The sequence below is a fragment of the Nothobranchius furzeri genome, chromosome 19 (genome assembly GCF_043380555.1).
Source record: "Nothobranchius furzeri strain GRZ-AD chromosome 19, NfurGRZ-RIMD1, whole genome shotgun sequence".
In the NCBI taxonomy this organism is placed as follows: Eukaryota; Metazoa; Chordata; class Actinopteri; order Cyprinodontiformes; family Nothobranchiidae; genus Nothobranchius; species Nothobranchius furzeri.
Window position 1 is genome coordinate 19,531,607 of NC_091759.1, and position 144,179 is coordinate 19,675,785.

General features: G+C 35.3%; 6 protein-coding genes across 14 annotated transcripts; 3 read left to right on the plus strand and 3 right to left on the minus strand.

Annotated features, from left to right (window-relative positions):
* Positions 1 to 4,584: 4,584 nt before the first annotated feature.
* otud6b (OTU deubiquitinase 6B) lies at positions 4,585 to 8,729 on the minus strand. Its single transcript, XM_015973853.3, has 8 exons — positions 8,514 to 8,729; positions 7,787 to 7,935; positions 7,613 to 7,711; positions 7,304 to 7,504; positions 6,522 to 6,642; positions 6,351 to 6,412; positions 6,159 to 6,265; positions 4,585 to 4,885 (listed from the first exon to the last, which is right to left on the minus strand). The coding sequence occupies exons 1-8, from the start codon at positions 8,578 to 8,580 to the stop codon at positions 4,801 to 4,803; spliced, it is 891 nt and encodes a 296-aa protein (XP_015829339.1). The 5' UTR covers positions 8,581 to 8,729; the 3' UTR covers positions 4,585 to 4,800.
* A 1,971-nt stretch (positions 8,730 to 10,700) lies between these two features.
* On the plus strand, positions 10,701 to 24,075 carry rab5aa (RAB5A, member RAS oncogene family, a). Of its 2 annotated transcripts, none has more exons than XM_015973857.3 (6): positions 10,701 to 10,875; positions 17,624 to 17,845; positions 18,033 to 18,184; positions 18,310 to 18,432; positions 22,448 to 22,541; positions 23,733 to 24,075. In XM_015973857.3, exons 2-6 carry the CDS (start codon positions 17,680 to 17,682, stop codon positions 23,846 to 23,848), a joined length of 651 nt encoding a protein of 216 aa, XP_015829343.1. In that variant the 5' UTR covers positions 10,701 to 10,875; positions 17,624 to 17,679; the 3' UTR covers positions 23,849 to 24,075. The 2 variants fall into 2 exon arrangements, with proteins under 2 accessions (XP_015829343.1, XP_015829344.1); XM_015973858.3 differs by having other exon boundaries at positions 10,736 to 10,875; positions 17,627 to 17,845.
* A 1,996-nt stretch (positions 24,076 to 26,071) lies between these two features.
* kat2b (K(lysine) acetyltransferase 2B) lies at positions 26,072 to 63,137 on the plus strand. 4 transcript variants are annotated; one of them, XM_070547695.1, is made up of 19 exons: positions 26,072 to 26,404; positions 27,314 to 27,440; positions 27,521 to 27,666; positions 27,756 to 27,842; positions 27,927 to 28,108; positions 28,187 to 28,378; positions 28,477 to 28,580; positions 28,674 to 28,799; positions 28,910 to 29,043; positions 29,121 to 29,329; positions 29,407 to 29,533; positions 30,950 to 31,060; positions 31,143 to 31,286; positions 31,372 to 31,486; positions 31,573 to 31,603; positions 31,686 to 31,749; positions 31,824 to 31,908; positions 32,410 to 32,658; positions 33,336 to 33,435. In XM_070547695.1, the coding sequence occupies exons 1-18, from the start codon at positions 26,204 to 26,206 to the stop codon at positions 32,622 to 32,624; spliced, it is 2,400 nt and encodes a 799-aa protein (XP_070403796.1). In that variant the 5' UTR covers positions 26,072 to 26,203; the 3' UTR covers positions 32,625 to 32,658; positions 33,336 to 33,435. The 4 variants fall into 4 exon arrangements, with proteins under 4 accessions (XP_070403796.1, XP_070403797.1, XP_070403798.1 ...); XM_070547696.1 differs by lacking the exons at positions 32,410 to 32,658; positions 33,336 to 33,435 and adding an exon at positions 62,759 to 63,137; XM_070547697.1 differs by lacking the exons at positions 32,410 to 32,658; positions 33,336 to 33,435 and adding an exon at positions 42,735 to 42,942.
* On the minus strand, positions 37,863 to 41,490 carry sgo1 (shugoshin 1). Its single transcript, XM_015973855.3, has 10 exons — positions 41,388 to 41,490; positions 41,044 to 41,195; positions 40,672 to 40,880; positions 40,539 to 40,591; positions 40,383 to 40,444; positions 39,427 to 40,248; positions 39,232 to 39,351; positions 38,612 to 38,767; positions 38,304 to 38,487; positions 37,863 to 38,231 (listed from the first exon to the last, which is right to left on the minus strand). Exons 2-10 carry the CDS (start codon positions 41,183 to 41,185, stop codon positions 38,075 to 38,077), a joined length of 1,905 nt encoding a protein of 634 aa, XP_015829341.3. The 5' UTR covers positions 41,186 to 41,195; positions 41,388 to 41,490; the 3' UTR covers positions 37,863 to 38,074.
* Positions 54,072 to 82,911, minus strand: LOC107394768 (zinc finger protein 385D). Of its 3 annotated transcripts, none has more exons than XM_070547706.1 (8): positions 82,770 to 82,911; positions 69,892 to 70,007; positions 63,409 to 63,516; positions 60,053 to 60,221; positions 57,984 to 58,223; positions 57,724 to 57,905; positions 54,747 to 54,848; positions 54,072 to 54,454 (listed from the first exon to the last, which is right to left on the minus strand). In XM_070547706.1, the coding sequence occupies exons 1-8, from the start codon at positions 82,777 to 82,779 to the stop codon at positions 54,221 to 54,223; spliced, it is 1,161 nt and encodes a 386-aa protein (XP_070403807.1). In that variant the 5' UTR covers positions 82,780 to 82,911; the 3' UTR covers positions 54,072 to 54,220. The 3 variants fall into 3 exon arrangements, with proteins under 3 accessions (XP_070403807.1, XP_070403806.1, XP_070403808.1); XM_070547705.1 differs by having other exon boundaries at positions 82,622 to 82,905; XM_070547707.1 differs by lacking the exons at positions 69,892 to 70,007; positions 82,770 to 82,911 and adding an exon at positions 63,695 to 63,759.
* Positions 73,027 to 78,885, plus strand: LOC107395447 (uncharacterized). Of its 3 annotated transcripts, XM_070547701.1 has the most exons (5): positions 73,027 to 73,158; positions 74,406 to 74,623; positions 74,765 to 75,832; positions 75,917 to 76,085; positions 78,536 to 78,885. In XM_070547701.1, the coding sequence occupies exons 2-5, from the start codon at positions 74,413 to 74,415 to the stop codon at positions 78,666 to 78,668; spliced, it is 1,581 nt and encodes a 526-aa protein (XP_070403802.1). In that variant the 5' UTR covers positions 73,027 to 73,158; positions 74,406 to 74,412; the 3' UTR covers positions 78,669 to 78,885. The 3 variants fall into 3 exon arrangements, with proteins under 3 accessions (XP_070403802.1, XP_070403800.1, XP_070403801.1); XM_070547699.1 differs by having other exon boundaries at positions 74,765 to 76,085; XM_070547700.1 differs by having other exon boundaries at positions 73,045 to 73,158; positions 74,388 to 74,623; positions 74,765 to 76,085.
* Positions 82,912 to 144,179: the final 61,268 nt, after the last annotated feature.

Here is a 144,179-nt window from a genome sequence, read left to right on the forward strand (position 1 = left end):
ATACAACGTTCCTGTTACAAAACAAGAAATACAAGTACGAATTGAGAATTACAAGTTAGAAAAATAAAGTTACAAGTTACGAATCCAAAGTTACATGTGATGAAACATGTTCGAAGTTACAAAACTTGGTACAAGTTACGCTGAATATTGTCCCAATCCTAGGTCCATAGTTAAGTGGTTGTGCAGTCAGCTTGCCATGTAATTTTGCGCAGGTTCGCCTCCCGGTAACGGCGCAAACTTTTTTCTTCTTTTCTAGCTACTCCTGCCAGTACTATGTTTTTAACCATTTATTGGTATACCGTTTACAGTATAATGACTAACGTGTTTGTTTTTCTATTTATTAGTTTATTTAGCCAGTGTGAGTCCATTTGTGAGCAGAGTTTCAACTAAAATGCTGTTTAGGAACGACCAAATTCAGAGAACTTTTAGAGACATCAATATTTTGTAGAAAATAAACATTACAACAAAAATATAAACAAATTTAATGTTTCAGCTGGCTAAATAGATAGCTGCCGACCCCACCGAGAGTCGAACCAACATCAGCGGCAGGGAAAGCAAAATTTAAGTGAGACGATGTCGCCAATAGACTACACCAAATAATTGTCCTTAAGCGCTCTTCTAGGCTGGTTCTGTTGGAGCGGCTATGGACATTTGCTAAAAGAAACCTTTTCATTTCGGGATATATTCAGGCTTTGTCGTGCAGCAAGTTATATTTATCTTGCTTAATTGGAGCATAGAACATAGCATTAACATTTGTAAAGTAGTGACAGCCGTAATTCATGTGGGTCAGGTTAGCTTGCGATAAAATTAGAAAAAAAACAACAACAAACAAACAGAAGAAGTCAGTGGGCTAGGCTGTTTGCGTGAGTGGGCGGGGCTGACTCTGGTGCAGCTCCGCCTTTGTGGTTCTGCAGCGAGCACCCTCTCTAAAAATCAGGCTTCGGCCTGTCCCCCGTCCCCCGTAGAGACCCATGCAGTTCAAACTGAGCACGCCTCAGCATTAGCCAATAGCGTTAGACATCCGCTTACGTACTGATGTGCTGCTAGATAAAACAAAACTCTGGATTGCTCATTTTGAGTTTTGAAAGAAAGATTTAGTAACAAAAAGGAAACATCCGGAAGCTCTGAGGTGGGTCTGGCTTCAGGATGTGCTGCTTCCAAAGGAAAAATGCATTTGCTGAGATGAAAAAGTCACTTAATGACAGCCTGAAAGAATCTGAGGAAGACGTAGAAGAAAGTCACTTTATCCAGTCTTTCACCTCCAAATGTCATTTTAGTGACTGAAGACTCGTCCATTTCCATCTCTCTCTCTCTCTCTCTCTCTCTCTCTCTCTCTCTCTCTCTCTCTCTCTCTCTCTCTCTCTCTCTCTCTCTCTCTCTCTCTCTCTCTCTCTCTCTCTCCCCTTCACATTCATTGTCATTGCCCTTTCCCTTTAAGTGCACTTTCGCCCACACCACTTGGAAATTGATTGAAACAAAATGTCACAATTATGCCCTGTAGCTCGCCGCTTCAATTATTCATCAATTAGGGGCTAGGCTTCGTTTTTTTTCTTTCCTCTGAGCTGATTTTTCATTCAACTTGCTCGAGATGTATGGCTCCCCTGCTGTTAACCAGTCCAAAGTCATTAGTTTCTGGGTTTGCAATTAAACCTGATGCATTATGTATGAGGCTCCGACTCAGCAGACACACGCCGCCGCCGCAGCAGCAGCAGCAGCTAGTGAACAAGCTGCTATAGGCTCTGGAGGCGTGGATGAGAAATTAATTCGCTTGCAATGAAGTTCTCTCCATCCCTCCCTCCCTCCTTCTCTCTGTCTTTCTCTTGTCTGTCAGGCTGGAACAGATGCCATCAGAGAAAGGGACACAGAAACAAGAGCAGAGGACCACCTAAGTTTTAGATAAAAACTATGTTTTTGGTTTATTCTAACAGTTTATTTAAAGTATTCTATTTATTTATGATTTTATTGTCCTCATTGATGCTTGAAAGGGTTAAAAATTAGCTCAAGACAAGAAAAGTCATAATTAATCCCCTTATGGCCTCATTATTCACCGCATACCTCTGATTTGAACATGTGAGGGACGTGGCGGGCTCTGCTGGATTTACTGTGTTGCTTTGCTGCCATCTAGTGGTCAAGCTGGAGCATGTCACCTTCGCAATCAAGCTGAAAAACCTGAAATGTTTGGTTTAACTAACAGAATGATGTCATTATGTTCATCACATTCATATTCTGAATAGAAATGATTTATTATATGTGTGGTGGCGAGTACTTGGTTTTCCAACCAATTTCCTTGTTTATTTGTTTGTCCAACCAGTTTCCTGAAGAGATGCCCGGTGTCCAAATGACCTTAACTGTTGAGTATTTTTGGTGTTTATTCATCCAACTTGGAAAGGCCTTTATACGTCTCCATTTCCTGCTGCTTCTCCTGCTCTGGTAAAAAAAAGAAAAAACTATGGGCCCGCCCCAGTGCATGCTGGTCCAACACCAGTCCCCATACTTATAGACAAAACATCTCTTTTCTTCCTGGCTGATTCTCACAGGCAAAACTAAAATAAACAAATAAATTCATCATTAACTAAGAACTAAAACCAATTGTGTGTGTGTGTGTGTGTGTGTGTGTGTGTGTGTGTGTGTGTGTGTGTGTGTGTGTGTGTGTGTGTGTGTGTGTGTGTGTGTCTGCTCTGTCTTCTCGATCCCCAGTGAGTCGTGGAGGATGGCTGCTTATACTGAGCCAGGATTCTCTGGAGGTTTCTTCCTGTTAAAAGGGAGTTTTCCTCTCCACTGTCACTAAATGCTTGCTTAGTATGAGGATCGCTGTATAGTCACTGACACTAGTCAGTGACTTGATGCAATTTGCTGGGTTCCTTATATAGGAAACATTATTTCTGATTGACTTAATGAACTGACCTGAATTGGAATGTTTATTATGTGAAGTGCCTTGAGACGACTCTTGTCGTGATTCGGCGCTTTATAAATAAACTTGAATTGAATTGAAGAAATAACCGAACAACTGTAACTAACCTAAATAGCTCCAACACTATGTTTTGCATTAAACCGGGCTTCATAGCATTACTGAAACCGTTGGGAATTTACTTCACATGATTTTTTTTAATATTGTTGACAAATAAACAGTTAAAAACCAAAGAGATGTTTTCTGATGTCAGGTTTATTGATTTTAATCAGATATAACAGTCCTTTTTGACAGTATAATCAGTGTTAATGGCATACCTACATGACTGTGTTTCATTCAGAATATGGCAGAGTTCCGTCTTGAAATTGACTGATTCAGGTACTCCTCGGGTAATTTGCAGTTCAGAGTGCTCCTCAGCCCTTCGTTCTCTAAGACAAAAAGAACTTCACAATCTTTTAAGTCTACAACAGTTACAGGATATTGTTGCACCTCTCTGATGACGAATGTTTCGTATGGTGGAATGAGGACTTCTTCTTTATGTTCATTCAATGAAAAATGTTTCAAAGAAGCGCCTAAGCTGGTTTTAATTTGAAAGCAGGTCTTTTTACCATAATTTATCATGTTAGTCCTGAAAGAACTGGAGGCAAAGGAGCCAAATCGAATTATATGGCCAACGTTTCCCGTAAACTCAGCACTGTTCCGTCTATCGACCCTTTGCACTGATGTCACCTAATCACGTGGGTCCACCATGCTGGACGGCAAAAGCATGTAAACAGTGAGCGACACGAGTACTAAACAAAGGGAAAAGTAGAGCCTGAAATTGTTTTTGCAATCAAAACAAAAACAAAACTCCGCCAGCATTCCTTCCACTAGTTCATGCCCAGTTCAGTTATCAGTAGAGCATCTAGCGCTATGTTAACTAGCTTACCAATATTACATATCTATATCTATATCTATGTATATATATATATATATATATATATATATATATATATATATATATATATATATATAGATAGATAGATAGATAGATATATATCGATATCTATCTATAGATATATATCGATATCTATAGATATCAATATCTACATATATATATATATAGATATGGGGGGGACTTGGGGAGAAATTATGACACGTCTCTAAATAAAGTAAAATTTTCTAGTGCAGAGAGGAGCCAACCCATAGAAGCACTGATTTGATCTCATTTCAGAGAAAAGTAGAACAGGTCAGATGCACCTAATAAATAAAATTACTAACAAACTCAGGAATCTTTCTTTGCTTCACTGTTCTGGTGCTGTAAATATCACTAATGCGGATCAAAGGAGATACAGATGAATGCACCTCTTATTTATTATTTGGAGACTACATTTACTGCAGCTGGCAGAGGCAGAGATTGTTTCTATTGATACACGGAGTTTACAGAATGATTTTAAATGTTAATAGGGGAAGACTGCAGGAGGAAGCGGTAAAATACAGCGGGTCCCCAGCAAAAACAAGAAACTTTACGAGTCTGATGAAACCCGCTGGTTTTCCATCAGGCAGTCACGGGGCAGCTCCAACGACCCAGTGGCTGTGCTGGGTCAATGTTATCGGGGGGGGGGGGGGGGGGGGGGGGGGGGGCTTTAGTCTAACTTCATAACAACTATCGCAGCAAATTTTACAACTCATAACAATCAAGTTCTCAGTTAGTCTTTATTGACATTTTTGTTTGAGTGCAACGACGATTCCTGGAGTCATCTGTTTTACTTAAACAGTTTTTTCCTATTTAGAGCAGAAATGATGTCATCTGCATTTTATTCATTCAGGAAAAAAAAAACATTGACTGATAAGTTCATGTGTTGGTTTATAAGTCCAGACAGCTTCTGCAGTGCTCTTTGTTCACGACTCTCTCAGCCGTCCTCCGAGCTGGTCGGATCCTTCAGCGGCTCCACGCTGTCGTAGTGCTCCCCGAGACCGAAGGCATGACGCATATATCTGACAAGAAAAATCATCAAAAAAAATAAAAGCTTCATTACTAGGGATGAGCGAGTACACCACTATCTGTATCTGTACTCGGAGTGGGCGTGGCCTAACCCGGAAGTGGGTGTGGTTTACATCAATACGTTATTTTAAGTCTGATCAGAAGTTGCTATGTGTATTGTTTATTTGAAAACTATTTACAGAGCAGCCTCAGAGTTGGGATGAAATGTTTTTTATCACAATAGTAAAGGAACTATTACAGAACAAGTTTTTCAATCAAATCAGAACATTAATGTTTAAGTGCACGAATTAAGAGAGAGAGAAGAAAAGATCTTTTCTATAGCGCCTCTCAAGATCAAAATCACGAGGCGCTTCACAAAAACAAAATAGAAAAAATAATTTAGAAAATGATTAAAATATATTTAAAATGAGCAAAAAAAATAGACAATTGTGATTAAAAATGTAAAGAAAGAGAGAGTGAATAGGAAAGAGGGAGTGCATCCTGAGGAAGAGGAGAGAGAGGAAGGAAAACCCCGACCGGAGCGCAGGCAGTGACTGACGCAGCACGGGCCGTTTTCAGCTCTGCCTTGTCAAATGCACCACATACGTTACGAAAAAAGTAACTTTAAATAACTTTAAAGTAACTTTAAAAAGAAGCAAACTGAATAAAACATAGGGAGTACTGAAGAAACATGAACAGTAAAGCAAGCACAGAGAGATCCGTTACTGTGTGTGTGTGTGTGTGCGTGGATGGACCGGACGCGGACTGAGCTGTGAGCTCCCGGCTGCAGAGTTTTGTGTGTAGGGAGGGGCGGGCGCTCTACTTGACTGGCCAATCACAGAGCGTGAAGACAGTCAGTTACCCAGTGAGGATTTTCCTTCAGCACGATTACAGATATTTACGAGTTTTACTCGTTTCATGCTCATATTCGTTAAAAATGCTTGATCCGTACCGGATACTCGTTTCGGCTCCTCCCTATTCATTACGAGAGTCAGAGAGGTGACAGGAGCTGAATGTATTTATGTTGAAAACGTGTCTGTCAGCACCTGCTGTACAACCGGTGTGATAGCCAAGATGCTATCACGTTTCAAACGTAGCCGGCGGACAAACTCGCTGCTGGAATGTGTCGCCACCGTTAGCAGGTTAGAAAAGATTATCGCAGAGCTTTTGCATAAAAGATTATATTTGTAGACTCAAAACTTGCAGCGAATTTCTGCAATAAAACGTGTTTGTTCTTTAGATACGAAGTAAAAGAATAGTGGATTGACACTTTCTAAACAATCCTACATCAGAGTGATGAGTTCTCCGTCAAATTCTTCCCCGATCCTTATAGTCGGGGAGTCAGACTGGATCACTTCTATTGGTGAGTGTAGAACCTGGGTCAGAGCTCGAAGCTGAAGAGAGAAAAATCTAATTATTAAGAATGAAGGGAGAGAAAAAAAACAGTAAACAAATAAAAAAAACAACAGAGAAACTCACCTCCAGCTGCCCACCCCAAGCAGCGGTGTGCTCCACGTCACTGCAGTACTTCTCAAACTCATCTGAATGCAAAGAGAATCCAAAAGTAAACGTGCACACACACACACACACACACACACACACACTCACACACACACACACACACACCAGTAACGACAGATTTGATCTGACCTGCTGTAAGCACGTCACCGGTGTCGGGATTAGTGAGGAACGGCAGGAAGTCGTCGACATTCTCCCTCATATGCTCAGCTGTTCTGGAACGGAGCTCCTTCACCGTCATGCTCAATCCTGACTAAACCAGAGGAGGGAAACACAAACTAAATAATAATGTGTTGAACTTACAAAGCGCTTTTCAGGACACTCGAAGACGCTTTCACACACTGCCAGTGATGGTAAGCTACTTTGTAGCCACAGCCGACCTGGGGATGTCTGACAGAGGCGAGGCTGCCATTTGACGCCGTCGGCCCCTCTGACCACCACTAACACAGGCAAGGTCTGTGAAGTGTCTTGCCCAAGGACACAGCAGCAGAATACCCCTGGCGGGAGCTGGAATCGAACCATCACGAGGCAACCCACTCTACCACCTGAGCTACTGCTGCCCCGTACATAAAGTTTTCTCTCTGTCGCAATTCCAGACAGTATTTGTGCAAACGGGGCTGCACAGTGGTGCAGTGGTTAGAGCTGAGAAGGAGGGCATGGGTTCACACCCCAACCTGGGGTTGCGTGTTCTCCCTGTGCATGCGTGGGCTCTCTCCGGGTACTCCGGCTTCCTCCCACGGTGCAAAAACATGACTGTCAGGTATCCTGCATGTCTTTGCGCCAACATTTCTGATTCAGTGGTTGAGTCACCTGTGCAGCAGCTCATCAGGCTCTGCAGAAGCCTGCTAATCACCTGCTGACTGAAATCAGGTGTGTTGAAGCAGGGTTGAAACAAAATTGGTGCAGATGGTCACCTGAGCGTGGCGAGCCCGCTGATCTTCGATGGCGCGGTACATGCAGTGACCGTCGGAGGAAATCTCCTTGATCTGAAGCTTTTTTTGGGCCAATTTTTGAGCCAGTTTCAATCCCTCCTGGTGCCTCATGCCCTGCAGGTTCTCCACCTCTGCCTCTGCTATCCTGCTCTCGCGTTCCTTCTCCTGGGCAGACTTCTTGTCCTGGAAGGCATCAACAAAACAACAACCGATAATAATCGCTATTTAATCCACTAAATGCCACTTTTACATATCAAAAATGGAAAGTTTCTAGTGAATTAGACTTCTCACCCTCCGTTTCTGAGCTTTAGTGACTCGCGGCTGCTTCACCTCTTCCTCTCCTCCACCTTCCACCTTCATGGTCTCCACCCCGTTTGCCACCTCCTCCACCTGACAGGATTGTTAGAAGAAGTCTGAAACTCAGTCAGAGTAAAGGCACATTTTCTATCCCGCTGCAGCGATCACCTTCGAGTCAGCTGTAGATCTGAGCTGCCTGATTTCCTCCTCGTGTTTCCGATTCAGGTCGGCTTCCAGTTTCCCGATCTCCTCGGTCAGCTGCTTCCTTCTCTTCTTGTCGTTTTTGGGCACCGCATTCTTCATACTCTGGATTTTAGCTGAAAACAAAACACAAACATGTGAAGCGTGAGAAAACGACACACACGGTTAGATATGCAACGTTGTCAAAGAGGAAGGTGCAGATTAAAATCAGATCGGTGTCAATAAACAGCAAAATTATCAAATAAAAACATTGGTACATGCCTGCAGTTGCAAATCTGTGTGAATGAATCATTAAAACATCTCAAGATATGGTAAATTTGAGTCCTTTTGTTCGTCTTCCTGCTGGGCAGATCTACTTGCATTTTCTAAGCACGTGTTAATTATATCATCGTTTAAAATAATTGACCATTTGATTATAAATGCGTTTTTGTCTTTTTTTTTGTTTATTTTGCAAAGTGATCATTTCAGTTTTCAGCATTTATTTCGTAGTTTTCTTTTCCTAATTACGATTAGCATAATTTTTACTTTTCTAGCTGATTTTTGGTTATGTGTGTTACTTTTATTGTTATTCCGCTATCCAAGTCTAAATATCAACTGGTCTAATTGGTGACGCGCGCTCGTGGAGGGCTAAATGCTCCGGACAGAGGATGTAAATGAGGTAAACTCAGATTAAAAGCAGGTAAACGTTGCTAACCTTGGAGGTCCTTCTTCTCTTTGCGGTGCTGCTTCATCAGGAGCTCCTCCGGTGCCTCCCCCTCCATAACTTTGGTTGTTCACGCGCTTCAGTTAATTTTCATAAACTGCATAAATAAAAATGTGCGTCACTTTTGTAAAATCCTCAAATTTCAGGCTCAAAACAAGCGCAGAATGTATAAAAACATGCGATAGCCTTCAGGGAGATGAAAAGTAAATAAACTAGTAGAAGAAGAGTTCTTCTTTGCTTGTTTAAAGCTAAAGGCGACAGCGCCACCCGGTGGAGTGTTTCTGTATAAGCCCGTGAATGCTGCAATTTCTCCTTGAAACAATGCTTTTCTGTGGACATAAAATAAAACATTCCACATTTTTATTAATTATTTGTTGTCCTCAACACTCCAATATTGTGCAGTTAAATATTTTGAATACATAAAAGTTATGAAAGCTAAGTGTTTTTTCCACTATGATGTACAGAGGACAAAGCACTCATCTGGCTGAACGTTCCTTCTCTGTGGCCGTCTCCAAGTTTAGGTCCTCCTCTACCTTCCTCGCCCATGGTGTCCCACAAGGTTCTGTACTGAGCTCCTTTAAAGGACTCTCCCACCATCTTTTCGCAGATGACATCCAACTGTACATCTCCTTTAAGCCCAATGAGATGTCTAAGCTGCAGCTGTTACACACCTGCTTAGACTATCAAAACCTGGATGGTGGGAGCTTTCTTCAGCTGAATGAAGATAAGACTGAGATCTGCATCTGTGCCCCAGACAAGCTGGTTCCCAAAGTCAGAGACTCTCTTGGTCAGCTTGCTTCTCACACCAAACCATCTCCCAGGAATCTTGGTGTGACCTTTGACCCAGCTCTCACCCTGGATTCTCATGTCAGTTCTCTTGTTCGCTCTTCCTTCTTCCATCTCAGGAACGTTGCTAAGCTGAGTCCCATTCTGTCCCGCTCTGAACTTGAGACAGTTCTCCACACCTTCATCTCCTCACGCTTAGACTACTGTAACTCTCTTTTCACGTGTCTGAGCAGAACCTCCCTGAACCGTCTACAGGTGGTTCAGAACGCCTGTGCTCGGCTTCTGACCAAGTCCTCCAAACACACCCACATCACCCCGCTTCTCCTCCAGCTTCACTGGCTGCCAGTCAGCTTCAGGGTTCATTTCAAGATCCTGGTTCTGGTCTATAGGGCCTTACATGGACAAGCACCATCCTACATTGACGATCTTCTCAGTCCCTACACCCCCAGCAGGTCCCTGAGGTCCAGTGATCAAAGCCTACTGGTTGTGCAGCACCAGGCTAAAGACCAAAGGTGAAAAATCATCTGCTGCTGTGGCCCCCAGACTCTGGACCTCTACCCCCCGAGCCTGAGATCAGTGGACTCAGTGGTCTCCTTTAAAAGACCGCTGAAGACTCACCTGTTCAGGCTTCGGTGTGATCTTCATCACCACACTTTCCTTATTCTGCTCTTATTCCGCCTTTCCCGGGATCCACTGATTTGCCTCTCTCCCTTTTCTTACATTTTTATAAATCACAAGTTTAATTTTTCTCATTTTTTGATCATTTTTTGAAATCTCTTTTAAACTTTAATTTATTTGGGTTTGTTTTTGTGAAGCGCCTCGTGATTTTTATCATGAAAACTACATAAAATGTTTTCGTTCTTTCCTTTCTAACAATTAGAGCTTTGGTACAGAATACAAACTTAAAAATAAAAATAAAATTGCAAGCAACAAAATATATTAGTTGTTTAGAAATGTTACCAATATAAATGTGTTTCTAAATTTGTATATGCAATAATCTCATTTTTCAAGCTTTAAGTATTTTGAATCTTTTAAAAATTACTCTTTTGTCCTTTTTGCTCCTGTAGTTAATTTAATTGCTACCATGACACCGATTCTTCTCCACTGAGTAACAAAAAGGGATTTATATATATATATATATATATATATATATATATATATATATATATATATATATATATATATATAAAACATTCTCACACACACACACACACACACACACACACACACACACACACACACATATATATATATATATATATGTGTGTGTGTGTGTGTGTGTGTGTGTGTGTGTGTGTGTGTGAACTCTTATATTTTTGGTATATTGCGTCTGTTTAGAAGCCCTCAGTGCGACGTGCCGTGTGACGTGGCGCAGGGCGGAAGAGCTTGTTTGTGTTTTGATTCTAGAGGGAAGTTGCGAGAAGAAAGGAAGGAGGAGACGTGACGGGATTCTTGAAATTATTCTCCTGGCTCCCCCGTGACCAGCTCACCGCAGTACCCCGGGTTCCGTGTGTGGATAAACTAAAGCGGTGGCATTAAAAAGTTCAGCTCGTCGTCTGGCTCTCAGGTATTTGACAGCTCGGTGTTTGCAGCTGGCTGAGCGATTAGCGCTAACGTTTAGCTCTTCTGTTCACCATCGTCTTCGCTAGCCAGCGCTTGTGCTAGCTGCCTGTAGCCATATCCGATAACAGCGAGTTAAAGAAATATTTACCACCTCCAAACGAGCTCAGCAAGTCTTTTAATGGGAAGAAGTGACTCCTTTAGTGAGCTCCAAATAAAGTAAACAGACACTTTGTTTATTCGGTAGCGTTTAGGGTGGGTAGGATGCTAGCAAGTGCTAAAAAGCTAATGAGGGTTCGGCTCCTTACCTTATAATGTAGCTTTAGCAGACAAATGTACGGTATTAAAGTTAAAATATTGGTGTTTTATGTGTATCGTTTCCTACTTATAGTGGTGTCTAGTGTTTATTATCTGTCCAGTTGAGGCTGGCACTTAGCAGCATGTAAGCTAACAAGCCACAGAACAATATAAAGGCGTCACTTTCTAATTTAAAGTAGATGTTAATGCTAACGAGTGAGCTAACAGTTTCAGTGTGTTTATAGTAAACGAATTGGAGTTTAATCCAATATTGTGAGCAAAGCAGTCACGCAGTGTTTGATGACACTCCGTGTCAAAAGTCTAGGTAAACACAACCTGTCCTTGCCTCTTGTTTCCTGTGTGCTTGTCTTGTTTTTGAACATTTTTTATGGACTCCTTCTTGAATATTTATTTTACTTTACTGGCCTACATCAGAAACCCAACTTTCCAATAATAATCATACAAGTAAAAATTAAGTCCAATTTAGGTCTCCCACGTATACGCTGATTTATTATAAAACATCCATTAGACAGATTAGACACAATCCTATAATCATAATAAATCTGACATTTAAATGCCTCTAAAACATCAGCAGACTACCGGACTATCTCACAGACAACCACAAAAAATAGATTTACCTAGTTTATTCAAGTTTCTGTTAAAATATAAGGCTTTTGAAATAAAACTGTGATTTGTGTCACTTAATCTGGCATAAATGGCATTACCCATTCAGGCTCGAGCTCCAGCTTCATGTAGATCCTGTAGTTACATTACAGGATCTACATGAAGCCGGTGTGTAAGTATTGTGTGTATATATGTAAATATTGTTGCTGGGCAGGGATGAAAAATGGACACTTGATCAAAAATACTTTTATTTTTATTTTGATGAAAATTGCTTGAATTGTTTTTGCATTCGGTTACAGCTGTTTCTTTAAAAATAACATTCAGGTAACTTGTGGGGTTCAGTAACTGCAAGATGTTCATTGTGTTTTTGTAATATTGAGTAGAGATGCACCAATTTCTGATAATATAGCAGCTAAATACATAAACATATAGCATTGCCAATACTAATTTACTTAAATCTCCTATAATTAACAGAAAATGTTTTCTCTTTTTTTCCATTAACCTTAACAAGGGGTGTGTATGGCAAGAACTTGCTGATATGACATATTTCACCTTACAAGGGAGACAAAATAATAAATTGTGACATTTTGCAATAAGCCAGGTGATATTTACAAATTTCAAGATGAAATTTAATTGGAAAACTCAAATCTAGATGCTTCAAGCGTTATCGTGAGGTCTCGTTCCGTCAGAATGAAGACGGTAAAAACTGCTGCCGCCTAGCAGTCAGAACTTGAATTACACCACACAAAAATGTTTGCATGTTATTAATTTTCTATTAAAAATTGGTACAGTGTCTAAAAAATTTGTTCTGTATTATTTCGGGAAATATTGCGATATTTCAGTCTATCAACTTTTTCTCACATCCTTAATAAGGTGACGGTGTGTTAGCATCGGAGAGGCTAGCCATTAGCGTGCCTAGGCATGCCACTAGCTGACTAGTGACTCTCTGAGACATGCTAACGGCTAGCCTCTCCGACGCTAATGCCAGCCTATCCATGCTAATGGTCCATCAAGGGGGTAGGAAATCCAGCTAGTGGCCAGCCTAGGCATGCTAATAGCTAGCTTCTCCATTGCTAACACCAGCCCGTCCAGGCTAACGCTAGCCTATCCATTCTAATAGACAGCAGAGGGAGTGTGTGAACCAGTCAATGACCAGCCGAGGGCTGCTAGTCCCTAGCGTATCTAGTAGTAACGCCGGTAAAGGTGTTATTCCTCAGTAAGCAGCTCCAGCCTCTCAGTTACCGGCGCCAGCTTATTAATCAGGTCGGTAGTTTGCTTCAGAATTTATATAGCCTCCTGCTGCTGGGCAGTAGTCTTAATTTTGGTCCCCATACCGCGCCGTAGTCCCCCAACCTCACACAAAAACTCCTCCCTGTCAAGTAGGATCTTATCCACTTAAGTGCCTGGCCCGTAATGCCCACAGACCGCTCCAGCTGGTTTATTAGGATGCTATGATCAATGGTATCAAAGGCTGATGTCAAGTCCAAGTAAATGGTAAATGCATGCAACCTGGACGTGAGTTGTGACCCTTCAGACTTGGTCCTTTAATTACATCAAGAGAACTCCGTGCCGATGCTAGCTGTCTGGCGCTGTAGCTTCCGGATCTGCTTGGTGTCCTGCACCTGCCGATGACATCATCGTACTGCGGCAGCACCACTCAGCCAAAACATTGCATCTCTTTTTCAGTTCTGTTCCTTCACACAGGTTTAGCAGTTTTGTTATTGAGTTCATGTTTCTTACCACCTAAATGTTTTCAAACGTGCTAACGTTGCAAAGTCGTATATCCAGGGTCAGGGCCCTGAGCCGGCCAGAAGGAAACATGGCGTCTAATAAGGCATCCCCTCCAAAGACGTTACACCCGCGCTCTGACCAAATTTTATGGTTAAATGTTACAAAGCCACCAATGTTTTTCAACAACTAAACACCATTTTTAACATTTAGATGGATATTTCCAGAGATTAAATGTAAAACTACACATTGCCACTTTAAACAGAAGGATTCTGAAAGCAAACTCCTTCCTGTTGAAGAACTACAGCTGCTAGTACAAACTAGCATCCACTAATGGTGCAAAATTAAATCAGATTTTTGAGTTTTTGATCAATCGACTGGTGTTTTTTTGTTTGTTTACCATCATAATTATCACTGACACAGAAAAATAAACATATTTGGACTCAAAATCTGCCCGATAATTGTCAGAACCACCGTGATGAAACATGTCTCAAAGGACAAGATAAGCAAAATGTCTTTATTGTAGTTAAGTGCACCTTCAGGCTTTATTCCCATGAAACAGCAGATGGGATTAGAGCCTCTGGATGTTTGCATCCTCAACGTCTCCCTGTAAGGTCAAACACAGATTACTATCTCCTGAGAACAACCCTCTGGTTTTTAGCTAACATTTATTTCTAAATAGGTTAAGTGAGCGATGCGCGGTATGCATCCTGATTATTTTGGGTGTGTCTGTCCTTCTCTCTCGCCCTATGGATCATTGTTGGGTTCCACTAAGACTCTATTTTGTTTCTGTGGCAGCTTTGGGTTTTGGTTCTTTATTTATTTGGGTCTTTAACGCTTAGTTGTTGCCAAAATGTAGTTTTTAAGGATGTTTTTCTGTCAGGTTATCAAAAAAAAAATCAAGATTTCTATCAGAAATGTTGTCCAAATATTTGTTGAAATGAAAATGTGATTTTTTTCTCTGCTGGATACACGTTTCATGCTTATTTCAACTGTTTTGGTGCCGTAACTTTGTGGACAGAGGACATGTGAACTAACAAACTGGGACTCCATTAAAAATAGTCAAAGCAGCAGCTTCCTATAGAGCTCCGGGAGTTGACGTCACTTCTCCCGGCATGCAACAGTTCAAATCGAAACGGCGCCATATTGGCATGCAGAAGCCGGCAGCTGGACTATTTACTATTGTCAGAAAACTCAATCAAACGGGAAATCTGGTAGATTCCTGTTGTGCCCCAGGATGCAGAACAGACGCGGACGACATAAGGAATGAGCCTTCTACAGGATTCCCCAAGATCCGGAGCGCTGCAAACGTTGGATCATTGTAATAAAACGCGCTAGTGACCGGGCGAAAATGAAGCTGTGGGATCCCGAGAGTTAAGGATTTCACTTATGCAGCGACCACTTCATATCAGGTACTTAAACCAACGTTTCCTCAACTGTGTATGGTATTTATTTTAAATGCTTTTATTATGATTCTTAGTGGGCTTCCTAAACTTATTTTGGCGTGGCTTTTTCTGTCTTATTACTCATAGCAACAAGTAAACATCACGTAAAACGTTGCCTCGTGAGTTCTGCGTGCTGCCGTTTACGTGTTTTATGATGACAGCAATTAACCGGCTAAGCCGTATTTAATTTTTAAGCAATGGTTGATCACTTGTCAGATCACACATAAAAAGCACTTTGGATTGCTATTATCTGTCTCACCGAGACTACTTACATGTAAATCTGTTATTTGTCCGTCCATCCATCCATTTTCATCCGCGTATCCGGAGTCGGGTTGCTGGGGCAGTAGCGTGACTTCCCTCTCCCCAGCCGCCGGAGCCAGCTCCTCCGGGTAAATCCCAAGGGGTTCCCCGGTCAGGTCCGGTGCTGTGCCGGTCCGCTCCGACAGCTTCTGGCGTTGGAGCGGGTAGTAGAGTCGAGAGTCCCAGACCTTCTCCCCAGCTCCTCCGGCCGGGGGAATCCCAAGGGGTTTCCCCGGCCAGGTCCGGTGTTGTGCCGGTAAGAAGTCCGCTACGACTTCTGGCGTTTTTAAAAAGTATCCCAGGGGCACGGTAAGGGTCGGAGATGTTTAGTCTATTTAATTTCTGACTATATAAAACGATTTCTTCTGTTTTAAAGTGTGAAGTAAACTCCGACGAAGTAAAATCCAAGCGGATCCCGTTCATGTTCATGGTTACATCCGTGTTTGTTTACCTTTTTTGCATGCCAAAATGGCGTCCACTAACTGAGAGTCACGTGGGGTCCGGAGCTCTATAAGGCAGGGCGTAGATTTTTGTGCTCTATAACAAAAATGAAGTGTAATGTAATTACTTTATTATTTTGTTCCATAAATATGTTTTCTTATCTACGTCTCAGGGTTGTTTTAGGAAAACTTGTGTGAGGCTCATCTGCAGTACAGCAGAAGTTTGGAAGTTTATTTATGGAAGTTGATGCATAAAAAAATATTCAGTAGTCGTCGACGTAGCGTGTCTAAAAACAGCAGCTTTCAGGTTTTTATTGCATTTGCATGTAAAATGATCAACTGGTGCTGCTGTTTGATAGCCTAGTGAACTAGACCAAATTCTTGCTTTGCAAAGTTTGGTCTAGGCACGCTCCATTGGAACCTCCACAGCTCCTACCAGGACTCTGGCTAGCCAATCACAACTCTCTCAAGGGGTTTCAAACACATAAAGAGCTGTGATTGGTCCATAATTGTGGGCCAATCATAGTGCTCTATCTGCTTAGTGAACAAATAACAGAGCTTTATCCGCTTTGTGGGCCAATCAGGGCACTCTATATGCCTGGTGGGTGGGATGATGCAACAGAGTGAAACAAGAGTATGTCACCTTCATTGTCCAGTGGAATGCGGAGATCATTTGAAAGACAACGGTAGAACCCGCCCCACAACCGAGAGCCATCAATGGAGCGTGGCCAGACTAAATAATACATTTATTTAGTCTGGCTTGCCAGGCTAGCTGTTTGAGGCTTTTTCCCACAACTCGACAGACACACCTGCCTAACTCATCCACTGCCAGCATTTTTGAGCGTTTTTACTGTTTTTTGAAAGGTCGCAGAACGTTGTGCTCTATGATCCCGTAAACACCAAAACTACCAAAAGAAAGAGTAGTCTCATTTGTTATATCAGGAAGAATCCGCGTGTTTGAAGCGTTATCCGTTCTTTCATGATCCGTTGTGGAATTGTGATCGGCAGAAGCTTTTCCGGTTAGCGCCTCACTTTTTTTTTACAGCAGCGTCCCAAAACGATCTCCTAATTCATGGATTTTCTGCTTCCTGATCATGTGACGTACGCAGATGAAGATCAGCTTTAGAGATGTGATGTCTAATCTCACTTTGCGGGAGCTCGTTCCGACGCCCGCCCCGTAAAAAATGCAGTTGACAACGTAAGTTGCTGGTTGGTTTCTGCTTAACCGGCTATTAAATGTTAAGGGGCTTCAATAGCCGGTTAAAGAAATTTTGGTATATAACATATATGTATTTAATGGATATGTGAGAATTAAAGGTGCATTATGTAGAAATGAAATAAAAATGTGGTTATTGCAACCACTTTAAACAACTGGAGCTTTTTGCCGGCCGTCGTCAAATTACAATAGTCTGTGCTGCTGCATTAGCTTGCAGGAGACATGGCAACCTCACACTCATGGATGGTAAACAGTAGTTACGCCCCTCCTTCCTTTGTTTTGATAGGAGAAAAAGTGACGATCCAGCAGCCAGCTGGATATGAAATATGTTTCAGTATAAACGTCCTTCCAAAAAGATTGAAACGTTAGACTCTTGGGATTTTGTCACTGTAAAAATCTCACCGTCGTCTTACATACTGCACCTTTAAAGAACGATACGACAACACTTCTCCATAAGCGAGGATCAGGCTCCAACATTAAGAACCATCATCTCTCACTAAAATACTCGGTCAGTAAATAGAGCTCACTGGGTTATATGTGGGAGATTATAGTACTTTGTTAAATAATTATAAAAAATGGTCTTTCTTTTATTGTTATTCCCACAGAAATAACAATGCTCTTTACATTAGACAGCCATGGTTTCAGTGGGCATCACGCGTTTACATCGGCCTAAAAGCTGGCCCATGTTTTCCTTGCTTCCTGCAGCAGACGTGTCGATAGAGACGTTTGGCCCGCGGGACACCGGAGAATCTGATTAGGACATGGCCAGTCGAGGAGGCGCTACGAGACCCAACGGACCCAACGCCGGCAACAAGATCTGTCAGTTTAAGCTGGTGTTGCTGGGGGAGTCGGCCGTGGGGAAGTCCAGCCTGGTGCTTCGCTTCGTTAAAGGCCAGTTCCACGAATTCCAGGAAAGCACAATAGGAGGTGAGCGTCGTTTTGGAATCTTAGGAATGCGTTTACACCTGAACTTGAATGAATTCAAGCAAAATAAAAATGTTCGGAGCACATTGATATTTGATGCTCTGTTTTATTTGCGGCCCGTTTTGTGTTCATTGCATGGAAGAGTGTAGTTTCATAAAAGTGCTGACTCATCCTCATTCTGCACCCTCAGCTGCTTTCCTCACTCAGACGGTGTGTCTAGATGACACAACAGTGAAGTTTGAAATCTGGGACACTGCAGGTCAAGAGCGTTACCACAGTTTGGCACCCATGTATTACAGAGGAGCACAAGCCGCCATTGTGGTCTACGACATCACAAATGAGGCACGTACACCAGATCCGGAGTGGTCATTAGTGCTGCCTTGGCTTCTGACTCGACTGCTCATCCAGAAGTGTTGAACAAGAAGCTGGAGGTGATTTAAGAGTTGCCCTCTGCCTTTCTTTTGCAGGAGTCCTTTGCTCGGGCTAAGAACTGGGTGAAGGAGCTTCAAAGACAAGCTAGTCCTAATATAGTCATCGCTTTCTCAGGAAACAAGGCTGACCTGGCCAGCAAGAGAGCTGTTGACTTCCAGGTCAGACTCAACTGCTTTCCTGTGTGGATCTATTTATTTGATGTTTTTTGTCACTCGCTACCAAACCAGAAGCAGTGAAATGTTTATCTGAAATTACAAAAACAGATGTTTAATGGCCTCTCCCTGGGCTGCCACCTTACCATGGTGGAGGGGTTTGAGTATCTCGATCCTAGGAGCTAAGTTGCCTGAAGCTTTCTGCCCCTGGTAGGGTCACCCATGGCAAACAGGTCCTGGGTGAGGGATCAGACAAAGAGCAGCCCGAAGACCTCTTATGATGAATTATATAAATGGAAACCATGTTCCCTCGCCTGGATGTGGGTCACTGGGGCCCCCCTCTGGAACCAGGCCTGGAGGTGGGGCATGTTGGCGAGTGCCTGGTGGTCTGGCTTTCACCCATGGAGCCCGACCGGGCACAGCTCGAAGAGGAAACGTAGGTCCCCCTTCCCATGGGCTCATCACTCGTGGGAGGGGCCAACGGGGTCAGGCGCAGTGTGTGACAGGCGGTAGTCGAGGGCGGGGACCTTGACGGTCGGATCCTCGGCTACAGAAGCTGGCTCTTGGCACATGGAATGTCACCTCTCTGGTGGGGATGGAGCCTGAGCTTCCGACTAACCTTTACTGAGCCTGGGGATAGAGTCGGACTTACCTCAATGCATGGCTCTGGCTCTGGAACCAGTTTCCTTGAGAGGGGTTGGACTTTCTACCACTCTGGAGTTGCTCCCACTGAGAGGCGCCAAGCAGGGGTGGGCATACTAGTTGCCCCCCATCTTGGTGCCTGTACGTTGGGATTTACCCCAGTGAATGAGAGGGTAGCCTCCCTCCGCCTACGTGTGGGGAGACGGGTTCTGACTGTGGTCTGTGCTCATTCAATTCAATTCAAAAATACTTTATTAATCCCAGAGGGAAATTGATTATCATGCACCAAACTACAGTTCAGACTACCCACCCTTTTTGGAGACCTTGGAGGGGGTGCTGGAAAGCGCTCCTTCAAGTGACTCCCTCATTCTGCTGGGGGACTTTAACACTCACGTGGGCAACGACAGTGAGACCTGGAGAGGTGTGGTTGGGAGGAATGGCCCCCCTGATCTGAATTCGAGTGGTGTTTTGTTATTAGACTTCTGTGCCAGTCATGGATTGTCCATAATGAACACCATGTTCAGACATAAAGGTGTCCATATTTGCACTTGGCACCAGGATACCTTAGGCCGCAGCTCGATGATCGACTTTGTTGTTGTTTCATCTGACCTGCAGCTGCATGTCTTGGACACCCGGGTGAAGAGAGGGGCGGAGCTGTCAACTGACCACTACCTGGTGGTGAGTTGGCTCAGATGGTGGGGGAGGATGCCGGTCAGACCTGGCAGGCCCAAACGTATCGCGAGGGTCTGCTGGAAACATCTGGCAGAGTCTCCTGTCAGAAGGAGCCTCAATTCCCACCTCCGACAGAACTTCCAAAATGTTCTGGGGGAGGCGGGGGACATTGGATCTGAATGGACCCTGTTCCATGCCTCAATTGTTGAGGCGGCCAACCGGAGCTGTGGTCGCAGGATCGTCTGTGCCTGTCCTGGTGACAACCCCCGAATCCGCTGGTGGACACAGACGGTTAGGGATGCTGTCAAGCTGAAGAAAGAGTCCTATCGGGTCTTTTTGGCCTGTGGGACTCCAGAAGCAGCTGACAGGTACTGGCAGTCCAAGCGGAACGCGGCTCGGGTGGTCGCCAAGCCAAAAACCCGGTCATGGGAGGAGTTCGGTGAGACCATGGAGCAAGACTTTCGTATGGCTTCGAGGAGATTCTGGTCCACCATCCGGCGCCTAAGGGGGGAAAGCAGTGTGCTACCAACACTATCTATATTGGGGACGGTGTGCTGCTGACCTCTACTCAGGGCGTTGTGGATCGGTGGGGAGAATTCTTCGAAGACCTCCTCAATCCCACCGACACTTCTTCCAGTGAGGAAGCAGAGTCTGGGGACTTTGGGTTGGCCTCTCAAGTCTCTGGTGCTGAGGTCACTGAGGTGGTTAAAAAGCTCCTCTGTGGCAAGGCTCCAGGGGTGGATGAGATCTGCCCGGAGTTCCTTAAGGCTCTGGATGTTGTGGGGCTGTGTTGGCTGATGCGGCTCTGCAATATTGCGTAGACATCGGGGGCAGTTCCACTGGACTGGCAGACCGGGGTGGTGGTCCCCTTATTTAAAAAGGGGGCCGCAGGGTGTGTTCCAACTACAGGGGGATCACACTCCTGAGCCTTCCTGGTAAGGCCTATTTAGGGGTTCTGGAGAGGAGGGTCCGTCGGATTGTTTAACCTCAGATTCAGGAGGAGCAACATGGTTTTCGTCCTGGCCGTGGAACACTGGATCAGCTCTATACCCTTAGGGGGATCCTGTAAGGTGCGTGGGAATTTGCCCCACCAGTCTACATGTGTTTTGTGGATTTGGAGAAGGCGTTTGACTGTGTCCCTCAGGGGGCCCTGTGGGGGGTACTCCGGGAGTATGAGGTACCAGGCCCTGTGATACGGGCTGTTAGGTCCCTGTATGACCGGTGTCAGAGCTTGGTCCTCATTGCCGGCAGTAAGTCGGGCTCATTCCCAGTGAGAGTTGGACTCCGCTAAAGCTACCCTTTGTCACCGATTCTGTTCATAACCTTTATGGACAGGATTTCTAGGCGCAGCCAAGGTGTGGAGGGCGTCCGTTTTGGTGGCCTGAGGATCAGGTCTCTGCTTTTTGCAGATGATGTGGTCCTGTTGGCTTCATCAGAATGTGAACTTCAGCTTTCGCTGGAGTGGTTCGCAGCCGAGTGTGACGCAGCTGGGATGAGAATCAGCTTCTCTAAATCTGAGACCATGGTAGGGCTGGGTGATATGGCCTAAAATCAATATCACTATATGTTGAGGATTTCACCTCGATAACGATAAATGGACGATAACTTCACGTAAACGCACAAAAAAAAGTCACATGTATTATGTTGAGTCACATTTTTACGTGACTCGGGGTGTTACAGCTTCTTAAAGGGACGTGAACGTTGCCAACCTACACACATCTTTTAATTTTTTAATTATCAAATTTATTGACATGGGAAAATTATCTCAATAAGAGTTTGACATTTAGATAACGATACATTTTCGATTTATTGCCCAGCCCTAGACCATGGTCTTCATTCGGAAAACGGTACAATGCCTTCTCCGGGTCGGGGATGAGGTCTTGCCCCAAGTGGAGGAGTTTATGTATCTTGGGGTCTTGTTCACGAGTGAGGGAAAACTGGAGCGTGAGATCGATAGGCAGGTTGGTGCTGCATCTGCAGTGATGTGGGCGTTGTACCGGTCTGTCGTTGTGAAGAGAGAGCTGAATCAGAAGTGAAAGCTCTCAATTTACCGGTCGATCTACGTTCCTACCCTCACTTATGGTCATGAGCTTTGGGTAGTGACCGAAAGAACGAGATTGCGGATACAAGCGGCCAAAATGAGTTTTCTCCGAAGAGTGGCTGGGCTCTCCCTTAGAGATAGGGCGAGAAGCTCGGCCATTCGGGAGGGTCACGGAGTAGACCCGCTGCTCCTCCACATCGAGAGGAGCCAGTTGAGGTGGCTCGGGCATCTGGTCAGGATGCCTCCTGGACGCCTCCTTGTGAGGTTTTCGGGCACGTCCAACCGGGAGGACACCTAAAGGTAGACCCAGGACATGGTGGATATGTCTCTCACCTGGCCAGGGAACGCCTTGGGATTCCCCCGGAGTAGCTGGCCCAAGTGGCTGGGGAGAGGGAAGTCTGGGCCTCTCGCCTCAGGCTACTGCCCCCGCGACCCGACTCCGGACGGACGGACGGATGTGGTGTTAGCTGAGAGTCATCGTCATCACACACTTCACACTTTGTGATGTGGGACCATATCGCCGTCATTCCTCTACTTAAGATCCTAGTTTTAAACGCTGGCATGAAAAAATGGCTGATTTCCTATTCGTCGATTATTTATTTCATTAAACAAATTGTCTGGTGATGTTCTACAGCCATGTTCACGCTGTTTCCCTTGTGTCGACAGGATGCTCAGTCCTACGCAGATGACAACAGCCTACTATTCATGGAGACGTCAGCCAAAACGTCTATGAACGTCAACGAGATATTTATGGCTATTGGTAGGTTATTATTGGATTCTCTATATCTTATAGATTACTGCTCGTTTGATCATTTGGGTTCTTTTGATTGGTTCCGTGAGCCTGACCTTTGCCACTGTGGCAGGTTTTCTGGGAAGGACATTAAAGTCAATTTAGGTCAATAAACTAGGAGCATTTATCCTAGTTTACTTTAACGTTAGAAAACCAAAGTCTGAAACCAAGTGCGTTCCACTCCGCTACAGTAGGTGGCGCCCTTTCCTGTCAGCGTTCTTCCAGTTAGCTTACAGAAACACAACCGGGGAGTGAAACAGACGTACTGTTTGATGGTGCTTCACGCGTTGCTTTGTGGTGATGTCCTCAGAAGACTGCTAACACTGCCTCATGTGTCCAAACGGTACCAGCTCAACCGAGCCGTTACACGCAGAAGAATCCGGACTCCTACCGCATTACTGATGTACTTTAGATGAATTACAATTAGTTTGTTTTCAGCCAGACTAAAACGACATAAGTCGGTATAAGGCGATAGTTCTACTGATGTACTTTGTAAATGTGTCTCCTCACAATATGGGCCCTTTCAGGACTTTGCTAAGACGTTAGCATATCGCGACCATTTTGGCAATGAGCGTCACAACCACACAACATTAAAGACGTTTTATTCGGTCATTGTACGACATTTTTAATGCCGTTTAGGGGATGCGTTAAGAGCGGGAATGTGTCGAGTAAAAAGCGGCGTTCAGTGTCCAAAATGAAAGTTTTTTTTTTTTTTTTACTACCCACCATTAGAGACCACAGAGTAGCGTAAACTACAGCATTGTTCGAGGATTCTTGGTGTTTTTTTTGGTGTTTAAAGTTCAGCATCAGCGCTGCTTAGTTTCTTTTCCTTCCATTCGGTATAGTTGTTTGGCGACGCCTACTAATATAATTTCCCACTGAGTTACCACCAATCAGCATGAGTTAACCACAAGCCACGCCCAGCGACTCTACTGGGCCTTTACGAGTACATACCTCAGTTCGGGTACTCGTTTGGTGCCTGATATGGCCCGGAAAGGGGTCTTTTGAGTTTGCTTCGGTGAAATAGAGGCATGCACATTCCGTAAAGATCCGGTAAAGTTTCCTACAAGTTCCGATAGTGGAAACGGGCCTTTTCAAATTCAATCACTAAAAATTAAATCTAGCTGTTTATACTAATATTGCATGTGTTTCTCCTTCTAGCAAAGAGATTGCCAAAAAGTGAGCCCCAAGCTCCAGGAGCCACCGCCGCGCGAAGCCGAGGAGTGGACCTGACGGAACCCGCCCAGCCGGCCAAAGCCCCGTGCTGCTCCAACTAACACGAAGAACACACCTTTCTCTGACCTGTAGACCAGTAACTAATGTGGTCCATGCCCCAGGTGCCACTGCAGCTACTAATGCAACGTGTCACTCATCGTTAAAAGCGGGAAGACGCCCGCCGTTCCCATTCTCTCCGTTTTCTTGCAGTGGCGGACCAGCGCCACTGGCGTTCCTTCGTAGTTCTGCCTCTTGTCTTCTGTTGCGGTTCTGCTGCCACCAGGTGAAGCCTCCCAACCACTCTGTCTTACTCCCTGACACATTCATATCCGTGGTGGCAGAAACGACAGATCCACCTTCGCTCCAGCGTGTAAATCCGAGTTTCACTTCCTCCCCCTGGAGACTTTACTACTGCTTCTTTTGGATTAATATTGTTTGCTAGGATTCTGTTCTGGACACATTTCCTTGTATATTTAAGTGGGCTAAAATAAAAATAAAAAACTTTAAGGTTGGTTTGCAGTAGCACAAAACGTCCGTTAGGGGAAATGAAGTCTTTTGGAATTTCTGCAATCCCTCTTAATGTCCTCACTTCCTGTTAAAGGTTAGCGCAGTTTGCTCCTCCCGTCTGTAGGTTTCGTTCTGGGGCTGTGCCTGCTCGTAATTGTCAAGTGTAATTGTGCAATGTTCTGCAGTATTACTCGCTAGTTTGAGTATCTGCAGAGAACAACGTCCCGTCTCACATCAGTGGTGACCGTCCACGAGTCCTTCCGTAAACCGTCCCATTCTGATCCAACCTGGATTCTTTTTTTCTGGCGTTGGATGACTTCTGCAGCCGTCCTCTCCATCGGGTCGGTGTTGCCGGGCGGCTGCGGGTAGTTTTGCACAGAATGTGGGGTGAGAGTGACTCGTCCTTTTATTTAGAAAGTGCTTTAGACACAACTGTTCTAACTGTGTGTGTGTGTGTGCGTGCGTGCGTGCGTGCGTGTGTGTGTGTGTGTGTGTGTGTGTGTGTGTGTGTGTGTGTGTGTGTGTGTGTGTGTGTACACATTTGCACAATGAAACACATGACTTCTTCCTTTCAAACTTTTGATTTTTTTCCTGTCCAAACTTCTGCATCACTGTAGGTCAGCTGAAGAATATACTGTTACACGTTAGCCACACTTAATGTGTTTGTCATGTTCTCTCTAACACACACACACACACACACACACACACACACACACACACACACACACACACACACACACACACACACACACACACACACACACACACACACACACACACACACACACACACACACACACACACACACAGAGAGAGAGAGAGCCTTTAGTCCAAACCTTTTTCTATCGTTCTCATGCCTTGCACTAATAATGCTCATGAATTTATGTTATAATCTCAGTCAGTGTGTTATAAATATATACATAATATAAATATATAAATAATATACTGTAAATACGGTGTTGCAGTGTAGTCTACCTTTTTATTTTTGTTTTCCCAGTGACGGGACTAATGCTTGCTAGGGATAATCAATAGAAGGTTAAAAACCATGTACAGTTAGCAGGAAAACAGCAACAATCTGGGTTTGGAGTTTTCCCCCCAACACACAAATGGTTAAGTCATAATCCGTGGTGGTCTTTATAAATATGTGTAGTAATATTAACAAAAAAAACATTGCATTTATTTAGATGTCTGCCTCATATTATTTTCTCAAAAAGAAATCTGTTACACCCAAACTTCCTGGTTTCATCCTCCTTTTTATTTTTAATGCCTTGTGTCTAAAATGTCCTCCTCCCGGGTTTTAGGAGATATAAACTGATTTAAAAATCTACATATTGGTCTGTTTAAAAATCTGTTAACAGCGTTACAGGAACAACAGAACATCTGTGACTTGGATCACTTTTGGTTTTAAGACTTCTTTGCAGGAAGACATTTAAACTGAAGCATTTTACAGAACTATTATGTAATGACCAAATAAATACTGAAATAAATTTGAGCATTCATCATTGTAATCTGGCAGTCTGTGTGTTTTTGGTATTTTTTCTCTTCTTTAAGGATATTTTGTGATGTAGGAGGATTATGCTGCTGATTTGTTATTTTATGGTGCAATACGTTTACTGTTCCCATGTAAAATTGTTGATAGTTGGTAGTTTTATAGTATAACTTTAAAAAGGTTCCAGTCAACATGATTTTCTCTAGATTTGACCTTGAATTTTGGCTCCAATTGGCTGGATTTTGTGACCTCTCCACTCAGTTGTGGTCCCGTGGGCGCCCCTAGCGGAGGAAAATGGCACCGCTGTGAGAAATTGAAAATAAGGATGAGCGCCATGTCTGATCCTCCGCTTGTGGAATAGCGCGGACGGCGGAGCCATCGTTTCCCGGGCCTGCGCTCGCTGCGGGTTTCGGGGTGAATCATGGCCGACACCGCGGGGATTCAGCAAGGTTCGCCGGCCATTGGAGCCGCGGGCCTGGTTCCGGCGGCTCCTGGAGCCGGGGGCACGGAGGGCTCCGGCGCCGCTGGAGGATCCGCACGTATCGCAGCGAAGAAGGCGCAACTCCACTCGTCACCTCGGCCGAAGAAACTGGAAAAACTCGGAGTGTATTCGTCTTGCAAAGTAGGCGTGATTTGCACGCGGGGAACTGTGAAAATACGCGTTTTGTGTGTTTAATCCAAATTAACGGTTGGTTTTGGTTGCAAGTTTTCATAATGCAGCGCAGCAAAGGAAGCCATTGCCGCACTTCAGTTTTTTTTCCCCCTTTTTAAAAAAAATAATTGCATGAACGGCACAGTTTTCTGAAAAAAATAAACGAAGATGTTTAGGATAACGTGTATTTCTAGCAGCCGAACTCTTCGGCCGGGGCCTTTTTGCTGGACGCTCTCTGGTATTTTTAGTGGTGCTGTTTCTGTCAAGGTGGGTGGTTGGTGAACGTAAACATTGGCTCGGAGCGGCTCGGGAGTCGCTGGCTGTGGGAACAGGAGCCGAGCTCGTGCGCGTGTGTCTCCTACCCTCACCAGAAGGTCCCACAGCCTCCAGACCTTCTGCTGGAGCTCGGCGGTGAGCCTACGGAGGCATTTATGGGGCTTGTGCGGCGTACGATCCGCAGAGGGTCGGTGTCTTTGTTTTGACAGGATGACAGCTGCTGGAGGGGGCGGAGTTTGTTATTGTTTCAGTGCGCATGCGCAGCAGTGACAGGCCCCCCCTACTTTGTTTGTTTTTCTAGGACACAAGGCTCCTTTTGGGTTTGAGCTAGTCCGACTAATTAAGCCAAAAATTGAGGGTGTTTTTTATTGTCTTCAGTTTTAACTTATTTCTACTGATTCAGATGCCCAAATACCTAATTCATCACATTCTAATTGTTTAAAATTCTGATTAACTTTAAAATGATTCGGAAATCAAAACATTTTCACATGTAACATATTATTCAAAGATGATGCGTTCAAAGACCAGGAAAAACGTTGGATTTCAGCTGACCGTGGTGATTATAGCTGTTTTGTTTGTTTATTTTCCACTCTGTTCCGACAGGCCGAAGGACCGTGCAAGTGTAATGGCTGGAAGAGTCAGAACCCCCCTCCTACACCTCCTCAAACGGACCAGCAGACCAACACGGTCAATCTGCAGGAGCCCTGCCGGAGCTGCTCGCACACTTTGGGTTTGTGTGCTTGTCGAACCCAACAATCCCTCTTGGTAAAAGTTATCACTCAGATTTATAATATCTTTATTTTCCCCCAGGTGATCATGTGACTCATCTTGAACATGTTTCTGAGGAGGAAATGAACAGACTTCTAGGAATTGTCCTGGATGTGGAGTATTTGTACACATGTGTCCACAAAGAAGAGGACGCGGACACTAAACAAGTCTACTTTTCCCTCTTTAAAGTAATTTCCAGCTTTATTGTTAATATTTTATCACGTATAACCTCTGCATTGTGATCAAGTAAGCTACTAATTTCCATTTGACCTTTTAGCTGTTGAGGAAGTCCATCCTACAGATGGGGAAGCCCATGTTGGAGGCACAGGAGACTCCTCCGTTTGAAAAGCCCAGCATCGAGCAGGTGAAGTAAGAGTTTGGAAGGAAAAACACATTTTCATTGACGCCGACTGATTTTTCTCTTTATTTCTGCTTGTGTACCTAAAAGGGAGTGAACAATTTTGTCCAGTACAAATTCAGCCATCTGCCATCAAAAGAACGTCAAACCATCATGGAGCTGGCTAAGATGTTTCTGAACCAGATCAACTACTGGCAGCTGGAGACGCCCTCTCAGAGACGCCAGCGGGTGCCCAATGACGATGCAGCAGGATATAAAGCTAACTACACACGGTGGGACTGAGCAGAGTTCCCTTTGACCTGCTTTCCTGGATTCTCTCGTAGTTTTATGTAAACCATTTCTGTGTGTAGATGGTTGTGTTACTGCAACGCGCCTCAGTTCTGCGACAGCCTGCCCCGCTACGAAACCACCCAGATCTTTGGCAGGACGCTATTACGCTCCGTGTTCACCGTGATGAGGAAGCAGCTGCTGGAGCAGGCCAGACAGGAGAAGGACAAGCTCCCCCCAGAGAAACGCACTCTCATTCTCACACACTTTCCCAAGTACGACACACACACACACGTGTTCACACAGAGAAATGACACAAACTCAACATTTTAAAAGCACAGCACTTAAAAAAAATGTGGTTTTCTTTGCTCAGGTTCTTGTCGATGCTGGAGGAGGAGGTCTACAGCCACAGCTCCCCGATCTGGAGCCAAGACTTCCTTGTAGGAGCTGCAGGAGGACAGATTCCCATCCACACAGGTAAAACACACCCTCACACACACACACCTGTACGCAAGTTGGAATTTTTCTTCGCTTTGTAAAAAAAACTTTTGTTTAAAATTCCCCGTGTAGTGATCAGTGCTCCCCCAGTAGTCCGGCCAATACACTACAGCACCAGTCCTGTGTCGGTGGACCCGTCCACCTGTGGTAGCGTCAGTCCTGCCAGGAAACCCGCCTCGGCTCTGGAGTCAAACCCAGGTATTAAAACTGTGATTGCACCGTGATCCGATAAAACTTCATGTCTATTTTATCGTGAGCGATTATAAAAGAGGCGAATGATGATTTTGAAGATTAAATTGTGTTTAAAGTTGGAGAAAAGCGTAAAGCATCAGAACCACTTCACCACGAAGAAAACAAGAGACCCAGGATTCTCGGGGACATCCCGATGGACCTCATTAACGAAGTCATGGCGACCATCACCGACCCCGTCGCTATTCCAGAGGTAACCTGTTGATGTGAAGCCAGAAACTCTCGTTGTAGAAAGTAGCTCACGCCTCCTCCACCTCCTTTACTGCCCAGACCAGCCTTCTGTCTGCTCATTCTGCACGGGACGAAGCTGCACGCCTTGAGGAGAGGAGAGGGGTGATCGAATTCCACGTCATTGGGAACTCTCTCAGTCAGAAACCCAACAAGAGGATCTTGATGTGGCTAGTCGGCCTTCAGAACGTCTTCTCCCACCAGCTTCCCCGCATGCCCAAGGAGTACATCACACGGCTGGTGTTCGACCCGTGAGTTTCCCCAACTTCATTCGTGTCCAGAGATGTAGAAAAGGCATGGTGAGTAGACCCGTCTTGTTTTCCTGCAGGAAGCACAAGACGCTGTCGTTGATCAAAGACGGTCGAGTCATCGGAGGAATCTGCTTCCGGATGTTTCCGTCGCAGGGCTTCACGGAGATCGTCTTTTGTGCCGTCACCTCCAACGAGCAGGTCAAGGTGAGCAGCTTTGTTTCTGTTCCTGGTTTGCACCTGCTCGGTTCGGCGAACGTCCGTGGTTAGGGGGTGGAGTCACCGGTTGCTCCAGAGTGTTTCCCATCTCTTTCTGCTGCCTATTCAAGGTCTTTCTGGAGTCTGACAAAAAGCCACAGATGGAGTACAACCTTCCTGTGCTCTTGGGTTGAAACGAGATGATTTGGGACAATAGAAAGTCAGATTAAATGCTGACCAATGATCTTCTGGGTATGCTCCTTTCATCAACATACTCAGTTGGTGCACCCACCATTGACAGTGGAAGAAAATACATGGGTTTGGAGTGTGCAGGGCCAGCAGGAGTCTTCAGGGACAAGCTTGTTGACCAGCATCATATCTGAATTCTCATTCAGGAGAACGTTTGCCAGAATCAAGCGTCGATCCAAGAGGTCAGAAAAAAATCTGCGAGCGGGTTTTAGGAGCACAGACGGAAGGAGCTGAACATTTATGGGTTAAAGAGGAGAAGAGTCCATTTGAGAGCAAGTCAAACACATATAAACACAAGAAGGGATGTTTTGAGAGCGACCATGGGTGTTTCAGTGTCAAGGCACCTGGCCTTGCGAGGCCAGGCGCCTTGCTTACGAGGACACGGTCCTTCCTTGGTCAAAGAAAACGGTTAAAATGGAACAGACTTGCATCACGTGACCGCGGCTTCCACAGCGGTCACGTAACATCCCGTGACACAGGAGATAACGTTATATTTTATACGTATTAGTTTCAATATAAATATATAACGAGCCTTTTACTTTTTAAATTGTGTATATTTGTTTAATTAAATATATAAGCGAGTTACTACCCGTTAGCCACCGAATCTGCAACTACTAAGCAACTAACAACCATAGATAACTTCTTTGGATCTAAAAAAAAAAAAACATTTTGTTGTCTTACTTTTAAACTTGAAAATTGTCCCCGAAGTAGCTGCCGGCTTCTGATCCACAGTCCTTTTGAAAATACTGCGGTGTATTGTGGGTAATTTTTGACCAAGGCTAGGCTACAAGACACCTCCCGTGTATCCTTGCTCAGCTAGCTAAACGGCTAACAAACGGAGAATGCACGCCTCGGTAGAACATGAACATTGGAACACGTCTTGGCGGCTCCCGATGACGTATCTCCTAGGCAACCGGGGTGGGGCTAAGACATCAAGGCGAGGTTCCTTGGCATTGAGAAACACCCCAGTACTAGATAGGAGATGAAAAAAATCTATTAAGGCTCTCAAATCGACTAAATACATTCTTGATTAAAGGCAGGATGTTAGTCCCATGGAAAACCACCCACACCGTGTAGACTAGAGTTGTTCGTAGTCGAGTTACGCAGCAGGGACTAGTGGAAAAAGGCCATTCTCTTTCACAGCCAGTGTCTGACATTTAGCTGTTTCACTCCAAGGGCTATGGCACCCATCTGATGAACCACCTGAAGGAGTATCACATAAAGCATGAAATACTCAACTTCCTTACGTATGCTGACGAGTACGCCATTGGTTACTTCAAGAAACAGGTAATGGAATGAGTCAGGCAGGATGTTGGCGGTGCTCTAGGCCACAGTGAAACTAAAACCACCTTCTCCTCGTTCCTCTCAGGGGTTCTCAAAGGACATCAAAGTTCCCAAGGCCAAGTACGTTGGCTACATCAAAGACTATGAGGGAGCCACACTCATGGGCTGTGAGCTCAACCCCAGCATCCCATACACAGAGTTCTCCGTTATCATCAAGAAGCAGAAGGAAGTACGCTGGTGATTTTTTTTTTATCCAATCATTCATGCTTCTTTCGGCCATCGCACCATTTCTCTTATTCGTCCTCTGCCTTCAGATCATCAAGAAGCTCATAGAAAGGAAGCAGGCTCAGATCCGAAAAGTCTACCCAGGCCTGTCCTGTTTTAAGGACGGAGTCCGGCAGATTCCCATCGAGAGCATTCCTGGCATACGTACGTAACCCTCCGCAGAACCCAGGACAGAATAACTATTTGTCTACGTTTAGGTTGAATGTAACTTCATTTGATTGTATTTACAGGTGAGACGGGCTGGAAACCAGCAGGAAAAGGGTGAGAGAAGATTCCATTAGAAGCATTTATGTGTTTATTCATATCCTTGATTTAACTCAAACCGAGTTGTTTTTTCTTGTAGGAAGGAATTGAAGGATCCGGACCAGCTGTACAGCACTCTAAAAAACATCCTCCAGCATGTGAAGGTAACGGAACAGACCTTTCGTCAGCTGCTGTGTCTGAAATAAACACTCACAAACTCACACAAGCTTTATTTTAGAGTCACCAGAACGCCTGGCCTTTCATGGAGCCTGTGAAGAAAACAGAGGCACCTGGTTACTACCAGGTCATTCGCTTTCCCATGGGTAAGTACCGGATGGAGACGATAAGCCAAACTTCTTAAAAACAGCAATACAAGTTAGTATGTATTCAGACCTTTACTCTTGTGATCTCGATTTATGACCAGAGGGTCTACAGCTCTAAAGACAATCTTATCAGATAATCCTGCCGTGTGTTGTGTAATAAGTGTGCTCTGGTTTGTTTGGATGCACGTCAGGTCTAGGGTTGTCACGGTGTGAAAATTTAACCTCACGGTTATTGTGACCAAAATTATCACGGTTTTCGGTATTATCGCGGTATTTTTTAAAACGTGTTACATTTTCAGACAACTACATAAACCCTGTATATCAGGAAAATATTGTCCTCAGTTTGTGTCTAAATTTTGCCTAAAATTTGTTATTTTGTAATTATGTTGTTTATTTGTTTACATTTTTCCCCTTTAGTCTTTAAAATACTAATATTTGCCCATAACTTCTTATTTTTTGTCTGGTTGATGTCCAATGGCGGTTTTAAACGGGGGCCCACAGGGGCATGGGCCCTTGTAGAACCGGCCCTGGCCCCTGTGCTGAAGAGATCGGAATTTTTTTTTTCCGCGCCACCTCGGAGACGGGAACTAATGCGCTGCAGCGTTTCACACGGAGCCTTTAAAGCGCAGCACACTCTGTGGACAGAACTGTTTACCCGGTGGATTTTTGAATACAAGATTAAAAATAGTTTAAATGGGACCCGAAGAAGTTCTTGAGCACGACTAACGGAAAAGACGCTAAGAGACGAAGGTAAGCAATACAGTTTATTTTCCTGACATCAGTGTTTTGATCTAGTCGCGCGTTTCTGTCATTTACTTTTAAGTTCCTAACTGAGTCTATCCACAGTTAACACTGATTAGTTTTTCCTTTGTAACATTAACTGTAAAATAAACATGAAGTTGCTGCATTTTAAGCCTTAGACACGTTGAGATTAGATCACAGTATTCATTTATCTATGACTTTCTCGCAGCACTGACTGGAAGCATCAGCGGCAATGAAAAGAAAAAGGGTCATTTTGTCCTTTTTTACCGCTGTTAATAAAGAACAGCGTAGACAGAGAGAGGATGAAAGTCACGAGGGAGCTGAGAAGCAGGATGAAAGAGAGAAGGAGGAGTTGGTTGGAGAGGAACCAGAGAGGTCAGACTGTCCACCCTGAGAGTGAGGAGGAGGAAGATGTAGGCTGTGAGGGAGAGAGTGAGGAGCAAAAAGAGGGACATCTTCTGTCATTTGCACTGTGTACACTACCGTCAGGTTTGTGGTGAACAACCCCTCTGTGTTTGCAGCTCATATTGTGTGTAAAATGCATTTGAGGCATGCTGACTCTGGACCAAAATTTATGTTGTTTATATTTAATAAATAGATAAAATAAGACTCTGAATTAACTTATTATGACTTTTATCCTCATGCTAACATTTATTTTCTTTCAGATATCAGCAAGTGCAAGGATGACCCACCTACTCAGCATCATTTGAGGACATTTCCAGTGACATTAATAGGAGACAGAAGATGCAGCTTTCAGCCAAGCTGGTATGAAAGTCATCCTTGGGTTGAATATTCTGTTACTATGGACTCTACCTATTGTCATGCATGCAGACATTTTAGCTCACCAAGTAGCGCAGGAAGTGTGTTTGACTCACCATGTGGATTTAGGAACTGGAAAAAAGCAACTGAGAGAGGAGGGGGTTTTCAGTACATGCAAAGTCTGAAAGGCATAAGGATTCAATGATAGTGTGGAGGGACTACCAGAGGGCTGTGAAAGCTAATACAACATTGGCTAATATACTCGACAAGGAACACAGTAAAAAGGTTAAAGAAAGTCGTGAGTATATCAAAACAATTGGTGAAGTGATTTTGCTTACGTGTGTGTGTGTGTGTGTGTGTGTGTGGACTACAAAAAGCAAATTGTATTGTGCAGATATTTTATTTGTTTGAATGTTTATTTTTCATATGTAGTTCATATAATCTTCAAATAAAGTCACAAACTATAATAATAAAACTAGAATTATTTTTTACTCAAGTCTCATGTTACTGTGAAGCATTCAGAATTGTTATCTGAGTACCATAAAAACATGTCAGTTTTACTTTCACAAGTAGACCATTACTACATTTGCCGTAATAGTTTACTTGTTCATTGTCTTTTTATTATGATTTTTTTTTCTTGTGCCCCCATGAAAAAATACTGGCCCCACTGTGGCCCCCCTGGAAAATTTGGTCTAGAACTGCCCCTGTTGATGTCATTTTAAAAGTATTAGATCAGATGGTACGCAGTACTCAAGTAGCCTTCTACTCAGATACTTTTTTACCCTTACTTGAGTAATAAACCCTATATCAGGAAAATATTGTCCTCGGTTTGTGTCCTTCCAGGGAGCTTTGCAGATGTGGGAAAATGTCATCAGGCAGTAATCGTTGTTAAATTCACAATTATTCTCGGAGAGAGACCAACTCTTATCTGCCCCTGGGAGCCCCGTAATGCATAGCGTCATTTCAACATGGGGGTGTCCGCGACACGGTTTATATGCAGGTAGTGGCGCTGCGGCTGCTTTATATAGCGACTCGTTGCATTCTCCCTCAACCCAAATCCTCAGATCACGTATTTTAGCTAAAACGCTAATGTTAGCTTGCCTTGCGTTGACTGTAGAGTTGTGGGTGATGGTCACGCAGATGTGTCATGAGATTTGAAGCGTTGCTGCCTTTCACAGACACTTTTTCCGCACGTGATGCAAACAGGATAGCCGTCTTCTATCAACTGTCCCTCGGCATTCTTCAAATATCCAAAAGATGCCCGTACTTCCCACTTTGTCTTCTTTGAGGGATAATAAATGTTCTCCTGAGCGCTGCCGTCTCCTCCTTTGGCCATTATTTCAGCTTTAGCCGTAAACAACTAAGTGCGCATGTGCCGCCGGCAACTTCAGCAGATGATACGGTGGCTGGTAAGGGTCACCGCGCCTACACTGCAGCCACGGTAATCCACCAAGATGAACTATTTTTTTAAAAACAAGACTTATTATTATTGCCAACTTTTTTTACCGGGATTTACCGCTACACCCATACATCCCAATACTCGCACTACTGCACTTGCGCAATCCCGGCCAAGGGTGCGAGTGCCTAGGGTGTCCCGATTCTTAAGTGCAGAAGTTGATCTCACCCCTTTTGCACCCATAATCCACACTGGACAAGCAAAGAGTATTACCCACAATCCATTGCTGTGGGAGAAAAAGCTCAAGTGCCTTTTCTGAAAATGTGTATTTTCAAATGAAAGTTGTTAATTTTAGGATGATTAATTGATGCTCTGAGTGTTTTAGAGAAAGCAGCTATGAATGTAAATTCTTTTAAAATAATTGTTAGGCTGTGTGAAAGTTGTTAGTTTATTTTTTTTAAGTTGCACAGCGACTGGCGTCCCGGAACGCGTTGCGGTCGATGCAATGCTCCGTGTCCCAATTCGGCTATTATTTGCACACTTGTGCCCCACCCACTCGAACTTCCTGCAAGTGCACTTCAGAGAAGACCGTAGGGCGCAGTTTGGGGATTGGGCCAAAAATTGTCTTGCCTCGATCTAGAGGACAAACGAAATTGGTGACTGTCGAATGTGTCGTGTAGCGAAACAAGAAAGCAAGATCATAAAAGCATGCTCCTGGTTTTAAGAAATGTTTGATCTGAAGAAGTTTTGCGAAGTGGCCACACACCACCACACGATTGCATCTGTGATTATTTTTATCGGCACATTTGTGGTCTTATGTTTAGACTTTTCACTGGATGCGCTTTACTTGGATGACAAGATTGTTTATTTGTTTTGTTTTTAAGCCTGAGTTTGTATCCTTTTAGTTTTAATTGCATCATTTTCCTATATTGATGAATTCATAATCAATTTTTGATGCAATACTAATGCCTCAATCCACGTCTTAACCCTTTGATGCATGAATTATGAAATCTTCAACCATGATTTTTTAAACAATTTTTTTCATTCATCTTTAGGTGTGAATGAAAAAAATTTCAACTAATATTTTTGTAACATTTTTTAAATTTACAAATAAGTTATTACATGTCCATCTCAGTGGACAGCGTGCATTCTGTACATGAAATATGTTGGCTTGACTTACTGAAGTCCAAATAGAGGGGCTCAAATGCAATAAAGTCTTCACAGGGTATCTGCAGGTTTAAGGGAACCAAATTTAAGACTTTTTAAGACCTTTTTTAAGGCCACTTTGACCAAATTTAAGCAATTTTAAAAAAATTAAATTTAAGCTATAATTTCCAGCTATTGCCTGGAACCGATGCTAACCACGTCGCAAAGGTGGGAATAGCCATCCAGTCACCATTAAACTTGCGCTTCCCCATGGCACAAGCTCCCACTAGCTTAACCAGCTAATGTGCTCATCTAAAAATAGCCCCCTTTCACAACCAGCTGAATGTGTACGGTTCCGCTTACGCCAACGTCATACACAAAAAATGCTGAACTAGGAATTTGCAAAATTTTAATAGAAATAAAAGAATCTAGTTTATTGCATCTTTGGTAATTTAAGACCTTTGGAAACTGTATTTAAGGATTATTTGTCATTTTTAAGGTCTTAAATTTGGAAAAGCAAATTTAAGACTTTTTAAGGACCCGCGGATACCCTGTCTTCAACAGCTGTGCTTAATAGCAAAAATAAATAACAATTTTGAGTACCTGTCCACTGTAGTGACCAAAATAAAGGGTTAAACAGACTAAAGACAGTATGAACTTGTTTGGGTCATAAAAATAAATTTGTTTACTATAGAAGTGTATTTTTTTTTGTCCTCAGACTTAAAGACGATGAGCGAACGTCTGAAGAGCAGGTACTACACAACGCGCAAGCTGTTCATGGCCGACATGCAGCGGATCGTCACCAACTGTCGTGAGTACAATCCACCGGAGAGCGAGTACTACAAGTGTGCCAACATCCTGGAGAAGTTCTTCTACACCAAGATCAAAGAGGCGGGACTTATCGAGAAGTAGAGGACGAGAGGGTTCCCCGAGCAGGACCGGTGAAAGTTTAGTTAGAGGGAAGTCAAATAAAAACAGGAATCCCCGTTGGGGAGTGGATGGACTCTCACATCAGAAAGGCTGAAGTAAAGGTGAAAAGTTAACATAAGCAGTGAAACAGCTTATTTTTGTATTAGACGCTGAAAGGCTTCACAATCATAACGAGTCCCAGATTTTACTTTATTGCCTTTATTTTCATTCTGCCTCTTTATTCAGCGTTGACCTCTGAACTCCACTAGAGACGCCACACAATGGAGCCAAATATGTCTGCAAGTTTTACCTGTCAGAAAAAAAAAGACTTTTGCCGTTTAATTCTGTTTCTGTGAGCATGTTCAGCGCTAACCAGGTTAGCGTGCGTCTGGTGAGTTCTTCCTGCCAAAAGAGGAATGCAGTTTTAAATTTGTACGTAATTTAATCATTTTGAAGCACTTATGCCGCTCTACAATATCTACCAATTTTGATTTCAGAGTATTTTTTCCATTAGGCCTCAAAAGGCAGTCCCGACTATCCAAATGCACTTTTATTTTAAAAAAAATTAAGTATTAGGTAAAGTGTAGCCTCTTTTCTTATTAGAAAAAATACACTGTCAAGTAAGAATTAAATTATCTGGAGTTTATTCTTATTTATGTGCTTTTAAGTCAGAATTTAGGACAAGAAGTCTTAATTTATTATCTTATTTTAGTCCAGCGGACGGAGATTGAGAACTTTATACTTTGGAGATAAATGAAAAGATTGTGCAATACGATGTGGTTTTGCTGTTTTGTAAAGAGGTGTTTGTACTTTCCGAACTTTAGGAAAAGCGACCTTTTGTAAAATGTCTGAAGAGATGATTTCATGATCTTTGTACGACTGGTTTTACGGACATTAGCTGATTTTATAGACCGAATAAAAGAAGCGTGAGGCTAAACTGGTGTTTGTTGACTTTAACTCCACTCATAAAAGGTCGCCCAGCTCTAAAAACACAAGTTTAATCTTTCATACAGAAAAATACATGTGCACAGTCTGCATTTTGAAATGCAGTGCAAATATAATAAAAAATAGCTTACTACGTCAGGAATCTTCATCAGAACACAAGAGAACGGATCTTAAAAGTGGCTACAGGTGCCTGAAGGAACCACTCAGGTAAATCTAAAACATGTTCATTAAGACTAATAAAAAATACCTTCAGCCACATCCAACTAAAGACTCGTTATATTTCTGAAACGACCGCTGGCTGCTCCGAGAATTCGACTTCTGCACAGCATTCCGACTGGACTTCTGTTTGAAAATGGGAGAGCAGAGGAACTGCAGGTCTGTGAACTTGTCGCCACGGCGAAGTTTTCTGTTGGGACGAGCAGAAACGTTAAACGTGTGCATAGTTTAAGCAAAATGGGCTTTTAAAGTGTGAACGTACCCGTTTAAGGAAGGCTCCTTATAGTTCAGCGTGGTGCGGCGCCGCTTGTGATCAGAAACCGGGGTGGAGCATCGAGCAGAGAGCCGCTCTCCGCCGCAGGGGAAGTCGAGGTAGGCTGTGGGAGACATATTTGTGACATCACACAGGCTGAAGCCCTGCCCTCCTTTCCTTCCACCAACCCCACCTGCAGAGACGTGAGGAAAGACATGAAGCAGTGTTACACACGCACTATAGAGATGGACCATCCCATCCGTTTACTGACAAAAGCACAGAAGAAGAAAAAAAGCAAAGGAATCGTAAAGACGTACGTTTCCTGCCCGTTTTGAGCTTCTGTGGTGTTTGGCTGGATAAAATATCCTCACACGGGTTCTCTCCCAAACCGGACAGGACCCCATCCATTCTCATCTCAGCCTCAACCAGAGGGCTGACAGGAAGCAAATCGCCCGCCACCTGTCCACCGTGACCTTCCAAAACAACAAACAAAATAAAAACATGGACCAATGTCTTTGGAGGGTTCATGATAGGGATGCAACGATACCACATGGATCTGAGTACTCGCCGATACCGATTACCAATACCGATACTTCTACCACAAAAAAATAAAAAATGCAATGATCTAGAATACAGATTTTATTTTCTTCAACAGGAAAAGACTGAGGTAGATAAAAAGTAAAATATATGAATAGAAATCATCACAACACTAAAATATTAAGTGAACAGAAATGACAAGTTACAGTGAAGCCATTTTCAAGCAACCGCATTGGTATCGGTTCCTGGTGTCGATTAACTTTTACCGATACTGGTATTGTATTGGTGCCGATACCGGTATCGTATCTGTGCTTCCCTAGTTCATGACACACTGGAAGTTAAGACGGCTGATGCTGTCAGGCAAATGAATACAAAGAGATGAAAACGGACATTTACTCACGTTGGGGATTTTCCTGGTCCAAACGCGCAGAGTTGTGCGTAGAATCAGGTGAGAAATGACGAGGATCTTTGTCTTCTCCAGACTCCGCCCCTTTGGAGCCAGACTCTTCATCCATGTAAACTACAACATTAACCAGAAAGTTATAAATACGCCGTAAAAAAGTAAGAACCCGGAGCAGAAAACAAATCCACCTACTGGGAATCTTCTGAATTTGAGAAACGTTTCCCTTCTCCCTGATAACCTGCGAGGACCGACCTCTACGAGTGGGGATTCCTGTGGACTTCTGAGGAGAAATCCACCTCTTGTTTGTCTTCTTAGGTACATAAAGGCTGTCTTCCGACTCCGAGGATGACGTTGCGCTGTTCTTGTTCTGTTCGGATCTTGCCGAATCTTCTTCAGTTTGGGATTCTTCACCTATAGGTGTAGCAGGCTGGCTGTCCTCAGCTTTGGCCTTAAATGGCATGACGTGGATGGTCTCTTCGCAGTCAAAATCAAATGTATCGTTACATCCCAGCGTGGTGTTCAGCTTGTTGCTCTGCTTCGGTGCTGGTGCTGAGGCTTTGGCCCGTGTTGCGGAGCGGTCTCGGCTCTTTGAGCGGGCTCTGGGTTTGGGATTCTCCCACGGTTTCTTTGACTGGGAGCGCTCTGGTTTGCGGCCTCGGTCGGGTTTCTGTGAAGCTGGTTCTGGTCTGGAGCGAGCCTGCTGCTGGGTCTGTTTCCTGGTGCACTGCTGCGGTTTTTTTCTGGGAGGAGCGGGTTTGGGAGAGGGATGGACTTCCACTGTGCCACTGAGATCTGCCGCCTCTGGCTCTGCCAGCATTTGGTTCTGACTCTTACTGTCGCCATGAACTGGATTTGGTTTTACAGCACCAGCCGGATCTCCGTCAGTGATTGGAGTCGGTTCTCGGAGTCTCTCAGACGTCCTCCTGGTTGTTCTGTCTGTGTGTCGACGCCTCACAGTCACAGTTGACGGCAAAGCAGCCACTCTGTCACAAAACTGTTGGTCCTTTTCAGGGTCTGTTTATAAAATAAACAATCATTTAAATTTGGGTTCACAACTTGGCAACATCTTAAATCCTTTCTGGCCATCTGACTCATTTCAAACTTTAAACATTGTTAAAGAAATCCTCGTCAGCAACAAAATAAAATACCTGCACAAACTGGTGAAGGTTCACCCACAATGTTCTCCTCAGATTTATGGACGACGGGTTTCCTTTTGTAAATTGCCAGAAAAAAATGATAAAGAATGAAGGATATGACTTTCTCAAAGATGTCTTAATAATAAAAAAAAATACTTAATAAAATACCATGGCGACATCTGATGGATCTGTGTTTCCCCGAGCATGTCTTCAGGGTCAGCCTGGATCAACACAAAGAAATCAGGATCTAAATAATCCACCAGGATTAAGGAATCATCAGAGGTCCTTCTGGTGTGTGTACCTCTGAGGCATCCGCTGCTAAAGCTTGCTGCTCTTCCACTCTCTTCCTCAGCAGAAGCAGTTGAGCGAGCATGGCCTGCTGATCCCTCTTCAGCTGCAGGATCACCATGCTGGCCTGCCTCACCTTCAGCTTCTCAGCCTGCAGGGCCAAGGCCAGCGCTTTGTTGTTCATCTGAACACTTTTCAGGATCGTGTGTGTCGTGCCAGATCCTGGAAGAGTTTAAGAGGAAATAATTAGCCTCGAGATCGAATCCCATCCCTTCCCGAGATCCTGGTTACCCAATAATTTTGTATATAAACTTTATTTGTATTATCAGCACATGAATGAGCTTTTTCCCTTTAGATCAAACTCATATTTCGTTAAACGACTCACCCCCGCTTTTGTTTAAATTTGACCGTCCAATACTCGGCGCAGCAGCTCTAGCCAGCCGTTTATTCCTCTTCTCCTTCATCCTCTCCTTCAAATCCTCCAGGCCCTGCTGGAAGGACTTCTTCTGGACTGGCTCTCGAGGCATGGCTCAGAATCTGTGCAGATTTGCGATATTTATGACCTTTATTTAAGCGCTCGGTTGCGCATATCTTTGCGGAGATAGCAAACGACGCTAATAGCCGCTAGCTAACAGGCTAAAGTTTGTAAACGTTACGGGGTCGACAACGCACCGCGAGATTTTTAAATAGGACACGAGATTATACATGAAAAAGTGGTTTCATACCTACCTGAAGCTTTATACCACAGAAGATTTTAGACAGGAAAACAGTTCATTTCAACGCGGTTTAAATTCAGTGCCGGAGCTGATGATTGGTGGAAATTGGGAAAGACGTCACTTCCTGCCGTTTTTCCTCCGAGTAAACGGGGGCTGTCCGCTAGATGGCGCTAATGTAAAGAAAATATGCTGGTGGAGGTTTTCTTAGTCATCCGGGTATCTGTTAGCAGTTCAGGTAACAGGTAAAACTTGACTTCAAATCTTCAACGACTGAAGAGAGAGAAAAGAAACATAAAGAAAGTACACCAAACCAGCCTGTTACCTAAAACCAAGCTAACTAGATAGGCACCACAGGAGATGAAGGTCTAACTTCTTTGGGTCATGGTCATGTATCTCAGAGCTCACTGATGTAGGAACAGTCTTTGAGACAAGTGTATTTAGTCTGTTTTTTAGTTTTTTTATTCTTTACTCAGTTATCAAGAATCCTACACTTCCTGTTTTCCACTTGTGCCCTAAACAGACTGGACTGCATTTATGCATTTACGCAGCTGTCCCCATTAAAACACCTTGCCCTCATAAGCACATGTGAACATGGACGTAATTTTGGGTGGGGGGGGGTGGGGGGTGGGGGGGTGGGGGGGCATGTCCCCCACTTTTTCCAAAGTCAAGGTTTGACCCCTGCACTTTTTACCGTCCAAAAACAATATTACACTATATTAAATTGACACTGGTTGAGCTCTAGGACCAAGCAGAAAACAACCGTTTGTGTTGAAGCCTGTTTCACATTAGAACATACTGTAAAGACCACCCCCCCCCCCCGTGCCCCCCCCCCCCCACTTCTAAAGTGATAGTTACGTCCATGCACGTGAATGCCCTTCTAAGCTTTTTGCTCAGGAAATGTTCCATAAATACTGGATGGCTTTACAATTCTTAAAGACCTATGATTTCATTTGCATTAAAGTCAAACATGGCATGACTTACTTTTGGCAGAAGGCAGGGAAGAAATTAGCACCATTCCTGGAGGACCCAGCTAAGGCTAAGAATATTTTTAAACTTTAAGCCAGAGCGTTAACATTGATCTCAGTGATTGTTGAGTTAGAAACTTGATCAGTTTCATATTTGACACCACTCTGCAGCCCTCTGCTGAGCAAGGAACTGCACTAGACATAAACGATCGGCTATTAAATACACTCGACAAAAATATAAATGCAACACCTTTGTTTCTACTCCGATTTTTCACAAGATTAACTTAAAGATCTAAACTTCATTCCAGATACACAATATTACCATTCTCTCAAACATTGTTTACAAATCAGTCTAAATGTGTGATAGTGAGCACTTCTGCTTTCCTACCTCACAGGTGTGCCACATCAAGATGCTGATCCGACATCATGAGTAGTGCACAGGTGTACCTTATACTGCCCACAGGCCGAAAAAATGGGTGAGGATTAGGTCTTGTACAGTATGTAGGTTAAACACTGGAGCATGCATCAAACTCATCTAAACTAACTGTTTTTGTGCGTGTGTCTCAGTTTTTCCTACCATTATGTTCTCAATTCCAGTGATAGAAATAACCACATGGGTGAGAATGTTTAGGAATTTGACATTATGCAAAATATTTTATCCAGGTTTTTTTTAGAGAGAGCTGCAGGATTAGCGCTTTCCTCAAAAACCAGCGGAATATAATCCTTCTTTCCTCTAGTGACAAATCTAAGTATTGCAGTCGGCATGCAGCTATTGTATTATCTTCTAGAGCTGAAGGCATGGAGGTGCAATTAGTAGCACTGCTGTCTTGCGGGAAGAAAGTTGATTCCCAGTTCGATTCCCAGTTTTTCTGTAGAGTTAGCACATTTTCTTTGCGCACGAGTGACTTTTCTGTTTTCTGTCAGTGTATGGTTTTAGGAATCAAGTGCCTAAAACAAGCCGTTTCAAAAAGGTCCCATTTGTGACATCACAATCAGGGAAATTAAAAATATAAATCCTCTCACTTCTCCACTACTCCAAGCCCCTCCTGGATATCGGCTCATAGCAGCCAATCAGGAATGGGTGGACGTGGCCAGCTATAGCTTGTTTCTTAAGACAGAGCCCTAAAATGGTTCATTAAAGGTACTGAAAGTTACTGTCATTAATGCGAGAGGGATTTTGTGCAAACATGTTTTGTATCAAGTGGGAAACTTGTGAAGCTAACGCAGAAGTGACAACAACTGTAGTTCCCCTCTCATCCACTAGGGGCTGGCTCCAGAAAGGAGCAAGTTCCCATTGACTTCCATGTTAAAAATATCATCTTCATCGCAGAAATAAGCATGTTTACAGCCTGTTTCAAGAAACTATTTAAGGACTAAAAGGTCTAGTTTACAGTGAGGGGGGTGGATTTTTTAACTCCTCCATTTGGATGTAATTAAGAAAATAAGGGGCGTGTCATTTTGATTGACAGGTGTCAGATGATCCATCAACACTAACATTAAACGCTTGCCCTCTTGCTTGCGCTTGGGAAGGCCTCAGGCACATCCGCAGTTTTCTGGCTAAAAGCACCCAGCTACCTCCGTTAGCTCAGTTAGCTCCAGTGTTGGGAGTAACGCGGTACAAAAGTAATTAATTACTGTAATGCGTTGCTTTTTGCTGTAATGTGGTAATGTAAGGCATTACAGGGAAAGAAAATGGTAATATTTACTCGGTACAATTGTCAGTAACGCGGTAATTACAATGCATTTTTAAACCCAGAATTAAGATGTGGGTTTGCGGGAAGCCTGAAAAAAGATCCAGTATCCACATATATGACGTCATTTATGGACTCAGCTTTGCGGGCATTCTATGAGCAGAGAGGACGCAGCGGTAACGGCTCAAATACTCCAGCTGCGTCCTGCGCGTGGCCGCTGTTATATTCACAAAATCGCTCCAACAAAACAAAATAATTCGTTTGCGATCGTTTATATCAGCCCATATTCTCTGGTATTTCACGTTTCTTTGCAGCTGTGCGCCGGTGATTTCAACTCATTGCTGCAGGAGCGCAGCGCGAAGCTTTTTTATTTTATTTTTTTTTGCGTTCGGTAGATCCCTTTGGCTGATTAGTTAGAAAGTAGGAAATCTAGGAAACAGTTTTTCTGGAAGACGGAGAAAACATGCAGCATGCAGGAAGGTTAGAGCAAGAAAGGGCAGGAAATTATTCAAATAAAACCAACAAAACAAAACAAAGTGCTTGAAAAGAAAAAAAGTAGGTAGATTTATCCCCAATACACATTTTTACCAGTGAAAAGCAATAATATATAAGCATTTAATATTTATACATGTGATAGAATCAGATCACCCCAGAAGTCAGTCCCACATCCAGGGCCGTATCAAGGCATTTGGGGACCAAGGCAAATATAGGCTTGGAGCCCCCACCACCTCACTCCCTGCTCAGATGGCCCTATAAGATGGCAGCGTGCTGAGAGTACAGATTGTTGTTGCTTGTATTTAATAAACAATCATTTTAAAGCACTGTTAGTATATCTGACTGTTTTTAACAGCAATCCTAGCTCAGACACCACATCACCTTCCACATATATGTCATGAGCTCACTGAGCGTCACATTACCAGATTCATATTGAAGTTGTTTTGGTGAAAGTAACTTAAAGTAATGCCAAAGTAATGTAATGCCTTACATTTTAAAATCAGTAATATTGTAATGTAATGAATTACTTTAAAATGAGGGTAACAAGTAATAAATAATGCATTACAGTTTTGAAGTAACTTGCCCAACACTGGTTAGCTCATAGCTACACTGACTGAGAGTTTGATGGGTGTCCATCATCGGCCTCGCCCTCACAGCCCTGCTCTCATTTTTGTGTTTTGCTGCTTTCACAAGCAGATGTGCTGCAGCTCTCCGAGGCCGCAGAGTTTTGGCAAAGCTGGAGTGTCACCGGTGTCACCTGCAGAAAACAAATGACTTCAGCGGGGCGTCTCAGCTCGTGAAACAGACCTGCACACTCAGGCTGCATTGTGAAAAACTCTTTCCCTGCATGGTTCCTTTCACATTCCCACAAAGCTCAATTCAGCAGGATTTGAGCTTCGGTAAAAAGCAGAACTAACGGTGATTAATTACAACATTTGGGCACTTTGGTAACAGGTGTGCTGTTTTAGAGTTGGGTTCAGAACCCGAACGCACGTTCTGTTGCTAACCTGTAATGATGACTCACTGTTTTAACAAATACATCACTCGAGCTAATATTCCTGCAAATGTTGCAGCTGTTCCCTTACGGGAGAGGAAGACTGAGCGGCGCTGGCTGTGTGTGTTTTGTTAGTCGATTTTTAAAGCGTAAGAAAAATAAATAATAAAAAACAGGAAAATGATGGAGAAGGAAGGAGAGGCACTTAGAAAGTCAGACAGATAGACAGCCAGAGGGGCTCCTCTGGTTTTTGCTCAGCTTGCTTTAATAGACAAATCCATCACACGGTCATTTCACGCCTCCTCTCGCCATCCACATGTCAGCTGCCTGGAGAAAAAACTTATTATCGCAGGTTCAAGAAATGGAGGTGTTCATTAAAATAAAAAGAAATGAGAGCGCTTTTTGGCAGGGGGACGCATTAGAGAGCAGCAGGAGAGGAGGAAAACCTGAACACGAACCTGAAATAAAAACATCAGCTTTTTAACCCTTTGATGCATGAATTATGAAATCTTCAACCATGATTTTTTTAACAATTTTTTTATTGGTCTTTACGTGTGAATTAAACAAATTTCAACAAATTTTTTTGTAAAATTTTATAATTTATAAATAATTTATTACATGTCCACCTCAGTGGGCAGCGTGCATTCTGAACATGAAATATGTTGACTTGGCTTACTGAAGTCCAAATGGAGGAGCTCAAATGCAATAAAGTCTTCAACAGCTGTGCTTAATAGCAAAAACAAATAAATAACAATTTTGAGTACCTGTCCACTGTAGTGACCATTATGCATCAAAGGGTTAAAGTCTTCCCAAACTGATGGAATTAAAAGGAAAGATGAATTTAGCTCCGTTTCTGTTCCTGCAGTCCCACCGGCCAAGCTAAAATCATCATTTTCTTTCGTTCCAGATGAAAAGAATTAACTGTAATCTGCTGGCTGGCCTCTGCCAGGGCCTAAAGTCCTGCTTTTTATTATGGAAAATGTGCAAATGGTTGTGCACTAACAACTTGTGGTAACGGAATCACAACACTCACTGTGTAATCAACGTTTACACACTAATCGGAGGCTGAAAAAGTCCAGTAAATCAGATTATTGCTTGTTTTACGGTCCTCGTGTCAACAGGAAGGCCGGGGTGCAGAGAAGAGCGAGCAGCCGCCGACCTTCCCGTTGGGAATTTATACCAAGTTTACGCAAAGGAAAACGTCTAAACTGACAAAATGTGAATAAGCTCTTGAAACTTTTAAATTCTGTTAAATATTGTTTTTTTTTCCACAAGTAATGCTAATAATCTGACGAAAAGTCGGTGTCGGGCTGAACTGCTAACAAACCCAGCTGAAGGAACGCTCATTTGCCACAGAATCCATTTCAGCCAGGATGACAGCAGCACTGAGCCTGACTCACAATTGGTTCTCTGTGGGCAGCGGCTCGGCCATTATGCCTTCCAGTTTGCTCTCTGACACCCTGCTGAGCCATTTACTCCACAGCCAACTTCCCCTCCTTTTTACTGATCTGCTGCTCCGTGCCACAGCCGATGCCTTGCCTCCTGCCGGGTCCGGAAAACCTCGCGGGGCCTTTACAAATCCTTTCTGCTGCTGCAGAAGCAGCGGATGCACCTCGGGGCAGGAAAGGAGAGCTGGCATTTGAGCCTGAACTTTCAACTTCTGCTTCCTGGGTGGATTTTTGAAGAGTGGCAACCCAAGCGGATGACGCGGACTGAGCAAAGCTCTGGCTGGAGCTGGAGAAGCGGTGCTCCTCCGGGCAGCTGGTGTGAAAGTGTTTATGGAATAATTGAGATTTAATGTTGAAGCTTTGCTGTCAGCCTCTTGGGAATTAACAAGGGATCGCTGAAAGGCTCTGGAGACGAGGTTCTGAGTGGAAGATTAGCTTTAAGCAGCCCCAGACCATCACACTACCACCACCATGTCTAACTCTTGGTATGATGTTACAGACGGAACACACACCTTCCAAAAAGTATTACTTTTGTTCCTTCATTTAAGCCGTATTTATTAGTCCTCTTGAAAGGGACATATTCCGCAAAACTCACCATTTGCATTCATCAGTGTGTGAATGTGTGTGTGAATGGATGAATGATAGATAAAGCGCTTTGGAGTCCTCTTAAAGGAGCTATAAAAGTGCGGGTCATTTATCCTTTTTATTTTTCATTTTCCGTCAGTGTTTGGTTTTAGGAACTTTGTGTCTAAAACGAGCCATTTCAAAAAGTCCCTGTTTGTGATGTCACAAATGTAGAAATTAGAATTAAACTATCTGTTGTATAAGAGCTGTGATGTGCTGCTGGTGGAACAGCGGCTCTACTCCAGGCCCCTCTCAGATACCTGAGCTTCTAAGCTTATAGCAGCCTGAGCAGGGGAGAGGTGGGCGTGGCCAGTTACAGGAAACTGCAGACAAACCCTTTTGGCTCCCATATGGTTTGCCTATATATGTCCATATGGGGCCCACCTATGCATGGGATTCACTGAAAAATCATTTTAATGATTATTTCTCATTCTAACGGGTCAGTCTGAGTTTTTCTTGCAGGCTGAACATGAAAATAGTCTCCTACACCTATCTCCTGCATTAGCTTCCGATAGAAAACAGACGGTGAAACTCTAGGATTAGAAAAGCCTGACAGATCTACATCACACTGTCACTTAACATTCATGGACTCCATCTTGACTCACGAGTAAGGCTGTTGTTGGTTTAGCGTCCAGGAAACTAGTAGACACTAACTGTTAGCATTAGCAATTCCACCACACGGCAGAACTCCTCTAGTTGTTTGCGGGGGTAAAACATCAACGTTGCTGTTAGCAAATCAGAGGCGAGATGTCCAAATATCAGAAAATAAGACTCCAGATCCTGTCGTCCATGGACGTAATTTTCACTTTAGAAGTGGGGGGGACACGGGGGGAGGGGGGTATCTTTACAGTGTGTTCTAATGGGAAACAGGCTTCAACACAAATTGTCTTTTTCTGCTTGGTCCTAGAGCTCAACCAGTGTCAATTTAATATAGCGTAATATTGGTTTTGGATGGTAAAAAGTGCAGGGGTCAAAACTTGACTTTGGAAAAAGTGGGGGGGACATGTCCCCCCCAATTACGTCCATGCTGTCGTCTGAAGCTCAAGTCTGATCTGGCTCACTTCCAGTTCTTGAAACTGGAACACCAGAGCTTTTTCCTCCAAAGTGATGATGATGAATGACCTGCTCTTGAATGGCACCTTTCAGAGTCAGAGGACTCCAGAGTGCTTTCCACGACAGTGCATCATTCATCCATTCACACACACATTCACACACTGATGGTGATGAGCTACAATGTAGCCACAGCTGCCCTGGGGCGCACTGACAGAGGCGAGGCTGCCGAGCGCAGGTGCCACTGCTCCCTCCAACCACCAGCAGACAAGGTGGGTTGAGTGTTTTGCACAAGGACACTCCAGCAGAATTCTCTGTCCGGAGCCGGGATCGAACCTGCAACCTTCTGATTACCCACTCATCTTCTTCAGTTACTGCTGCCCATAAAGTACGACCTTCAAGGCATTGGTTCCTACTAGAGACCACTGACTTGTACATCAGACCAACAGGCTGGTACACGGTGGAGGAGCCAAGCTTCCCTGGCGTACCAACGGCTGGAGACCAGAGGTGAAAGTGATCTTTTTCTGTTAGCGGGCAGAGAGCTCTTAAAGGCAAACAGATGAAGCGTTCCCGTCAACGATTTATTTGTAGCATTAAAGTTTGACCAGCCAGATGCTCGGAGATAAAACCAGACACGAGCGCGTCGCTGCAGCTGCTGTTTCTGATTTGCTGAATGATTTACTGATCCCAAACAGAAGTGTTCAGGCTTTAAAAATAACAAAGAAAAACACCTTATTTTAGTGTTCGTTTCACCGTTAGCTTACTTGTGTTTTACTTTCCTCATTCGGATAGAAAAGAAAAGCCAGGTGTTGCATGCGTCAGAGCCCTCAGCAGCCTCAAGCTCGTCCACACAGCTCTGAAAGCAACGTCTGCACGTAAAACAGGAGGAGGCTGGGAGGAGATAGCACAGCATTATCAGGAGGTCTATTCCCCCGCTCATAGTGTAATTAAGGCAGTCGGCAGGATGAATGGAGGTCAAACTGAGGTCTGACAGACAGAAAACGGCTTTGCAAAGAAGAGAACAGTTTCATCAGAGCCGCGTTTGGGGAAAAGAAAGGAAACTTTGAGAAGTTCTTTGGAGGTTATTAAGTGTTCTTTTGTGCAGCTCGACTCACAGATATGAATCTTCATCAGGCAGTCTTCAGAGGAAACCCTTTTCCTGCTTTCTAATCAAAGCCCTTTGCATCAGAAGCTGGCGAGTAAACACCTAAACAGGCCTGGTGCATGATGGGAAAACACAAGTCACATCAGAAATTTGCAATGCAATCAGCTCAGGATGATCTGACATGTCGTGGATTCATGACAGGACAGTCCGTTCATGCACGGGGAAGGAAGCTGGCTTGTAGGTCAGAGGAACCGAAACAGGTTCAAGTTCTGATCTGATGTTGAAGTAAATCACATTCTATATTCAGCTAAATGGGATGGAGATTAATTCCACTTTGGGATCCATCCATCTGTAATCCACTGGTTTGTGGATAGGGATGTAAGAAAATATCGATATGGCAATATGTCGTGATATTTTTTCCAGCAATATTATATCGATATCCAAAAACCGTGTACAGTAATCCCTCGCTACTTCGCGGTTCGTTCATCGCGGATTCGCTGCGTCGCAGATTTTTTCTTTGGAGCATTTTTCAGGGGGAATTCGCAGATTTGCTGTATTTTTCACTGATTCGCGGTATTTTTCTATGCGAAATATCAAGAAATTCTTGTTTTTTTTTCATCAATTTCATCATAAAATGCACTTTTTGTAATAAAACTAAAAAAACCAAGTAAAAAAAATTTTTTTTCTTGAGTTTTACCCACAAAAAGAGAATGTGATCATACGATAATTCAATATAGTACTGGGTCAGACAGGTCAGCTGGATTCGGGAGATGAACTTGTAGGGAGCGTGGTTTCACAAACGCGGAAGTGATAGCGTCGGTGAAACGCCGGCTGATCTAGGAAACCCCCGAGCGTTCGAGCGTCAACGAAGTGACACGGAAATGCCGGGCTTTCCAGAAGTAAGTAAGATAACTTACTATGAGCTGATAGTTCGTTGGATTGATCGGTAGGTTGGAAACTCTGATCATGAATCTGAAGAAACGATGACTGAGTGGTGAGCTGGAAAGGCGACTTCCGTTTATAGCCGCGGTTTGTGACGTAGGTGCGACGTGGAGGGAATCCCTGCGAGGGGCATGCTGGGAGTCCCTACTTCGCAGATTTTCACCTATCGCGGCCAGGTCTGGAACGCATCTACCGCGATAAACGAGGGATTACTGTATCGGAAATATCGATATGGCAATATATCGTGATATTTTTTCCTGCGTTTATTACATCGATATTCAAAAGCCATGTATCTAATCTTTGAAAGAATTTACATGCAAACATTTGTGTATTTTCTTTTCGTTTTGTGCAATTCAATTGCCACCCGCTAGTTGGCAGCAGTGTGCAACGGGTTTTGTTTCCACCATTGAAATGTAAATCCCTCCATCATGGGTCAGATACCTCATGTTAAACATGTTACGTATCAGTTTGGACTGTTCATTGAGCATTCTTACAATAAATTCAGTAAAAAAAATTGCTTGTAACGTCTGACTGGATGTATTGCAATATATCGTGACATATCGTATCGTCTCCCCTGTATCGTGATATGTATCGTATCGCCAGAATTTCAACAATACACATCCCTGTTTGTGGAGGAAACGGATCCAGGAGAAAATCATCTCTTCCTGAGGGATCCCAGGCTTGGGTGGATGAACGTTCTCTTCAGTCTTTATGTTATTTACCCGGAAAACCTCTAGAGGACAACCAGGAGGCTTCCAGATGCCCACACCGCCTCAGGCCCCCTCTGGAGGAAGTGCATTTGAGTCTAAATCTCAAGACCAAAGGTGAGCTCCTTCTGAACCACAACAGACCAAAGCGACCTCCTGATGACCGAAGATGTCGCCCAGATCTGTCGCTCCTCACCTCACTCATGAAGAGGACATCCACCCCTAATCTGGAGAGGAAAGGGAGTGTTCCGCTTTTCTTTTCTGATCTGAGAGAGCTGACCTGCTCCAGTGACTAAAGACACCACCAGGACCACATCCACACTAAAGCTCCACTCCAACGACGAATCCAACCTGGACCGGGAGTGAGCTACGTCCTGCTCTGGTTGTTCGGGACTGGATAGTTCCTGCAGTGACCCCAGCGCTCCAGGTTGGTTCCTGAAATGGCCAACCCAGTGAAACGGAAACAAGCCCGACATAAACATCCAGTTCTGAACGTGGAAGCAAACGGAAGCGTGAAGACCTGGTCCACCGTCCCCTAACGTGACTCAGAGCCTTCTGTCCAACAGAAGAAGACTTTTAGGGCTTTTAGTGAAGTTTTTCCACTATTTTAAAAATAATTTAAACTCTTTTCTGTCAGAAACTTCAGGTTGGCCCTAAAATCCTTACTGTTGCTTTTGTTTTACGATCTGCGTTCAGAAACAATGTGTGGAAGTCAAAATGCCACAGGTCTGTGCCAGAAGCTCATTACTGTCATGAAGAGCAAGCACAGCTTGCCGTCACATGGCAGCTCAGCTCAGCGCTGCAGCTTTGTAGTCCATCCAGGCAGCACGGGATCGAAAAATTCCCAGGATGCCGAGTTGAGCTTGCGTAAGGCTGGAGCATGGCCGTGCGTCGTGTTTCCCTGCTATGAAGATGCAGAGGTGTTCCGAGATGGTAGCCATGAATGTAACTGGGAAATAGCTGAGAGAGGATGACAAAAGGTGAAGAGGAAAACGGGAGGGAAGGCTGGAGAGAGCCGAGGGGCCGGTGGAGGTTGAATTCCAGCAGCCTGAGGAGGACTGAGCATCCCACACGCAGATGTTCGCGGTCACCGAGCCAGGCGATTAATAACCACAACAATAACGAGTCGCTGTGTGACGACTGGGAGGATCCGGGATCGATCTGTAAGCGGTTTACTTCGGAGCGTCTGTGGGAGCCTCAAGTCGACCGCTTGGTTTTGTTAAATTAACTCAGCGTTCGTTAGCTGCTGGAAGACCAAAAATAAGAGGGATGTGTGACGAATCAATACATGTCCTTACCTCTAAAGACAATTGGGGCTGTGGGCAGTCACACACACACACACTCACACACACACACACACACACACACACACACACACACACACACACACACACACACACACACACACACACACACACTCACACGCACACACACACACATGCATATTCACATGCACACACACACACGCGCGCACACACACACGCACACACGCACGCACGCACACACATGCATATTCACGCACACACGCACACACACACACACACACACACACGCACACACACACACACACACACATGCATATTCACACGCACACACACACACGCGCACGCGCGCACACACACACACACACGCACGCACACACATGCATATTCACACACGCATGCACACACACACAGACACACACACACACACACGTACACACACACACACGCATGCACACACACACATGCATATTCACAAACGCACGCACGCACACACACACGCGCGCACGCACACACACACCCACACACACAGAGTTAGAATAAGCCTTCTCTTGACTGAATTTGTTGTTTTAGAGGGAAAACCTGAACTCAGACCAAAAAAGGTTTTGGCGCACCGTTGGATAGCAAAGAGGGATGAACCGGGTTTAAAGTCGCTGTCAGAATACTGAGATTTATGAGTTTGGGCGTCTGAAAGCATCATAGTTCATCTGCTTTTCTGGTAATCTTCAAACGAGCTCTGAAACCTAGGAAAAGGTCATTTCTAATTTTTTTAAGTGTTTTCCCATCTAAAACAGATGAATTGTTGTTTAAACATGTTTAGACATCACATTCTTTACATTTTTATCATTATTTGTTCTTGTGAAGCACTTCCTGATTGTTTGTTCTTTTTATTTTGTATCGCCACCTACAGGCTGGAGGACCCCTGAGTTAAACACCAGTAGTTCAGACCCAAAAAGCAGCGCGTGCATAATCACGAGAAAGCTTTAAAACCAAATCCTCCTGCTTTATTTTTAAAATTTCACTTCCTCCTGCTATTTCAGACAGAAAGGATCTCAAACACAATCATAAAATAAGCATTTTTGATCTTTAAAAGTTCAAAATGTGAAATAAAATGTCACATTTTCTCAAACGTGATTCAGCCAAATGAAACCAAAGAAAGCCTTCTCAGGGAATTCTTTTTTTACAGTGTATTTTAAGCCATGATAAAGGTAAAACTGCTTAAAATAGTAGTTTTCTTTATATTAAAGCCAGAGCCGTTTCTTGGCTTTGACACAGATTTTGATTCAATTGCCAAAATGTTTGCAGACCATTGTATTTGCATTCCTGGGAAAAAGGGAGATAAAAGAAATAAAGGAAAACAGACACAGCAATAGTTGTCACAGACATACGCCATTCTGCAAGTGTGCTAGATCTCAGCTCTGACAGCTACATCTGTGCATGCGCCCGTCTGAAAACACCGGTGACCTGTTGACCCCTGCTAGTTTTCCTCTGCTGGTTCGTGCTGCAGCCGAGTTCTGGTGTACATCTCGTCCTCTTCGCGTCTGATGCTTGGATCTTTCTTGGTCAGTAAGGGGAGAACAGAACTGACGTGTGTGGTGGACAGATGGGTCCAGGTGTCTGGTGAAGCAGCGTCTGGGGGAGGGGCTGACCGTGAAAGAGGGCGGGGCCTGAGTTTGAGGCAGGCTGGAGAGGGAATGGGGGTAATGGTGCCAGGGCGGTGGCGATGGAGAGCTGACGCTGCAGGAGACAGGAAGCCAGAGATTTGCTTTGGACCTGGTTCTTTTGTAGAGTTAGAATCTGAGAATGAAGCAGAGAAGTTTGTATTTATTTTGTTTTTTAAGGCAGAAAGTGAGCAGTTCCAGTTGCCAGAGTTGTAGTAGATTCTTGGCAATAGAAAGTTATCTAATTTATCGTGAAATAATTTTATTACTAGTGACGTGTGATCACCCCATTTCCATCCCACACAAACATCATAATATACTGGTTTTCCAGCGGCGGGGAGTTTAGCTTCCTGGAAGAAACTCCAGAGACTCAACTTGACACAACGATGAGGAATGACAACACGGTGGAGAAAGAGCAGAATACTCACAGCTTGGAGGCCTCGGTGGCGCAGGGTGGGAGTGTAGGGGCTGAACTTAGGCTTGGCCGGTTTACCTGCAGCTCGGTCCTTGTGCCTCCTGCTGCTGATGTGCTGGAGCACAAAGCAAAACCGGGGAATCAAATCTATGGAGCTAGGATTGGGACAATATTCAGCGTAACTTATACCAAGTTTTGTAACTTCGAACGTGTTTCATCACATGTAACTTTGGATTCGTAACTTGTAACTTTAGTTTTCTAACTTGTAATTCTCAATTCGTACTTGGATTTCTTGTTTTGTAACAGGAACGTTGTATTTTGTACATTTTGTAAAATCAAACTTTTATTTTGTACATTTACTACTCATTTTGTAACATCAAACATTCATTCAGAAACATGAAACTTTCGTTTTGTAACTAGCAGACGTCCAAATTGAAAAAATCAAGGTACAAGTTTGAAATCAAAACTCTCAAAACACACGTTTCATTCTACAGGTACAAACCTCAAATCTACAGTTACGGATCTTTTTGTCTCGATTCTAGCGTCAGTGGGAGGAACTTGGGTGTTGCTTGGAATGAAACAGGCAGGATCAAAGAGGGCTTGTTGTGAGAACTTGTTTATAAAATTTGTTTATTTTTTATTCTGAATATTCATGAAGAGGAGGGCGGGTTTGGGAGTCTCCCTTTGACTTGATTGACCCACACAAACAGATGGCTCCAGCCAGCGAGGCGCACAATCAGCGGCGAGCAGCTGCATATTCATGAGCACCTGGACACAAAGTTAGCTTCCAGTTAGGTGGGAAAGAGGAAACTCTGTGCATCCGAATGACGGGCGGAGAGCGGCGCGTTGGACTCAAATGCTCGCTGAATCGGAAGCGACGTCGCGGCTTTGAGCTCATTATCCGTGGAGGTCTGTGATTTTTAGTCACCTGCATAGACAGGTGTGGGATGTTCACGCTGAGATTCAGATTAAAATGCCTACATTTTTCTCTCTGCACTGCATGATGGATGATGGATGAGTGGAGTCACTGAACTGTGCGAACATATGAAATGAAGGCGTCTGATGAGGAAATGTCTGAATGTTTGTTCTAGGTGAGAATGATGGAATCTGCTCTAAAGACCTTTTAACTCTTATGAATTTACTTTTTTGATATTTTTGAATCTCTTGTTCATAGAGCATTTTAAGCTTTTAGAGGCTGGTTGTTTCCATGACGACACTAACACATGCATCCATGACAGTACCGTGTCCCGGTCCCTGCCCAGCCTAGGGTTGTGGCATTGAGCGAAGGTTCACTTAGAATCATGTAATACGTCCTTTTTGTTTCACACGCAGGCCGAACGCGAAAATAATCTACCTGTTAGCTGCATTAGCTGCATTAAAAAGCCACTGAGAGCTTTGGCTTGCGTGTGATGTGTTGCTGTAGCGGCCAGGATAGCGCGTGTCAGCTAGTAGAAGCTAACTGTTAGTATTAGCAACTCCAAAACATGGCTGAACATGTTCAGGCTTGTGTTATTTTGTAGCTAGCACATGAAGTGAGGTGGCGGGAGAGTCACTTTACTGTTAGTCAATCAGATGCTAGATATTTGCATATCATTAACTCATTCGCTGCCAGCCATTTCCTGATCGGTAAAGCGTTTCTCACCGTTTTTATAGTTTTTTTTAAGAGTCACAGAATGTTGCGCGCTAGGATGATGTCGACGCCAAAACAACCAAAACAAAGCGGAGACTCACCTCTTACATCAGGAAGAATCCGCACATTTCAAGCTTTATCCATTCTTTCATAATCCGTTGTTGAATTGTGATCGGCAGAAGCTTTTCCAGTTCATGCCTCACCTTTTTTTACAGCAGCGGCCCAAAACGATCTCCTAACACATGGATTTTCTGCTTCCTGATCACGTGACGTGTGACATACGCGGACGAAGATCGGCTTAGAGCTGAGATGTTTGTTCTTACGGTGCGGGGGCTCGTCCGACGCCCACACAGTACAAAGATGCAAATGACGACTTTAGTCGTCATTGGCAGTGAATGAGTTAACTTTAATGAGCAAACCTCTAAATCTTGCCGTGTTTGGCTCCTGACTCCTACGAATTATTTCTACTTCCTGAAACAGGAGCGCCGGAGCTTTTTTCCACATGGCTTTCATTCTCACTAGAAACCACAGCTGATTTATTGAAATGAGTTCATGCACCTTTTAAGTCATAATTCAGTCAATTGTAAGTGTTTTTGTAATCATTTGTAAGTGATGTCACTCAACGCAAGCAGATTTCTGGAAACAGGAAGAAGTCCCCTGGTCAGAGCTAGACTCGTGACTTGCTAGATTGGTAATAAATTAGCATTCATAAAAATGTCTCATCAATCTTTTAAAGAACTAAACAGAAATGCTGGTTTAACCTTCAAACTCTCAAAGTGTTTGAGCCACAAGATGTATGAAACAAGAGCAACTTCAGGACAATGTTGCCCCAGAAACTCCCTGCCTCCATTCTCTAAACAGGTGGCAATAAAAAAAATAAATACAATTTGTGTCTACAAAGTGTGAAAAAGAGCTCCGTGTTGCTGTGAATTCAGTTTTCTGCTGTACTAAAACCCATTTTCACTGAATCCCTGTGTTTCTACTCAGTGGTGCCAGCAAGGGGTGGCCGGGGGGTACCACGGACACCCCTGAAAAACTGTTGGCCACTCCACTGGCCCCCCAGGGAATGCCCCCTATTATTATAAATCACATTCATGTTCCCACAAACCATCCTCATAATCAAGATATAAATATAAACCCTATTAATCATTCAAAATCTAAATTTATGCAAACAGGTCAACATTTTCTAATGAAAATCTCATTAGTTTTGTGAAGACAGAATCATGCATTAAACCTCTAAAATAAAAAAGATATTAAAAAAATGGATTTGGGGTGCCACCCTGAAATCTTCTGTCTGGCCCCCCTATGAAATTTTTCTGGGGGCACCACTGCTTCTACTTACAACATAGTGTAAACTTACCTGTTTGAGCTGCGTCTCAGAGTTAACGTGCACATCACAGATCTCGCAGTGGAAAGTTTTATTCTGGAGTCCAGTTGATGACTCTGACGGAGCAGCCATCTTGGATTTCACTCCCGCCCTTGGGAACGATTTGATGGCTCCGTCCCCACTTCTGGCCTCGAGCATCGTCTTGTGTTTGGTACCTGTAAAAAAACAGTCACGTCAACCGAGTCAAACACAACCTGAGACAGCCATGTTTGACCGTGACGACGCGTTCTCACCGCTGCTATGAGCCTGAAGCTGAGAGGCCGAGTTGACCGCCACCTTACAGAGGGAACAGTAGAGGAGACGTTTTGCTTTCTCTTCCTCCGTCTCCTCCTCTGGCGTCTCTCCTTCTGATTCCTTTGGCGACTCTTTTTCTGTGGTCCTTGGACTGGGCGACAAGGACGGATTTGAGGATTCTCTCAGTGTTTCGGAGAAGCCACTGTTTATCGATGCCACCTCCGAAGACGGGTTTGGAGCTAAGGGGTTCAAAATGAGGCAAAATGAAACAGCAGGGAAGCAGAAGGAAAAAGAGAGAGAGAGAGTTCGACTCAAGGTAAGCCACCTCTCCTCTTGGTCTTGGTGATCCAGAATCACCACCATCAATGTTGAGTCTTCTTTCACGGCTTCCTCCATTTTAGCCCATTTATATTTCATCCTTTGCCCTCTTGGTGTCCGTGACCCATTGTGACACATTATACATTCACCTAGAATGGACGACTTTCCATTCACTTGTCCCTCAGAGGGCGACTGCTCAGAGCTGGTAAAGGATCTCAGATCCTCCACCCAATGTAAAAGTCTCCTTGGTAATGAAACTGAACCTCATGCAAACCCTCAGTCAGTGTGTGTGAACGAGTGAATTTGAAAAATAATTGCTATACTACAGTCTATTGACCCCTTTACTGCTCTTTACCGCGAGAGACCTTCAGAACATCTCTACGTTGTGGGTAGTTCACCATCTCCAGTCAGCTGTTGGGGATCTCTAGGAGGTATAAATGCACCCTAACCAATCCATGGCTAACCCTAGAAACCGTGCGCTCAGACTTAAAGATGCTAACTCCAAAGATGGAAACACGTTTCTTCATGCTTTGTTTGTAAACTCCACCTGGGACAGGGTCTGCCCGTCTGCCCTAGATTGCATTAAAGAGCAAGTCAACCCCTACCAGAGTCTAACTCCACTCTCTCACTTCATGTTTGAAAAATGCAACAAATGCTGTTGCCAGGCAGACCGAGAGGGCGGAGCCACTAACAAATACACACACAGGCTCACGACAGCATTGTGACATCATAATGTACCAGATGACATCATAGCATACCTCTTAGCCAATAGCGGTGGCAGATTTAAATTAGAATACAGTGCAGAGTTTTTACCTGACAACGGCACAACACTGACAGTTTTAGGCAGAATATTTAAATTTTAACTAAGATGCACTGAAGTAACAAATTGTTGACTACATGTGTCTGAAGCACGATTAGACACTCGTTTATTTAGTTTATCAGCAAAAAAAAGTTTATTTGGGGGTGACTTGCTCTTTAAATGCCTCTTCAGGCGTTTGTCACACATGGAGATAAAATCAGATATTCTTCCTATTTCCCTGCAGCTCACAGAAACTAATTTCCATCACTTTTTTTGAGTGAAAGATAAAAACGCACCCGTCTACAGGTGATTATGAGCTCTGTCAACTCCTTCAATCGCACCAACGATCAATGATTTCCCTTCGGATCTGCCTGTAAGGTCTATAATTGGCAGTCCTGTACAAAGATGATTTGGCTCCGTTATCTTTTGTGAGACTAACCGGCTCCTGGACGAGCTCTCGCTGATTCAGAGATTCACTTTTAGCTAATAACAGCGATTAGCTCTGCCTTAGCTGAGTGTTTATCTAGACTGATCCCTTTTTCTGGAAACAACCTCCAAGCCGAGAAATTATCTTTTGGTTTTATCACACAGCGGAGGTCGGGTGCCACCGCAGCCGTCCGTGCTGCTTTTGTTTCTTTAAACGCAAAAAATCCTAATAAGCTGGAAATTGCCGACACACACACACTGTACAGCTGTCCGCCGAGCACACTCAAAGCATTTCATGTGGGCTTTTGATCTCAGGAGGCCACTGATCGAGGTCAGAAAAAGTAGAGGCAAAGCAGAGGATAACGCTCAACCTTTATTCTCCTCGCTGAGCAACCCAGAGCCCGGGAGCGTTATCACATCAAAGAGTAAAAGTCGTGACGGAGCAAAGAAGGTTCAAGCTGTACGTTCATATATCTAACGCTGTCATTACTTGAAGTCTGCGCGCACACACACACACACACACACCTTCTGATGTTGTGTCGGAGCTGGAGGGCAGTGAGCAGGGTGACGACAGGATTTGCGATGTGGTTTCCTTGGCGACCGGTTCAGGGGTCTTGATCTTTGAATCTGGGGCGTCCAGAGCTTTGAGCCTCTTGGCGTGCCTTGTGCCGCTGTAATGGGAAGAGGCCTGAGCCTGTGGGTCCGACAACAAACCAGAAACACAGTCGCACAAAAATATAAAACCCCGAGAAGAATTTGCATCACGGTACATCGTGTGAACACAAATAACGGTGTAGCAACCACTAAGCATAGTTTAGACAAGCACCATCTTACATTGGTGATCTTCTTAGTCCCTACACCCCCAGCAGGTCCCTGAGGTCCAGTGATCAAAGCCTACTGGTTGTGCAGCACCAGGCTAAAGACCAAAGGTGACAGATCATTTGCTGCTGTGGCCCCCCAGACTCTGGAACTCTCTCCCCCTGAGCCTGAGATCAGTGGACTCAGTGGTCTCCTTTAAAAAGCAGCTGAAGACTCACTTGTTCAAGCTGGCTTTTGTATGACCTTCTTCACCTCTCTCTCTTTATTTTGCTCTCCCCACCTATTCCACCTTCCTCAGGGTCCACTGATTTCCCTCTTTCCAATTCACTCTCTCTCTTTCTTAACATTTTTTCTTTTAAATCGCAATAGCTTATTCTTGCTCATTTTAAATATATTTTAAAAATTTTCGAAATGCTTTTTTATATTTTTACAAATTTTTTATTTTTTGTTTTTGTTTTTGTGAAGCGCCTCGTGATTTTTATCTTGAGAGGCGCTATAGAAATGGTATTTTCTTCTTCTTTCTTCTTCTTAGTTATGAAATGCTGCTGTAGCGTCACGAATGGCCTCTAATTTGTGACGACGGTCACATTTTCCCAGCTGGGTCAAGCTGGGTCGTTCTGTAACTTTGCCCCACAGATTAACAAAGCCAGGAGCCGTGATGTCTGCTGAAACCATCTTTATCTGCTGCTGTTCCATCCCAAGATGAAGGACACTTCAAGTTTCACAATAATAATTTTAATAAACTCTTGACTTTATTACTGTTATTACAACCATCATAAATAATCCCTTGATTCAGTATAAATGTATTTTAATTACTGAAATGACTTATTATGCTTTGGGTATAATAATGATTATTGTTGATAATCCTAATGTGTGTTCAGTAAACCAGAAGGTCATCTTGCACGTTAGCCAGCCTCATTCAGAAAGGATCCAGGCTAAAGGGTAAAACCATCTCACATGTCGTTACTTCATGACCAAGCTTTCTGACGCTAAGAGGGCGTGTTCTGAGGGTTTTGTTAAAACCGAATCCCGCAGCTAAAGTTCAGTTCTTGATCCATACCAGGAGACGAGGGACGGCCGCCCAAATCTCTTCTAAGCATTCTGTCACGCCGATAGACTTGCTTCGAATAGACACACCTGTTTCCAGCTGACGCAAAACTCCTTCAGAGTTATTGATTTTGAGACGCTAGTAGTTCCACCAGCCGAGTGACCCACGGAGACATCTCAGGACCGATATGGTCGCACTAAGGTCCTTCTACCAACCTCGTGCCCGGAGAAAACCATCTCCCCATGACCTCTTGGATCCAGAAGAGGGTCTCCTGATCTGGGTGAGATAGACACTTTTGACAGATGGCGTCTGTATGCTGTTCTTCCTAAGAAACGACTCAGTTAGCTGCAAAACCAACTTTCCACCCAGAAACGCTTCTCGTTGGCATATGAACTTCTATCGAATATATAATATCCTAGATATTAATATATGATCAACAGTGTTGATTCTAGCATGTAGTTAACTACGCTACACTGCTCAACGGGTTCCTTCCTGTTTCGTGTATTTTTCTCTTCTACAGAACTTCCTCGGACTTGATCTCCCATTAGATAAATGGGACGAGATTCCGGGTGTAGCTCTTAAATAGTTTTTTAACTTTCCAACAGAAAGTCATAATTACACTGATGAGGGTTCTTCCGCTGACTTATGGGGTGTCTCAGGGGTCTATTGTTGGATCTGCTGGATTTTCTACAAAGAACAACAAACTATGGCCAAATGTTTGGAGAAAACACGTGAGCATGAGCTCAAGTACACCCGAAGGTTTTCCAGTGGATTTGTGAAGGAGGCTTTGAACACAAATGAAGTCCAGGAAGCACCCGAATTTTCTCCTGAAATTAAGTTTGAACTGGAACATCATTTGTGCACAGCTTGCTTAGGAAAAGCAGATGTGACTAATGCACAGAGAGGACTTTTGGAGAATGATTTAGTGTCAACAAGGGCAGCAAAGAAGCCACTTTTCTCCAAGATAAACATCAGGGTCACACTGATACTCTGCAAAAGGCACCAGGGCTGGAAGAAAGACACTTTCTTTGACGAATCTCCTTTCAAATAGTTTATTGCATTGAGGAAACAGATCGTCCAGATAAAAAAGGTCAATACTTCCATCAGTCCTGTGTCCTGCCAGCAGTAAATCACCCTGAAACGATTCATGTGTGGGGCTGCTTCTCAGCCAGAGGAGTGGACTCAGTTCAGCCTCAGTCATGAATAAAGAAGGTCCCGAAACATCCTCCAAGAGGAACTCCTCCCAACCATCCAAGGACAGTTTAGTGATGAGAAATATGTTTCCAGCATGATGGAGCATCTTACTGAAGTTTTATCTGAGTGGCTCAGGGAGCAAAGATTAAAGTTATGTGTTCATTTTTCAGAAGACTCTCCCCGTGGTGGGTGGACAAGCAAAATCCGCAAATTCAGCCAAACTCGAAACATGGACTTTTCAAAGATGGGCCACCAGCCAGCACCTACAACGCAGGTCAGAACCTTATTCCCAAACAGTTTCGGTATCGGTCACACCCTCGGGCATCTAATCTAAACAACCATCCCCAAACAACAGAGGCTAACAACTCCAACCTGTGGGGGTTGGGGGGGTACTCAGAGGTAGTTTCAGCTCGTTAAGCAACAATAGACAGCTACAGTTTATAAGCTTGACCCTCCCATAGTCAGAATTGACAAAGCTCCTCGGATGAGAAACCAAAGAAGTCCAGTTGCCTTCATCTGAGCCCTTTTAGATGGGCCACCATCTTTCAGGATTTGTACATACTAAATGAAAGTGTACTTTCTCACAAATGAAGTGATTTTATTCCATTACACCACGCTGAATTTGAATTGAATTCTCTTTGCGGTGTTCCTGTGTCACCCAGTTATTACATAAGACAGCTTCATCACCTCACAACCAAGCACACGGCCAGAGACGAGCGCAGGTCCTCCATGCCATCGTCTAAGGGTGTGTGAAGAACAAAACGCTCCATGATAAAGAATCACTTTAAGGTGTGTGCGTTTCTCGTGTGACTCCACCAACCTCAGAGTTGAATCTCAGTCGACAGACGCCGCAGGAGCTGGGCTTCCTCTTCAGGGGTGAAGCTAACCTGAAGGCTGGGCCGAGCAGAGCCTTGTGGATGAGATCCACCTGCAACAAATCAATAGGCAGGTTAATCTGTTAACCCATGGCTTCATACCAACACAGATTACTGCTTGCGGTTCAACTTGTCCTTAAAAGTAGTTGTTTGTTTAAGCCCTGCTAGGCTATTAACACCAATCTACATCAAACCACCTCGGGTCTTCAGACAGAGGATCAGGATTAGTACCTTCATCATAAACTGGCCTTTTCCAGTCCCATACACGTCTACTGCCCTCTAGTGGAGGATCTACATGTGGAAAGAGCCACATTTGTTTCTGTTATATGGTTCCATGCACATAAAATACAAAATAAAATAAATTCTATATAAAATTATTAGACAGTAAATAGTTTTGTTTAACAAACTAGACTTTATTATTATTTCAAGGTCAGCGTTACTAACATTTACTACATTTGAAGTGGTTTCTAGTAGGAATGAATGCTTCGAGGGTCTTACTCCGGGGAAACAAAGCTCTGGTGTGCCTGTTACAGGACAGAGAGCTCAGAGTGGTAGAACACGGCAGGATTTTTGGAGTTTTATTTCCTGATATTTGGATGTCTTGTCTCAGACTGGCTAACATTGTTGATGTTTTATCTCACAAATAACAAGCCTGGAGGAGTTCTGCTGTGTGGTGGAGTTACTAATGCTAAAGGTTAGCTTCTACTAGCTGAGACGTTCAGTTACTAATGCTAAAGGTTAGCTTCTACTAGCTGAGACGTTCAGTTACTAATGCTAAAGGTTAGTTTCTACTAGCTGAGACGTTCAGTTACTAATGCTAAAGGTTAGCTTCTACTAGCTGAGACGTTCTCTGCCGTTGGGCGCTAAACCAACAAGAGCCTTCCCCAACGCGAGTCAAGAAGGGTGAGTCCATGAATGTTCAGTGTGACGTAGATCTGTCAGACTTTTCTAATCCTACAAGTTTCACCGTCTGTTTTCTGTCAGAAGCTAAAGCGGGAGATAGGTGTAGGAGACTATTTTCATGTTCAGTCCTTTAAGGTTTAATAGAGAAATATCTAGAAGGTTTGAATCAGAAGAAGCAGATTAAACATATAGTTATATAAGGCTTAACTCTCTTTATACACACAGAACGGTGTTACGTTTAGGTGGAGAGACTCGTATCTACTAGCATGCACAGAAAGACAGTACAGTGTAGAGAGAACGGTTTAAAACACAAACAGATGGATTAAATCTCTTTAACTAAAAAAATGCTATTAGCAAAGAGTCGTCCGCTTCTCCATTTGTGACTCTTTTGAAGTAATTTAAAACAATCTAATCTAATCTAAACTACTGTATGTTAATTGAAGCGGATTCTCCTGACATTTTGAAATACGCATCTGGGCTGCTTATCCATCCATCCATCCATCCATCCATTTTCATCCGCATATCCGGAGTCGGGGGGGGGGGGGGGGGGGGGGGGGGCAGTAGCCTAAGGCGAGAGGCCCAGACTTCCCTCTCCCCAGCCACTTTGGCCAGCTCCTCCGGGGAATCCCAAGGCGTTCCCTGGCCAGGTGAGAGACATAGTCCCTCCACCGTGTCCTGGGTCTACCTTTAGGTCTCCTCCCGGTTGGATGTACCCGGAAAACCTCACCAGGGAGGCGTCCAGGAGACATCCTAACCAGATGCCCGAGCCACCTCAACTGGCATCTCTCGATGTGGAAGAGCAGCTAATCTACTCCGAGCCCCTTCCGGATGACCGAGCTTCTCACGCTATCTCTAACGGAGAGCCCAGCCACCCTGCAGAGAAAACTCATTTCGGCCGCTTGTATCCGCAATCTCGTTCTTTCAGTCACTACCCATAGCTCATGACCATAGGTGAGGGTAGGAACGTAGATCATCCAGTAAATCGAGAGCTTCGCCTTCTGACTCAGCTCTCTCTTCACCACGACGCACGGTGTCAGAGTCTGGGCTGCTTCTCATCATCACACTTAGATAGATTAATTTGCATCTTGAATGTTTAATTCCTTCCTTTATTTTCTAAAAAGTTCTGTGTGCTTGTGCAGCTGCACGTCGGGATAAGGCTAAATGCAGACCTCCACTGCCCTCTGTGGCCAGAATACCACATCTGCAACTTCAGAGTGTCCGCTCAGTTGGGCATACCTGGCGCTGAAGCCTGCTTCCAGCACGTTTCCTGCATGTTTTAGATCAGGAACACAGCGGATTTGTTTAATTTAGTGATGAATCGCTCCTGTAGACACAAATGAAGGCTGAGAGACACTGCAGTGGTTAGATGAAGGTGCTAAAAAGACGAACGCACAGCAAGGAGAAAGTTTCACTTTTGGTTCTACTAAACTGACACTAGGGGGTGCTAAAAGCCAAATGAGCCTACAGACGTAGGAATGCTTTAATGTTCTGTGTCGGGTCCATTTGGACCACCATGAAGCCACTCTGTCCACAGCCTGCATTAACAACAGACATTTTACAGGCCCTTTTAAAACCTGTAGGGTGTCTCGCCTGGTTCTGCTACAGGAGGAGACCGACCCGGAGGATTTCTCTCCAGTTTAAGGAAAAGTTTCACAGCTTTAAACGATGCTTGTGTCCCTTTTAGTCCCAGACCTCTGAACTTTGGTGTTTCAGCACCGCTGCGAGTGTTCACGTGCCGCCAGAATCTGACCACACAGCGTCACGCACCTCGTGGCGTTACTGGAAATCATAATGAGCAGAAATACCGAGTGTAATAAAACTCAGAGTGGAGCAAACTGAATCACAACCTGAAAAGGGAGGCAGTAAAATCCAGCTCAGGGAGGTGGGTGGGGCTGGCAGTTTAATGTAAATTATTTTGGGGGCAGCCAATAAGTTCTGAAAGTCCTGGGAACACAGCTCCGGAGGTTCGGCTTGTTTTCCAAGAGCCGAAGATGAATTTCTACTCCAACGTCAGAGCCGGAGCGAGCGTATGTGTGATTTTTCTTTGATCACTCCAGGCAGCAGCACTGGAATGCATCTGTGGACTCACCGGCCTCACCTCGCCTCCCCGTTTCCCCACGACCCGCTGCACCAAAGTCAAACAAACTCCACGACAACACGCTCAGAACTTTGCGTTAAACATTCACGAATCTGAGCTGGAAGCTCCTCTGGGTGAGATTTTAACGTCACACCGTCGTTTCCCTCTTCCTCCTCCCTCCCGCATCACGGGCTGACCTTCCATCGCACGTTTCCCCCTCCACCCCTGCATCTGCTCACCTCCAAACACTCCATCTGAGCAGAGTCACCTTCCCGTCTCCCCACAGACTCACTCCTCCTTCCCCTCGACTCACTCTGCACCTCATAATCTTCAAGCACCTGTGGCAAAGTCGGCTTGCCCTTTTTTACACGTATCCTCCTGTTCTTTGTGCACACACGCACACAGATAACAGATTCCACATCACCTGCTAAAACAAATCTTCTAAATGGAGACATCACATCCAGCACACAGCATCAATTCTAATCAGCACCATCTTTACTCGGAGGTTTTGCACCACAGCAGACACGTCGAGCTCCAGGGAGCCAGTTATGGCTGCAGCATACGTCCACGTGAAACAACGCAGACAACCACCTGGATGGCGCCCAGCCGCCAGCGTTTATGATGATTATTAATCCTGTTTACCAGCTATGATGGAAATGTGCTTCTGCTTTTCTTCCCTCGTCATTTAAACGATCCTTTTGTTGGAATCGGCATGACGACGTTTTAAAAGGAAAGAATGTTCCTCCTCGCGTTAGAAACTAGAAGCAGAAATTGAAGTTTGAATAGCCGGATCACGACGAGCATCCGCAAAGCCGTAACCATGACGACGCACGTGTAGGCATCAAACAAACTCCCGTTTGGAGCTTTATGGGAGCCGACGCACATTGCATCTAGGCTGAAGAGAAAACAGGGCCTTATAAACGCAAGAGAAATACAACACACACACACACTCAGGAGAAAACACACGCTGTCAGAGTTCAGCCAAACACACACCCACAGATTTAATGCGGAGGAGGCAGAAGAGTCTCCAAACATTTTTATTCCTACAGCTGCTTTAAAATGTCTCAAATGTAAAAATTATGTTATTTTTTACTTCAGTGTTCACAATAAATGCAAAGCTTTTGAGTTTTAGTTGATGAGTTACCTAATAATCATAAACAATGCACTTTTCCATCATTTGTGGCAAATGTATTTGATTTTATTCAATGCAGTAAATGCAGTAAAGTAGGAAAACTGCAGCCTGCCTTTAAAAGGCTGCTTACAAACGAAGCTAAGAGACTTTTACAGGTGTGACTGCAGCCGGCAGAGATGCAAGAGATGGAATAAAATAAAAATAAAAATAATAAAAAAAATAAAAATACATAAAATTAATAAAAAATGCACTTTAAAACAAAAATACAAAATCCATAAATAAAAAAAATTATTATTAAAATTGACATAAAAATTTAATTTTACATTTTTTAATAAAATAAAAATTGTATTTAATTTAATAAAATAGAATGTTCTTTATTAAAATACATTTTTAATAAAAAATTAACTTTTAAATAAAATATAATTTTTCAAATTACATTCTATTTTATTTAATAAAATATACTTTTTAAATAAAATAGATTTTTTTAATTCACTTATTTTATTTATTAAAATATAATTGTATTTATTAAAATAAAATAAAATATTAGAATGAGGGTTGGAAGAAAAGAGAAGGGATTGTTTTTTATTATTATTTTAGGAAATACTTCAGCTTGTGTTGCGGTCATCATGCTCTAGTATATTATTTTGATTTCAGCAGGTTGCTAAAAAATGAAGGAGGGAAAAATAAAGAGGGTCTGAAAGAAAGGTCAGGAGGAGGAAATGGCGGGGGGATTGAGATGGATGACAAAGTGGAAAATATATATTTATGGTCAAAGAGCAAGTGCATCGTAGAAAGTGGAGGAGGAGGCTTGAAATGAAAGGAAACTGGGGGACTGGGTGTGCACCTGGACATGTGTTACTTTAGAGGCAGGTGCCTACCTGCTGCCAAAGTGATGTGAGCCCAGCGCTCGCTCACACAGCAATAAATACACCAGACTGTAAGCTGACAGCGAGGAAGTCTGACACACTTGTTATTTCAACACATTTGCAGCCCTGTGAGTCATTCTCTGTGGGAAAAAAGCTCTTGCACTCCTGTTTCTGGGAGAGGACGTCAGCTGGAGCCGGATTTGGACTTTTACTCATCATTACTTCCTGATATTTGGACATCTCACTTCTGATTGGCTAACAGCAATGTGACTCTTCCATTTGCTCTGCAACATTGATGTTTTATCTCAACAAACCACACAAGCCTGAAGGAGTTCTGCTGTGTGGTGGAGTTGCTAATGCTAACAGTTAGCTCCTACTAGCCAAAACACGCTCTGCTCTCTCCTGGATGCCCAATAAACAACAGCCTTCCCTGTCATGAACCAGGATGGGTGAGTCCATGAATGCTCATTTTCAGTGTGATGTAGATGTGTGTGGCCACAGACTCACAAATCACCCTCGTGTTCACTATTTTTGTCACAATTCTGATTTCGACGAGGGCTTTGAGGGGGAATAGCCCGAAGAAACAACGTTTGCTCAAAAAAAAAGAAGAATACATCAATATTTAGAGTTTGTGAGAACGTGAACATAATCTTTACCTGTTTAAGTGGATAAAGGGAACATAAATGAACCCTTAAAGACACATTTTGGTGCATAAAGAATTCTGCAGTCGGTCGTCCCTTGAGGCTGGTGTTCAGCTGCTAACGTGTGAAACTTTAGCTCTGCATCTGTGGAGTTATGTAGCTACTGTGATTGCCAAATCTGTGGTGGACATTTGTAGTCTGGTTTACGCGCGCACACCTGAGAGTCAAAGAAATCCACGGATCCAGAATCCATTACTCAGCAGTGGGCTTCAATATAGTCAAACTAAAGAGCAGAGAGGAACTCCACTGTCATTTTTGGTCAGAAAGGTTTTATTACATGAAATTGGATTAGGTCTCTGCATGAGTGGACTAAAAAAAACTTAATTTATTGACCTAAAACAGACGCACACACAAGCGGTTGGTGCATTACTGCTGCTTCTCTGATGCAATCCAGAAGGATGATTTCACTCATTAAACAGGCAGGATTAAATCATGAGATATGAGACACGACTCCTAAAAACACTTAGCTCCCCGTGGGGACGCGGCCAGGTTCTGATCCCTCCACCTTCTCAAACACAGAGGCCGACAGCTCTGAGGAACGCTCTACAACACCAAAGGAATCAGCTCCACCCCCTCCAGGTTGTGTGGAAATGTCACCGCTCTGCATCACAGGTGATATATTTGGAACGGTGTGGGCAGCGCGTTGCACAAACAGCTCAGCACTGAACGTTTTTACTCCACGCAGACTAAAAGCTGCTGTGACGAGTCTGTGGGGTCTAAACGTTCAGAGTGAGGCCTGCAGTACTCACGTCAGTGAGTCCAGGAAGCAGATGGAAGGGCAGGAGGGCTTTGGGGTCGGGGGCGGGCTGGGTCCTGCCCAGTGTGGGACGAGCCAGCGGCGGCAGGGAGCTGTGGCACACATTACCTGAGCGGGGGAGAGGACATAGGATTAGATTATTCGTTTTAAATTATGGTGACAATTACAAATAATGTAGAAGAAAATAAATATCAAAACCAAAATGTGTTTTGTTGCTTTAATATACAAGAGTCCAAAATGACATGAAAAACGTTAAACAGCAGATATTACACAGTAAAAAATGACTGTGAAATTTACATAAAAACTTTGTAAATGCACAACAGAAATGTAATGTAAACTGGAAAACATGTATTTTCTGTTGTAATCACAGTAAATGTTTGGAAATGATTAAACAATATGTTTATGTTATATTTACATTACCATTATGTGAAAATAACTATATCTATTTGTTAAAACAACAAATAAAGGTAAAAAATAAAGCAAAACAATGTAATCCTTTTAACACAACAATTCTGGCAAGATTACATTAAAATATTGTAAAAACTTTATTTTTGGCCTATTATTTTTAAAATACAATAACAGAAATATGTAAGTCACTTTACAAATTTAAGCTGTACCTATAATTGATTAAATTGTGCCTATTTCCGGTAATAGAATTGTTTTCAGTAAAAAATTAATCAGCATCATGAGAAGTTATCAGCTGCTGGGGTCCTAAGATCCTCTCCCACTGGTCAACATTATGATCATGTCACAGAAAATAATAATAATAATAATAATGATGATGATGATGATGATGATAATAATAATAATAATAATAATAATAATAATAATAATAATAATAATAATAATAATAATAATAATAATAATGCATAGGTGGTTTTATAAAGCACTTTTAACAACTACTAAAAAATGCTGTTCAAATAAGGAGACAACCAGACAAAAACAAAATATAAATGAAATGTTATATATATAATTTTTTGCTAACCATAACATTTGCATGCATAATGTTAAATTTAGTTTTAAATGGTGATCTACAACTTTTCCTTCTGGTTTTCTGTTTATTGATGAAAAATAAATACTAAAATGAGCACAGTGTGACTATCACAGGCTAAACAACATGAAAGTGCCTCCTCTGAAAGTGGACTTGTACATTTTCTTTTGTTTTTAATACGATTTAGCTGAAGAGCGTCTAATTTTGAATTTCAAAATGTAAAGCTGAGGCTCGTCTCTGATTGGATAAGACGTGAGGGCGGGAGGAGTACGTGCTTCACGTTCACGGTGCGACTGACGTCAATAACGAGCGAACGAGATAGACGCGGGCAAATGAGCTGCGCAAGAGCAAGCAAGCTGGTGTGAGATAGCACGTCGTTGAGAGGAAGAGCGGAGCTGAAATCTTGAGACTTTTGTCATTTTGAAGGTGTGGAGGACAAATATACGATTCAAGTGTGGGGTCTTCAGCTGTACAAAAGGCAAATTACAAGTTTGCATGGTAAGCTTCACTTTTATGTTTCTTTTTAGACCTAACAGTGCTGTGAGCACATGTTTTAAGCTAGTAACAGGTTAAGCTAGTCACGTTTTTTAACGTCTGTAAGTCATTGTGTGAAAACTTAGTTCGGCTGAAAATCACACGCATGTGCTTGGTGTTCTAAAAATGATTACCTGTGTCTTTTGTAAAAAGAAACTTGAGACATTAAGAGGCTATGTTCTACATTGCAGAGTACATAGGAATGAGCCTCGTGGTCTTTTCAAGTGTATTGGCGCCAACTGTAATCAAACATTTACCACTTACTCAGCTTTCAGGGGTCATTTTTATCGTGTGCACAATGAACCCACACTGCATGCTACTTCCATTGTTGGAGATTTAAAATGCGCACTTGCATTATGCAACTGTAATTTCCACACTGTGAAAGAGCTAGTGTCTCACTTAAATGATCATATTGGAGAGGGTAGACCTGTGTCATGCCCAGTTCGTGGTTGTAAGCATATCTTTACAAAGAAGTCATCATTTACTTCTCACATGTGCAGGAAGCACAAAGCCAGCTCCCCTGATAGTATTGATGACATGTACAGAGAAACTTGTTCTAGGTCTCAAAGTGTGATTGCCAATACAGATGACCAAACCATGGCAACATCAAGTGCAACAAGTGAGATTCTTGAAAATATGATTACCAGTACAGCTGATTTAGAAAACACTCACAAAGCCATGGGAGCACCAACTTCAACAAGTGAGATGTTAGAAAATGATAGTGAGTCTTATCTCCGAAACCTGTGTCTATTTTACCTTAAACTGCAAGGACAGCTGCTTATTCCTGCCTCTACCATACAAACTATTGTTGAGGAAATGCTGAATATTCACGAATTAGGTCAAACCTACACAATAACTAAGCTAAGTTCTTTGTTAAAAAAAGATATGAGCCTATCAGATGAAATGATCAATCAAATCTGTGAATGTGTTAAAGACTCAGATTTATTCTCTGCCTTTCACCAGGGACAGTTAAGAACAACATACAGCAGAAACCAGACCTTTACAAAAATGTTTAAATACATAGAACCACAAAAGGTTCCATTAGGAATGGATGAAAACCTGACACAAAAATATGCTTACTATATACCAGTATCAAAAACTCTGGAAAGCTTTTTACAGTCATGTTTATGGAGAAATACACAGTCACAAGAGTTTAGAGATGCTGATGCAGACGTTTTTACTGATTTATATGATGGCAAAACATTCAAATGTCACCCGTTTTTTAATGAAAACCCTGAAAGCCTCAAGTTGATTTTGTACCAGGACTCATTTGAAATTGTGAACCCCCTGGGTTCTGCAAAGAAGAAGCACAAAGTTCTTGCTGTCTATCTTTCAGTGGCAAATTTACCCATACATATGCGTTCAAATACTGATAATATGTTTTTAGTATTGTTGTGCGTTGAAAAAGACCTTAAACTTTTTGGAATGGGCAAAGTATTCTCAGAGTTGCTGGCAGATCTGAAATCCTTGGAGACAGATGGAGTAAGTGTAGATGGTGAAAAAGTAAAAGGGGGTCTGTACTGCATTGCAGGGGATAACTTGGGTTCTCATTGGATTGGTGGGTTTACAGAGAACTTCAGCCGCTCTCAATATTTTTGCAGGTACTGCGAAATCACAAGACGGGAGTTTGAGACTGATCCAAATGCCTGTGGTCCTCCACGCACCCCAGAGACATATGACGCTGCTGTTGCTGAACTTCAGGTTGAAAACATCCAAGAGGTTCGAGGTATAAAGGTAAACTCTGTCTTTAATACCCTTCAGTCTTTTCACGTATGTGAGCCTGGTCTGCCACCTTGTCTAGGTCATGACCTCTTTGAGGGAGTTGTGTCACAGGATCTAGCACTGTACCTGAAGAACATTGTGAAAAAGAAAAAATGGTTCACATACACACTCTTAAACAGGCGCATCAAACAGTTCAAATATAAAGGATCTGAAGCACTCACAAAGCCATGTGCTGTCAGCACTGATGGAGCCCGGTTGTCAGGGCAGGCCATTCAGAACTGGAATCTTTTGAGATTGTTACCAGTTTTGATTGGTGACAAAATTCAAAATCCTGAGGATGAAGTATGGCAGTTAGCTCTTCAGTTAAAAGACATTGTGGATCTTATTTGTGCTCAGAACATTTCTGTGTCCCAGATAGCATACCTTGACATTTTGATCCAAGAATACTTAGAGTCGAGGAAGATGTTGTTTCCTGAAACTCTACTTAAACCTAAGCACCATTTTTTGCGCCATTATCCAGCACTGCTATTAAAATTTGGTCCATTGATAAGGTTGTGGACGCTTAGATTCGAAAGTAAACACAGTTATTTTAAAAGGTGTGCCAGACACTTGAAAAACTTCAAAAACATTTGTCAGACATTGTCAGAGCGTCATCAGATGTATCATGCGTATCTTTTAGCTGGGCAAGAATACAGTCACCTGCAAGTGAAGGACAGCTGTGAGTTTTATCCCAACCTCTACAGTGATGCTATTAAACATGCAGTCAGGGAGTTTGCATTTTCAGAAAGCAATACCACAGTGGCCACACACATTCAGTACAAGGGCACAGCATATAAAAAAGGCCAGTTTCTTGTGAGCAGAAATGATGAGTACTTGGAGTTTGGTGAACTTCTACTCATCTTGATTCAACATGGTACAGCTGTGCATGTTATAATGGATATCCACAAAAGCACCTTCCTCTCAGAATATCATCTATATTCTGTGACAAAACACAGTCTTGGGTTAAAGTGTGTTAACATTAACAACCTGCCAGATTTCTATCCTTTGGTGTCATACATTCTTGATGGATACCAGGTCATTCCACTGAAACACAGTATTGGGGCAAAATAAAGTCAACTAGAAGTAGTAAACTGTAACTGTCTTAAAACTGTAAATAGTCTTAACATTAACTATTCAAGCTCTACTTGATGCATGTCCCTCCTATACTGTACTGTATATATTTTTTTCTGTTTTTTTCAAAGAAGACACGTATTTTTCAGTGCAAGTATGAGTGACTCGGAGCCCACCTTCCTACATGATGCCATTGTGGAAGTCCTACCAGAACTTCCTGCTGTAACAAAGAACATCCTGGAAGACCATTTACAGTCCATTGGGGTTGAGACATATGATGATCTATGCTTCATAGAGGAGGCTGATTTGATGACAACATTGAGACCTGTTCAAGCCAGAAAACTTCTTTCTGCTTGGAAAAGAAAATGTAAGTAAAAATGCCAAACAAGCTTTTTCTACATGCATAAATAATCAGTTCAAAAGCACAACAGACCATTAAATTGTGTAATTGTGTAATTGTGTGTGTGTGTGTGTGTGTGTGTGCGTGCGTGCGTGCGCGCGTGCGTAGACAAGACTCCTGAGAGCAGCTCACCATCTGTGGAAGCCTCACCTGGCCGATCTCCGTCAATACTCTCTGTTTCACCCCGAAGTTCAACATCCTCAGGCAGCCAGGGATTTGGCACACAGTGGGAGGACAGTTTTGAAATTCCATGGAGTAAATTTCCAGAGGAAGTAATGGATTCTTTGGAAAGGGGAAAAAGGCCATCCCCAAAACTGAGGAGGCAGATGATTCGGATTGTAGCGACTGAAATGATGGGAAAATGCCCTCATGCAGGTAAAAAGCATTCAACCGAGGTTGCTAAAAAAATGGTGGCAAAATACCCCAAATCTTTGCAGGATGTAATAGAGGGAGATATTGTAGGCAAAGGCTACTACTCCCTTGTCAAACAGTTACAATACAGAATTGAAAACGCAAAGCGTACTTCAACACCTAAAATCAGAAAAAGGAAACATCAAACTGAGTCAGATGACACAGACGAGATCCCATTAGAAGAAAGAGCAGCAATGCAGGACACATATGGATGCATTAAATGGAATCCAAAATTTCTTCCCCGTGGAGAAACTCAACAGAGCCAGCAGCAAAAGTTGGAAAAACTCAAGATGATGTTTCTACAAACTAATGTCAGTCCGGAGGAGATAAAATGTCTCATGAAGTCTACCTTTTACACGCAACGCCAACATGTCAACCAGGGTAAAAGTATCCAATACCTCAGAGAAGAGTGGCCATTTTGGTTTGATGAACTTGGCATGTCAGTGCACTTCAAGGAGCTTACTGGGAATAATCTCAAAGAAATGTTCACACGTAATTTGGATTTAAAGGGACAAAGGCTTCTCAACTACATGACCACTGTTTGTGCCAAGAAGAGTAAGAAGTTTCTTCAGACCTATGCAAGGCTGCAGAGGATGCGGGGACAGCAGAGTGGCTGCTCAGATGATGTAAAAGAGCTGGTCCTGCTTCTGCTCAGCTACTTTGATGAGAAGGAGGAGTTCTTGTTCTTCTATGTAGATAATACAAGTCTGCCAGAAGAGGTCCAACTAGAGCAAATGCCTTTGACACCAACCATCGTTGTCTGTGGTAAGTCTTTCATTTCTAATTATTTAAATAATTTTGTTAATAGAATTTGTGGCGTGACTGTACTGCATGTCAATTTGTCCACAGGACAGTCCTGCTATTCCTCAAGAAGTTTCATGCTGAGTCTGGATCGGACCCTCGTCAACACGAACATCTCCTCCTTCATTTCTGCACTGTGCCTGATGTTTGGGAGCTACTACTGTTTCAACATCCATTACCCTTCTGAGCTGGCTTCAACTCTTGAGTTTCTTCAAAGGTGAGTAAAGCATGGTTGTCCTAAGTCTGAATAGGCTGGTGAAGGTCCTGTTATCTAGTAATCCAAAAGGGTTCAAATGAAGGCAACTGGACTTCTTTGGTTTCTTGAAGACGTTTCTCTTCTCATCCAAGGAGCTTTGTCCATTCTATCTGGAATATGAGAGAATCAAGCTTATAAGCTGTAGCTGTCTGTTGTTATTTAAGGAGTCGAAACTACCCTGGGTTAGGGATGCACCAATCAGGTTTTTTGCTGCCGATCACCGATACCGATATCAAAGAATGCTGATCACCGATACCGATCACGTGGATTGGCCAGAAATTTTCTACAACATTATAATGAGTGCTACAAACTACATAATCTGGGAATAAAGGAAATGTAACCTAATCTAAAATGGTCTGTATTAGGGTTGTCACGGTGTGAAAATTTAACCTCACTGTTATTGTGACCAAAATTACCACGGTTTTCGGTATTATCGTGGTATTTTTTTAAACGTGCTACTTTTTCACACAATTAAATAAACCCTGTATGTCAGGAAATATTGTCCTCAGTTTGTGCCTAAATTTTGCCTAAAATTTATTATTTTGTAATTATGTTGTTTATTTGTTTACATTTTTTCCCTTTAGTCTTTAAAATACCAATATTTGCCCATAACTTATTTTTTGTCTGTTTGATGTCATCATTTTAAAAAAATTAGATCAGATGATACTCACTACTCAAGTAGCCTTGTAATCAGATACTTTTTTACCATTACTTGAGTAATAAACCCTATATCAGGAAAATATTGTCCTCGGTTTGTGTCCTTCCAGTGAGCTTTGCAGATGTGGGAAAATGTCATCAGGCAGTAATCGTTGTTAAATTCATAATTATTTTCGGAGAGAGACCAACTCTTATCTGCCCCTGGGAGCCCCGTAATGTATAGAGTCATTTCAACATGGCGGTGTCCGCGACACGGTTTATATGCAGGTAGCGGCGCTGCGGCTGCTTTATATAGCAACTCGTTGCGTTCTCCCTCAACCCAAATCCTCGGATCACACATTTTAGCTAAAACGCTAACGTTAGCTTGCCTTGCGTTGACTGTAGAGTTGTGGGTGATGGTCACGCAGATGTGTCATGAGATTTGAAGCGTTGCTGCCTTTCACAGACACTTTTTCTGCACTTGCTACAAACAGGATAGCCGTCTTCTATCAACTCCCTCGGCATTCTTCAGATATCCAAAAGATGCCCGTACTTCCGAGTTTGTCTTCTTTGAGGGATAATAAATGTCCTGAGCGCTGCCGTCTCCTCCTTTGGCCATTATTTCAGCTTTAGCTTCAAGAAAGTTTTGGTTGTAAACAACAAAGTGCGCATGTGCCACCGGCAACTTCAGCAGATGATACGGTGGCTGGTAAGGGTCACCGCGCCTACACTGCAGCCGCGGTAAACCCACCAAGCTAATAGAGTTTTTAAAAAAACAAGACGGTTATTATTATTGTCAACTCTTTTTTTTTTAACGGGGTTTACTGCTACACTGGTTACCGTGACAACCCTACGGCTGATCTGTCTGCTTTGATCTATTTTGAAAACTCCGATCAAAACCGATAGGGGCGCTATCGGCCGATTACGATCAAATGCCGATCCATTGGTGCATCCCTACTCTGGGTACCCCACCTATTTACCCTCTGATGAGTCACAATGACTCCCTCTCAATAGAGGCTAATGACTCATCGGGGTAGGGAGGAGGGGTACCCAGAGTAGTTTCGGCTCGTTAATAACAGACAGCTACGGCTTATAAGCTTGACTCTCATATTCCAGATAGAATGGACAAAGCTCCTTGGATGAGAAGAGAAACGTCCTCAAGAAACCAAAGAAGTCCAGTTGCCTTCATTTGAACCCTTTTGGTCTAAATCTGAATGTCCCTGTCAAGACTTGTTCTTGGACCTGGGCTCTGGGATTTTTGGGTACATCCACACTGACTCCACCCCATTTAGTCTGTAAGAAGAAGGGAAAGAAATAGAAAAAAAATTCTAATATGTAAGCAGCAGGCTGTTTGCGGACTTGTTGCTACAGTCTTTCTGCAGTTCACATTTGACTTTTCTAATCACATTGTCCTTGTTGAATCCATAATGTTGCCAATTGGTTGAAGGGTTTCTTCTAGAAACAAGCTTCTCCTCAACCAAATGTACTGCCACCAGTTTGTAGGTCACGCTTGCCTGCTGAGTGCTGCGGGCTGGACAGAGAGTGGTGGCAGGTAACAGTTGACAGCCGTGAGTGACACAGAGCATCCAAGTCAGAAATTCAGACCCAAGAACCGGCCCTAATCCGGGATTGAACCTGTGGCCCTTGGGTCTAGTCTTAATCACTGTCTTAGACTCAGACTAGAACCAATTGGGCCCCCAAGTCTTGGACTTGGAGTTTTTCTTTATGTGAACTAATAAATTTAAATATTCACTATGCTCAATTTTGTTTTACAGGTGTTTTTTCTCCATTAACCCAGAAAAAGGAACCAAAGTAGAGAATAAGAACTCCAAGCGTCGTCTCAACGTGAACCCTCCAGTCCTCACCCTGATACAGGAACTCTCCGATCACGAGTGGTGTGAAGCCTAAATACAGAGTGTCTCTGTGGATTCTTTGACGGTTGAAGAGGTCCAGCAAGTATTTCCCATTGTGTGCAGTTTTTTTTAAGACACCAGGTACTGCAATTTTTTTCTCTGGGCTGATCATTTCAAATAAGGCAAGTTTTCTTTGTGGACATTTGAGAAGTGGCCCAGCAAGTTTTTCCTTTGCGGACACTTTTTAGACACCAGATAACACATTATTTTTCTTTGGGTTGATCATTTCAAAAACAAGTTTTCTCTATGGGCTGTTCGTATGAAAAGAGGTATTGCTAGTTTTTCCCCTTGTGGACATTTTATACACCAGGTACTGAAAAGTTTTTGTCTGGGCTGATCCTTTTAGAAAAGGCATGTTTTTCCTTTGTGGAATGTTCATTTGAGAATGGATACTGCAAATGTTTTCTTTTGTGGAGCTTTTTTGAGGACAAATACTGAAAGTTTTTGTTTTAAATCCACAATGTATATTATATTAATGGGGCATAAAATGTATTTTGGTTATATTTTTGTTTAAAGTTCTGATAACACTTTAAGAATGCACACATACTTTAATTTTAATGAGTTATTGTTGTTGGCTTGACACTTAAACTTATCTAAAGAGACTGAAAAACCTCTTTCAAAACGCTAGTGTTCTGAAGTATTTGGAAAGCACAAAATGTAGCTTCTTTACATGTAATAACAAAAGACTTCATCGTTCAGACATGGTTGCAGTGATGGCTGTTGAATAAATTTTCCAAAAGTGAAATGTTTCTCATCTTTTTCAGTATTTTGAATGTTTTATGAAAATGACAATAGTGGTAATTAGCAGGTTTTAAAAGTAACTTTCACAGTATAAATTGATTATTAACACAAAAATACAACATTAAATTTGTGTATAAATTACAAAATAGCTTAATTTAATATACAAACATTTACAATGCTTTTACCAGTTAAAATTTGTTTTTTGTTCAATATTAGCCAGTGATTTTTGCAAGTATTTTATGCACAATAGACGTCCATTACAGGTATTAAATACAGGAAAGAGTCTAATTGTGAACAACATTTCTATGCAAAATTTACATGTAATTTATGTACACTTTACAGATTTTAATGTGATTTCAGCTGTGATTTCAATCACTGTAAATTAATTTACACAGTTTTTTTGTAATTGTTTTTACTGTGTAGCTGTAACATTTACAGGAAAACTCTGGTAACTCCAGCTGCCAGCGATTTCCTGTAAAATTTACATTTTTTTTACAGTGTAGCTGTTATTTATGCATTAAAGTACACGTTCATATGTGTGTACATGCCATGGGGAAACCTCTGCCTGCCAAAGGTAAAGCTGACAAAACTTGCAGTTCCCTCTTCATCCACTAGGGGTTGGCTCCAGAAAGGGGCACGTTCCCTATGACTCCCATGTTAAAAGTGTCAACTTCACAGCTACAGGCTGGTTCAAAACACATTTTAGGTTTAACAGGTCAAGTTTAGCACCTCTGAGGCAGATGGACTTTTGTGGCTCATCCATTTAGATTTATTTAAAGCTTGAAATTAGGAATAATTAGGGGCGTGTCTATTTAATTCACAGATGAGCCGTCAGCGCTAGCACTAGCGGCTTGCCCCCCTGCTAGCTCCAGGGAAGGCCTCAGCCTCACGTTGAAAGTGTTACAGCTTGAAAGGTGCCCACCAACATCTGTTAGCTTCTGTTAGCTCCTAGCTATATCGGCTCAGAGTTTGTTGGGTGTCCATCTGCCTCCACCCTCACAGCCCCACTCTCAGCTCTATTTTGTATTTTATAGGAGTGACGAGCAGCCTTGTGTCGCAGCCAAGATGGCGGTGATCTGAACCACCCACTGGGCTTGAATTCAGCCCTTTAAAAACTTATGGTTGCAAGGAGTGAAAAGTTTCATACTTGACACCACTCTGCAGCCCTCCACTGACCAAAAACCACATGTGCTAGTGTTGTGGAGCGCGCAGGTGGCCTAGGGGGCGCTCTTAGCCTTCTTTATGACTGTTAGCCAGCTGCTAGGAGCTAGTATTTTCAGTTTACCAATTGTCAATGAAAAGGACGTTTGGTTTTTTCTGTTGGCATCATGGCGGAGCCTGGAAGTAAAAATAAGAGTGTAAGGTTTTTGGAAGTGAAGCAAAGAGCTAAAACCAGAGTGAACGTCAGCGTGGCTGACACTAGCTTGAGGGAGCTAAAGGAGGCTACAAAATCAGAGTGATGGTGACCTGGCTTTGTTGCTACTGGACTTGTGATATTTTTGTTCAACAGTGTGGATCTTTTTACTTTGTGGTTTATTTTAGTATTAGTTGGTTCATGTAAGTGTTAGCTCGTTGTTAGCGTTAGCTACAGCAGGCTGCTGCACCATTATTCATAACGGTTGTAATTCCAGTTTCAACCAGTAGGGCGGAGGAGCCAGAAACTACTCAGTGTTACTTTAAAGGGTTAATGAGCTACTAAATCTGACATATTCAGACATTTGAAAAAAATCGTAATTTTCCAGAATGAACAAATATTGTGTTGAAACTAAAAGGTTTTTAGACATTTTGATTCCAGCAGTTTATCAGGAAAACACAATTTCTTTCTTCAGCTAAATCAACCAAGAACATAAATTGACATAAAATGAGATTTTAACTCAAAAGATGATCCTCAAAGACAAAAAATTTGTAAATTGTTCAGATCTAAAACTTTTATTTTAGGTCTTTCATGATTTCCATCGGATAATCGGCTGGAGTTTTGTGTTTAGATATGAGGATTCTCCTCATAATAGTGAAGTTAAAATAAATAATTTAGACTAAAGTTTTACATCAGACTGTCGTCATTAACTTAAAACCTCTACTGTCCTTAAAACATCCAGATTGAGCATCAGGATTAGTTCCTTCATCAAAAACCTGCCAAATCCTACATGTCTCCTGCCCACTGGTGGAGGATCTACAGATAGCAAGGGCCAATTTTATTTTTATATTAATGCTTATTTTGTAGCATAATTAGATTAATAATAATAATAATAATAATAATAATAATAATAATTATTATTATTATTATTATTTATTATTACATGAATGGAATTTGTTTTTAAATATTTTTCTGTTTTTAATTTTTCTGAATAAATGCAAATTCATAATGGGGGGGCAGCTTGAAAATGACTCAAGTTGATTTAATAAAAACCTGCATTTGAGTAAATTTGCTTTTTCACAAGAATACATAAAATTTTACACTTGAAGCTCCAACATACGTCTCTGGTTTAAATCACATTTTTTTAATCATCATTCCTTAAAGTTTATTTAATAAACGCGCCAAATTAGAATTTTATTTATAACTGATTCATTTCAATATTTCTGTAAAACTGCTTTCATTTTAAAACCCTTTGGAAATGGGCTCATCCATGCTAAACCCTCCGTTTCACTCTTTGGGAACCTAAATTTCAACAATAACTGTGAGTTGTTGGCATGAACGCCAACATAAATAAATCATTTCTACGATTTCCTAAACAACGGCAAGTAAACGAGCAACTTCATCAGCAAACAGCACTGGGCCCAAATCTGAGTCCTGCACGCAGGTCCTCTTCATGACACGCGTCCTGTTTGTGCTGCTGATTGGAGCCGGAGTTTACACTTTCTCTGAGCTTGATTACAGTTTGATGAAGGACCAGCGTGCATGTTTAATCACCTCAATCACAATCAACCAACACACCCATCCGCTCTGCCATTACTCTGATTACCTTCAGATAAACTCGTGTGTGTGTGTGTGTGTGTGTGTGTCTGTGTGTGTGTTTCACCTGAAAGATTAAATGACTTGTTTTTTGCTTTGCATGCAACACTTAGACAAGAGACCTAAACACTAAACATCACATGTCACATTTAGGAATGAGCTGATCCACATCGACTCATTTCCTTCAGCTTGCTTGTGAAACAGCTAAATCACAAGAAGAGAAGAGGATTTCTCCACGTTTCTGAGACAAGTCTTACCAGATCTGCTCCACTTCCTTCTGGTATAAAGCAGTTCTTTGCAAGAGCGCACATCCAGATCAAACATAGCAACAAGTGATTCAGATTTATAAGACAGAAAAAAGAAAAACTCTCAGGAGATTAACTGCACCGTGTTGCGTTCACGTACCAAAATACATGGCTGCAGCGCCGAGGGAAATCTGAAAGCTCAGTGTTTGATCAAAGACTTTTTCGTCTCTGAGCAGAAATGAGAATGCCCGTCCTCTCCTCCATTCTCTGTCTCTCTAGCGGAGCCACGAGCTGCTCCTTCCCATCTGGATTCCCTCCTCCTCCTCCTCCTGCCCAGCGCTGCCACCACTCCTCCTCCTCCTCCTCCTCCTCCTCCTCCTCCTCCTCCTCCTCCTGCCCAGCGTTGCCACCACTCCTCCTCCTCCTCCGATTCCACCTCCTCACCATCATCATGTGTTCATGATGCGTGTACAAATCTACTCCATATCTGCTTTGAATCAGCTCTAGACAGAATCAGTGCCATCACACACACACACACACACACACACACACACACACACACACACACACACACACACACACACACACACACACACACACACACACACACACACACACACACACACACACACACACACACACACACACACACACACACACACACACACACACACACACACACACACACACACACACACACACACACATATTTCATCTTCTGGCAGCTGAACCTTGCTCAACTTTTTTGTCCTCAAGCCCAAACATCATTTCTCCAGGTCTGAAAACGCACGTTCTCCCGCAATCCCAAACTCCATAGAGGGCCATCTCAGGAAGACCGTCGGTTCAACACCTGCACACACGAGAACGTTCAGTAGAATACTTTAGTATGTGTCCTGAAAATTAAAAAAACATACTGTAGTATGTGTCCTGAAAAAGTATAAAAAACAACGTACTATAGTATGTGTCATGAAGATGTATAAAAAGCCAAGCTATAGTATGTTTCCTGAAAATGTAAAAAAAACCAACATACTATAGTATGTATCTTGAAAATGTAGAGAAAAAACATACTGTAGTATTTGCCCTGAAAAAGTATAAAACACAACATACTTTAATATGTGTCCTGAAAATGTGTAAAAAAACATACTTTTGTATGTGTCCTGAAACAGTATAAAAAACTAAATACTTTAGTATGTGTCCTGAAAATGTATAAAAATACTATAGTATGTGTCCAGAAAAAGTGTAAAAATAAACATACTATAGTATGTGTCTTGAAAATGTATTAAGTGACATACTGTAGTATGTGTCCTGAAAAAGTATAAAAAACAACATACTATAGTATGTGTCATGAAAATGTATAACAAGCCAAGCTATAATATGTTTCCTGAAAATGTGTAAAAAAAACAACATACTATAGTATGTATCTTGAAAATTAGAGAAAAAACATTCTATAGTATTTGCCCTGAAAAAGTATAAAAAACAACATACATTAGTATGTATCTTGAAAATGTAGAGAAAAAACATACTGTAGTATTTGCCCTGAAAAAGTATAAAAAACAACATACTTTAGTATGTGTCCTGAAAATGTGTAAAAAAAACATACTTTAGTATGTGTCCTGAAAATGTAGAAAAATACTATAGTATGTGTCCTGAAAAAGTAGAAAAATAAACATACTATAGTATGTGTCTTGAAAATGTATTAAGTAACATACTGTGGTATGTGTCCTGAAAAAGTATAAAAAACAACATACTATAGTATGTGTCATGAAAATGTATAAAAAGCCAAGCTATAGTATGTTTCCTGAAAATGTATAAAAAAAAACATTATACTATAGTATGTATCTTGAAAACGTAGAGAAAAAACATACTCTAGTATTTGCCCTGAAAAAGTATAAAAAACAACATTAGTATGTTTCCTGAAAATGTGTAAAAAAACATACTTTAGTATGTGTCCTGAAAATGTATTAAAAAACATACTGTAGTATGTGTCCTGAAAAAGTATAAAAAAGAACATACTATAGTATGTGTCCTGAAAATGTGTAAAAAAACATACTTTAGTATGTGTCCTGAAAATGTATTAAAAAACATACTGTAGTATTTGCCCTGAAAAAGTATAAAAAACAACATACTTTAGTATGTGTCCTGAAAATGTGTAAAAAAACATACTTTAGTATGTGTCCTGAAAATGTATTAAAAACATACTGTAGTATGTGTCCTGAAAAAGTATAAAAAACAACATACTTTAGTATTTGCCCTGAAAAAGTAGAAGAAAAACATACTTTAGTATGTGTCCTGAAAATGTGTAAAAAAACATACTTTAGTATGTGTCCTGAAAATGTATTAAAAAACATACTGTAGTATGTGTCCTGAAAAAGTATAAAAAACAACATACTGTAGTATGTGTCCTGAAAAAGTATAAAAAACAACATACTATAGTATGTGTCATGAAAATGTATAAAAAGCCAATTTATAGTATGTTTCCTGAAAATGTATTAAAAAAACAACATACTATAGTATGTATCTTGAAAATGTAGAGAAAAAACATACTGTAGTATTTGCACTGAAAAAGTATAAAAACAACATACTTTATTATGTGTCCTGAAAATGTGTAAAAAAACATACTTTAGTATGTGTCCTGAAAATGTATTAAAAAACATACTGTAGTATGTGTCCTGAAAAAGTATAAAAAACAACATACTATAGTATGTGTCATGAAAATGTATAAAAAGCCAAGGTATAGTATGTTTCCTGAAAATGTATAAAAAAGTACATACTATAGTATGTATCTTGAAAATGTAGAGAAAAAACATACTGTAGTATTTGCCCTGAAAAAGTATAAAAAACAACATACTTTAGTATGTGTCCTGAAAATGTGTAAAAAAAACATACTTTAGTATGTGTCCTGAAAATGTGTAAAAAATCATACTTTAGTATGTGTCCTGAAACAGTATAAAAAACTAAATACTTTAGTATGTGTCCTGAAAATGTAGAAAAATACTAAAGTATGTGCCCAGAAAAAGTATAAAAATAAACATACTATAGTATGTGTCTTGAAAATGTATTAAGTAACATACTGTAGTATGTGTCCTGAAAAAGTATAAAAAACAACATACTATAGTATGTGCCATGAAAATGTATAAAAAGCCAAGCTATAATATGTTTCCTGAAAATCTGTAAAAAAACAACATACTATAGTATGTATCTTGAAAATGTAGAGAAAAAACATTCTATAGTATTTGCCCTGAAAAAGTATAAAAAACAACATACTTTAGTATGTGTCCTGAAAATGTGTAAAAAAACATACTTTAGTATGTGTTCTGAAAATGTATAAAAATACTATAGTATGTGTCCTGAAAAAGTATAAAAATAAACATACTATAGTATGTGTCTGGAAAATGTATTAAGTAACATACTGTGGTATGTGTCCTGAAAAAGTATAAAAAACAACATACTATAGTATGTGTCATGAAAATGTATTAAAAGCCAAGCTATAGTATGTTTCCTGAAAATGTATAAAAAAACAACATACTATAGTATGTATCTTGACAATGTAGAGAAAAAACATACTGTAGTATTTGCCCTGAAAAAGTATAAAAAACAACATTAGTATGTGTCCTGAAAATGTGTAAAAAACATACTTTAATATGTGTCCTGAAAATGTATTAAAAAACATACTGTAGTATGTGTCCTGAAAAAGTATGAAAAACAACATACTATAGTATGTGTCCTGAAAATGTGTATAAAAACATACTTTAGTATGTGTCCTGAAAATGTATTAAAAAACATACTGTAGTATTTGCCCTGAAAAAGTATAAAAAACAACATACTTTAGTATGTGTCCTGAAAATGTGTAAAAAAACATACTTTATTATGTGTCCTGAAAATGTATTAAAAAACATACTGTAGTATGTTTCCTGAAAAAGTATAAAAAACAACATACTTTAGTATGTGTCCTGAAAATGTATTAAAAAACATACTGTAGTATGTGTCCTGAAAAAGTATAAAAAACAACATACTATAGTATGTGTCATGAAAATGTATAAAAAGCCAAGCTATAGTATTTTTCCTGAAAATGTATAAAAAAACCAACATACTATAGTATGTATCTTGAAAATGTAGAGAAAAAACATACTGTAGTATTTGCCGTGAAAAAGTATAAAACACAACATACTTTAGTATGTGTCCTGAAAATGTGTAAAAAAACATACTTTAGTATGTGTCCTGAAACAGTATAAAAAACTAAATACATACTATAGTATGTGTCTTGAAAATGTATTAAGTAACATACTGTGGTATGTGTCCTGAAAATGTATAAAAATACTATAGTATGTGTCCAGAAAAAATATAAAAATAAACATACTATAGTATGTGTCTTGAAAATGTATTAAGTAACATACTGTAGTATGTGTCCTGAAAAAGTGTAAAAAACCACATACAAATGTGTAAAAATACATACTTTAGTATGTGTCCTGAAAATGTATTAAAAACATACTGTAGTATTTGCCCTGAAAAAGTATAAAAAACAACATACTTTAGTATGTGTCCTGAAAATGTGTAAAAAAACATACTTTAGTATGTGTCCTGAAAATGTATTAAAAAACATACTGTAGTATGTGTCCTGAAAAAGTATAAAAAACAACATACTGTAGTATGTGTCCTGAAAAAGTATAAAAAACATCATACTATAGTATGTGTCATGAAAATGTATAAAAGCCAAGCTATAGTATGTTTCCTGAAAATGTATAAAAAAACAACATACTATAGTATGTATCTTGAAAATGTAGAGAAAAAACATACTGTAGTATTTGCCCTGAAAAAGTATAAAAACAACATACTTTAGTATGTGTCCTGAAAATGTGTAAAAAAAACATACTTTAGTATGTGTCCTGAAAATGTATTAAAAACATACTGTAGTATGTGTCCTGAAAAAGTATAAAAAACAACATACTATGGTATGTGTCATGAAAATGTATAAAAAGCCAAGCTATAGTATGTTTCCTGAAAATGTATTAAAAAACCAACATACTATAGTATGTATCTTGAAAATGTAGAGAAAAACATACTGTAGTATTTGCTGTGAAAAAGTATAAAACACAACATACTTTAGTATGTGTCCTGAAAATGTGTAAAAAAACATACTTTAGTATGTGTCCTGAAACAGTATAATAAACTAAATACATACTATAGTATGTGTCTTGAAAATGTATTAAGTAACATACTGTGGTATGTGTCCTGAAAATGTATAAAAATACTATAGTATGTGTCCAGAAAAAGTATAAAAATAAACATACTATAGTATGTGTCTTGAAAATGTATTAAGTAACATAATGTAGTATGTGTCCTGAAAAAGTATAAAAAACAACATACTATAGTATGTGTCCTGAAAATGTGTAAAAAAACATACTTTAGTATGTGTCCTGAAAATGTATTAAAAACATACTGTAGTATTTGCCCTGAAAAAGTATAAAAAACAACATACTTTAGTATGTGTCCTGAAAATGTGTAAAAAAACATACTTTAGTATGTGTCCTGAAAATGTATTAAAAAACATACTGTAGTATGTGTCCTGAAAAAGTATAAAAAGCAACATACTGTAGTATGTGTCCTGAAAAAGTATAAAAAACAACATACTATAGTATGTATCTTGAATATGTAGAGAAAAAACATACTGTAGTATTTGCCCTGAAAAAGTATAAAAAACAACATACTTTAGTATGTGTCCTGAAAATGTGTAAAAAAACATACTTTAGTATGTGTCCTGAAAATGTATTAAAAAACATACTGTAGTATGTGTCATGAAAATGTATAAAAAGCCAAGCTATAGTATGTTTCCTGAAAATGTATAAAAAAAAACAACATACTATAGTATGTATCTTGAAAATGTAGAGAAAAAACATACTGTAGTATTTGCCGTGAAAAAGTATAAAACACAACATACTTTAGTATGTGTCCTGAAAATGTGTAAAAAAACATACTTTATTATGTGTCCTGAAACAGTATAAAAAACTAAATACATACTATAGTATGTGTCTTGAAAATGTATTAAGTAACATACTGTGGTATGTGTCCTGAAAATGTATAAAAATACTATAGTATGTGTCCAGAAAAAGTATAAAAATAAACATAGTATAGTATGTGTCTTGAAAATGTATTAAGTAACATACTGTAGTATGTGTCCTGAAAAAGTATAAAAAACAACATACTATAGTATGTGTCATGAAAATGAATAAAAAGCCAAGCTATAATATGTTTCCTGAAAATGTGTAAAAAAAAACAACATACTACAGTATGTATCTTGAAAATGTAGAGAAAAGACATACTGTAGTATTTGCCCTGAAAAAGTGTAAAAAACCACATACAAATGTGTAAAAATACATACTTTAGTATGTGTCCTGAAAATGTATTAAAAACATACTGTAGTATTTGCCCTGAAAAAGTATAAAAAACAACATACTTTAGTATGTGTCCTGAAAATGTGTAAAAAAAAACATACTTTAGTATGTGTCCTGAAAATGTATTAAAAACATACTGTAGTATGTGTCCTGAAAAAGTATAAAAAACAACATACTATAGTATGTGTCATGAAAATGTATAAAAAGCCAAGCTATAGTATGTTTCCTGAAAATGTATTAAAAAACCAACATACTATAGTATGTATCTTGAAAATGTAGAGAAAAAACATACTGTAGTATTTGCTGTGAAAAAGTATAAAACACAACATACTTTAGTATGTGTCCTGAAAATGTGTAAAAAACATACTTTAGTATGTGTCCTGAAACAGTATAATAAACTAAATACATACTATAGTATCAGTCTTGAAAATGTATTAAGTAACATACTGTGGTATGTGTCCTGAAAATGTATAAAAATACTATAGTATGTGTCCAGAAAAAGTATAAAAATAAACATACTATAGTATGTGTCTTGAAAATGTATTAAGTAACATAATGTAGTATGTGTCCTGAAAAAGTATAAAAAACAACATACTATAGTATGTGTCCTGAAAATGTGTAAAAAAACATACTTTAGTATGTGTCCTGAAAATGTATTAAAAACATACTGTAGTATGTGTCATGAAAATGTATAAAAAGCCAAGCTATAGTATGTTTCCTGAAAATGTATTAAAAAACCAACATACTATAGTATGTATCTTGAAAATGTAGAGAAAAAACATACTGTAGTATTTGCTGTGAAAAAGTATAAAACACAACATACTTTAGTATGTGTCCTGAAAATGTGTAAAAAACATACTTTAGTATGTGTCCTGAAACAGTATAATAAACTAAATACATACTATAGTATGTGTCTTGAAAATGTATTAAGTAACATACTGTGGTATGTGTCCTGAAAATGTATAAAAATACTATAGTATGTGTCCAGAAAAAGTATAAAAATAAACATACTATAGTATGTGTCTTGAAAATGTATTAAGTAACATAATGTAGTATGTGTCCTGAAAAAGTATAAAAAACAACATACTATAGTATGTGTCCTGAAAATGTGTAAAAAAACATACTTTAGTATGTGTCCTGAAAATGTATTAAAAAACATACTGTAGTATGTGTCATGAAAATGTATAAAAAGCCAAGCTATAGTATGTTTCCTGAAAATGTATAAAAAAAACAACATACTATAGTATGTATCTTGAAAATGTAGAGAAAAAACATACTGTAGTATTTGCCGTGAAAAAGTATAAAACACAACATACTTTAGTATGTGTCCTGAAAATGTGTAAAAAAACATACTTTATTATGTGTCCTGAAACAGTATAAAAAACTAAATACATACTATAGTATGTGTCTTGAAAATGTATTAAGTAACATACTGTGGTATGTGTCCTGAAAATGTATAAAAATACTATAGTATGTGTCCAGAAAAAGTATAAAAATAAACATAGTATAGTATGTGTCTTGAAAATGTATTAAGTAACATACTGTAGTATGTGTCCTGAAAAAGTATAAAAAACAACATACTATAGTATGTGTCATGAAAATGAATAAAAAGCCAAGCTATAATATGTTTCCTGAAAATGTGTAAAAAAAACCAACATACTACAGTATGTATCTTGAAAATGTAGAGAAAAGACATACTGTAGTATTTGCCCTGAAAAAGTGTAAAAAACCACATACAAATGTGTAAAAATACATACTTTAGTATGTGTCCTGAAAATGTATTAAAAACATACTGTAGTATTTGCCCTGAAAAAGTATAAAAAACAACATACTTTAGTATGTGTCCTGAAAATGTGTAAAAAAAAACATACTTTAGTATGTGTCCTGAAAATGTATTAAAAACATACTGTAGTATGTGTCCTGAAAAAGTATAAAAAACAACATACTATAGTATGTGTCATGAAAATGTATAAAAAGCCAAGCTATAGTATGTTTCCTGAAAATGTATTAAAAAACCAACATACTATAGTATGTATCTTGAAAATGTAGAGAAAAAACATACTGTAGTATTTGCTGTGAAAAAGTATAAAACACAACATACTTTAGTATGTGTCCTGAAAATGTGTAAAAAACATACTTTAGTATGTGTCCTGAAACAGTATAATAAACTAAATACATACTATAGTATCAGTCTTGAAAATGTATTAAGTAACATACTGTGGTATGTGTCCTGAAAATGTATAAAAATACTATAGTATGTGTCCAGAAAAAGTATAAAAATAAACATACTATAGTATGTGTCTTGAAAATGTATTAAGTAACATAATGTAGTATGTGTCCTGAAAAAGTATAAAAAACAACATACTATAGTATGTGTCCTGAAAATGTGTAAAAAAACATACTTTAGTATGTGTCCTGAAAATGTATTAAAAACATACTGTAGTATGTGTCATGAAAATGTATAAAAAGCCAAGCTATAGTATGTTTCCTGAAAATGTATTAAAAAACCAACATACTATAGTATGTATCTTGAAAATGTAGAGAAAAAACATACTGTAGTATTTGCTGTGAAAAAGTATAAAACACAACATACTTTAGTATGTGTCCTGAAAATGTGTAAAAAACATACTTTAGTATGTGTCCTGAAACAGTATAATAAACTAAATACATACTATAGTATGTGTCTTGAAAATGTATTAAGTAACATACTGTGGTATGTGTCCTGAAAATGTATAAAAATACTATAGTATGTGTCCAGAAAAAGTATAAAAATAAACATACTATAGTATGTGTCTTGAAAATGTATTAAGTAACATAATGTAGTATGTGTCCTGAAAAAGTATAAAAAACAACATACTATAGTATGTGTCCTGAAAATGTGTAAAAAAACATACTTTAGTATGTGTCCTGAAAATGTATTAAAAAACATACTGTAGTATGTGTCATGAAAATGTATAAAAAGCCAAGCTATAGTATGTTTCCTGAAAATGTATAAAAAAAACAACATACTATAGTATGTATCTTGAAAATGTAGAGAAAAAACATACTGTAGTATTTGCCGTGAAAAAGTATAAAACACAACATACTTTAGTATGTGTCCTGAAAATGTGTAAAAAAACATACTTTATTATGTGTCCTGAAACAGTATAAAAAACTAAATACATACTATAGTATGTGTCTTGAAAATGTATTAAGTAACATACTGTGGTATGTGTCCTGAAAATGTATAAAAATACTATAGTATGTGTCCAGAAAAAGTATAAAAATAAACATACTATAGTATGTGTCTTGAAAATGTATTAAGTAACATAATGTAGTATGTGTCCTGAAAAAGTATAAAAAACAACATACTATAGTATGTGTCCTGAAAATGTGTAAAAAAACATACTTTAGTATGTGTCCTGAAAATGTATTAAAAAACATACTGTAGTATGTGTCATGAAAATGTATAAAATGCCAAGCTATAGTATGTTTCCTGAAAATGTATAAAAAAAAACAACATACTATAGTATGTATCTTGAAAATGTAGAGAAAAAACATACTGTAGTATTTGCCGTGAAAAAGTATAAAACACAACATACTTTAGTATGTGTCCTGAAAATGTGTAAAAAAACATACTTTATTATGTGTCCTGAAACAGTATAAAAAACTAAATACATACTATAGTATGTGTCTTGAAAATGTATTAAGTAACATACTGTGGTATGTGTCCTGAAAATGTATAAAAATACTATAGTATGTGTCCAGAAAAAGTATAAAAATAAACATAGTATAGTATGTGTCTTGAAAATGTATTAAGTAACATACTGTAGTATGTGTCCTGAAAAAGTATAAAAAACAACATACTATAGTATGTGTCATGAAAATGAATAAAAAGCCAAGCTATAATATGTTTCCTGAAAATGTGTAAAAAAAACCAACATACTATAGTATGTATCTTGAAAATGTAGAGAAAAGACATACTGTAGTATTTGCCCTGAAAAAGTGTAAAAAACCACATACAAATGTGTAAAAATACATACTTTAGTATGTGTCCTGAAAATGTATTAAAAACATACTGTAGTATTTGCCCTGAAGAAGTATAAAAAACAACATACTTTAGTATGAGTCCTCAAAATGTGTAAAAAAACATACTTTAGTATGTGTCCTGAAAATGTATTAAAAAACATACTGTAGTATGTGTCCTGAAAAAGTATAAAAAACAACATACTGTAGTATGTGTCCTGAAAAAGTATAAAAAACAACATACTATAGTATGTGTCATGAAAATGTATAAAAAGCAAAGCTATAGTATGTTTCCTGAAAATGTATAAAAAACAACATACTATAGTATGTATCTTGAAAATGTAGAGAAAAAACATACTGTAGTATTTGCCCTGAAAAAAAATAAAAAACAACATACTTTAGTATGTGTCCTGAAAATGTGTAAAAAAAAACATACTTTAGTATGTGTCCTGAAAATGTATTAAAAAACATACTGTAGTATGTGTCCTGAAAAAGTATAAAAAACAACATACTATAGTATGTGTCATGAAAATGTATAAAAAGCCAAGGTATAGTATGTTTCCTGAAAATGTATAAAAAAGTACATACTATAGTATGTATCTTGAAAATGTAGAGAAAAAACATACTGTAGTATTTGCCCTGAAAAAGTATAAAAAACAACATACTTTAGTATGTGTCCTGAAAATGTGTAAAAAAACATACTTTAGTATGTGTCCTGAAAATGTGTAAAAAATCATACTTTAGTATGTGTCCTGAAACAGTATAAAAAACTAAATACTTTAGTATGTGTCCTGAAAATGTAGAAAAATACTAAAGTATGTGCCCAGAAAAAGTATAAAAATAAACATACTATAGTATGTGTCTTGAAAATGTATTAAGTAACATACTGTAGTATGTGTCCTGAAAAAGTATAAAAAACAACATACTATAGTATGTGCCATGAAAATGTATAAAAAGCCAAGCTATAATATGTTTCCTGAAAATCTGTAAAAAAACAACATACTATAGTATGTATCTTGAAAATGTAGAGAAAAAACATTCTATAGTATTTGCCCTGAAAAAGTATAAAAAACAACATACTTTAGTATGTGTCCTGAAAATGTGTAAAAAAACATACTTTAGTATGTGTTCTGAAAATGTATAAAAATACTATAGTATGTGTCCTGAAAAAGTATAAAAATAAACATACTATAGTATGTGTCTGGAAAATGTATTAAGTAACATACTGTGGTATGTGTCCTGAAAAAGTATAAAAAACAACATACTATAGTATGTGTCATGAAAATGTATTAAAAGCCAAGCTATAGTATGTTTCCTGAAAATGTATAAAAAAACAACATACTATAGTATGTATCTTGACAATGTAGAGAAAAAACATACTGTAGTATTTGCCCTGAAAAAGTATAAAAAACAACATTAGTATGTGTCCTGAAAATGTGTAAAAAACATACTTTAATATGTGTCCTGGAAATGTATTAAAAAACATACTGTAGTATGTGTCCTGAAAAAGTATAAAAAACAACATACTATAGTATGTGTCCTGAAAATGTGTATAAAAACATACTTTAGTATGTGTCCTGAAAATGTATTAAAAACATACTGTAGTATTTGCCCTGAAAAAGTATAAAAAACAACATACTTTAGTATGTGTCCTGAAAATGTGTAAAAAAACATACTTTATTATGTGTCCTGAAAATGTATTAAAAAACATACTGTAGTATGTTTCCTGAAAAAGTATAAAAAACAACATACTTTAGTATGTGTCCTGAAAATGTATTAAAAAACATACTGTAGTATGTGTCCTGAAAAAGTATAAAAAACAACATACTATAGTATGTGTCATGAAAATGTATAAAAAGCCAAGCTATAGTATTTTTCCTGAAAATGTATAAAAAAACCAACATACTATAGTATGTATCTTGAAAATGTAGAGAAAAAACATACTGTAGTATTTGCCGTGAAAAAGTATAAAACACAACATACTTTAGTATGTGTCCTGAAAATGTGTAAAAAAACATACTTTAGTATGTGTCCTGAAACAGTATAAAAAACTAAATACATACTATAGTATGTGTCTTGAAAATGTATTAAGTAACATACTGTGGTATGTGTCCTGAAAATGTATAAAAATACTATAGTATGTGTCCAGAAAAAATATAAAAATAAACATACTATAGTATGTGTCTTGAAAATGTATTAAGTAACATACTGTAGTATGTGTCCTGAAAAAGTGTAAAAAACCACATACAAATGTGTAAAAATACATACTTTAGTATGTGTCCTGAAAATGTATTAAAAACATACTGTAGTATTTGCCCTGAAAAAGTATAAAAAACAACATACTTTAGTATGTGTCCTGAAAATGTGTAAAAAAACATACTTTAGTATGTGTCCTGAAAATGTATTAAAAAACATACTGTAGTATGTGTCCTGAAAAAGTATAAAAAACAACATACTGTAGTATGTGTCCTGAAAAAGTATAAAAAACATCATACTATAGTATGTGTCATGAAAATGTATAAAAAGCCAAGCTATAGTATGTTTCCTGAAAATGTATAAAAAAACAACATACTATAGTATGTATCTTGAAAATGTAGAGAAAAAACATACTGTAGTATTTGCCCTGAAAAAGTATAAAAACAACATACTTTAGTATGTGTCCTGAAAATGTGTAAAAAAAACATACTTTAGTATGTGTCCTGAAAATGTATTAAAAACATACTGTAGTATGTGTCCTGAAAAAGTATAAAAAACAACATACTATAGTATGTGTCATGAAAATGTATAAAAAGCCAAGCTATAGTATGTTTCCTGAAAATGTATTAAAAAACCAACATACTATAGTATGTATCTTGAAAATGTAGAGAAAAACATACTGTAGTATTTGCTGTGAAAAAGTATAAAACACAACATACTTTAGTATGTGTCCTGAAAATGTGTAAAAAAACATACTTTAGTATGTGTCCTGAAACAGTATAATAAACTAAATACATACTATAGTATGTGTCTTGAAAATGTATTAAGTAACATACTGTGGTATGTGTCCTGAAAATGTATAAAAATACTATAGTATGTGTCCAGAAAAAGTATAAAAATAAACATACTATAGTATGTGTCTTGAAAATGTATTAAGTAACATAATGTAGTATGTGTCCTGAAAAAGTATAAAAAACAACATACTATAGTATGTGTCCTGAAAATGTGTAAAAAAACATACTTTAGTATGTGTCCTGAAAATGTATTAAAAACATACTGTAGTATTTGCCCTGAAAAAGTATAAAAAACAACATACTTTAGTATGTGTCCTGAAAATGTGTAAAAAAACATACTTTAGTATGTGTCCTGAAAATGTATTAAAAAACATACTGTAGTATGTGTCCTGAAAAAGTATAAAAAGCAACATACTGTAGTATGTGTCCTGAAAAAGTATAAAAAACAACATACTATAGTATGTATCTTGAATATGTAGAGAAAAAACATACTGTAGTATTTGCCCTGAAAAAGTATAAAAAACAACATACTTTAGTATGTGTCCTGAAAATGTGTAAAAAAAACATACTTTAGTATGTGTCCTGAAACAGTATTAAAAAACATACTGTAGTATGTGTCATGAAAATATATAAAAAGCCAAGCTATAGTATGTTTCCTGAAAATGTATAAAAAAAACAACATACTATAGTATGTATCTTGAAAATGTAGAGAAAAAACATACTGTAGTATTTGCCGTGAAAAAGTATAAAACACAACATACTTTAGTATGTGTCCTGAAAATGTGTAAAAAAACATACTTTATTATGTGTCCTGAAACAGTATAAAAAACTAAATACATACTATAGTATGTGTCTTGAAAATGTATTAAGTAACATACTGTGGTATGTGTCCTGAAAATGTATAAAAATACTATAGTATGTGTCCAGAAAAAGTATAAAAATAAACATAGTATAGTATGTGTCTTGAAAATGTATTAAGTAACATACTGTAGTATGTGTCCTGAAAAAGTATAAAAAACAACATACTATAGTATGTGTCATGAAAATGAATAAAAAGCCAAGCTATAATATGTTTCCTGAAAATGTGTAAAAAAAATCCAACATACTATAGTATGTATCTTGAAAATGTAGAGAAAAGACATACTGTAGTATTTGCCCTGAAAAAGTGTAAAAAACCACATACAAATGTGTAAAAATACATACTTTAGTATGTGTCCTGAAAATGTATTTAAAACATACTGTAGTATTTGCCCTGAAAAAGTATAAAAAACAACATACTTTAGTATGTGTCCTGAAAATGTGTAAAAAAAACATACTTTAGTATGTGTCCTGAAAATGTATTAAAAACATACTGTAGTATGTGTCCTGAAAAAGTATAAAAAACAACATACTATAGTATGTGTCATGAAAATGTATAAAAAGCCAAGCTATAGTATGTTTCCTGAAAATGTATTAAAAAACCAACATACTATAGTATGTATCTTGAAAATGTAGAGAAAAAACATACTGTAGTATTTGCTGTGAAAAAGTATAAAACACAACATACTTTAGTATGTGTCCTGAAAATGTGTAAAAAACATACTTTAGTATGTGTCCTGAAACAGTATAATAAACTAAATACATACTATAGTATCAGTCTTGAAAATGTATTAAGTAACATACTGTGGTATGTGTCCTGAAAATGTATAAAAATACTATAGTATGTGTCCAGAAAAAGTATAAAAATAAACATACTATAGTATGTGTCTTGAAAATGTATTAAGTAACATAATGTAGTATGTGTCCTGAAAAAGTATAAAAAACAACATACTATAGTATGTGTCCTGAAAATGTGTAAAAAAACATACTTTAGTATGTGTCCTGAAAATGTATTAAAAAACATACTGTAGTATGTGTCATGAAAATGTATAAAAAGCCAAGCTATAGTATGTTTCCTGAAAATGTATTAAAAAACCAACATACTATAGTATGTATCTTGAAAATGTAGAGAAAAAACATACTGTAGTATTTGCTGTGAAAAAGTATAAAACACAACATACTTTAGTATGTGTCCTGAAAATGTGTAAAAAACATACTTTAGTATGTGTCCTGAAACAGTATAATAAACTAAATACATACTATAGTATGTGTCTTGAAAATGTATTAAGTAACATACTGTGGTATGTGTCCTGAAAATGTATAAAAATACTATAGTATGTGTCCAGAAAAAGTATAAAAATAAACATACTATAGTATGTGTCTTGAAAATGTATTAAGTAACATAATGTTGTATGTGTCCTGAAAAAGTATAAAAAACAACATACTATAGTATGTGTCCTGAAAATGTGTAAAAAAACATACTTTAGTATGTGTCCTGAAAATGTATTAAAAAACATACTGTAGTATGTGTCATGAAAATGTATAAAAAGCCAAGCTATAGTATGTTTCCTGAAAATGTATAAAAAAACAACATACTATAGTATGTATCTTGAAAATGTAGAGAAAAAACATTCTGTAGTATTTGCCGTGAAAAAGTATAAAACACAACATACTTTAGTATGTGTCCTGAAAATGTGTAAAAAAACATACTTTATTATGTGTCCTGAAACAGTATAAAAAACTAAATACATACTATAGTATGTGTCTTGAAAATGTATTAAGTAACATACTGTGGTATGTGTCCTGAAAATGTATAAAAATACTATAGTATGTGTCCAGAAAAAGTATAAAAATAAACATACTATAGTATGTGTCTTGAAAATGTATTAAGTAACATAATGTAGTATGTGTCCTGAAAAGGTATAAAAAACAACATACTATAGTATGTGTCCTGAAAATGTGTAAAAAAACATACTTTAGTATGTGTCCTGAAAATGTATTAAAAAACATACTGTAGTATGTGTCATGAAAATGTATAAAAAGCCAAGATATAGTATGTTTCCTGAAAATGTATAAAGAAAAAACAACATACTATAGTATGTATCTTGAAAATGTAGAGAAAAAACATACTGTAGTATTTGCCGTGAAAAAGTATAAAAAACAACATACTATAGTATGTGTCATGAAAATGAATAAAAAGCCAAGCTATAATATGTTTCCTGAAAATGTGTAAAAAAACCCAACATACTATAGTATGTATCTTGAAAATGTAGAGAAAAGACATACTGTAGTATTTGCCCTGAAAAAGTGTAAAAAACCACATACAAATGTGTAAAAATACATACTTTAGTATGTGTCCTGAAAATGTATTAAAAACATACTGTAGTATTTGCCTTGAATAAGTATAAAAAACAACATACTTTAGTATGTGTCCTGAAAATGTGTAAAAAAACATACTTTAGTATGTGTCCTGAAAATGTATTAAAAAACATACTGTAGTATGTGTCCTGAAAAAGTATAAAAAACAACATACTGTAGTATGTGTCCTGAAAAAGTATAAAAAACAACATACTATAGTATGTGTCATGAAAATGTATAAAAAGCCAAGCTATAGTATGTTTCCTGAAAATGTATAAAAAACAACATACTATAGTATGTATCTTGAAAATGTAGAGAAAAAACATACTGTAGTATTTGCCCTGAAAAAAAATAAAAAACAACATACTTTAGTATGTGTCCTGAAAATGTGTAAAAAAAACATACTTTAGTATGTGTCCTGAAAATGTATTAAAAACATACTGTAGTATGTGTCCTGAAAAAGTATAAAAAACAACATACTATAGTATGTGTCATGAAAATGTATAAAAAGCCAAGCTATAGTATGTTTCCTGAAAATGTATTAAAAAACCAACATACTATAGTATGTATCTTGAAAATGTAGAGAAAAAACATACTGTAGTATTTGCTGTGAAAAAGTATAAAACACAACATACTTTAGTATGTGTCCTGAAAATGTGTAAAAAACATACTTTAGTATGTGTCCTGAAACAGTATAATAAACTAAATACATACTATAGTATGTGTCTTGAAAATGTATTAAGTAACATACTGTGGTATGTGTCCTGAAAATGTATAAAAATACTATAGTATGTGTCCAGAAAAAGTATAAAAATAAACATACTATCGTATGTGTCTTGAAAATGTATTAAGTAACATAATGTAGTATGTGTCCTGAAAAAGTATAAAAAACAACATACTATAGTATGTGTCCTGAAAATGTGTAAAAAAACATACTTTAGTATGTGTCCTGAAAATGTATTAAAAAACATACTGTAGTATTTGCCCTGAAAAAGTATAAAAAACAACATACTTTAGTATGTGTCCTGAAAATGTGTAAAAAAACATACTTTAGTATGTGTCCTGAAAATGTATTAAAAACATACTGTAGTATGTGTCCTGAAAAAGTATAAAAAGCAACATACTGTAGTATGTGTCCTGAAAAAGTATAAAAAACAACATACTATAGTATGTATCTTGAAAATGTAGAGAAAAAACATACTGTAGTATTTGCCCTGAAAAAGTATAAAAAACAACATACTTTAGTATGTGTCCTGAAAATGTGTAAAAAAACATACTTTAGTATGTGTCCTGAAAATGTATTAAAAAACATACTGTAGTATTTGCCCTGAAAAAGTATAAAAAACAACATACTTTAGTATGTGTCCTGAAAATGTGTAAAAAAACATACTTTAGTATGTGTCCTGAAAATGTATCAAAAAACATACTGTAGTATGTGTCATGAAAATGTATAAAAAGCCAAGCTATAGTATGTTTCCTGAAAATGTATAAAAAAAACAACATACTATAGTATGTATCTTGAAAATGTAGAGAAAAACATACTGTAGTATTCGCCCTGAAAAAGTATAAAAAACAACATACTTTAGTATGTGTCCTGAAAATGTGTAAAAAAAACATACTTTAGTATGTGTCCTGAAAATGTATTAAAAAACATACCGTAGTATGTGTCATGAAAATGTATAAAAAGCCAAGCTATAGTATGTTTCCTGAAAATGTATAAAAAAAACCAACATACTATAGTATGTATCTTGAAAATGTAGAGAAAAAACATACTGTAGTATTTGCCGTGAAAAAGTATAAAACACAACATACTTTAGTATGTGTCCTGAAAATGTGTAAAAAAACATACTTTAGTATGTGTCCTGAAACAGTATAAAAAACTAAATACATACTATAGTATGTGTCTTGAAAATGTATTAAGTAACATACTGTGGTATGTGTCCTGAAAATGTATAAAAATACTATAGTATGTGTCCAGAAAAAGTATAAAAATAAACATAGTATAGTATGTGTCTTGAAAATGTATTAAGTAACATACTGTAGTATGTGTCCTGAAAAAGTATAAAAAACAACATACTATAGTATGTGTCATGAAAATGAATAAAAAGCCAAGCTATAATATGTTTCCTGAAAATGTGTAAAAAAAACCAACATACTATATTATGTATCTTGAAAATGTAGAGAAAAAACATACTGTAGTATTTGCCCTGAAAAAGTATAAAACACAACATACTTTAGTATGTGTCCTGAAAATGTGTAAAAAAACATACTTTAGTATGTGTCCTGAAACAGTATAAAAAACTAAATACATACTATAGTATGTGTCTTGAAAATGTATTAAGTAACATACTGTGGTATGTGTCCTGAAAATGTATAAAAATACTATAGTATGTGTCCAGAAAAAGTATAAAAATAAACATAGTATAGTATGTGTCTTGAAAATGTATTAAGTAACATACTGTAGTATGTGTCCTGAAAAAGTATAAAAAACAACATACTATAGTATGTGTCATGAAAATGAATAAAAAGCCAAGCTATAATATGTTTCCTGAAAATGTGTAAAAAAAACCCAACATACTATATTATGTATCTTGAAAATGTAGAGAAAAAACATACTGTAGTATTTGCCCTGAAAAAGTATAAAAAACAACATACTTTAGTATGTGTCCTGAAAATGTGTAAAAACATACTTTAGTATGTGTCCTGAAAATGTATTAAAAACATACTGAAGTATGTGTCCTGAAAAAGTATAAAAAACAACATACTATAGTATGTGTCCTGAAAATGTGTAAAAAAACATACTTTAGTATGTGTCCTGAAAATGTATTAAAAACATACTGTAGTATTTGCCCTGAAAAAGTATAAAAAACAACATACTTTAGTATGTGTCCTGAAAATGTGTAAAAAAAACATACTTTAGTATGTATCTTGAAAATGTAGAGAAAAAACATACTGTAGTATTTGCCCTGAAAAAGTATAAAAAACAACATACTTTAGTATGTGTCCTGAAAATGTGTAAAAAACATACTTTAGTATGTGTCCTGAAAATGTATTAAAAAACATACTGTAGTATGTGTCCTGAAAAAGTATAAAAATCAACATACTATAGTATGTGTCATGAAAATGTATAAAAGCCAAGCTATAGTATGTTTCCTGAAAATGTATTGAAAACCCAACAAACTATAGTATGTATCTTGAAATTGTAGAGAAAAAACATACTGTAGTATTTGCAGTGAAAAAGTATAAAAGACAACATACTTTAGTATGTGTCCTGAAAATGTGTAAAAAAACATACTTTAGTATATGTCCTGAAACAGTATAATAAACTAAATACATACTATAGTATGTGTCTTGAAAATGTATTAAGTAACATACTGTGGTATGTGTCCTGAAAATGTATAAGAATACTATAGTATGTGTCCAGAAAAAGTATAAAAATAAACATACTATAGTATGTGTCTTGAAAATGTATTAAGTAACATACTGTAGTATGTGTCCTGAAAAAGTATAAAAAACAACATACTATAGTATGTGTCCTGAAAATGTGTAAAAAAACATACTTTACTAAGTGTCCTGAAAATGTATTAAAAAACATACTGTAGTATTTGCCCAGAAAAAGTATAAAAAACAACATACTTTAGTATGTGTCCTGAAAATGTGTAAAAAACATACTTTAGTATGTGTCCTGAAAATGTATTAAAAACCATACTGTAGTATGTGTCCTGAAAAAGTATAAAAAGCAACATACTGTAGTATGTGTCCTGAAAAAGTATAAAAAACAACATACTATAGTATGTGTCATGAAAATGTATAAAAAGCCAAGCTATAGTATGTTTCCTGAAAATGTATAAAAAAATAACATACTATAGTATGTATCTTGAAAATGTAGAGAAAAAACATACTGTAGTATTTGCCCTGAAAAAGTATAAAAAAACAACATACTTTAGTATGTGTCCTGAAAATGTGTAAAAAAAACATACTTTAGTATGTTTCCTGAAAATGTATTAAAAAACATACTGTAGTATGTGTCATGAAAATGTATAAAAAGCCAAGCTATAGTATGTTTCCTGAAAATGTATAAAAAAAACAACATACTATAGTATGTATCTTGAAAATGTAGAGAAAAAACATACTGTAGTATTTGCCGTGAAAAAGTATGAAACACAACATACTTTAGTATGTGTCCTGAAAATGTGTAAAAAAACATACTTTAGTATGTGTCCTGAAACAGTATAAAAAACTAAATACCTAATATAGTATGTGTCTTGAAAATGTATTAAGTAACCTACTGTGGTATGTGTCCTGAAAATGTATAAAAATACTATAGTATGTGTCCAGAAAAAGTATAAAAAACAACATACTATAGTATGTGTCATGAAAATGAATAAAAAGCCAAGCTATAATATGTTTCCTGAAAATGTGTAAAAAAACCAACATACTATAGTATGTATCTTGAAAATGTAGAGAAAAAACATACTGTAGTATTTGCCCTGAAAAAGTATAAAAAACAACATACTTTAGTATGTGTCCTGAAAATGTATTAAAAACATACTGAAGTATGTGTCCTGAAAAAGTATAAAAAACAACATACTATAGTATGTGTCCTGAAAATGTGTAAAAAACATACTTTAGTATGTGTCCTGAAAATGTATTAAAAAACATACTGTAGTATTTGTCCTGAAAAAGTATAAAAAACAACATACTTTAGTATGTGTCCTGAAAATGTGTAAAAAAAACATACTTTAGTATGTGTCCTGAAAATGTATTAAAAAACATACTGTAGTATGTGTCCTGAAAAAGTATAAAAATCAACATACTATAGTATGTGTCATGAAAATGTATAAAAAGCCAAGCTATAGTATGTTTCCTGAAAATGTATAAAAAACCAACATACTATAGTATGTATCTTGAAAATGTAGAGAAAAAACATACTGTAGTATTTGCCCTGAAAAAGTATAAAACACAACATACTTTAGTATGTGTCCTGAAAATGTGTGAAAAAACATACTTTAGTATGTGTCCTGAAACAGTATAAAAAACTAAATACTTTAGTATGTGTCCTGAAAATGTATAAAATACTATAGTATGTGTCCTGAAAATGTGTAAAAAAACATACTGTAGTATTTCCCCTTAAAAAGTATAAAAAAACAACATACTTTAGTATGTGTCCTGAAAATGTGTAAAAAACATACTTAAGTATGTGTCCTGAAAATGTATTAAAAACATACTGTAGAATGTGTCCTGAAAAAGTATAAAAAGCTACATACTGTAGTATGTGTCCTGAAAAAGTATAAAAAACAACATACTATAGTATGTGTCATGAAAATGTATAAAAAGCCAAGCTATAGTATGTTTCCTGAAAATGTATAAAAAAACAACATACTATAGTATGTATCTTGAAAATGTAGAGAAAAAACATACTGTAGTATTTGCCCTGAAAAAGTATAAAAAACAACATAATTTAGTATGTGTCCTGAAAATGTGTAAAAAACATACTTTAGTATGTTTCCTGAAAATGTATTAAAAAACATACTGTAGTATGTGTCATGAAAATGTCTAAAAAGCCAAGCTATAGTATGTTTCCTGAAAATGTATAAAAAAACAACATACTATAGTATGTATCTTGAAAATGTAGAGAAAAAACATACTGTAGTATTTGCCGTGAAAAAGTATAAAACACAACATACTTTAGTATGTGTTCTGAAAATGTGTAAACAAACATACTTTAGTATGTGTCCTGAAACAGTATAAAAAACTAAATACATACTATAGTATGTGTCTTGAAAATGTATTAAGTAACATACTGTGGTATGTGTCCTGAAAATGTATAAAAATACTATAGTATGTGTCCAGAAAAAGTATAAAAATAAACATACTACAGTATGTGTCTTGAAAATGTATTAAGTAACATACTGTAGTATGTGTCAGGAAAAAGTATAAAAAACAACATACTATAGTATGTGTCATGAAAATGAATAAAAAGCCAAGCTATAATATGTTTCCTGAAAATGTGTAAAAAAACCAACATACTATAGTATGTATCTTGAAAATGTAGAGAAAAAACATACTGTAGTATTTGCCCTGAAAAAGTATAAAAAACAACATACTTTAGTATGTGTCCTGAAAATGTGTAAAAAACATACTTTAGTATGTGTCCTGAAAATGTATTAAAAACATACTGAAGTATGTGTCCTGAAAAAGTATAAAAAACAACATACTATAGTATGTGTCCTGACAATGTGTAAAAAAACATACTTTAGTATGTGTCCTGAAAATGTATTAAAAAACATACTGTAGTATTTGCCCTGAAAAAGTATAAAAAACAACATACTTTAGTATGTGTCCTGAAAATGTGTAAAAAACATACTTTAGTATGTATCTTGAAAATGTAGAGAAAAAACATACTGTAGTATTTGCCCTGAAAAAGTATAAAAAACAACATACTATAGTATGTGTCATGAAAATGTATAAAAAGCCAAGCTATAGTATGTTTCCTGAAAATGTATAAAAAAACCAACATACTATAGTATGTATCTTGAAAATGTAGAGAAAAAACATACTGTAGTATTTGCCCTGAAAAAGTATAAAACACAACATACTTTGGTATGTGTCCTGAAAATGTGTGAAAAAACATACTTTAGTATGTGTCCTGAAACAGTATAAAAAACTAAATACTTTAGTATGTTTCCTGAAAATGTATAAAAATACTATAGTATGTGTCTTGAAAATGTATTAAGTAACATACTGTAGTATGTGTCCTGAAAAATTATAAAAAACAACATACTATAGTATGTGTCATGAAAATGTATAATAAACCATACTTTAGTACGTGACCTGAAAATGTATTATAAAAAACTAAATACTATAGTATGTGTCTTGAAAATGTATTTAAAAAACATACTGCTGTATGTGTCCTGAAAATGTATAAAAAACAAAATACTATAGTATGTGACCTGAAAATTTGTATAAAAACAACAACAACATACTACAGTACGTGTCCTGTTAATGTATAAAAATAAACATACTGTAGTAAGTGTCCTGAAAAAGTATAAAAGACAACATACTAAAGTATGTCACTTAAAATGCATACAAATCCAAACTATATTATGTGTCCTGAAAATGTGTAAAAAAACATACTTTAGTATGTTTCCTGAAAATGTATTAAAAAACATACTGTAGTATGTGTCATGAAAATGTATAAAAAGCCAAGCTATAGTATGTTTCCTGAAAATGTATAAAAAAACCAACATACTATAGTATGTATCTTGAAAATGTAGAGAAAAAACATACTGTAGTATTTGCCGTGAAAAAGTATAAAACACAACATACTTTAGTATGTGTCCTGAAAATGTGTAAAAAAACATACTTTAGTATGTGTCCTCAAACAGTATAAAAAACTAAATACATGCTATAGTATGTGTCTTGAAAATGTATTAAGTAACATACTGTGGTATGTGTCCTGAAAATGTATAAAAATACTATAGTATGTGTCCAGAAAAAGTATAAAAATAAACATACTATAGTATGTGTCTTGAAAATGTATTAAGTAACATACTGTAGTATGTGTCCTGAAAAGTATAAAAAACAACATACTATAGTATGTGTCATGAAAATGAATAAAAAGCCAAGCTATAATATGTTTCCTGAAAATGTGTAAAAAAACCAACATACTATAGTATGTATCTTGAAAATGTAGAGAAAAAACATACTGTAGTATTTGCCCTGAAAAAGTATAAAAAACAACATACTTTAGTATGTGTCCTGAAAATGTGTAAAAAACATACTTTAGTATGTGTCCTGAAAATGTATTAAAAACATACTGAAGTATGTGTCCTGAAAAAGTATAAAAAACAACATACTATAGTATGTGTCCTGAAAATGTGTAAAAAAACATACTTTAGTATGTGTCCTGAAAATGTATTAAAAAACATACTGTAGTATTTGCCCTGAAAAAGTATAAAAAACAACATACTTTAGTATGTGTCCTGAAAATGTGTAAAAAAACATACTTTAGTATGTATCTTGAAAATGTAGAGAAAAAACATACTGTAGTATTTGCCCTGAAAAAGTATAAAAAACAACATACTTTACTATGTGTCCTGAAAATGTGTAAAAAAACATACTTTAGTATGTGTCCTGAAAATGTATTAAAAAACATACTGTAGTATGTGTCCTGAAAAAGTATAAAAATCAACATACTATAGTATGTGTCATGAAAATGTATAAAAAGCCAAGCTATAGTATGTTTCCTGAAAATGTATAAAAAAACCAACATACTATAGTATGTATCTTGAAAATGTAGAGAAAAAACATACTGTAGTATTTGCCCTGAAAAAGTATAAAACACAACATACTTTAGTATGTGTCCTGAAAATGTGTGAAAAAACATACTTTAGTATGTGTCCTGAAACAGTATAAAAAACTAAATACTTTAGTATGTGTCCTGAAAATGTATAAAAATACTATAGTATGTGTCCTGAAAATGTGTAAAAAAACATACTTTAGTATGTGTCCTGAAATTGTATTAAAAAACATACTGTAGTATTTGCCCTGAAAAAGTATAAAACACAACATACTTTAGTATGTGTCCTGAAAATGTGTGAAAAAACATACTTTAGTATGTGTCCTGAAACAGTATAAAAAACTAAATACTTTAGTATGTTTCCTGAAAATGTATAAAAATACTATAGTATGTGTCTTGAAAATGTATTAAGTAACATACTGTAGTATGTGTCCTGAAAAATTATAAAAAAACAACATACTATAGTATGTGTCATGAAAATGTATAATAAACCATACTTTAGTACGTGACCTGAAAATGTATTATAAAAAACTAAATACTATAGTATGTGTCTTGAAAATGTATTTAAAAAACATACTGCTGTATGTGTCCTGAAAATGTATAAAAAACAAAATACTATAGTATGTGACCTGAAAATTTGTATAAAAACAACAACAACATACTACAGTACGTGTCCTGTTAATGTATAAAAATAAACATACTGTAGTAAGTGTCCTGAAAAAGTATAAAAGACAACATACTAAAGTATGTCACTTAAAATGCATACAAATCCAAACTATATTATGTGTCCTGAAAATGTGTAAAAAAACATACTTTAGTATGTTTCCTGAAAATGTATTAAAAAACATACTGTAGTATGTGTCATGAAAATGTATAAAAAGCCAAGCTATAGTATGTTTCCTGGAAATGTATAAAAAAACCAACATACTATAGTATGTATCTTGAAAATGTAGAGAAAAAACATACTGTAGTATTTGCCGTGAAAAAGTATAAAACACAACATACTTTAGTATGTGTCCTGAAAATGTGTAAAAAAACATACTTTAGTATGTGTCCTCAAACAGTATAAAAAACTAAATACATGCTATAGTATGTGTCTTGAAAATGTATTAAGTAACATACTGTGGTATGTGTCCTGAAAATGTATAAAAATACTATAGTATGTGTCCAGAAAAAGTATAAAAATAAACATACTATAGTATGTGTCTTGAAAATGTATTAAGTAACATACTGTAGTATGTGTCCTGAAAAAGTATAAAAAACAACATACTATAGTATGTGTCATGAAAATGAATAAAAAGCCAAGCTATAATATGTTTCCTGAAAATGTGTAAAAAAACCAACATACTATAGTATGTATCTTGAAAATGTAGAGAAAAAACATACTGTAGTATTTGCCCTGAAAAAGTATAAAAAACAACATACTTTAGTATGTGTCCTGAAAATGTGTAAAAAACATACTTTAGTATGTGTCCTGAAAATGTATTAAAAACATACTGAAGTATGTGTCCTGAAAAAGTATAAAAAACAACATACTATAGTATGTGTCCTGAAAATGTGTAAAAAAACATACTTTAGTATGTGTCCTGAAAATGTATTAAAAAACATACTGTAGTATTTGCCCTGAAAAAGTATAAAAAACAACATACTTTAGTATGTGTCCTGAAAATGTGTAAAAAAACATACTTTAGTATGTATCTTGAAAATGTAGAGAAAAAACATACTGTAGTATTTGCCCTGAAAAAGTATAAAAAACAACATACTTTACTATGTGTCCTGAAAATGTGTAAAAAAACATACTTTAGTATGTGTCCTGAAAATGTATTAAAAAACATACTGTAGTATGTGTCCTGAAAAAGTATAAAAATCAACATACTATAGTATGTGTCATGAAAATGTATAAAAAGCCAAGCTATAGTATGTTTCCTGAAAATGTATAAAAAAACCAACATACTATAGTATGTATCTTGAAAATGTAGAGAAAAAACATACTGTAGTATTTGCCCTGAAAAAGTATAAAACACAACATACTTTAGTATGTGTCCTGAAAATGTGTGAAAAAACATACTTTAGTATGTGTCCTGAAACAGTATAAAAAACTAAATACTTTAGTATGTGTCCTGAAAATGTATAAAAATACTATAGTATGTGTCCTGAAAATGTGTAAAAAAACATACTTTAGTATGTGTCCTGAAATTGTATTAAAAAACATACTGTAGTATTTGCCCTGAAAAAGTATAAAACACAACATACTTTAGTATGTGTCCTGAAAATGTGTGAAAAAACATACTTTAGTATGTGTCCTGAAACAGTATAAAAAACTAAATACTTTAGTATGTTTCCTGAAAATGTATAAAAATACTATAGTATGTGTCTTGAAAATGTATTAAGTAACATACATTAGTATGTGTCCTGAAAAATTATAAAAAACAACATACTATAGTATGTGTCATGAAAATGTATAATAAACCATACTTTAGTATGTGACCTGAAAATGTATTATAAAAAACTAAATACTATAGTATGTGTCTTGAAAATGTATTTAAAAAACATACTGCTGTATGTGTCCTGAAAATGTATAAAAAACAAAATACTATAGTATGTGACCTGAAAATTTGTATAAAAACAACAACAACATACTACAGTAAGTGTCCTGTTAATGTATAAAAATAAACATATTGTAGTAAGTGTCCTGAAAAAGTATAAAAGACAACATACTAAAGTATGTCACTTAAAATGCATACAAATCCAAACTATAGTATGTGTCCTGAAAATGTGTAAAAAACATACTTTAGTATGTTTCCTGAAAATGTATTAAAAACATACTGTAGTATGTGTCATGAAAATGTATAAAAAGCCAAGCTATAGTATGTTTCCTGAAAATGTATAAAAAAAACAACATACTATAGTATGTATCTTGAAAATGTAGAGAAAAAACATACTGTAGTATTTGCCCTGAAAAAGTATAAAACACAACATACTTTAGTATGTGTCCTGAAAATGTGTAAAAAAACATACTTTAGTATGTGTCCTGAAACAGTATAAAAAACTAAATACATACTATAGTATGTGTCTTGAAAATGTATTAAGTAACAAACTGTGGTATGTGTCCTGAAAATGTATAAAAATACTATAGTATGTGTCCAGAAAAAGTATAAAAATAAACATACTATAGTATGTGTCTTGAAAATGTATTAAGTAACATTCTGTAGTATATGTCCTGAAAAAGTATAAAAAACAACATACTATAGTATGTGTCATGAAAATGAATAAAAAGCCAAGCTATAATATGTTTCCTGAAAATGTGTAAAAAAACCAACATACTATAGTAGGTATCTTGAAAATGTAGAGAAAAAACATACTGTAGTATTTGCCCTGAAAAAGTATAAAAAACATTATACTTTAGTATGTGTCCTGAAAATGTGTAAAAAAACGTACTTTAGTATGTGTCCTGAAAATGTATTAAAAACATACTGTAGTATGTGTCCTGAAAAAGTATAAAAAACAACATACTATAGTATGTGTCATGAAAATGTATAAAAAGCCAAGCTATAATATGTTTCCTGAAAAAGTGTAAAAAAACCAACATACTATAGTATGTATCTTGAAAATGTAGAGAAAAAACATACTGTAGTATTTGCCCTGAAATAGTATAAAAAAACAACATAGTATAGGATGTGTCATGAAAATGTATAAAAAGCCAAGCTATAGTATGTTTCCTGAAAATTTATAAAAAAACAACATACTATAGCATGTATCTTGAAAATGTAGAGAAAAACATACTGTAGTATTTGCCCTGAAAAAGTATAAAAAACAACATTAGTATGTGTCCTGAAAATGTGTAAAAATACATACTTTAGTATGTGTCCTGAAAATGTATTAAAAACATACTGTAGTATGTGTCCTGAAAAAGTATAAAAAACAACATACTATAGTATGTGCCCTGAAAATGTGTAAAAAAACATACTTTAGTATGTGTCCTGAAAATGTATTAAAAAACATACTGTAGTATTTGCCCTGAAAAAGTATAAAAAACAACATACTTTAGTATGTGTCCTGAAAATGTGTAAAAAACATACTTTAGTATGTGTCCTGAAAATGTATTAAAAAACATACTGTAGTATGTGTCCTGAAAAAGTATAAAAAACAACATACTTTAGTATGTGTCCTGAAAATGTGTAAAAAAACATACTGTAGTATGTGTCCTGAAAAAGTATAAAAAACAACATACTGTAGTATGTGTCCTCAAAAAGTATAAAAAACAACATACTATAGTATGTGTCATGAAAATGTATAAAAAGCCAAGCTATAGTATGTTTCCTGAAAATGTATTTAAAAACAACATACTATAGTATGTTTCTTGAAAATGTAGAGAAAAAACATACTGTAGTATTTGCCCTAAAAAAGTATAAAAAACAACATACTTTAGTATGTGTCCTGAAAATGTGTAAAAAAACATACTTTAGTATGTGTCCTGAAAATTTGTAAAAAACATACTTTAGTATGTGTCCTGAAAATGTAATAAAAAAAAACATACTTTAGTATGTATCTTGAAAATGTAGAGAAAAACATACTGTAGTATTTGCCCTGAAAAAGTATAAAAAACAACGTACTATAGTATGTGTCCTGAAAATGTATTAAAAAACATACTGTAGTATGTGTCCTGAAAAAGTATAAAAAACAACGTACTATAGTATGTGTCATGAAAATGTAGAGAAAAAACATACTGTAGTATTTGCCGTGAAAAAGTATAAAACACAACATACTTTAGTATGTGTCCTGAAAATGTGTAAAAAAACATACTTTAGTATGTGTCCTGAAACAGTATAAAAAACTAAATACATACTATAGTATGTGTCTTGAAAATTTATTAAGTAACAAACTGTGGTATGTGTCCTGAAAATGTATAAAAATACTATAGTATGTGTCCAGAAAAAGTATAAAAATAAACATACTATAGTATGTGTCTTGAAAATGTATTAAGTACATTCTGTAGTATATGTCCTGAAAAAGTATAAAAAACAACATACTATAGTATGTGTCATGAAAATGAATAAAAAGCCAAGCTATGTTTCCTGAAAATGTGTAAAAAAACCAACATACTATAGTATGTATCTTGAAAATGTAGAGAAAAAACATACTGTAGTATTTGCTTTAAAAAAGTATAAAAAACAACATACTTTAGTATGTGTCCTGAAAATGTGTAAAAAAACATACTTTAGTATGTGTCCTGAAAATGTGTAAAAAAACATACTTTAGTATGTGTCCTGAAACAGTATAAAAAACTAAATACATTCTATAGTATGTGTCTTGAAAATGTATTAAGTAACATTCTGTAGTATATGTCCTGAAAAAGTATAAAAAACAACATACTATAGTATGTGTCATGAAAATGAATAAAAAGCCAAGCTATAATATGTTTCCTGAAAATGTGTAAAAAAACCAACATACTATAGTATGTATCTTGAAAATGTAGAGAAAAAACATACTGTAGTATTTGCCCTGAAAAAAGTATAAAAAACATTATACTTTAGTATGTGTCCTGAAAATGTGTAAAAAAACATACTTTAGTATGTGTCCTGAAAATGTATTAAAAACATACTGTAGTATGTGTCCTGAAAAAGTATAAAAAACAACATACTATAGTATGTGTCCTGAAAATGTGTAAAAAAACATACTTTAGTATGTGTCCTGAAAATGTATTAAAAAAACATACTGTAGTATTTGCCCTGAAAATGTATTAAACAACATACTGTAGTATGTGTCCTGAAAAAGTATAAAAAACAACATAATTTAGTATGTGTCCTGAAAATGTGTAAAAAACATACTTTAATATGTGTCCTGAAAATGTATTTAAAAACATACTGTAGTATGTGTCCTGAAAAAGTATAAAAAACAACATACTGTAGTATGTGTCCTGAAAAAGTATAAAAAACAACGTACTATAGTATGTGTCCTGAAAATGTATAAAAAGCCAAGCTATAGTATGTTTCCTGAAAATGTATAAAAGAAAACAACATACTATAGTATGTATCTTGAAAATGTAGAGAAAAAACATACTGTAGTATTTTTCGTGAAAAAGTATAAAACACAACATACTTTAGTATGTGTCCTGAAAATGTGTAAAAAAACATACTTTATTATTTGTCCTGAAACAGTATAAAAAACTAAATACATACTATAGTATGTGTCTTGAAAATGTATTAAGTAACATTCTGTAGTATATGTCCTGAAAAAGTATAAAAAACAACATACTATAGTATGTGTCATGAAAATGAATAAAAAGCCAAGCTATAATATGTTTCCTGAAAATGTGTAAAAAAACCAACATACTATAGTATGTATCTTGAAAATGTAGAGAAAAAACATACTGTAGTATTTGCCCTGAAAAAGTATAAAAAACAACATACTTTAGAATGTGTCCTGAAAATGTGTAAAAAAAACATACTTTAGTATGTGTCCTGAAAATGTATTAAAAAACATACTGTAGTATGTGTCCTGGAAAAAGTATAAAAAACAACATACTATAGTGTGTGTCATGAAAATGTATAAAAAGCCAAGCTATAATATGTTTCCTGAAAAAGTGTAAAAAAACCAACATACTATAGTATGTATCTTGAAAATGTAGAGAAAAAACATACTGTAGTATTTGCCCTGAAAAAGTATAAAAAAACAACATAGTATAGGATGTGTCATGAAAATGTATAAAAAGCCAAGCTATAGTATGTTTCCTGAAAATTTATAAAAAAACAACATACTATAGCATGTATCTTGAAAATGTAGAGAAAAAACATACTGTAGTATTTGCCCTGAAAAAGTATAAAAAACAACATTAGTATGTGTCCTGAAAATGTGTAAAAATACATACTTTAGTATGTGTCCTGAAAATGTATTAAAAAACATACTGTAGTATTTGCCCTGAAAAAGTATAAAAAACAACATACTTTAGTATGTGTCCTGAAAATGTGTAAAAAACATACTTTAGTATGTGTCCTGAAAATGTATTAAAAAACATACTGTAGTATGTGTCCTGAAAAAGTATAAAAAACAACATACTTTAGTATGTGTCCTGAAAATGTGTAAAAAAACATACTGTAGTATGTGTCCTGAAAAAGTATAAAAAACAACATACTGTAGTTTGTGTCCTCAAAAAGTATAAAAAACAACATACTATAGTATGTGTCATGAAAATGTATAAAAAGCCAAGCTATAGTATGTTTCCTGAAAATGTATTTAAAAACAACATACTATAGTATGTTTCTTGAAAATGTAGAGAAAAAACATACTGTAGTATTTGCCCTGAAAAAGTATAAAAAACAACATCCTTTAGTATGTGTCCTGAAAATGTGTAAAAAAACATACTTTAGTATGTGTCCTGAAAATGTGTAAAAAACATACTTTAGTATGTGTCCTGAAAATGTATTAAAAAAACATACTATAGTATGTATCTTGAAAATGTAGAGAAAAACATACTGTAGTATTTGCCCTGAAAAAGTATAAAAAACAACATACTTTAGTATGTGTCCTGAAAATGTGTAAAAAACATACTTTAGTATGTGTCCTGAAAATGTATTAAAAAACATACTGTAGTATGTGTCCTGAAAAAGTATAAAAAACAACGTACTATAGTATGTGTCATGAAAATGTAGAGAAAAAACATACTGTAGTATTTGCCGTGAAAAAGTATAAAACACAACATACTTTAGTATGTGTCCTGAAAATGTGTAAAAAAACATACTTTAGTATGTGTCCTGAAACAGTATAAAAAACTAAATACATACTATAGTATGTGTCTTGAAAATTTATTAAGTAACAAACTGTGGTATGTGTCCTGAAAATGTATAAAAATACTATAGTATGTGTCCAGAAAAAGTATAAAAATAAACATACTATAGTATGTGTCTTGAAAATGTATTAAGTAACATTCTGTAGTATATGTCCTGAAAAAGTATAAAAAACAACATACTATAGTATGTGTCATGAAAATGAATAAAAAGCCAAGCTATAATATGTTTCCTGAAAATGTGTAAAAAAAACCAACATACTATAGTATGTATCTTGAAAATGTAGAGAAAAAACATACTGTAGTATTTGCTTTAAAAAAGTATAAAAAACAACATACTTTAGTATGTGTCCTGAAAATGTGTAAAAAAAACATACTTTAGTATGTGTCCTGAAAATGTGTAAAAAAACATACTTTAGTATGTGTCCTGAAACAGTATAAAAAACTAAATACATTCTATAGTATGTGTCTTGAAAATTTATTAAGTAACAAACTGTGGTATGTGTCCTGAAAATGTATAAAAATACTATAGTATGTGTCCAGAAAAAGTATAAAAATAAACATACTATAGTATGTGTCTTGAAAATGTATTAAGTAACATTCTGTAGTATATGTCCTGAAAAAGTATAAAAAACAACATACTATAGTATGTGTCATGAAAATGAATAAAAAGCCAAGCTATAATATGTTTCCTGAAAATGTGTAAAAAAACCAACATACTATAGTATGTATCTTGAAAATGTAGAGAAAAAACATACTGTAGTATTTGCCCTGAAAAAGTATAAAAAACAACATACTTTAGAATGTGTCCTGAAAATGTGTAAAAAAACATACTTTAGTATGTGTCCTGAAAATGTATTAAAAACATACTGTAGTATGTGTCCTGAAAAAGTATAAAAAAACAACATACTATAGTATGTGTCATGAAAATGTATAAAAAGCCAAGCTATAATATGTTTCCTGAAAAAGTGTAAAAAAAAACAACATACTATAGTATGTATCTTGAAAATGTAGAGAAAAAACATACTGTAGTGTTTGCCCTGAAAAAGTATAAAAAACAACATACTTTAGTATGTGTCCTGAAAATGTGTAAAAAAACATACTTTAGTATGTGTCCTGAAAATGTATTAAAAACATACTGTAGTATGTGTCCTGAAAAAGTATAAAAAACAACATACTATAGTATGTGTCCTGAAAATGTGTAAAAAAACATACTTTAGTATGTGTCCTGAAAATGTATTAAAAACATACTGTAGTATTTGCCCTGAAAATGTATTAAAAAACATACTGTAGTATGTGTCCTGAAAAAGTATAAAAAACAACATACTTTAGTATGTGTCCTGAAAATGTGTAAAAAACATACTTAAAATGTGTCCTGAAAATGTATTAAAAAACATACTGTAGTATGTGTCCTGAAAAAGTATAAAAAACAACATACTGTAGTATTTGTCCTGAAAAAGTATAAAATACAACGTACTATAGTATGTGTCCAGAAAATGTATAAAAAGCCAAGCTATAGTATGTTTCCTGAAAATGTATAAAAGAAAACAACATACTATAGTATGTATCTTGAAAATGTAGAGAAAAAACATACTGTAGTATTTTTCGTGAAAAAGTATAAAACACAACATACTTTAGTATGTGTCCTGAAAATGTGTAAAAAAACATACTTTAGTATGTGTCCTGAAACAGTATAAAAAACTAAATACATTCTATAGTATGTGTCTTGAAAATTTATTAAGTAACAAACTGTGGTATGTGTCCTGAAAATGTATAAAAATACTATAGTATGTGTCCAGAAAAAGTATAAAAATAAACATACTATAGTATGTGTCTTGAAAATGTATTAAGTAACATTCTGTAGTATATGTCCTGAAAAAGTATAAAAAACAACATACTATAGTATGTGTCATGAAAATGAATAAAAAGCCAAGCTATAATATGTTTCCTGAAAATGTGTAAAAAAACCAACATACTATAGTATGTATCTTGAAAATGTAGAGAAAAAACATACTGTAGTATTTGCCCTGAAAAAGTATAAAAAACAACATACTTTAGAATGTGTCCTGAAAATGTGTAAAAAAAAATACTTTAGTATGTGTCCTGAAAATGTATTAAAAAACATACTGTAGTATGTGTCCTGAAAAAGTATAAAAAAACAACATACTATAGTATGTGTCATGAAAATGTATAAAAAGCCAAGCTATAATATGTTTCCTGAAAAAGTGTAAAAAAAACCAACATACTATAGTATGTATCTTGAAAATGTAGAGAAAAAACATACTGTAGTATTTGCCCTGAAAAAGTATAAAAAACAACATACTTTAGTATGTGTCCTGAAAATGTGTAAAAAAACATACTTTAGTATGTGTCCTGAAAATGTATTAAAAACATACTGTAGTATGTGTCCTGAAAAAGTATAAAAAACAACATACTATAGTATGTGTCCTGAAAATGTGTAAAAAAACATACTTTAGTATGTGTCCTGAAAATGTATTAAAAACATACTGTAGTATTTGCCCTGAAAATGTATTAAAAAACATACTGTAGTATGTGTCCTGAAAAAGTATAAAAAACAACATACTTTAGTATGTGTCCTGAAAATGTGTAAAAAACATACTTTAATATGTGTCCTGAAAATGTATTTAAAAACATACTGTAGTATGTGTCCTGAAAAAGTATAAAAAACAACATACTGTAGTATGTGTCCTGAAAAAGTATAAAAAACAACGTACTATAGTATGTGTCCTGAAAATGTATAAAAAAGCCAAGCTATAGTATGTTTCCTGAAAATGTATAAAAGAAAACAACATACTATAGTATGTATCTTGAAAATGTAGAGAAAAAACATACTGTAGTATTTTTCGTGAAAAAGTATAAAACACAACATACTTTAGTATGTGTCCTGAAAATGTGTAAAAAAACATACTTTAGTATGTGTCCTGAAACAGTATAAAAAACTAAATACATTCTATAGTATGTGTCTTGAAAATTTATTAAGTAACAAACTGTGTTATGTGTCCTGAAAATGTATAAAAATACTATAGTATGTGTCCAGAAAAAGTATAAAAATAAACATACTATAGTATGTGTCTTGAAAATGTATTAAGTAACATTTTGTAGTATATGTCCTGAAAAAGAATAAAAAACAACATACTATAGTATGTGTCATGAAAATGAATAAAAAGCCAAGCTATAATATGTTTCCTGAAAATGTGTAAAAAAAACCAACATACTATAGTATGTATCTTGAAAATGTAGAGAAAAAACATACTGTAGTATTTGCCCTGAAAAAGTATAAAAAACAACATACTTTAGAATGTGTCCTGAAAATGTGTAAAAAAACATACTTTTGTATGTGTCCTGAAAATGTACTAAAAAACATACTGTAGTATGTGTCCTGAAAAAGTATAAAAAACAACATACTATAGTATGTGTCATGAAAATGTATAAAAAGCCAAGCTATAATATGTTTCCTGAAAAAGTGTAAAAAAAACCAACATACTATAGTATGTATCTTGAAAATGTAGAGAAAAAACATACTGTAGTATTTGCCCTGAAAAAGTATAAAAAAACAACATAGTATAGGATGTGTCATGAAAATGTATAAAAAGCCAAGCTGTAGTATGTTTCCTGAAAATTTATAAAAAACAACATACTATAGCATGTATCTTGAAAATGTAGAGATAAAACATACTGTAGTATTTGCCCTGAAAAAGTATAAAAAACAACATTAGTATGTGTCCTGAAAATGTGTAAAAATACATACTTTAGTATGTGTCCTGAAAATGTATTAAAAAACATACTGTAGTATGTGTCCTGAAAAAGTATAAAAAACAACATACTTTAGTATGTGCCCTGAAAATGTGTAAAAACAACATACTTTAGTATGTGTCCTGAAAATGTATTAAAAACATACTGTAGTATTTGCCCTGAAAAAGTATAAAAAAACAACATACTTTAGTATGTGTCCTGAAAATGTGTAAAAAACATACTTTAGTATGTGTCCTGTAAATGTATTAAAAAACATACTGTAGTATGTGTCCTGAAAAAGTATAAAAAACAACATACTTTAGTATGTGTCCTGAAAATGTGTAAAAAAACATACTGTAGTATGTGTCCTGAAAAAGTATAAAAAACAACATACTGTAGTATGTGTCCTCAAAAAGTATAAAAAACAACATACTATAGTATGTGTCATGAAAATGTATAAAAAGCCAAGCTATAGTATGTTTCTTGAAAATGTAGAGAAAAAACATACTGTAGTATTTGCCCTGAAAAAGTATAAAAAACAACATACTTTAGTATGTGTCCTGAAAATGTGTAAAAAAACATACTTTAGTATGTGTCCTGAAAATGTGTAAAAAACATACTTTAGTATGTGTCCTGAAAATGTATTAAAAAAAAACATACTATAGTATGTATCTTGAAAATGTAGAGAAAAACATATTGTAGTATTTGCCCTGAAAAAGTATAAAAAACAACATACTTTAGTATGTGTCCTGAAAATGTGTAAAAAAACATACTTTAGTATGTGTCCTGAAAATGTATTAAAAAACATACTGCAGTATGTGTCCTGAAAAAGTATAAAAAACAATGTACTATAGTATGTGTCATGAAAATGTATAAAAAGCCAAGCTATAGTATGTTTCCTGAAAATGTATAAAAAAACCCAACATACTATAGTATGTATCTTGAAAATGTAGAGAAAAAACATACTGTAGTATTTGCCGTGAAAAAGTATAAAACACAACATACTTTAGTATGTGTCCTGAAAATGTGTAAAAAAACATACTTTAGTATGTGTCCTGAAACAGTATAAAAAACTAAATACATACTATAGTATGTGTCTTGAAAATTTATTAAGTAACAAACTGTGGTATGTGTCCTGAAAATGTATAAAAATACTATAGTATGTGTCCAGAAAAAGTATAAAAATAAACATACTATAGTATGTGTCTTGAAAATGTATTAAGTAACATTCTGTAGTATATGTCCTGAAAAAGTATAAAAAACAACATACTATAGTATGTGTCATGAAAATGAATAAAAAGCCAAGCTATAATATGTTTCCTGAAAATGTGTAAAAAAACCAACATACTAGAGTATGTATCTTGAAAATGTAGAGAAAAAACATACTGTAGTATTTGCCCTGAAAAAGTATAAAAAACAACATACTTTAGTATGTGTCCTGAAAATGTGTAAAAAAACATACTTTTGTATGTGTCCTGAAAATGTATTAAAAAACATACTGTAGTATGTGTCCTGAAAAAGTATAAAAAACAACATACTATAGTATGTGTCCTGAAAATGTGTAAAAAAACATACTTTAGTATGTGTCCTGAAAATGTATTAAAAAACATACTGTAGTATTTGCCCTGAAAATGTATTAAAAACATACTGTAGTATGTGTTATGAAAAAGTATAAAAAACAACATACTTTAGTATGTGTCCTGAAAATGTGTAAAAAACATACTTTAGTATGTGTCCTGAAAATGCATTAAAAAACATACTGTAGTATGTGTTCTGAAAAAGTATAAAAAACAACATACTGTAGTATTTGTCCTGAAAAAGTATAAAAAACAACATACTATAGTATGTGTCATGAAAATGTATAAAAAGCCAAGCTATAGTATGTTTCCTGAAAATGTATAAAAAAAACAACATACTATAGTATGTATCTTGAAAATGTAGAGAAAAAACATATTGTAGTATTTGCCCTGAAAAAGTATAAAAAACAACATACTTTAGTATGTGTCCTGAAAATGTGTAAAAAAACATACTTTAGTATGTGTCCTGAAAATGTATTAAAAAACATACTGTAGTATGTGTCCTGAAAAAGTATATTAAACAACATACTATAGTATGTGTCATGTGTCATACTATAGTATGATATTATTTTAACATTTTTTGGACACATACTAAAGTATGATATTATTTATACATTTTTAGGACACATACTATAGTATGATATTATTTATACATTTTTAGGACACATATCTTAGTATGATATTATTTATACATTTTTAGGACACATACTGTAGTAGGACATTATTTATACATTTTTAGGACACATACTATAGTATGCAATTATTTTTACATTTTTTAGGACACATACTATAGTATGATATTATTTATAAATTTTGAGGACACATACTATAGTATGATATTATTTTTACATTTTTTGGACACATACTAAAGTATGATATTATTTATACATTTTTAGGACACATACTATAGTTTGATATTATTTATACTTTTTTAGGACACATACCTTAGTATGATATTATTTATACATTTTTAGGACACATAATATAGTATGATATTATTTATACATTTTTAGGACACATACCTTAGTATGATATTATTTATACATTTTTAGGACACATAACTTAGTATGATATTATTTATACATTTTTAGGACACATACTGAGGTATGATATTACTTATACATTTTCAGGACACATACTATAGTATGCAATTATTTTTACATTTTTTAGGACACATACTATAGTATGATATTATTTATACATATTTAGGACACATACTGTAGTATGATATTATTTATCCATTTTTATGGACACATACTATAGTATGCAATTATTTTTACATTTTTAGGACACATACCATAGTATTAAATAAATTATACATTTTTAGGACACATACTATAGTATGATATTATTTTTTATTTTTTGGACACATACTAAAGTATGATATTATTTATACATTTTTAGGACACATACCTTAGTATGATATTATTTATACATTTTTACAAATGTAAAAATAATTGCGTACTATAGTATAGTACTATAGTATATTATTTATACATTTTTTGGACACATACCTTAGTATTATATTATTTATACATTTTTAGGACAAACACTATAGTATGCAATTATTTTTACATTTTTTAGGACACATACTATAGTATGATATTATTTATACATTTTTAGGACACATAGTATAGTTTGATATTATTTTTACATTTTTTGGACACATACTAAAGTATGATATTATTTATACATTTTTAGGACACATACTACAGTATGATATTATTTATACATTTGTAGGACACATACCTTAGTATGATATTATTTATACCTTTTTAGGACACATACCTTAGTATGATATTATTTTTACATTTTTAGGACACATACTGTAGTATGATATTATTTATACATTTTTAGGACACATACTATAGTATGCAATTATTTTTACATTTTTTAGAACACATACTATAGTATATTATTTATACATTTTCTGGACACATACTAAAATATGATATTATTTATACATTTTTAGGACACATACTATAGAATTATATTATTTATACATTTTTAGGACACATACTATAGTATGATATTATTTTTACATTTTTTGAACACATACTAAAGTATGATATTATTTATACATTTTTAGGACACATACCTTAGTATGATATTTTTTATACATTTTTAGGACACATACTATAATATGATATTATTTATACATTTTTAGGACACATACCTTAGTATGATATTATTTATACATTTTTAGGACACATACTATAATATGATATTATTTATACATTTTTAGGACACATACTATAATATGATATTATTTATACATTTTTAGGACACATACTGTAGTATGATATTATTTATACATTTTTAGGACACATACTATAATATGATATTATTTATACATTTTTAGGACACATACTATAGTATGATATTATTTTTACATTTTTTGGACACATACTAAAGTATGATATTATTTATACATTTTTAGGACACATACCTTAGTATGATATTATTTATACATTTTTAGGACACATACTGTAGTATGACATTATTTATACAATTTTAGGACACATACTATAGTATGCAATTATTTTTACATTTTTTAGGACACATACTATAGTATGATATTATTTATACATTTTTAGGACACATACCTTAGTATGATATTATTTATATATTTTTAGGACACATACCTTAGTATGATATTATTTATACATTTTTAGGACACATACCTTAGTATGATATTATTTATACATTTTTAGGACACATACTATAATATGATATTATTTATACATTTTTAGGACACATACTATAATATGATATTATTTATACATTTTTAGGACACATACTTTAGTATGATATTATTTATACATTTTTAGGACACATACTATAATATGATATTATTTATACATTTTTAGGACACATACTATAGTATGATATTATTTTTACATTTTTTGGACACATACTAAAGTATGATATTATTTATACATTTTTAGGACACATACCTTAGTATGATATTATTTATACATTTTTATGACACATACTATAATATGATATTATTTATACATTTTTAGGACACATACCTTAGTATGATATTATTTATACATTTTTAGGACACATACTATAATATGATATTATTTATACATTTTTAGGACACATACATTAGTATGATATTATTTATACATTTTTAGGACACATATCTTAGTATGATATTATTTATACATTTTTAGGACACATACTATAATATGATATTATTTATACATTTTTAGGACACATACTATAGTATGATATTATTTTTACATTTTTTGGACACATACTAAAGTATGATATTATTTATACATTTTTAGGACACATACCTTAGTATGATATTGTTTATACATTTTTAGGACACATACTGTAGTATGACATTATTTATACATTTTTAGGACACATACTATAGTATGCAATTATTTTTACATTTTTTAGGACACATACTATAGTATGATATTATTTTTACATTTTTTGGACACATACTAAAGTATGATATTATTTATACATTTTTAGGACACATACCTTAGTATGATATTATTTATAAATTTTTAGGACACATACTATAATATGATATTATTTATACATTTTTAGGACACATACCTTAGTATGATATTATTTATACATTTTTAGGACACATACTATAATATGATATTATTTATACATTTTTAGGACACATACTATAATATGATATAATTTATACATTTTAGGACACATACTGTAGTATGATATTATTTATACATTTTTAGGACACATACTATAATATGATATTATTTATACATTTTTAGGACACATACTATAGTATGATATTATTTATACATTTTTTGGACACATACCTTAGTATGATATTATTTATACATTTTTAGGACACATACCTTAGTATGATATTATTTATACATTTTTAGGACACATACCTTAGTATGATATTATTTATACATTTTTAGGACACATACTATAATATGATATTATTTATACATTTTTAGGATACATACTATAGTATGATATTATTTTTACATTTTTTGGACACATACTAAAGTATGATATTATTTATACATTTTTAGGACACATACCTTAGTATGATATTATTTATACATTTTTAGGACACATACTGTAGTATGATATTATTTATACATTTTTAGGACACATACTATAATATGATATTATTTATACATTTTTAGGACACATACTATAGTATGATATTATTTTTACATTTTTTGGACACATACTAAAGTATGATATTATTTATACATTTTAGGACACATACCTTAGTATGATATTATTTATACATTTTTAGGACACATACTGTAGTATGATATTATTTATACATTTTTAGGACACATACTATAATATGATATTATTTATACATTTTAGGACACATACCTTAGTATGATATTATTTATACATTTTTAGGACACATACTGTAGTATGACATTATTTATACATTTTTAGGACACATACTATAATATGATATTATTTATACATTTTTAGGACACATACTATAGTATGATATTATTTTTACATTTTTTGGACACATACTAAAGTATGATATTATTTTTACATTTTTTGGACACATACTAAAGTATGATATTATTTATACATTTTTAGGACACATACCTTAGTATGATATTATTTATACATTTTTAGGACACATACTGTAGTATGACATTATTTATACATTTTTAGGACACATACTATAGTATGCAATTATTTTTACATTTTTTAGGACACATACTATAGTATGATATTATTTTTACATTTTTTGGACACATACTAAAGTATGATATTATTTATACATTTTTACGACACATACCTTAGTATGATATTATTTATACATTTTTAGGACACATACTATAATATGATATTATTTATACATTTTTAGGACACATACCTTAGTATGATATTATTTATACATTTTTAGGACACATACTATAATATGATATTATTTATACATTTTTAGGACACATACTATAATATGATATTATTTATACATTTTTAGGACACATACTTTAGTACGATATTATTTATACATTTTTAGGACACATACTATAATATGATATTATTTATACATTTTTAGGACACATACTATGATATGATATTATTTTTACATTTTTTGGACACATACTAAAGTATGATATTATTTATACATTTTTAGGACACATACCTTAGTATGATATTATTTATACATTTTTAGGACACATACTATAATATGATATTATTTATACATTTTTAGGACACATACCTTAGTATGATATTATTTATACATTTTTAGGACACATACTATAATATGATATTATTTATACATTTTTAGGACACATACTATAATATGATATTATTTAAACATTTTTAGGACACATACTGTAGTATGATATTATTTATACATTTTTAGGACACATACTATAATATGATATCATTTATACATTTTTAGGACACATACTATAGTATGATATTATTTTTACATTTTTTGGACACATACTAAAGTATATTATTTATACATTTTTAGGAGACATACCTTAGTATGATATTATTTATACATTTTTAGGACACATACTGTAGTATGACATTATTTATACATTTTTAGGACACATACTATAGTATGCAATTTTTTTTGTATTTTTTAGGACACATACTATAGTATGATATTATTTATACATTTTTAGGACACATACCTTAGTATGATATTATTTATACATTTTTAGGACACATATCTTAGTATGATATTATTTATACATTTTTAGGACACATACCTTAGTATGATATTATTTATACATTTTTAGGACACATACTATAGTATGATATTATTTTTACATTTTTTGGACACATACTAAAGTATGATATTATTTATACATTTTTAGGACACATACCTTAGTATGATATTATTTATACATTTTAGGACACATACTGTAGTATGATATTATTTATACATTTTTAGGACACATACTATAATATGATATTATTTATACATTTTTAGGACACATACTATAGTATGATATTATTTATACATTTTTAGGACACATACTATAGTATGCAATTATTTTTACATTTTTTAGAACACATACTATAGTATATTATTTATACATTTTCTGGACACATACTAAAATATGATATTATTTATACATTTTTAGGACACATACTATAGAATTATATTATTTATACATTTTTAGGACACATACTATAGTATGATATTATTTTTACATTTTTTGAACACATACTAAAGTATGATATTATTTATACATTTTTAGGACACATACCTTAGTATGATATTTTTTATACATTTTTAGGACACATACTATAATATGATATTATTTATACATTTTTAGGACACATACCTTAGTATGATATTATTTATACATTTTTAGGACACATACTATAATATGATATTATTTATACATTTTTAGGACACATACTATAATATGATATTATTTATACATTTTTAGGACACATACTGTAGTATGATATTATTTATACATTTTTAGGACACATACTATAATATGATATTATTTATACATTTTTAGGACACATACTATAGTATGATATTATTTTTACATTTTTTGGACACATACTAAAGTATGATATTATTTATACATTTTTAGGACACATACCTTAGTATGATATTATTTATACATTTTTAGGACACATACTGTAGTATGACATTATTTATACAATTTTAGGACACATACTATAGTATGCAATTATTTTTACATTTTTTAGGACACATACTATAGTATGATATTATTTATACATTTTTAGGACACATACCTTAGTATGATATTATTTATATATTTTTAGGACACATACCTTAGTATGATATTATTTATACATTTTTAGGACACATACCTTAGTATGATATTATTTATACATTTTTAGGACACATACTATAATATGATATTATTTATACATTTTTAGGACACATACTATAATATGATATTATTTATACATTTTTAGGACACATACTTTAGTATGATATTATTTATACATTTTTAGGACACATACTATAATATGATATTATTTATACATTTTTAGGACACATACTATAGTATGATATTATTTTTACATTTTTTGGACACATACTAAAGTATGATATTATTTATACATTTTTAGGACACATACCTTAGTATGATATTATTTATACATTTTTATGACACATACTATAATATGATATTATTTATACATTTTTAGGACACATACCTTAGTATGATATTATTTATACATTTTTAGGACACATACTATAATATGATATTATTTATACATTTTTAGGACACATACATTAGTATGATATTATTTATACATTTTTAGGACACATATCTTAGTATGATATTATTTATACATTTTTAGGACACATACTATAATATGATATTATTTATACATTTTTAGGACACATACTATAGTATGATATTATTTTTACATTTTTTGGACACATACTAAAGTATGATATTATTTATACATTTTTAGGACACATACCTTAGTATGATATTGTTTATACATTTTTAGGACACATACTGTAGTATGACATTATTTATACATTTTTAGGACACATACTATAGTATGCAATTATTTTTACATTTTTTAGGACACATACTATAGTATGATATTATTTTTACATTTTTTGGACACATACTAAAGTATGATATTATTTATACATTTTTAGGACACATACCTTAGTATGATATTATTTATAAATTTTTAGGACACATACTATAATATGATATTATTTATACATTTTTAGGACACATACCTTAGTATGATATTATTTATACATTTTTAGGACACATACTATAATATGATATTATTTATACATTTTTAGGACACATACTATAATATGATATAATTTATACATTTTAGGACACATACTGTAGTATGATATTATTTATACATTTTTAGGACACATACTATAATATGATATTATTTATACATTTTTAGGACACATACTATAGTATGATATTATTTATACATTTTTTGGACACATACCTTAGTATGATATTATTTATACATTTTTAGGACACATACCTTAGTATGATATTATTTATACATTTTTAGGACACATACCTTAGTATGATATTATTTATACATTTTTAGGACACATACTATAATATGATATTATTTATACATTTTTAGGATACATACTATAGTATGATATTATTTTTACATTTTTTGGACACATACTAAAGTATGATATTATTTATACATTTTTAGGACACATACCTTAGTATGATATTATTTATACATTTTTAGGACACATACTGTAGTATGATATTATTTATACATTTTTAGGACACATACTATAATATGATATTATTTATACATTTTTAGGACACATACTATAGTATGATATTATTTTTACATTTTTTGGACACATACTAAAGTATGATATTATTTATACATTTTAGGACACATATCTTAGTATGATATTATTTATACATTTTTAGGACACATACTGTAGTATGATATTATTTATACATTTTTAGGACACATACTATAATATGATATTATTTATACATTTTAGGACACATACCTTAGTATGATATTATTTATACATTTTTAGGACACATACTGTAGTATGACATTATTTATACATTTTTAGGACACATACTATAATATGATATTATTTATACATTTTTAGGACACATACTATAGTATGATATTATTTTTACATTTTTTGGACACATACTAAAGTATGATATTATTTTTACATTTTTTGGACACATACTAAAGTATGATATTATTTATACATTTTTAGGACACATACCTTAGTATGATATTATTTATACATTTTTAGGACACATACTGTAGTATGACATTATTTATACATTTTTAGGACACATACTATAGTATGCAATTATTTTTACATTTTTTAGGACACATACTATAGTATGATATTATTTTTACATTTTTTGGACACATACTAAAGTATGATATTATTTATACATTTTTACGACACATACCTTAGTATGATATTATTTATACATTTTTAGGACACATACTATAATATGATATTATTTATACATTTTTAGGACACATACCTTAGTATGATATTATTTATACATTTTTAGGACACATACTATAATATGATATTATTTATACATTTTTAGGACACATACTATAATATGATATTATTTATACATTTTTAGGACACATACTTTAGTACGATATTATTTATACATTTTTAGGACACATACTATAATATGATATTATTTATACATTTTTAGGACACATACTATGATATGATATTATTTTTACATTTTTTGGACACATACTAAAGTATGATATTATTTATACATTTTTAGGACACATACCTTAGTATGATATTATTTATACATTTTTAGGACACATACTATAATATGATATTATTTATACATTTTTAGGACACATACCTTAGTATGATATTATTTATACATTTTTAGGACACATACTATAATATGATATTATTTATACATTTTTAGGACACATACTATAATATGATATTATTTAAACATTTTTAGGACACATACTGTAGTATGATATTATTTATACATTTTTAGGACACATACTATAATATGATATCATTTATACATTTTTAGGACACATACTATAGTATGATATTATTTTTACATTTTTTGGACACATACTAAAGTATATTATTTATACATTTTTAGGAGACATACCTTAGTATGATATTATTTATACATTTTTAGGACACATACTGTAGTATGACATTATTTATACATTTTTAGGACACATACTATAGTATGCAATTTTTTTTGTATTTTTTAGGACACATACTATAGTATGATATTATTTATACATTTTTAGGACACATACCTTAGTATGATATTATTTATACATTTTTAGGACACATATCTTAGTATGATATTATTTATACATTTTTAGGACACATACCTTAGTATGATATTATTTATACATTTTTAGGACACATACTATAGTATGATATTATTTTTACATTTTTTGGACACATACTAAAGTATGATATTATTTATACATTTTTAGGACACATACCTTAGTATGATATTATTTATACATTTTAGGACACATACTGTAGTATGATATTATTTATACATTTTTAGGACACATACTATAATATGATATTATTTATACATTTTTAGGACACATACTATAGTATGATATTATTTATACATTTTTAGGACACATACCTTAGTATGATATTATTTATACATTTTTAGGACACATACCTTAGTATGATATTATTTATACATTTTTAGGACACATATTATAGTATGGAATTTTTTAAACATTTTTTAGGACACATACTATAGTATGATATTATTTATACACTTTTAGGACACATACCTTAGTATGATATTATTTATACATTTTTAGGACACATGCCTTAGTATGATATTATTTATACATTTTTAGGACACATACTATAATATGATATTATTTATACATTTTTAGGACACATACCTTAGTATGATATTATTTATACTTTTTTAGGACACATACTATAATATGATATTATTTATACATTTTTAGGACACATACTATAGTATGATATTATTTTTACATTTTTTGGACACATACTAAAGTATGATATTATTTATACATTGTTAGGACACATACTGTAGTATGATATTATTTATACATTTTTAGGACACATACTATAATATGATATCATTTATACATTTTTAGGACACATACTATAGTATGATATTATTTTTACATTTTTTGGACACATACTAAAGTATGATATTATTTATACATTTTTAGGACACATACCTTAGTATTATATTATTTATACATTTTTAGGACACATACTGTAGTATGATATTATTTATACATTTTTAGGACATATACTAGAATATGATATTATTTATACATTTTTAGGACACATACCTTAGTATGATATTATTTATAAATTTTAGGACACATACTGTAGTATGACATTATTTATACATTTTTAGGACACATACTATAGTATGCAATTATTTTTACATTTTTTAGGACACATACTATAGTATGATATTATTTATAAATTTTGAGGACACATACTATAGTATGATATTATTTTTACATTTTTTGGACACATACTAAAGTATGATATTATTTATACATTTTTAGGACACATACTATAGTATGATATTATTTATACATTTTTAGGACACATACCTTAGTATGATATTATTTATACATTTTTAGGACACATACCTTAGTATGATATTATTTAAACATTTTTAGGACACATACTATAATATGATATTATTTATACATTTTTAGGACACATACTATAGTATGCAATTATTTATACATTTTTAGGACACATACTGTAGTATGATATTATTTATACATTTTTAGGACACATACTATAATATGATATTATTTATACATTTTTAGGACACATACCTTAGTATGATATTATTTATACATTTTTAGGACACATACTATAATATGATATTATTTATACATTTTTAGGGCACATACTGTAGTATGATATTATTTATACATTTTTAGGACACATACTATAGTATGATATTATTTTTACATTTTTTGGACACATACTAAAGTATGATATTATTTATACATTTTTAGGACACATACCTTAGTATGATATTATTTATACATTTTTAGGACACATACTGTAGTATGACATTATTTATACATTTTTAGGACACATACTATAGTATGCAATTATTTTTACATTTTTTAGGACACATACTATAGTATGATATTATTTATACATTTTTAGGACACATACCTTAGTATGATATTATTTATAGAATTTTAGGACACATACCTTAGTATGATATTATTTATACATTTTTAGGACACATACCTTAGTATGATATTATTTATACATTTTTAGGACACATACTATAATATGATATTATTTATACATTTTTAGGACACATACTATAGTATGATATTATTTTTACATTTTTTGGACACATACTAAAGTATGATATTATTTATACATTTTTAGGACACATACCTTAGTATGATATTATTTATACATTTTTAGGACACATACTGTAGTATGATATTATTTATACATTTTTAGGACACATACTATAATATGATATTATTTATACATTTTTAGGACACATACTATAGTATGATATTATTTTTACATTTTTTGGACACATACTAAAGTATGATATTATTTATACATTTTAGGACACATACCTTAGTATGATATTATTTATACATTTTTAGGACACATACTGTAGTATGATATTATTTATACATTTTTAGGACACATACTATAATATGATATTATTTATACATTTTAGGACACATACCTTAGTATGATATTATTTATACATTTTTAGGACACATACTGTAGTATGACATTATTTATACATTTTTAGGACACATACTATAATATGATATTATTTATACATTTTTAGGACACATACTATAGTATGATATTATTTTTACATTTTTGGACACATACTAAAGTATGATATTATTTTTACATTTTTTGGACACATACTAAAGTATGATATTATTTATACATTTTTAGGACACATACCTTAGTATGATATTATTTATACATTTTTAGGACACATACTATAGTATGCAATTATTTTTACATTTTTTAGGACACATACTATAGTATGATATTATTTTTACATTTTTTGGACACATACTAAAGTATGATATTATTTATACATTTTTACGACACATACCTTAATATGATATTATTTATACATTTTTAGGACACATACTATAATATGATATTATTTATACATTTTTAGGACACATACCTTAGTATGATATTATTTATACATTTTTAGGACACATACTATAATATGATATTATTTATACATTTTTAGGACACATACTATAATATGATATTATTTATACATTTTTAGGACACATACTTTAGTACGATATTATTTATACATTTTTAGGACACATACTATAATATGATATTATTTATACATTTTTAGGACACATACTATAGTATGATATTATTTTTACATTTTTTGGACACATACTAAAGTATGATATTATTTATACATTTTTAGGACACATACCTTAGTACGATATTATTTATACATTTTTAGGACACATACTATAATATGATATTATTTATACATTTTTAGGACACATACCTTAGTATGATATTATTTATACATTTTTAGGACACATACTATAATATGATATTATTTATACATTTTTAGGACACATACTATAATATGATATTATTTAAACATTTTTAGGACACATACTGTAGTATGATATTATTTATACATTTTTAGGACACATACTATAATATGATATCATTTATACATTTTTAGGACACATACTATAGTATGATATTATTTTTACATTTTTTGGACACATACTAAAGTATATTATTTATACATTTTTAGGAGACATACCTTAGTATGATATTATTTATACATTTTTAGGACACATACTGTAGTATGACATTATTTATACATTTTTAGGACACATACTATAGTATGCAATTTTTTTTGTATTTTTTAGGACACATACTATAGTATGATATTATTTATACATTTTTAGGACACATACCTTAGTATGATATTATTTATACATTTTTAGGACACATATCTTAGTATGATATTATTTATACATTTTTAGGACACATACCTTAGTATGATATTATTTATACATTTTTAGGACACATACTATAGTATGATATTATTTTTACATTTTTTGGACACATACTAAAGTATGATATTATTTATACATTTTTAGGACACATACCTTAGTATGATATTATTTATACATTTTAGGACACATACTGTAGTATGATATTATTTATACATTTTTAGGACACATACTATAATATGATATTATTTATACATTTTTAGGACACATACTATAGTATGATATTATTTATACATTTTAGGACACATACCTTAGTATGATATTATTTATACATTTTTAGGACACATACCTTAGTATGATATTATTTATACATTTTTAGGACACATAGTATAGTATGCAATTTTATTTAACATTTTTTAGGACACATACTATAGTATGATATTATTTATACATTTTTAGGACACATACCTTAGTATGATATTATTTATACATTTTTAGGACACATGCCTTAGTATGATATTATTTATACATTTTTAGGACACATACTATAATATGATATTATTTATACATTTTTAGGACACATACCTTAGTATGATATTATTTATACTTTTTTAGGACACATACTATAATATGATATTATTTATACATTTTTAGGACACATACTATAGTATGATATTATTTTTACATTTTTTGGACACATACTAAAGTATGATATTATTTATACATTGTTAGGACACATACTGTAGTATGATATTATTTATACATTTTTAGGACACATACTATAATATGATATCATTCATACATTTTTAGGACACATACTATAGTATGATATTATTTTTACATTTTTTGGACACATACTAAAGTATGATATTATTTATACATTTTTAGGACACATACCTTAGTATTATATTATTTATACATTTTTAGGACACATACTGTAGTATGATATTATTTATACATTTTTAGGACATATACTATAATATGATATTATTTATACATTTTTAGGACACATACCTTAGTATGATATTATTTATAAATTTTAGGACACATACTGTAGTATGACATTATTTATACATTTTTAGGACACATACTATAGTATGCAATTATTTTTACATTTTTTAGGACACATACTATAGTATGATATTATTTTTACATTTTTTGGACACATACTAAAGTATGATATTATTTATACATTTTTAGGACACATACCTTAGTATGATATTATTTATACATTTTTAGGACACATACCTTAGTATGATATTATTTAAACATTTTTAGGACACATACTATAATATGATATTATTTATACATTTTTAGGACACATACTATAGTATGCAATTATTTATACATTTTTAGGACACATACTGTAGTATGATATTATTTATACATTTTTAGGACACATACTATAATATGATATTATTTATACATTTTTAGGACACATACCTTAGTATGATATTATTTATACATTTTTAGGACACATACTATAATATGATATTATTTATACATTTTTAGGGCACATACTGTAGTATGATATTATTTATACATTTTTAGGACACATACTATAATATGATATTATTTATACATTTTTAGGACACATTCTATAGTATGATATTATTTTTACATTTTTTGGACACATACTAAAGTATGATATTATTTATACATTTTTAGGACACATACCTTAGTATGATATTATTTATACATTTTTAGGACACATACTGTAGTATGACATTATTTATACATTTTAGGACACATACTATAGTATGCAATTATTTTTACATTTTTTAGGACACATACTATAGTATGATATTATTTATACATTTTTAGGACACATACCTTAGTATGATATTATTTATAGATTTTTAGGACACATACCTTAGTATGATATTATTTATACATTTTTAGGACACATACCTTAGTATGATATTATTTATACATTTTTAGGACACATACTATAATATGATATTATTTATACATTTTTAGGACACATACTATAGTATGATATTATTTTTACATTTTTTGGACACATACTAAAGTATGATATTATTTATACATTTTTAGGACACATACCTTAGTATGATATTATTTATACATTTTTAGGACACATACTGTAGTATGACATTATTTATACATTTTTAGGACACATACTATAGTATGCAATTATTTTTACATTTTTTAGGACACAAACTATAGTATGATATTATTTTTACATTTTTTGGACACATACTAAAGTATGATATTATTTATACATTTTTAGGACACATACCTTAGTATGATATTATTTATACATTTTTAGGACACATACTATAATATGATATTATTTATACATTTTTAGGACACATGCCTTAGTATGATATTATTTATACATTTTTAGGACACATACTATAATATGATATTATTTATACATTTTTAGGACACATACTATAATATGATATTATTTATACATTTTTAGGACACATACTGTAGTATGATATTATTTATACATTTTTAGGACACATACTATAATATGATATTATTTATACATTTTTAGGACACATACTATAGTATGATATTATTTTTACATTTTTTGGACACATACTAAAGTATGATATTATTTATACATTTTTAGGACACATACCTTAGTATGATATTATTTATACATTTTTAGGACACATACTGTAGTATGACATTATTTATACATTTTTAGGTCACATACTATAGTATGCAATTATTTTTACATTTTTTAGGACACATACTATAGTATGATATTATTTATACATTTTTAGGACACATACCTTAGTATGATATTATTTATACATTTTTAGGACACATACATTAGTATGATATTATTTATACATTTTTAGGACACATACCTTAGTATGATATTATTTATATATTTTTAGGACACATACTATAATATGATATTATTTATACATTTTTAGGACACATACAATAGTATGATATTATTTTTACATTTTTTGGACACATACTAAAGTATGATATTATTTATACATTTTTAGGACACATACCTTAGTATGATATTATTTATACATTTTTAGGACACATACTGTAGTATGATATTATTTATACATTTTTAGGACACATACTATAATATGATATTATTTATACATTTTTAGGACACATACTATATTATGATATTATTTTTACATTTTTTGGACACATACTAAAGTATGATATTATTTATACATTTTAGGACACATACCTTAGTATGATATTATTTATACATTTTTAGGACACATACTGTAGTATGATATTATTTATACATTTTTAGGACACATACTATAATATGATATTATTTATACATTTTAGGACACATAACTTAGTATGATATTATTTATACATTTTTAGGACACATACTGTAGTATGACATTATTTATACATTTTTAGGACACATACTATAGTATGCAATTATTTTTACATTTTTTAGGACACATACTATAGTATGATATTATTTATAAATTTTGAGGACACATACTATAGTATGATATTATTTTTACATTTTTTGGACACATACTAAAGTATGATATTATTTATACATTTTTAGGACACATACCTTAGTATGATATTATTTATACATTTTTAGGACACATACCTTAGTATGATATTATTTATACATTTTTAGGACACATAGTATAGTATGCAATTTTTTTTAACATTTTTTAGGACACATACTATAGTATGATATTATTTATACATTTTTAGGACACATACCTTAGTATGATATTATTTATACATTTTTAGGACACATACTGTAGTATGATATTATTTATACATTTTTAGGACACATACTATAGTATGATATTATTTTTACATTTTTTGGACACATACTAAAGTATGATATTATTTTTACATTTTTTGGACACATACTAAAGTATGATATTATTTATACATTTTTAAGGCAAATACCTTAGTATGATATTATTAATACATTTTTAGGACACATACTGTAGTATGACATTATTTATACATTTTTAGGACACATACTATAGTATGCAATTATTTTTACATTTTTTAGGACACATACAATAGTATGATATTATTTTTACATTTTTTGGACACATACTAAAGTATGATATTATTTATACATTTTTAGGACACATACCTTAGTATGATATTATTTATACATTTTTAGGACACATACTGTAGTATGACATTATTTATACATTTTTAGGACACATACTATAGTATGCAATTATTTTTACATTTTTTAAGGACACATACTATAGTATGATATTATTTATACATTTTTAGGACACATACATTAGTATGATATTATTTATACATTTTTAGGACACATACCTTAGTATGATATTATTTATACATTTTTAGGACACATACCTTAGTATGATATTATTTATACATTTTTAGGACACATACTATAATATGATATTATTTATACATTTTTAGGACACATACTATAGTATGATATTATTTTTACAATTTTTGGACACATACTAAAGTATGATATTATTTATACATTTTTAGGACACATACCTTAGTATGATATTATTTATACATTTTTAGGACACATACTGTAGTATGACATTATTTATACATTTTTAGGACACATACTATAGTATGCAATTATTTTTACATTTTTTAGGACACATACTATAGTATGATATTATTTTTACATTTTTTGGACACATACTAAAGTATGATATTATTTATACATTTTTAGGACACATACCTTAGTATGATATTATTTATACATTTTTAGGACACATACTATAATATGATATTATTTATACATTTTTAGGACACATACCTTAGTATGATATTATTTATACATTTTTAGGACACATACTATAATATGATATTATTTATACATTTTTAGGACACATACTATAATATGATATTATTTTTACATTTTTTAGGACACATACTGTAGTATGATATTATTTATACATTTTTAGGACACATACTATAATATGATATTATTTATACATTTTTAGGACACATACTATAGTATGATATTATTTATACATTTTTTGGACACATACTAAAGTATGATATTATTTATACATTTTTAGGACACATACCTTAGTATGATATTATTTATACATTTTTAGGACACATACTGTAGTATGACATTATTTATACATTTTTAGGACACATACTATAGTATGCAATTATTTTTACATTTTTTAGGACACATACTATAGTATGATATTATTTATACATTTTTAGGACATACTATAGTATGATATTATTTATACATTTTTAGGACACATACCTTAGTATGATATTATTTATACATTTTTAGGACACATACCTTAGTATGATATTATTTATACATTTTTAGGACACATACTATAATATGATATTATTTATACATTTTAAGGACACATACCTTAGTATGATATTATTTATACATTTTTAGGACACATACCTTAGTATGATATTATTTATACATTTTTAGGACACATACCTTAGTATGATATTATTTATACATTTTTAGGACACATACCTTAGTATGATATTATTTATACATTTTTAGGACACATACCTTAGTATGATATTATTTATACATTTTTAGGACACATACTATAGTATGATATTATTTATACATTTTTAGGACACATACCTTAGTATGATTTTATTTATACATTTTTAGGACACATACCTTAGTATGATATTATTTATACATTTTTTGGACACATACTAAAGTATGATATTATTTATACATTTTTAGGACACATACCTTAGTATGATATTATTTATACATTTTTAGGACACATACTGTAGTATGATATTATTTATACATTTTTAGGACACATACTATAATATGATATTATTTATACATTTTTAGGACACATACTATAGTATGATATTATTTTTACATTTTTTGGACACATACTAAAGTATGATATTATTTATACATTTTAGGACACATACTATAGTATGATATTATTTATAAATTTTGAGGACACATACTATAGTATGATATTATTTTTACATTTTTTGGACACATACTAAAGTATGAAATTATTTATACATTTTTAGGACACATACCTTAGTATGATATTATTTATACATTTTTAGGACACATACCTTAGTATGATATTATTTATACATTTTTAGGACACATAGTATAGTATGCAATTTTTTTTAACATTTTTTAGGACACATACTATAGTATGATATTATTTATACATTTTTAGGACACATACCTTAGTATGATATTATTTATACATTTTTAGGACACATACTGTAGTATGATATTATTTATACATTTTTAGGACACATACTATAGTATGATATTATTTTTACATTTTTTGGACACATACTAAAGTATGATATTATTTTTACATTTTTTGGACACATACTAAAGTATGATATTATTTATACATTTTTAAGGCAAATACCTTAGTATGATATTATTTATACATTTTTAGGACACATACTGTAGTATGACATTATTTATACATTTTTAGGACACATACTATAGTATGCAATTATTTTTACATTTTTTAGGACACATACTATAGTATGATATTATTTTTACATTTTTTGGACACATACTAAAGTATGATATTATTTATACATTTTTAGGACACATACCTTAGTATGATATTATTTATACATTTTTAGGACACATACTGTAGTATGACATTATTTATACATTTTTAGGACACATACTATAGTATGCAATTATTTTTACATTTTTTAGGACACATACTATAGTATGATATTATTTATACATTTTTAGGACACATACATTAGTATGATATTATTTATACATTTTTAGGACACATACCTTAGTATGATATTATTTATACATTTTTAGGACACATACCTTAGTATGATATTATTTATACATTTTTAGGACACATACTATAATATGATATTATTTATACATTTTTAGGACACATACTATAGTATGATATTAGTTTTACAATTTTTGGACACATACTAAAGTATGATATTATTTATACATTTTTAGGACACATACCTTAGTATGATTTTATTTATACATTTTTAGGACACATACTGTAGTATGACATTATTTATACATTTTTAGGACACATACTATAGTATGCAATTATTTTTACATTTTTTAGGACACATACTATAGTATGATATTATTTTTACATTTTTTGGACACATACTAAAGTATGATATTATTTATACATTTTTAGGACACATACCTTAGTATGATATTATTTATACATTTTTAGGACACATACTATAATATGATATTATTTATACATTTTTAGGACACATACCTTAGTATGATATTATTTATACATTTTTAGGACACATACTATAATATGATATTATTTATACATTTTTAGGACACATACTATAATATGATATTATTTTTACATTTTTTAGGACACATACTGTAGTATGATATTATTTATACATTTTTAGGACACATACTATAATATGATATTATTTATACATTTTTAGGACACATACTATAGTATGATATTATTTATACATTTTTTGGACACATACTAAAGTATGATATTATTTATACATTTTTAGGACACATACCTTAGTATGATATTATTTATACATTTTTAGGACACATACTGTAGTATGACATTATTTATACATTTTTAGGACACATACTATAGTATGCAATTATTTTTACATTTTTAGGACACATACTATAGTATGATATTATTTATACATTTTTAGGACACATACTATAGTATGATATTATTTATACATTTTTAGGACACATACCTTAGTATGATATTATTTATACATTTTTAGGACACATACCTTAGTATGATATTATTTATACATTTTTAGGACACATACTATAATATGATATTATTTATACATTTTTAGGACACATACTATAGTATGATATTATTTTTACATTTTTTGGACACATACTAAAGTATGATATTATTTATACATTTTTAGGACACATACCTTAGTATGATATTATTTATACATTTTTAGGACACATACCTTAGTATGATATTATTTATACATTTTTAGGACACATACTATAATATGATATTATTTATACATTTTTAGGACACATACTATAGTATGATATTATTTTTACAATTTTTGGACACATACTAAAGTATGATATTATTTATACATTTTTAGGACACATACCTTAGTATGATATTATTTATACATTTTTAGGACACATACTGTAGTATGACATTATTTATACATTTTTAGGACACATACTATAGTATGCAATTATTTTTACATTTTTTAGGACACATACTATAGTATGATATTATTTTTACATTTTTTGGACACATACTAAAGTATGATATTTTTTATACATTTTTAGGACACATACCTTAGTATGATATTATTTATACATTTTTAGGACACATACTATAATATGATATTATTTATACATTTTTAGGACACATACCTTAGTATGATATTATTTATACATTTTTAGGACTCATACTATAATATGATATTATTTATACATTTTTAGGACACATACTATAATATGATATTATTTATACATTTTTAGGACACATACTGTAGTATGATATTATTTATACATTTTTAGGACACATACTATAATATGATATTATTTATACATTTTTAGGACACATACTATAGTATGATATTATTTTTACATTTTTTGGACACATACTAAAGTATGATATTATTTATACATTTTTAGGACCCATACCTTAGTATGATATTATTTATACATTTTTAGGACACATACGGTAGTATGACATTATTTATACATTTTTAGGACACATACTATAGTATGCAATTATTTTTACATTTTTTAGGACACATACTATAGTATGATATTATTTATACATTTTTAGGACACATACCTTAGTATGATATTATTTATACATTTTTAGGACACATACCTTAGTATGATATTATTTATACATTTTTAGGACAAATACCTTAGTATGATATTATTTATACATTTTTAGGACACATACTATAATATGATATTATTTATACATTTTTAGGACACATACTATAGTATGATATTATTTTTACATTTTTTGGACACATACTAAAGTATGATATTATTTATACATTTTTAGGACACATACCTTAGTATGATATTATTTATACATTTTTAGGACACATACTATAATATGATATTTTTTATACATTTTTAGGACACATACTATAGTATGACATTATTTTATCATTTTTTGGACACATACTAAAGTATGATATTATTTATACATTTTAGGACACATACCTTAGTATGATATTATTTATACATTTTTAGGACACATACTGTAGTATGATATTATTTATACATTTTTAGGACACATACTATATTATGATATTATTTATACATTTTAGGACACATACCTTAGTATGATATTATTTATACATTTTTAGGACACATACTGTAGTATGACATTATTTATACATTTTTAGGACACTTACTATAGTATGCAATTATTTTTACATTTTTTAGGACACATACTATAGTATGATATTATTTTTACATTTTTTGGACACATACTAAAGTATGATATTATTTATACATTTTTAGGACACATACCTTAGTATGATATTATTTATACATTTTTAGGACACATACTATAATATGATATTATTTATACATTTTTAGGACACATACCTTAGTATGATATTATTTATACATTTTTAGGACACATACTATAATATGATATTATTTATACATTTTTAGGACACATACTATAATATGATATTATTTATACATTTTTAGGACACATACCTTAGTATGATATTATTTATACATTTTTAGGACACATACTATAATATGATATTATTTATACATTTTTAGGACACATACCTTAGTATGATATTATTTATACATTTTTAGGACACATACTATAATATGATATTATTTATACATTTTTAGGACACATACTATAATATGATATTATTTATACATTTTTAGGACACATACTGTAGTATGATATTATTTATACATTTTTAGGACACATACTATAGTATGATATTATTTTTACATTTTTTGGACACATACTAAAGTATGATATTATTTATACATTTTTAGGACACATACCTTAGTATGATATTATTTATACATTTTTAGGACACATACTGTA

Bases quoted from the DNA above. Each gene is read 5' to 3' on its own strand.
- otud6b (XM_015973853.3), bottom strand. From the start codon at position 8,580: ATGGAGGGGGAGGCACCGGAGGAGCTCCTGATGAAGCAGCACCGCAAA. The intron at 7,712-7,786 runs GTGATCGCTGCA...CAATCCTGTCAG, and splicing joins GATCTACAGCTGACTCGAAG to GTGGAGGAGGTGGCAAACGG. The intron at 6,266-6,350 runs GTGAGTTTCTCT...TTCTCTCTTCAG, and splicing joins CTTGGGGTGGGCAGCTGGAG to CTTCGAGCTCTGACCCAGGT.
- rab5aa (XM_015973857.3), top strand. From the start codon at position 17,680: ATGGCCAGTCGAGGAGGCGCTACGAGACCCAACGGACCCAACGCCGGC. The intron at 17,846-18,032 runs GTGAGCGTCGTT...CTGCACCCTCAG, and splicing joins CCAGGAAAGCACAATAGGAG to CTGCTTTCCTCACTCAGACG. The intron at 18,185-18,309 runs GCACGTACACCA...TTTCTTTTGCAG, and splicing joins TCTACGACATCACAAATGAG to GAGTCCTTTGCTCGGGCTAA.
- kat2b (XM_070547695.1), top strand. From the start codon at position 26,204: ATGGCCGACACCGCGGGGATTCAGCAAGGTTCGCCGGCCATTGGAGCC. The intron at 26,405-27,313 runs GTAGGCGTGATT...CTGTTCCGACAG, and splicing joins GAGTGTATTCGTCTTGCAAA to GCCGAAGGACCGTGCAAGTG. The intron at 27,667-27,755 runs GTAATTTCCAGC...TTGACCTTTTAG, and splicing joins TCTACTTTTCCCTCTTTAAA to CTGTTGAGGAAGTCCATCCT.
- sgo1 (XM_015973855.3), bottom strand. From the start codon at position 41,185: ATGCCTCGAGAGCCAGTCCAGAAGAAGTCCTTCCAGCAGGGCCTGGAG. The intron at 40,881-41,043 runs GTGAGTCGTTTA...AAACTCTTCCAG, and splicing joins AAATTTAAACAAAAGCGGGG to GATCTGGCACGACACACACG. The intron at 40,445-40,538 runs GTATTTTATTAA...AATTTACAAAAG, and splicing joins ATCCATCAGATGTCGCCATG to GAAACCCGTCGTCCATAAAT.
- LOC107395447 (XM_070547699.1), top strand. From the start codon at position 74,413: ATGAGTGACTCGGAGCCCACCTTCCTACATGATGCCATTGTGGAAGTC. The intron at 74,624-74,764 runs GTAAGTAAAAAT...GCGCGTGCGTAG, and splicing joins TTCTGCTTGGAAAAGAAAAT to ACAAGACTCCTGAGAGCAGC. The intron at 76,086-78,535 runs GTGAGTAAAGCA...TTTGTTTTACAG, and splicing joins ACTCTTGAGTTTCTTCAAAG to GTGTTTTTTCTCCATTAACC.
- LOC107394768 (XM_070547705.1), bottom strand. From the start codon at position 82,688: ATGTTTGATCTGGATGTGCGCTCTTGCAAAGAACTGCTTTATACCAGA. The intron at 60,222-63,408 runs GTTGGTGGAGTC...TCGGACCCACAG, and splicing joins GACTGAGATTCAACTCTGAG to GCTCAGGCCTCTTCCCATTA. The intron at 58,224-60,052 runs GTGTGTGTGTGT...TGAACCCCTTAG, and splicing joins CTCCGACACAACATCAGAAG to CTCCAAACCCGTCTTCGGAG.